Source organism: Trachurus japonicus, chromosome 10, assembly GCF_045865225.1.
Source record: "Trachurus japonicus isolate A0001 chromosome 10, Traja_1.0".
Classification (NCBI taxonomy): Eukaryota; Metazoa; Chordata; class Actinopteri; order Carangiformes; family Carangidae; genus Trachurus; species Trachurus japonicus.
In genome coordinates, this window is record NC_140916.1 from 24,844,183 (window position 1) to 24,988,361 (window position 144,179).

Genomic DNA, 144,179 nt, shown 5'->3' on the forward strand with positions numbered 1-144,179 from the left:
AAGACAGATCAGACATTAGGTGTACAATGGGATCTGGTTGGGAAATAGGCACAATACATGCGTGGTGATAGAGGTGTTACTAGTAGATGCACTCAGACACCTCTTGAACTTTCTCTCCCTCACATGCACACAAGCTAATCACATGATCATATTCACACACTTCATCCCACACGAGCTCTTCAGGTGAAGTGGTGAGGAGGGTTTTTTTGAGACTCTCCAGTGCAGGTTCAGTTTCCCTTTGGGATCAGGCCATCTTTATCGATAATCAAACAATAGCTAGCCCTGGCAGTATCTAACTGGAGCTTGTTTGTCCCAGTGAGGTTTCCATAGAGACACAGCTTCATTGTACTTTGTTTTTAAAACCAAACTCACTATATCCTCTAATTTCCTTTCTTTGTCTCCACCTTTAATTTACCTCAAAAACTTAAACCAACACTAAGGAACTTTTCAACCTTCATATAATATTTTCAAAACTTCTGTGATGGTACATCGACTTACAACAGGTTGAATGACACCTCTGTCATGGCCTGAGGGGGTCTGTATCGCCTTCACTGGCACTAAGCAGCTTTGAGGAGCATGGTAGGAACCCGGCTCTCACTTAAGTTTCACTTTCACTTTGATGAGGAGGGAGCAGGCAATGCGGCACCTTTCCGTCGGATTGTGCATGTGTGTTTACTGTGAAATGATCCGCTGGAAACAGAAACTTAGTTTGGACGTCTTCTGTTAATTTCCATGCACCAGGAGATCAGAATGTTTACAACGCTACGCGCTGGTGCTCATGGGAAATAGAGTCTTCTTTCAGGCAAAACACTACCGCTTTGGGCCACTGGCGCCGCCAAACTCAACCAAAACTGAAAGTTCTTAAGTACTGCTTTAAAGCAGAAGTAAGCGATCCGGTCGTTTTGGCTAACTTCTTGTCAGCCAATGGAGTTAGCAGTCCCCGCCCTCATCCCTACGTCACCACATTCACGCGCATCCCTTGGCTGCACACACAGAGAGGACCGCCCCTTTATGCCGTTCTCTCTCCTCATTGGATAAAGGTTGTAGGATACAAGGAAAGTTTTCTCCTCGGCTTACAGCAGAGCAGAGTGACTGACAGACCCGTGTTTCAGACCAAACATTCTATGTAAGTGATTGCCATCGGAAGATATAACTTTTTAAGACTGATATTAACACAAATATTCCTCTTACTTCTGCTTTAAGTCTAAGAAACATTTACAATTTATTGTGCCCGGAAGTGTAAAATGCACATATGAGAACTGGGAGAAGTCTCAATGCACAAAGTCAGTGTACTTCCACCACATACTTGTAGCTTCAAGCTCATTCACAACACTGCAGAGAGATGATTAAAAAATGGAGGGAAAAATGTTAAATTATCTTCGTAGCACACATCACCGTTTCACACCAATCTGCTTAACAATGCAGCCTTTGAATTTATTTCAGTCTAATCTTATTCCCCTCTCAGATCTAATTTAAATGTCTGAGATAGAATTAGGCTCGAAATACACTTGCATTAAACATCGTATTTGTGTTAAAAATGAACTCTACGCCCTAAGCACAGTAGCAGAAATATAGAGGGATGTGGAGTAATAACAGCAGCAGTCCGAAAGATTACAGCAACAATGGAGGGAAGTTTTTTACCAGCTGCGATCTGGGCATTAAGAATGGATTCAGTGACTATATGAATATGTGTGAAAGAATAGGATGTGAAAATACAGAGAACTATCACCAGACCCTGGAGCCCTCCTCTAAAGATCATTTTAGTCCCTTTGAGCTCACTGTTTTGGTGATTTGTTATTGCTTGGGTTTGCTCTAATCGCTATTTCAGTGACAAATCTCTGAAAAATCTGCTAAATGTTGTGAATTTAGCAGTTACAGTAAGATAGATATTTCCCTCAGGAGTTGGTGGAGAATAAAGCAGAGCTAAGGAGTGAATCTTGGACATTCATCAGGTGGTCTGATGAATGCGGTGCATTATCCTGCACCATCTGTTTGCAAACCACTACATCAAGCACTATCAAACTTCATAAAGTGCTAATATCTCAGTGTTGTGTTCACAGATTGTTTCCACCTTCCCAAGTGGCAAAAAATCACTTTAAGCAAATTTGACACAGGTGCTTTCGTGGCAAATATACCTGTACAAGATCGGAAGCTGATCTGTCCCATAGTGAATTTACTTTTTAATGCCCAAGGTAAGAAAAAAACAAATTAGCAGATGAGCATGTGAATAACTGCTGTGTCTCAGCCAGTTGTCTATGCATATGCTCTAAAAAAGCAAGTATATAACAAGTCTTAATGTCGCATTAGCATATGACATTTATAGGAAGCCTAAATGAAAAGTTCTATTATATTTATCCTTCTCATGCTGCTGCTGATTTCCATAATGAAACTCAAAGGCAGTGGTTGATTGTTGACATTAGATAGGCAACATGTAAATTAAGTTTACACAGGAGCACAGAAAAGCTGAAATCTTGATGGCTAATGATGCCGCATGTATCTGAATGTCTCATTATCATGAGCTTGCATTAATTCAGTACTTACTCCGAATGCCTCTTTATTTTGCCCCATCTCCTTCACTCTCTGTCTCTCTCCCTCTCTGTGCCCCTTCATACTCCCTCATCTATCACGTCCTCTTTTTTCTTCTCTCGTTTCGTCACTGTCCCGCTCTAAAAGCGCACATTTGGCTCAGTACAGAGAGTCATGAGAGGAAATGTCACATTCCACTGCAAGCAGCGGACCATCACCCTGGAATGTCAATGGGATGACTGGGGTTGGGGTGCAGGGATGGAGAGAATGGAGGGATGAATGGGCAGAGGAGTGGAGGATGACAGGAGCGACCCTGTTCCATTGTGTGTTTTTTAAAGACATGGCGTTTTTTTTGATGATTATTCTAATCCCACCGAGGACCTCTCAGCCTGAACTGGGTGCCTTATCTCCCCTCCGCAGTCATTCTCTCATTAAAACACAATCACAGGCCACCCACTCTAATAAACCTTCGACTTCCTCTTTGAAAAAGAACGGGGAGGGGGGTAAAAAATGCAGATTACAGTAGGTCTGTCTGCTAGTCCTTCTCTACGTGACACAGGGAACAGGAATGCTGCCTCTAATCACTTCTTCTGCAAAAAGGCCATTTAAAAATCACTGGATTTGGTGATTTTATTTAAATCCATGATGAAAAAGGTCACTCTTTAATAAAGGCTATGGGGATTAGAGAGTGCCTCGTGGGATATAAGGCTGTATCTACCTTGATTGTTTTTGGTTGCCTTGGAGAAATGACTTGGATCACACTTGTGAAGTTGCTGCTCTTGGGACAAGTTGTCCAAAGTTAACATCAGTCCACACACTTTGCTGGCTCTGATGCTACAGCCTGCAATCCTTTTTGACTAGCATATCCCATCCTCCCTCGCTATGACACACACAAACACACACTCCAGACAGGGCTTTAAACCCTCTTTAATCATGAGCTGAAGTGAATATATCAACCCCTGCAGCTTGGCTTAAATTCAAACATGGTGCAGTGAAGTGGCCCAGTTTGTCGTCTGTCTTCTTTAACATTTGGGTATACATGCATGTCCAGACCTACTGTATATGTATATGTGGGCCATAGGCAATTTCTTGTTATTTACTAACAAATACTCAATAAAGGTACTACTATTGGCTGATATCAGTGTCGCTCTACATGCAGTATTGTAATCTAACCTTTTCTTGACAAATCAAAACATTTGCTTTGCTTTTGCTGCACAAACAAAACTATTGCTCCCCAGTAGCGTGATTATGCAAATGTAAATAATGATTTGGCTTTTGAGTATAACAAGCCTTTTTGTTTTGTCTCGATGACTGTGAGAGGAGAGCACCAAGATCGTAAAGTACAACATCTGTATTTTGCACATCTGCCACCTTAAAAGTTTAATCACACCACTGATGTGTAGCATGGTGACTGATACTAAAACCTGCAATGCAGCAACCAGCAACCAATTTGTGATTTTTCCCTCCTCCAGACCCCTCTGAAACCAACAAGTAGTCCACACTAATCACCATCCCCCAATTATATCTGACTGGAAACTGCTAATCAATAAAGACTGTCTGCCAGCCCTCACAGAACGCTTATGATCTAAGTGAGAATCTCTTAGAAATCATTTTGTCATGTCTCATTTATCAGCTACAGTAGCATTGTAATTGATGTTTATGTCCAGCCCACCTCCTCTACGCATCTTGCCTATAAATTTAGCCAAGAAGGCAAAGCACTGTGGGCTTCAGCACTCTAAGACAACTCAGAGGGAAATCTTGAGGTCATCTCCTCAGTGGAGCCATAGCCTGTGTTCACATGTCAGAGATTCGGCACTGTGCCCTTTACACCCGGACACAGCTTAAAAATGTAAGGAGAGGAATTTATGGAAATAATATGCATTAAAAAAGATGAGAGAGGAGCCCAAGTCAGAGCAGGCAGCTGTCATTGGTAGTGATTCAGAGGTCTATGAGGCCTCTCACTTTGTTCCTAAATTATTCATGCAATCTGTCAATGCTGCTGTCTAGGCAGACTCCTCTCCCCATGTGTTCAATGATGACAGAAATCCTGCGCTATGTTCACTGCTATGTTCTGCAAATCCCCCACAAGAGACACACACCGCACTCACAAAGCTCCAGCACATGGTTTTGTGTGCAAGCGTATGTGAGTGTACGTGTGTGTGTGTGTGTGCACCACTCTTAATCACCAATGATATACATACATATATTTAGCAATGTTTATCAATGTACTGCATGTGCTTGAATATATTCAATGTTTTTTCTGCTGGCCTCTGCATCTTTGTTGTGTGCTTCACAGTCTTTGTGATTTTTATGTCATATGTCTCTTTAAGTGTTCCCCTTAGGCAACACAGACAGAGAGCACACTGTGGCGTATGAATATTCAGACACAAATGTGCACAAGCAGTTCCACGTCTCTTTATGGGAAGAATATAAAAGAGAAATATTCTTTAGATGTTGGAGAGCATTATTGAAGCACTCCTTCAAATAGCCTCCCAGAGTTCCCTCCGACGCATGAAAAAACTTTATATTTCAAAAAAAAGAGAAAAAAAACACAGAACTAAGAGATAAACTTACTCAAATGAATATTCACACTGCATGCACTGCGGTCACCTGTCGCGTTATGTCGTTTAATGAAGCATATCCAGCCCTTTAACTATGCACCTGCTGTGTTTTGAGTAGGACCACACCGCTCAGATGGAGACAGATGTGGCTGTGTGCATCACAGCGATCCAGGCCACTGTCAGTCAGCTTTAAGACGGATTGTGTCTCATCAATCAAGGGTTGACCATGTGGACTTCCAAGTCTTAAAACTTTTACATAAACTTGTGACTTCAGTGAAGCAGCTTTGGCCTCCTGCGTGGAACATTTTCCACATTCTGCACAAGTTGGAATAAATGAGTCTCATTGCTCACACTAAGTGCCTGTTTAAGTCATTGGAGAACTCTTTGTTTCTACAGATGCTGATGTCAAGTGTTTGTGCTACAGCCTCGGGGAGGCTCAGGGAGGATGTAAGCAGAATACAGATGTAGAGACAAACATTATTATATTTGCATATGTGCATAGACACACACACACACACACACACACACCTTTAAATATTGTCACTGAATACACAGGATGTGAGTGTCCAGCAGTGATCTAATTAAGAAATGTCCACTGAGCCGATTATCAGTGCAATGGTAACCAAGGCCAACCGCTTCGCCTCCATGACAACCGAGCATCAAAATCAGAGGAAGTCCCTCTGCTCAGTGATGCTGTGATGCTTCACATCAAAGCAGATAGTCACTGTAGCTATACTGAAAGTATACATGTTTTGTTTTTCAGGAAAACTATTTTCCTTTCTTTCTTTCTTTCTTTCTTTCTTTCTTTCTTTCTTTCTTTCTTTCTTTCTTTCTTTCTTTCTTTCTTTCATCCTTTCTTTCTTTCTTTCTTTCATCAGCATCACATCTAACTTTTCAACTTCCCCCCGCGGCTGGATATTGTTCCTTTGTTACAGGACTTACTGTAATGATAAGACCCGCAGGCTGCACAGTAAATGTGATCTCATCCACAGCTTTGCCTTCTGCTGTGTCTATTCAGGCGTCCCCTTATCTTGCAGGCACACCTTTGCTTTGCAACAAACTTAAATCCTAAACTTACCCGAGGTGAGGTGTGCTCTCCCCTGAGAATGCCATGATGGCTTGCCACTGGGAAAATTATGGCCACCAGGTGAAGGGATGAAATAGACTGATATCACTGTATTTACTGAAATGTGCGCATTTGTCAAAAGGAGCTGCCCTCTGAATCACTCTTTCCCCCTCCATTCACTGCATCATCTCACCTTCCCTCAACTACTTATTTCCTTCTTTCATCATTATCGCGATCATTATCCTCTCTGCTGTCTTGGAACTTGTTGTATGATCTGTCATGCTGTTTTTCATTATTCAGATGGTGATTATTCAAAAGTTATCTCTCTTTATATGCCTACTAGCATCCTGTCTTTCTGCTGATATATATTTTTGCACTCTTAACTGGGTGCTAATTTTGAGAGTCTGGTTTGACTTGTTCTCTGCCTCCTTAGGCCTATTTTACAGACAACAAACGCTCCTGTTGCTGCTCGCACCAAACAATTTGAATACAACACAGCCAGCACATGTGAAAATACTAATGATCTGTTTATTTAAACCCGTGACATAGGCATTTTCCCTGAAGCTGCAGAACAAGTCACAAACACAAGCACACAAACACAAGTTGATGTGTGAGCAAACAGACATAGTGCAACATTAGCATTAACTTGACCTTTCTGGTGAATGGTTTTGTGTTGGCTGTTTACTAATTCGAGAAAAAGTATCTGGCTCTTTAGCTCGAGCTAGCAGTATCATCATTGACTGAAGTGTCCATTTGGATAAAGGTTTTTTTTCTAATAAAAATAAGTGTTTGTTTATGTAATCAGTGCTGGTATAAACAGTACAAGGCTTTGTCCTGTAAAACCAAAACAATGAGCTGCTAAGATGCAATAGCTATAGCAAAATAATAATCCTGTAGCTGTAAACTTGTAAAAAATAAAGTAAATAGCTTGTTGTTCTAACTCGCTACTTAAAGTATATTATGTTTACACTGAAAACATGACTTACTTGGCTGATAGCTTGTTTTTCAGCTCCGGCATACTTCCAGAAAATCAAAATATTGTAGAGGTCTTGTGCATCATTTTACACACATTTCCACAGAATTCAGACTGACATACAGTATTTGATATATTTGGAAACTTTAGTTTCTGCACTAGAATTTAAAATAAACTTGTGGGGGTTTGAAATGTGTTTGGTTTCAGAGCATGAGCTTTTATCGACTCACCCACTGGTGGGTCAGTAGGTTTGATGTGTAGATTGAGGAACTTGAGACTTGCAGTTTGAGGACTCCGACTCTGTCAAATGACACTGTTGACAGGTCTCTGGTGATACTTTAATTTCATTTATCATATTACTTAATTAAAGCATCTGGCTCACCCTCATTGTGGCAGGTGAAGCTAGACATGGTGTTGTTTTTTTGGTTGCAATTTCTTTTTTGTCTGACCAAATATAGTACACTGACTTAAATTTAGCCTAGAGCATACCACTGGCCTTGGATACACATGAAAACACAATTTCAAACACTTATTGCCCACACAACACAGCGTACAGATGGAGAAAATAGTGAATGCAGAAACACACATGCACGTACACACACATTTTGCTGTTAAAAACTGTCTTTGGGCGTGACCTGCCATTATTAAATTTGGCTCTGTCTACCTCTCTCTGTCCTTCAGGTACATAAACAAGCAACACACAGGCCAGTCTATACAACTGTGAGGACCATCTGAAAGGAGTCACACAGCCAGGTGTGTGTCTCCCCGGGCGGTAACTCTACGAATCAGTGAGCCAGTTGCATGGCATCATGTCTCCTGCAGCGCACCTCGCTCCTACCCCACCACTTCCTGTTTCTCCTGTCCTTCATCTCCCAGTAGGTGATCCCGATCTGCTTCATTTGTTTTTTGTTTTTTCTACAAGAAATCACCAGAATACAAAAGGACCAACATGTTTTATTATTTTTTCCCACTCTTACCCACTCAATCTTTGCCTGTGTTTCTTCAGATATTTATTCTGTAGAGGGACAAAGGAGCTAACCCATATTTCTGACAAGTTAAACTATCAATCATACAACAAGGAAGGTCAAATTCTTTTGTCTGCCTCACAAATCTTAAGTTGAAGGCCTAAATCATCAAGTGTCTTCTTCAGGGGGAGAGTTAGAGCTCTCAGGAGAAGAAAGGGAGAAAGTTTTGTTGTCAAATCCAGAGACACAATGCTTTCTTGCTGCTTCTTTCGGGGGTCGGGCATCTTTGTCGTATATGCTGTTTTTTCTTTTTTTGATCTCCCGTGTGTCTTTATATATCAAGGTATTTCTGATGTGTCCCATGGTGCTTGCAGAAGCAGGTGGCCAATATGTTTACCTTGGCTCTAAGAGGCACTGACACACAAGAGCATAGTCATTGTGTTGAAACTCAGGGGGATTATACAAAGACAGAAACAAGCAAGGTTTGTCAGCCTCAGACCCAAAGGAGAACACACACACACACACGCTACACTTACTGACACAAACACACACAAACACTGAAAACTGTAATCCTCTACAGAAGAAGGGCACTGAGCACTGCACTAAACACACACGCATGCATGCACGTTCACATGCACGCATGCACATAGACACACACACTTTGGCAACTTGAGTTCTTTGCCACTATCTTTCTTCCTCCTTCACTCTGCTTCAATTCACCACACTCATATCAGTGGGAATTAGCTTCCTGCACGTTGTCTTTCAGGCTGCGTAAGGTAAACAAAATACTTTTCACTTCAAAAGTTTCACAATTTTTTTCTAATTACAGTAATAATTTTGCTCTTGACATTGAGGTTTGCCAGGTTGGGTTTTGTTCCTATGACGACAGAGCCGCATTCATCCTCTGATGTTCTCTGACTCCCTTGCTGTTTTTCTATATTGCACAGAGCGCAGCCTGGTCTATTTCTGTGGAGACCCATGTGAGTTGTTTCATAATTATGGAGGATAATGATTAAAGATTCACACACATGCTCACTTTCATTTATCATATGCTTTTCAGGACTTATATTGACACCATTTCTCTGTGTTGTATTTCTAACCTTGACCCTTACTTAACACAAATTCCAATTTTAATTCCCAAACCTAAATTCTAACACAAAACTTGTTAAAATATCCTCTGAGGGAAATCTTTTTCTTTCCTTTTCTTTTCTTTTCTTTTTTCATATTTCTATCCCTGTGAGGAAATTTGGGCCTCTTAACAGCACACACATACTCATCCAAACACACACACACACACACACACACACACACACAGCCGGTTCCCCCTTTTGTGATAACTCCTACAAAACGCCTGTCATCCTTACTCAGTCATACACAAGCAGGGAGTCAGCGCAAGCTGATGGATCAATTTAGTACAGAAAAGCTGTGGCATTCTTCAAATGTAATGGGCTTTGATGTAGACGCTGAGCTGCATTACAGAACCCCGCTGAAGCCAGTGAAACCTCTTTTCATCTGCCTGCTTCCTATGCAGAGGATGTTGGCATGAAACGTGCCTCACTTCTGCTACGCTGTTTTTTCCCCTCCTTGTTCATAGAGGAGTGTAGCTCATGCACGCCAGCAGTCTCACATCCTTTTCTTTTTTTTTTCTTCTTTTTTTTACTTTCTCTTATTTCTGTTCTTTTGCAGCTGCATTGGAAATAACCACTTCCTCCCCGCTTGTTTCATGACTCTCTCTCCCTGCCTGCCAGAATCTCACTTTTGACCCGAACTGTGACGCCAACATGATCACTGTGAGCCTGTATAAAATGGAAAAGCCACATTCTTAGGAGATTTCTTCTTGTTTGTGAAGTATGAATCCATTTGTGCAACACTCTGCCATTCTCCTGCAGCTACACACTGCCCCCTGGTGGAACATTTGTTCATACCATGTGTTTTCATTTCGCTTGTGCTGTTGCAATGTTCACACTTTGCAGTAGCTTCCTCTCAGATTTCACATTGGTTGGAGGTGGATAAGACGTGTTAACTAATTAAATCTCACACATACACCACAAAGATACTAATTTGTCATGAAATAGTATTATTAATCTTACTTAACTCTGAGCAAGAAATTGATACATGGGCTTTTTTGGAAAGATAAAAACACTTTGGGGGTGCACTTGCACATGCTAGACATACAGTACCAGACGAGTGTGTCATTTTTGCAAATAATGTAAATTATATATTCTATATCATAGTTAGAGCCTTAATCCCCAAGACCTAAAACAACAGCTATATAACATTTAAAAACAACTTCATAATAATTTCTGTGTGTTTACCATATATTTGTGAAATTAATTGTCAGTTTTTTATTTCCCCCTCTATATTTGGTCATATTAATTTTTCTACATTCATATGACACCAACACAGCATGCATTATGCTTAAAGCTCAGGTTGTTTTGAAAAAAAAAGTAAAATACTTGATTGTAGGTTGAGAATTTATAAGAATTCATAGATTCAAGATTTAAGAAGTTTATTTGTCACTCAGATGTACAAGTACATACATTGTGAAAAGCTTGAGTTGGGTGGGTGCTCCACAATATGCATAATAAATTAAAAAGAGACAATAAATAAATTACAATACTAAAACCTAAAAGGTTTAGTATTGTATTGTTAAGGGAAGTTAAAAGAATCCAGACCAGTTTACAAGGCCGCAACAATAATTTGGATTGATTGTTAGGTTGGTTTATTTAGTAGTCTGGAAAAACTGTTTTTCAGCCTGCTTGTGCTGGCCTTAATGTGTTGGTATCGTTTGTCTGAGGGCAGCAGCACAAACAGGCTGTATAGGAGAAAATATAAGAACATTCCCTAGACCTCACAGTATAATGACATACGGTAGGCTTGTATACACTTCTGTGTGTTTAATTGTTATAGCTTATGATACCATATGAGGAGATGAGATGGTGAAATAGGGTCTGTTGGATTTAATGATTCTCTATGTGATTTCTCTTTCCCTCACAAACATTGTAAACTATTTTTAACTTCACAAAAGCATCTGTAAGTAGCTGATAGGCCTACTAATATTGCTCGTCATGTGTTACGGTAATATACTGCTGTAGTGGGCTCATTTCCACAAGAATGTATTTTTAGTAGGGAGATGGCATTCAGGTATATACAGTATAAGAGAATCTATTAAGAATTGGATCGATAAGCAGAAATGATAAGGGAACAGACAACAATAAAATCCAATCAATTTGCATCCCTGTCATTCAGTGTTCAGCTCCAAACATCCTGAGATGATGTTTATAGTAACTGTAGCAGTGGAGCGGAGGGTGGGCTCCTTTTCATCTACAGCGATCACCTGCACATGACACAAGAATTGCATGAAACACAGATTGGTAAAGCACTTAGACAAATCATAAATTCAAGAAACCATACATGACTAATACTATGATCACTGCTGTTTTTAACATTTCTTATACCTGTAAAACCATTTGCTGTTTTTCCTCAAAGTCCAGCATTTGCGGCTGCTTGACCAGAAGCTGAACGATGCTGTCTGATGTCGCAATTTGAGGATCCACAGAAAACACATCTTTGTCAGCTCCCTCCAGGGTTAGTCTAGTTATGGGAAACTGTGACAATACAACAATAATTCAAGTTTAATTGTTATTGTCAGTGATGGTAACTTATGGATGGAAATCTCACCTTTAAGCTAATGAAATGTTTTTTTTGTTTGTTTGTTTTTTACCTCATCAGGATCTTTGACTGTCATGTTGATGGAAACGGACCCCAGCGAGTTCTCCTCGACCTCTCCTGTGAAGTGAGTATCTAGAACACACTTTCCTGTTTCCCCACACTTGTAAAACTCGGGTTTGTTGTCATTTTTGTCAGTAATGGTGATCTGTACAGTTTCCATGGTGCTGGCTTGTACCCCATTGATGTTTTGTTTAGACTCGGTGGCCTAAAATACAACAGAGCAGAATATTTTACTGCCTCAACATTTTACCAAAATAAATAAATGTAATTTAGAACTTGACTAGCATCGATCTTTTCTAATTCTGCGCACAACTTATTCACAACATCATTTGTTAGTAATAGAGGAAAGAACAACTTTACCTTTACAGTCAGAGTAACAGTATCACCAACATCTTCTCTGTCGATTGGTGACGCCACAGTTATGACACCACTGTCTGGATTGACTGTGAACAGGCCGTCTTCTGTTGAAGCTGTTGAACAATGTGGAAAACACAGAAACATTTCTGACTTGCTCACTGACTATAAACAACAAAGAAATCAACCAAAAATATTGAGGCTGACCTTCAATGCTATAGATGATCTTATCATTGATTCCTGTGTCTGGGTCTATGGCGGTCACTACAAACACAGAGGTTTCCTGGAAATGAAAAAATGTCAGATTTTCTGAAACCTGAGGTAGCTGATGGTCTCGTCACATTCAAAAGCCTGGCAACTGAACGCAGGGTTACTTCTATATCTGTGTCATGCTACACTATGAATTTGCAGCACCATTGTCATATTAAACGGACAGAAAGATACATAGTCCTTGGGCCAAGACCCAAAATTTCACATATCGGTATCACCTGGGAGGGCAAATTCTAGTTGTGATCTTTTTTATTCCTATACACCCCTAGATTAAGTTTTGATATGATAGACCTTGCTGACTGGCAGCTTTATAGTATTTATCACCTCTTAAAGTAATAGTGGGGCAGATAAGCAAAATAATTGTGCGTTTTAATGACTAAAGCATGAAACTTTCAGCATTTCATCTACATACCCCAAGGTTTAATTTTAGACGTGGAACCACTTTGGTGGCTGACCTTTAGGGGTCTTTAGGGGTCTTTTTCCACATTATTCCCCATTGGAAACCTATGAAAATCTGGGAAGTAAATCATTACCAATACATTTCTTCACCATTGTGTTTAGGAAGGTGTGTAATATCATGTAATAAAATGTTGAAATTCAACTCCAGTGGGAAACCCCCTAAAAAAACTACTCAAAGTTGGGGTACCCGTGCAGATTCTGCGAAAATTCTGTGATGTTAAATTTGGCCTTAAATATCTTGTGAGGGGTCAAACTAGAGGTTTTTCATGATTCTGAGTTGATCGCAAACATTAGTTTTTCAGCCAAAACACTTGTAGTGGGAACCTTGGTGGAAAAAAACAGCCACACCCACTTTTCCTGCTCATCGGAACCCCCACCACCACCAATAGAATGTATTGCAGAGAAGCCATTCCTTAGCATGGCAGAGGTTGTGTCACATATTACTACTAAATACTCAATAATATAACTTATATTCATCGTCTGTATAACGTTGTACAAGAAAAAAGGCTACAAAATATAAGTTATATTATTGAGTATTTAGTAGTATTATGTGACACAACCTCTGCCATGCTAAGGAATGGCTTCTCTGTAATACATTCTATTGGTGGTGGGGGGGGTTCCGATGAGCAGGAAAAGTGGGTGTGGCTGTTTTTTTCCACCAAGGAGTGTTTTGGCTGAAAAACTAATGTTTGCGATCAACTCAGAATCATGAAAAACCTCTAGTTTGACCCCTCACAAGATATTTAAGGCCAAATTTAACATCACAGAATTTTCGCAAAATCTGCACGGGTACCCCAACTTTGAGTAGTTTTTTTAGGGGGTTTCCCACTGGAATTGAATTTCAACATTTTATTACATGATATTACACACCTTCCTAAACACAATGGTGAAGAAATGTATTGGTAATGATTTACTTCCCAGATTTTCATAGGTTTCCAATGGGGAATAATGTGGAAAAAGACCCCTAAAGACCCCTAAAGGTCAGCCACCAAAGTGGTTCCACGTCTAAAATTAAACCTTGGGGTATGTAGATGAAATGCTGAAAGTTTCATGCTTTAGTCATTAAAACGCACAATTCCTTCCATATATGAGCTTATCTGCCCCACTATAATAGACTGTTGCTGTTCAGAAACGAAAAAAGTGCCTTCCCTGTAAATCATCTTTCTTTCATCATATCCTCTCCTTTGGGTGTGAACTAATGGCCAGCCAGTTAGCGTTTCAAGTAATTTATCTAATTAATCTATTTTATCTAATAAAATAATCTAATTTATCTAATATAGGTGTAAATAAGCTTAAATTAGCCGATTGTCAGTTCTAAATCATTGCAATGTATTTTCTAATTAAGGATACTTTTTGAGAAATTATATTTCTTCCCAATACCATATTCAATTGGTGTAGAGGCAAATTGGATAGATAGATAGATTTTGGTAACTGAACAATGATGAACGCAGATCGACAAAATGTGAACAAAAGGTGGTGGATGTGAAAGCCCTGTCAGTTAAGTATTTTTTTCTCTAATCGGACAATATCTGATTCCATGCGTATTTGTCCCGTTTACACGTTCATGTTACAGATCCGATCTGAACCACTTGAGAGGAAAAAATCGGAATTGGGCCACTTGAACCGTGCAGTGTAAAGACAGCCTTAGTTGTGCCACTTCCAGCCTCAGTAGGACAGATTCAGGAGGCTGTGATACAGGTTGTTGGGGAGGCCTGCCAGGCATTCTCTCCCACTGTGGCCTTTCTCCTTGCTTTCTCCCATCATGTTGCTGAACGGGTCATGGGTCCATTTTCCAGCTTGGGTGTTTGCTCCGGCTCGAAGGACCATGAAAAAACTATGATGTGATGTCCAAAAAGAGTGTTAAATGACTTTTAATGTGTTATTGGCCGTCTGTGTTCTTTTTAGAATTAATGACAATCTGCCTATAGGGGAAAATAACAAAATGCGAAAAAAAAAAAAAAATATATATATATAAAAAGCTAAAAGGCTATCATATTTTAATTTACTTATATTGACCCTAAAAACAATTTAGTATAGGTAAGGTTTTGCCCACTCAAGTGATACCGGTATCTGGTCTGGTCCAAGGACTAACATTACTGTAAAAGCACTCAAGGACACATCAGAATTAAAAGCACATGTCACACCTAGAAATGTTAAAATGTGTAATGATGACAGTGATAAGAGCCTCATCTCCTCTTCATTTTACTCATCAAAAATGAATTTTTCAGCACATTTCCTGATGCGGCATCTTGAATAAAACTTACCACAGGAGAATTCTCCTCAACTCTGGCTTGATAGGGAGGATTGATGAACTGTGGGTCCAGGTCTGCGACATCCGCAACAGTAATGAAGGACAATGCGAAGCTTGTGAAGACATTAGATTCAGTTGAATGACACTTTCCTCCGCCGTCCTGTGATGAAACACACAGTTGTTATTCTAATCCATTTGTCTTAAACCAACTTGTCTTAAAATATTTTAGAATTAAAGACCCATAAAGTCAATATTGTTGAGTCATTATATGACCATTTAAGGATAATAGATGATGTCACATCACTCCAGAGATCCTCACATTAAACTTTTCATATTACAGTCAAGATAAAGATAAGCACTTTGTTTTTTATTAAAAGGTATTTTCACAGATGTTTTGAGTTTTCAGAGATGCTTTGGCACTAGTTCCACTTTTCCTTAATAATGATGAGTATCACTAAGGACAAACACATCAAACCCCAACTAAAATACTTACAGTTGCAGTGATATTAAGCCGATAGAAAGTGCTCAGTGATGTATAATTCAGACGTTTCTCCAATTTGACTTCACCAGTTGCACTGATGCTGAAAAAACTTGATCCACTACTTGGAATAACCTAGAAAACAGAGTGCAGTTGAAGCTTTCAACACATTAATGTAACATCAGAATATAATATCAATGACATGATTTATTGAGGAAGCTTACGTCTTCAATTTTGTACTGAATGGCACCAGCAGCTCCAGAGTCTGCATCTATGGCGTGCACCGTAAACAGAGATGTCCCTACAGCGGTATTCTGATAAATTAGATGGGGATAGAAACAAAATAAAAAAGAACAAAATAATTAACACTAAAATGTCATGGTGGGGTAGAAAGCTGTTTTTTCTTTCACTGAAGCATGATAAAAATCCTGCAGGGATGGAAAAACTGGTTAAGGAAAAGGTAAAGAGAACGATTAACTTCTGTTTGACTTACTTCTGCGACAGTAGCATCATATGAAGACTGCTGAAATAGGGGTCTGTTGTCATTGGCATCCAATAATATGAGATTTAATTCTCCTGGTGTCTGAAAGACATTTTATGACGCAGTCTGTGAGTATAGTGATAGATTTGTATGAAATTGGTGACTAACACAGATTACATGTGACTTACACTATTGGGGCCATCAGAAACAACAACTTGAAGCGTCATGACGACATTAATCTACAATGAAAAAATAAAAACAGGTAAATAAATAACTCAATGAAACATATTCACATAATCAAAATAAAGTTACTGGTTTCTTCTGGCCTTCTACCACACCATACCTCTCTGTCTAGGGGCTGACGGACTGTTACAACCCCAGTGTCTCTGTTAACACTGAAGAAAGCAGCATTGGGCCCAGAGATTGAATAAGTTAGTGGGTCATTTTCTGCATCTGTTGCATTTATCTGAAATGCAGGTTCACCTGTGAAAACATCAGTGGAACATGCAATGAAAGATGCGCAGGCAGAAAATCACAAAGGTGAAATGAAAACAGCCAGTTTTTCACACACATGCATACCTACGGGGATGTCTTCACACAATTGATAAAGATATTTCAGGATTGCAGGACTGGTATTTGCTGTCAACACACAGAATTAAAGTATTAGTTTGTGAAGTAAATACATAAAGACACAACTGCAGACAAATAAAAATGACTGAATATTCACCATTAGTTAAGCCAATAAGGCACAACAGTAGAATAGTTCCTCTGATCCGCTCCATGTCTGCAAATAAAAATAAAGATAATTAGTAAATCCAGGCAATGCTAACGTGCAGCTGTCCAGTAAATTTCATGTTTACCATATCTACAAATTTCACCATCTTAGTTTGGCATATTATAATTTATTAAGTTATACTTAAGTTAGATGAAAACTCAGGATCACCAACGTCTGGATTGTTAATGTTTATTAAACAAACAACATTTAACAACATCTGACATTCTGACTTCAAAGCTTCTCTCTTGAAGATCAAAATTGTGATATTTTTACATTTTATTCCAAAACAAATATTGTCGTGAAGTGGGCTGAGGAGCTAATCACCCCTCAGCCCACTTCACGACACCTCCGCTCCGGTCAGGCAAACCTCCTGCAGATCCCAAGGACCAAACTCCGAACCATGGGAGACAGAGCTTTCTGCCACGCCGCTCCCTGTCTTTGGAATGCTCTCCCTGACCACCTGAGAGCACCACTGACCCTGGACACTTTTAAAAAAGGCCTAAAAACCTACCTTTTTAAAAAAGCCTTTCATTAGTTGTTTCCTTTGGGGAGACGTTCTCTCTCCAAATTTTAACTTTTACCTTTTTTTTTTTTTTTTTTCTTATGTAGCACTTTGAGATTGTTTGCTCAATATAAAGTGCATTACAAATAAAATTCATTATTATTATTATTATTAATTAGTTTACGGTGTAAGATGTATTCAGTTATCTGTGAATCGCACAGGACAGAAAACTGTTGCTCTGATTTCTGTGGTTGAATTTAACAGTATACTGCATTTATGACCACACCCGGTAATATCATGGCAGGTGTTTTCACCACCTGCTATGATATGACGACACTAAATGTGCTGTCACCTGCTGTAAAGTTTCATTTATGGAGAATGCAGAGCAGCTATCTGTGCTGTCTTCCTCATTAGCAAAGGCGTTGCAACAGGGCAGGCAACCCTGTGTTCCTACGGCCCCGGGCTGGAAGGGGGCCCCCAAGAGACGGATGACATTGGTCCATATCAGTGACGAATGACATGATGTTGCTAATGGCATAGTACTCACAGTGCTGCCAACGCAAATACTAAGTTCTTCCATTAGCAGTAGAATAATGCATTTGTTGTGAAATGATAACATTGATACCAACATCAGTTTTGCTGTCAGTAGATCGGCTTGTTCAGTCCAAACTGTTACTCATTTGTCTTTGGAAGAGGAAGGTATTAAACATCTCCTTGAATTTTCTGGTATATAACTGTTGCACTAAACAATATGTTAACGTGAAGCATTGAAGTTGTTACTGCAAAATTGAGTCATCAATGGTGATGGGCTTACAGGGTGCCAATTGTGCCTGGGGTTACCAGAGTGTCTAGAAACACCACTGCTTATTAGGAACATGAGATGCACAAGAGATTATCTGTAATGGATCAAAATCAAGTTGTAAATGTGTTTGGTTTCACATTTAGGATTCTGTTTGAAAAATGTTTTTGCATTAAGTCTTCATACAAAGTTTGCCACTAGTTCTACTGTTTCAACCTGGACTATAACATTTTATGTTCTGCCTTGTGCTAGGATGATAAGAGCAGCCTAATTATAAACTTATAAAAAGAAATGATAATAAATAATTTTTAATGCTGAGGTTTCTGAGGATGATTTATATGTAACTGCTTTTAGAGGAAGGAAGCTGGAGCACACCGGTGCACCTGACCTATGCTCCAGCTTCCTTCCTCTAAATGTTGCTCATCTGTCTCCGACCCTGAGACGCACCGGTCTGCAGTTCGTCACCAAAGCTGCATTTTACAATTAAATGTTTTTGTTTTACTATCTTGACCGACGATAATGTCAGCAAATTAAACGCGCATCCCTTGGCTGCACACACAGCCCTTTATGCCGTTCTCTCTCCTCATTGGATAAACGTTGTAGGATACAAGGAAAGTTTTCTCCTCGGCTTACAGCAGAGCAGAGTGACTGACAGACCCGTGTTACGGACCAAACACTCTATGTAAGTGATTGCTGTCGGAAGATATAACTATTTAAGACTTATATTAACACAAATATTCCGCTTACTTCTACTTTAATTTCTGCAAATATTACTAGTTCAGTAAAACATGTTTATTTAAACATTAAATGCAATATTCCAGCAAATATGCAGGATGATTAAATCTCCATACAGTGCAAGTACACTGCACACAAACAAAAAGATGCAGACTGGTGTGGACAAACAGGTTAAAAGAGTCCAAACCACAACACAATCAAAAAGCACTACAGCAAAACCACAGCAAGCTGTTAACAGTTTGAAGCGAGGCCGGTGCACCATCATCCACGAACATGGTGAGCACTTCTATTTGGACCCCTTTTGTTTGTCTGTCTCCTGGATCGGTGTCCTGTTAAAAGCAGAAATTCAGCCAAATTCAATATAAACACTGTTAAGAAAACACTTTCATTAAACACCTATGTCAGGGTGTAATTTCAAATTTGTGTCTCAGCCTGAGTAAACCTGTTGTTTACAGTTCCTGTACTATACAGCCTGTGATTCTGATTGCTATTCCTCCCTGTAACAAGTCATTTATCTAACATCACAATTAGTCTGAAGCTGTTTAATGACGGTAAAAAATTAAACATAAGGTAAATATCTTAAATAGTTCTTCTCTGTGCTACTCTGATCAGAGCTGCGTCCCTAATGGTGTGTTACACTTCTCGAGATCATATGTGTAACTGGTAAATTATGAGGAGATAAACAAACAATTATTCTACACAGGAATATTATCATTTACCCATTATGTGTATCTGTTCCATTAGACTTTGGTTTATGACTGACTATAACTATTAAATATATCACTGCCATTGCTGACCGGGAAATGGAAACGGGTGTGAACATAATAAAACACTGCCATAGCAGCCACGTAGACATGATGATAAAATAATGATGATATAATAAGTTAAGTAATAAGGCACACTTTTTCCCCTTTCATTTGGACTCTTAATATTTTTTTAATTTCAATACACAAAGGTATTGGCCTTGTTTTTCATCTGGAGGACCTATGATATGTTGTTTTAGTTGCTTCCTTATGACTGGGGACTTGGCCTTTATAGCTTTTTAATGGTAATTTATTTTACTTGTTAAATATCAAATGAAAAGTGACGAAAAATATATAAGTTGAAATAATCAAGATCTAACATGGGTTAAACTAACTTCTGGTTTTAAATTTGGTCACCACTCAAGAGCATTAAAATTAGCTATCTTTGCTCTTGTAACCTCTGCCACTGACTATATCCTGAAAGTTTTGGCAGCAAATCTAAAAATATCACCCAAATTGGACATTCAGTGGGAATACCCGTTCTATCCATTCTAATTTTACTTTCTATCCACAAGAGCAAACTCAATTCTTGTTTCATTCTGCTGCAGCTGCAGCACTTCACAGTTCTCACAGTAATTAGGGCCCGAGCCTGTGTCAACGACCCAGGGAGGTCCCTATTGTAATTCGACATCCACACCGATCACCGACAAGCAACAAGTAACCAAGCAAGTAATCAAGTAATCAAGTACTCAAGTGACCTGGCAGGAAAAAACGCTACCTTGAAATGCAAATGTTTATTATTATTATTAGGGCCCGAGCGGCGACTGCAAGTCGCCCAGCGAAAGCCCTTTTGAAATCGCGCTGTTTATTATTATTATTATTATTATTATTATTATTATTCTTCTCCGACTTCATGCCCCAATTTCGCCCCTTTCCCCAACGCGAAAATGCTTCTACTTTTGCACGGACGTCCGGCCGGATCCGAAATTCGATATTTTTGGGTGGTCGCACATGGTCGACGCGAAATGCCGAAATAGCGCCCCCTACAAACTTTCAAAATCCCCATAGGGAAGTCGGGTCACTTTGTCCGATGTCAATAAAATTTGGTACACATATGTATTATACCCAGATATGCAAAAAAGCCTCTTGACCTCATGACCTCAACCCAACAGGAAGTCGGCCATTTTGGTTTTGATTTTTCCCGCCTAAAACGAACTCCGCCCACAGCGTTCGCCCGATCAAGTTGAAATTAGGTACGCAACATCGTCAGACCTAGCTGAGCTTATCTTGTGCGCCGTGAGTCCGTAGGTCAAAGGGCGTGGCTGCCAGCGCTCAATTAACTTTGGCGTGCTCGCCATGTAATACGATTGGCTCTCACGCCCACATACTTCATCCAATCAACTTCAAACTTGCTGGACATGACGATGGCTCCGCCCTGAACGTCCCAATATATTAACTTCCCACGTAACTCATAGCGCCCCCCGGTGGTAACAGGAAGTGAACTAAAATTCATTAAAAATACCTAGTTCACCCCATCAACTTCATTCCACTTCTAAAACATGCAGAACCAGTTGGTGAAGCTACATTATGAAGACTGTGAAGCTACGAGTAATGGCGTCCCTGTGGGGGCGTGGCTACCATCAATTCCTCGCCATGAAAATACGTTTGGCTTTTTGATGGCTTTAATGAACTCGTATCATCATGAAATTTGATAGACAGGTCCAGGGTGGAGACCTCTTCCATCTGATAGGGGTGTCGCTCATGTGGCCCCCTAGTGGAAACAGGAAGTGCCATTTTTTGCATCAACATTGTCCGATTTCCACGAAACTTCACATGTGTGATGAGGGACTGACCCTGAACGCACCTGCATGCATACCATTACTGCCCCCTAGTGGACAAACTTTTAACTGCTCATAACTCCCTCATGCTTTGTCCGATTTCCACGAAACTTCACATGTGTGATGAGGGACTGACCCTGAACACACCTGCACGCATCCCATTACTGCCCCCTAGTGGACAAACTTTTAACTGCTCATAACTCCCTCATGCTTTGTCCGATTTCCACGAAACTTCACATGTGTGATGAGGGACTGACCCTGAACACACCTGCACGCATCCCATTACTGCCCCCTGGTGGACGAACCTTTAACTGCTCATAACTCCCTCATGCTTTGTCCGATTCACTCCAAACTTCACATGAGTGATGAGGGGCGGCCCCTGAACGCACCAGACCACGTGCGGTGACTGCCCCCTGGTGGATGAACGAAACATTGCATTTTTGGCCTCCTTCCTGGTTATTTCTCCCTTTCTGCTCCGCGCCACGGCCCCGGCGTGCCTCAGGCCCCGCGGTGGCATGGGCGAGCGAGGGCCCGCCATCGCCGCTTGCGGCTTTAATTAGGGCCCGAGCGGCGACTGCAAGTCGCCCAGCGAAAGCCCTATTGAAATCGCGCTGTTTATTAGGGCCCGAGCGGCGACTGCAAGTCGCCCAGCGAAAGCCCTATTGAAATCGCGCTGTTTATTATTATTATTATTATTCCCACACCCTTAAAACCCCAATTTCGCCCCTTTCCCAAAGGCGAAAATGCGTCTACTTTTGCATGGGTGTCCGGCCGGATCCGAAAAACGATATTTTTGAGTGATCGCACATGGTCGACGCGAAATGGCTAAATAGCGCCCCCTACAATTTTGCCAAAAACCCATAGGGAAAAAAATGACGTTAACGAAAGCGGACCAAAATCGGCACACATATTTATCAATGCGAGATGAACAAAAAATCCTCCTATAGCGAAGCCCGAAACCCAACAGGAAGTCGGCCATTTTGGTTCAAAGTTCGTTTACGCAAAACGAACTCGTCCGAGGGGTTACGCCCGATCGGCTCCAAATTGGGTCCAGAACATCGTCAGACCTAGCTGAGCTTATCTTGTGCTCCGCAGGTCTGTAGCTCAAAGCGCTTGGCCTCTGGCGTGCCCCGAAGTTTGGCGACTGTTTCGGTGCTCGCCATGTAAATACGAACGGCTCTCATGCCCACATACTTGATCGTAGACGCTTCAAACTTGGTGCAAAAATCTATGGCGAGACCCTGAACGATCCGACATATTATTTGCCTACGTCGCTCATAGCGCCCCCCGGTGGTAACAGGAAACGTACAAAAATTCGTTAAAAATACGTAGTTCACTAAATCGACTTTGTTCCACTTCTAGTACATGCTGAACCAGTTGCTGAAGCTACATTATGAACGCTTTGAAGATACGACGAACGGCGTCCGTGTGCCGCCGCGGCGACTGACGATTTTTTGTCGTAAAATTACGTTTGCCTATTACGCGCACATACTTCGTCGTAGCCACTTGAAATTCAAAGGACATGACGTTGGCTCCGCCCTGAACGTTTTGATGTATCGACTTCCTGCCTGGCTCATAGCGCCCCCCGGTGGTAACAGGAAGTACGCAAAAATTCATTAAAAATCTATACTTCACCCGATCAACTTCATTCCACTTCTAATACATGCAGAACCAGTTGCTGAAGCTACATTATGAACGCTGTGAAGATACGACGAATGGCGTCCGTGTGCCGCCGCGGCGACTGACGATTTTTTATCGTACAATTACGTTTGCCTTTTTCGTGGCTTTAACGAAGTCGTGTCCTCACGAAATTTCATACACGGGTCAAGAATGGCGAGCTCTTTCAGCAGATAGAGTCGTTTCCTATGGGCGTGGCTAAATGCCTCAATAGCGCCCCCTTGAAGTTTTTCCGAAATTCTTCATAGACAAATTTTGCTTACTTTGTCGAACACATACGAAACTCGACACACACGTGTATCATACCCAAACATACCAAAAATTGAATTGGAGCCACGCCCTAAACCCAACAGGAAGTCGGCCATTTTGGTGTAGATTTTTCCCGCCTAAAATTAACTCCTCCCAGAGCGTTCGCCCGATCAAGTTCAAATTAGGTATACCACATCTCCAGACCTCGCTGAGCTTATCTTGTGCTCCGTGAGTCCGTAGGTCAAAGGGCGTGGCTGCCAGTGCTCAATTCACTTTGGCGTGTTCGCCATGTCCATACGAGTGGCTCTCACGCCCACATACTTCATCCAATCAACTTCAAACTTGCTGGACATGATGATGGCTCCGCCCTGAACGTCCGGATATATTAACTTCCCACGTAACTCATAGCGCCCCCCGGTGGTAACAGGAAATGTACTAAAATTTGCAAAATGTACATTCTTTGCCCCATCAACTTCATTCCACTTCTAATACATGCAGAACCAGTTGGTGAAGCTCCGTCATGAACGCTGTGAAGCTACGAGTAATGGCGTCCGTGTGGGGGCGCGGCGACAATTCCTCGCCATGACAATACGTTTGCCCTTTGGGTGGCTTTATTGAACTCGTAGCAAAATGAAAATTGGTACACAGGTCAAGGGTCACAACCTCAACGTTTCTATATGGTTGTAGGCGATCTCACTCCTTTCGCCCCCTAGTGGAAACAGGAAGTGCCATATTTTACATCAACATTGTCCGATTTCCACAAAACTTCACATGTGTGATGAGGGACTGACCCTGAACACACCTGCACCCATCCCATTACTGCCCCCTAGTGGACGAACCTTTAACTGCTCATAACTCCCTCATGCTTTGTCCGATTCACTCCAAACTTCACATGAGTGATGAGGGGCCGCCCCTGAATGCACCAGACCACATGCGGTGACTGCCCCCTGGTGGATGAACGAAACATTGCATTTTTTGCCTCCTTCCGGGTTTTTTTCTCCATTTCTGCTCCGCGCCACGGCCCCGGCGTGCCTCAGGCCCCGCGGTGGCATGGGCGAGCGAGGGCCCGCCATCGCCGCTTGCGGCTTTAATTATTATTATTATGCTTCTCCGCGTTTGAACGCGATTTCGACCCCTTTGCCATGCTCGAAAAGTCACCAAATTTTAGTCGCAGGGGGGGAAGCCCGAAAATTTCGATTCTGTGGTGGTCTCGCATGTGGGCGTGGCCAAATGGCACCACAGCGCCCCCTAGACCGCGCATAGGGAATGAGGGTCTGCGACACCGATTTGTCCGAAACTTGGTAAACATATTCATCAACCCGAGATCTTCAAAAAATTTCATAAAATGACATACTCTAAAACCAACAGGAAGTCCGCCATTTTGCTTCAAAGTTTGTAAACGCAAAACGAACTCCTCCGAGGGATTACGCCCGATCGGCTCCAAATTGGGTTCAGAACATCGTCAGACCTAGCTGAGCTTATCTTGTGCTCCGCAGGTCTGTAGCTCAAAGGGGTTGGCCTCTGGCGTGCCCCGAAGTTTGGCGACTGTTTCGGTGCTCGCCATGTAAATACGAATGGCTCTCATGCCCACATACTTGATCGTAGACGCTTCAAACTTGGTGCAAAAATCTATGGCGAGACCCTGAACGATCCGACATATTATTTGCCGACGTCGCTCATAGCGCCCCCCGGTGGTAACACGAAACGTACAAAAATTCGTTAAAAATACGTAGTTGACCAAATCGACTTCGTTACACTTCTAGTACATGCAGACCCGGATGGTGAAGCTACATCATGAACGCTTTGACCCTACGAGCAATGGCGTCTGTGTGCCGCCGCGGCGACTGCCGATTTTTTGTCGTAAAATTACGTTTCCCGATTACGCGCACATACTTTGTCGTAGCCACTTGAAATTCAAAGGACATGACGTTGGCTCCGCCCTGAACGTTTTGATATATCGACTTCCTGCCTGGCTCATAGCGCCCCCCGGTGGTAACAGGAAGTACGCAAAAATTCGTTAAAAATCCATACTTCACCCGATCAACTTCATTCCACTTCTAATACATGCAGAACCAGTTGCTGAAGCTACATTATGAACGCTGTGAAGCTACGACGAACGGCGTCCGTGTGCCGCCGCGGCGACTGACGATTTTTTATCGTACAATTACGTTTGCCTTTTTCGTGGCTTTAACGAAGTCGTGTCCTCACGAAATTTCATACACAGGTCAAGAATGGCGAGCTCTTTCAGCGGATAGAGTCGTTTCCCATGGGCGTGGCTAAATGCCTCAATAGCGCCCCCTTGAAGTTTTTCCGAAATTCTCCATAGACAAATTTCGCTTACTTTGTCGTACACATACGAAACTCGACACACACGTGTATCATACCCAAACATACCAAAAATTGAATTGGAGCCACGCCCTAAACCCAACAGGAAGTCGGCCATTTTGGTTAGCATTTCTTTGACGCAAAACGAACTCCTCCGAGGGAGTTCGCCCGATTGACTTCAAATTGGGCACGGAACATCTCCAGACTGAGCTGATTACGGCTTGTGCTCCGCAGGTGTGTAGGTCAAAGGGCGTGGCTACTAGGGCACGGCCAAGTTCCCGAATTCAGCTAAAAAGGTTTAAATGCTATCACGCCCACAGATTTGATCGCAGCAGCTTCAAACTTGGTGCACATGATGATGGCGTGACCCTGAACGATCCGACATATTATTTTCCTACGTCACTCATAGCGCCCCCCGGTGGTAACAGGAAGTGCGCTAAAATTAATTAAAAATACATAGTTGCCCCCATCAACTTCATTCCACTTCTAAAACATGCCGAACAAGTTGGTGAAGGTATTTCGTGAACGCTATGACGCTACGGCTAATGGCCCCCTTGTGGCGGCGACAGTAATAGCGCTCCATCGTGAACTGCCACCTCCCACGGATTTTGCCCGATTGACTTCATATTCGCTACAGATCATCAGGAGACCGAGCTGGTCAAACACTATTAAAAGCTTTTCTCTACGTCAAACGGCGTGGCTGCTAGGGGGCGACAAAGTTGGTCAACTGCTCGTTTAGTCGCCATGCTATTACGTTTGCCTTCCACGCCCACATACTTGGTCGTAGTCACTTCAAAATTTCAGTACATGATCAGGGGACCGCCCTCTACGCCTCCGTTTGATCGTACGCTAGCTCGCTCAATACGCCCCCTTGTGGACACAGGAAATGTCGCGTTTTGCATCGACATTGTCCGATCGGCTCGAAACTTCACATGTGTGATGAGGTCACGACCCCGAACGCAACGGCCCACATCCCGTTACCGCCCCCTGGTGGACGAAACGTAAACCTGCCGTAACTCCATCGTACGTTGTCCGATTTGCTCGAAACTTCACGTGTTCGACGAGGGGACCGCCCTCGACGCGGCCGCCCGCGTCCGGTTGCGCGCGGGGGTTTTCGAAGAGCGGCCCGGGGGTAGCGGGGACGCCGAGTGGCGTGGAGCGAGGGCCCGTCATAGCCGCTTGCGGCTTTAATTATAACTGTTTCCATGCCAAAGTGTCTTTCTATTAGTATGTGAGGCATGTTTCACTCCCATCACCCCTCCTCATGACCAATTTTTCTCATACTATGTATTGCAATAGATTGTACCGCTTCCATTTGGCTTGTTCTATCACCCTAATGACTGAAAAATTGGTGGCATAACATTCAAATCAGCCAGACACAGAACAGACACATTAAGTGGAGATAATGCAAGATTTGCTTCAATAAGCTTTATTTATAATAACATTTAAAAAGTCATCCAGGGGGCAAGCAAATAAACAATAATCCGATCAAGGTAATTTACTGCTATTGGCTTAGAGGTGGGGGAATGAATAGAAATACATTTTTGCGTGATTTTCAGTAGGTGTAAAGATATTGGTATGGATGCATTTGTGCAGATAACAACAGGCATGTAGTTTCGCACACAGCCCACAGACCACTGACCATCAGACCACATCAGCCAACGCTTCCTGCAGAGCTGCAGCACATAGCAGCAAACCATTGTGCTTTTCACAGTCTTTGCCAAGTACACAAAGTCTCATTCTCACAACGAATCGCTGCCAAGAACCAGTCACTTACTATGGCTCTGGCTGTACTGTAGACAAAGTGGATTTAGTGCAAACTGTTTTAACTGTATTGGAGGACATTTTCTGACAGTTAATTACACTGCAACTGTGGCAAAATGCATTAGCAGCATTTAAGTTGAACCTATTAAAAGATTATAGGCAACTTTAACTCTATGTTACAAATAGCTCCAAAATACAGAGGTGAATTAATTGATTTGTCAATGATATTGCAATATCTCATTTATTATATTGCAAGGATTAAGTTTTGTTTTAAACAGAGTAAACCAGAGTTAGTCCCCGTCCACTGTGATCAACACACAGAGCATCACCATTTTATTCAATGAAACGCCAGATCTTTAATGACAAAGACACAGAGGAATATGATTTGAAAAACGAAGAAAAATGTGCGAGATTGCAGCGGAGCATCAGAAAACAAAAACACAACAAATCATTTCAATGTGCAAAAACAAGACTTCTCTAACAAGTGCAAGAAGGGAGTGAAATCCGCTTCAGTGGCTGTGAACTTGTAGTTATCTATTGCTGTCATGTGTTTACCAAAAAGGCTTGTGAGGTTGGTCATTCAAAGAAATCCACAAGAATTGAAGTCCCTTTTTGATTTGAGCTTAAATCATGTCCGGTAGCAGGAAACTGACCTTTATGATGCATGCAATTTTTCTGTGAAATCAACAGCTTTGGAGCCATGTCATGGTAACTGGCACATTAAAGTCTCAGATTCTGACCTTTTTCCCACACGGATTTAAAAACTTCCACACATATTAAGAGATGGTAGCAAACAGTGTGTGTTCTCCTAATGTAAAGTCATAGAGAGTCATCAGAGATTTGCCTTTTATCCAGGGAACCAATGCTGCACCAAGTCTCATGATCACCCCTTTTATTCTAAGCTGTGTATATGTACAATATCACCCTACAACTGTACTGTATCTGTGTTTTCTGGACTAATTTTGACTTTTTAAAGTGATATGTTGGCCATGAAAAGACGGTAGTTCACTAGTGTCCACCATACAAAAGGCATGAGATTCGAAGCCCAAAGTCAGAGTCTGTGATGTAGACAAACATAAACACAGTTTCAATTCAGCTAACTATCCCTATAAAACACAAGACATAGAAATATTTATGGCACATTTATCAAAGTAAAAAATGAACATAATCTCTCGTTTCACCCAGTTAAGCCCGCATTTGTTAGTAAATCGACTACAGGCGTCAATGCAGCTTTAACATTCTGTGGAATGTAGCTTCATATCAATGAGAATCAAAATGGCAAAAACCACCCACACAGTCTGTCCTCTCTGTTGTGGAGAAACTCTAAGACAGGTCTCCATGGAGCTGGCCCAGGCACTCAGAGGCACCATGACCGGTGTTAGAGACCAAACAGACGGGGAGACACGGTTGAGGCCAGAGGTAGGTGTTGCGGCCTTCACATCAGCTCATGAAAATGGCAACAGACAAAAATGCCTGCGTCTTTACCAGCAAACAGTGCTGAATTCATATCTGACCATCAGCACATGTGATCAGACAGGTTCATACTGTAAAAACAAAGCTGGTACAGATGAATCGCCCATTCACTGAACGCATCTCCTCATTTACAGAATCTCACAGAAACCTTTTTACCACCCGATGATGACAAGCAGCATCCATTCCAAGAGATACGATAAATTATTATTGCAGTATTTACAAATACTAAATAGGGATCTTTTAAGATTATAAAATGAGCCACAGTAAATTGCTATCAAGGCCAATAAATGCAACTAAAATGCAAGCATTGCAAATGTGCCCCGCAGCAACAGCTATCACTCAGGGGAAACAAAATGTTTACTTGCAACACATAGACTTTAATCCTCTGATGTGCATAGTCCTGAAAAACCTCTACATGTCATGTAGTGCTATTAATGTTAATTCTCACTCCAAACTTAGCTGTGTTAATACAGAGTATTTGGATAGGCAACACATGGCAGTACGGTATACTGCACGAGCTTGGCTGATGTTATAGCATGTTCTTTTTGTGTGTTATAATTGGACAAACAGTGGCACCTAGTGTTGATTTTTCGCAAAATGATTTTTTGATTTTCTTTGACTAGATTTACTTTGTTGACAAATAATATTTAATCATTTTCGAAGGACCTTAAATAAGAAATGTCTTTGGTCAGTCCTGCAGTTCCTCACTTGTACAACACGTACACGTGTGTTCAGAAAACTAGTCCCAAATCTCTTGAATTCCCAGGCAAGAAAATGGAGTAAGAAAGATAACAAAAGCAAACTCAAAGAGCATAAACCCACCCCTTTACAACTGCTTCATGTTTTTATGATAAAATCACTATCATTCTGCTTTTGACCAGGTGATCTGGCCTTGAGCTGTGACATTAACAGTTCCTCTATGATTAGGAGTCGTCCAAAAAATAAACCCAAACAAACTCAACCTTCAGACTCTATGGTGTAAGTGCATTCATTGGTTTCACTCCCATTTGTCTGTGTGTGCGTAATATTTGACTCTCAGCTGTCTGGAGCCACAGTGACATGGTGCTGTGGGGTCTAGCTCTGAGAGAAGTACTCAAGAACGAGGCGGAGGTGTCCCAGGCGGTCTTTGAGCGAGGTCAGGGACAGGACGGTGGTCTGATAGGCGGGGTCCAGCTGGAGGACAGAGAGCAGCCACCAGCACCAGGCAGGACCATTGGACGAGGCCTGTAACACAATAAGAGCAGAAACACAAGAGTCTTTTTTAGCAGAAATCACTTGAAATTACTGAGCTCTGTTTTTCAAGCACACTCTCATCCAGTTTCTAAATTGTGTTTTTCTCAACTTCCAACTCACCAACTGATGTTTTTAGTTATTTCACTGAAATAACCCTATCAACATTATCAACAACCTTTCAACATAATGTTACTATTCTGCCATGATGGAGCTCTGTATGTGTTTTAATCATAAAACAAATACTGAACTTAAAAATAAAAAGAAGAGAACAAATTATCTCTTCTTCTAAGAATGACCAATCAAAAACAAGAAATACATTTTCATTCTAAACTGCATTTATTGGGACAGGGGCTACCAAGTGAAACAAAATTATAAATTAACAAGTCACATTGGTTGGTTTGCTGTGTAACTTGGCAGTAATGTTTCATATACATGATTTATACTAAATGGACAGACACGACTGTAGAAAATGTTGTTAGAAAATAGTTACAAAGACCTATAATAATTATCATTTAATTATTAATTGAAGCTGTTACTATAGTGACCAGGACTGGCTATTTTGTCGCACTCAAAATATAGTATAGTACAGAGGACTTAGAGGTGAAGGGTTGCAACCACTGTCACAACTGTGTTAAAGCCCCTACCTGTATGTTCTCCTCCTTCTCTGGCATTGTGCCATATTGTCTGTTGATCTGCTCACGAATGCGGCTGCCGAGGCGCTGGTACCAGTCCTGAGCCTGCTGGTACACGCTGTCATGGAGCTGCTGCAAAAGCTCCAACTCACTACCATCAATCTGGGAGAGAGAGAGAGAGAGAGAGAGAGAGAGAGAGAGAGAGAGAGATACGCAGCGAGTGAGAGAGTGGTCCAGATGTAACACTTTGTGTATCTTCTTTCAGTGTTGGTGGAGTGTGATTTTAAGACGCTGACCTTAAGGTCCTCCAGGTACTCAATATCAGCAGTGTGGTAGCCGTCTCTCTGACCTCTCTTAATCACCCTGAATCTGCTGCCACCCACGGTGTCCACATAGGACCGTCCATCAGGCAGCAGCTCCAGACTAAGGATCTCCAGCATACAGCCATAGTCTGCAAACCTGCGGCACATGAAACAAAAACATGAAATGACCCAGAACATATTAATATATAATATTTAACATATTGCTTAAAAAAAGGCTACTGTTCACGCATTATTCACTTTTTATACTTTGTACTTTTTTAAAGATCAATATGTCTGTTTGAAAGAATACATGTACCTTTTCTGTCTTTAAGTAAAAAATGTTTTTTTATTTAGTTTATAATACTCAGAGGTTTTAAAGGGGTTGTATTGTAAATGATGCTTTTTATGAACTTACAGACTCAGTATAATGGTGTCCAGAAAAGAATTGGTAGAATTATGAACTATAATTTAACTTAGCATTAATAATCCTGATGACATCATATTTTGGCACTAGCAACATATATCTGGTGGAGGATGGATACAGAGCAGATCTCATGGCAGATTGGTGACCATGCTGCTATTTTCCATCCCCTCAGGGTCACATACTGTATGACTGTTTTAAGCCTTGCCTGCTGTGCTGCCGGCATGTTCTGTACCACTGACAGTCATTAGGGTGCACGTAGCTTGCTGTGTGATTCACAGTTAGAGAAATGTCAAACATGGTCTGTCCATTGCCCAGAGAGTCTGGTCAAAATAACTGTAAACACCTGTGTAAACCCACAGGGAATGGACCTTCAAATTTATATACATTTTCAGTTCATTTAATTTTGTTTTATTATTACCTACCAAAATACATTCATTTCACCTGAGTAGGCTGCTCTGGATAATTAATCAAAGTACAGAGAAATGTGAAGGGGTTGTTTCTGTGTATTACATACCCTTTGCCATGCTCATAGCTGCACATGCCAAATTTCTTGGTGCCAGTCTCCATGCAGCGGCGCATCATCAGCCGGTACCGAGGTTCAAATATGTGCAGGGGGCAAGGAACTCCGGGGTAGGCCACCGTGCAAACAAATATAGGGATGTCCCTAGTAAGACTGCAAAGGAAGAGACAGAGGAGAAATCAGGAAGAGAGTCTGAAGGTCTGCTACCATAAATCCAGAGTGTGGACTGTATTATGTGCAGCTGAGAGATGCCTACTTGGAAAGTTCAGCCATCTCAGCATCGTGGACCTGTTTCCTCTCAGCCAACTGTGAGGGGAAAAGGTGGGTCATGATGTCCTGAAGAAGAACTGTGGGGTTGTACTTCCTGTTTTTGAAGTACTAGGGAGAGAAGAGTGGAAGCAGGTTATCAGCAGCCACACACAATAATATAAACACTCAAAAGAAATCATTGTATTCTAGCAACACAACTAGTATTACCAACTCATGGTTTCATGTCTCTGTCAATTTGTTGAGTTTAATGTTTCAAGTGGCACAGTGATCTTGACCGTTGACTTTTGAAAACCAAATCCTTATTAGTTCATTTCTGAGTCAAGGTGAAAGTGCCAAACTATACAGAAAATCCCTCAAGGCAGTGTTAATAAAAAAAAGCATGTATTATGATGTCACATCACCCCAAACCTTTGACCTTCAACCTCCTGAAAGTACATGCAATTTTTGAAAAGATTCCTTCGAGGTGTTCTTGAGAGATCATGTTCAAAACAACCAAAGATCATCAGTTACCTTGACCTTTGACCACCAAAATCTAAGTTCAACTTTGCTTGTATCAAATTGTTAAAACAAAGTGTTAGTGACATATCACAAAACACAGCCATGTAATTAACATCCAGGCTGGTAATCTACATCTCTCTCAGTTGTCCCAAGGAAAACATAAGTATGAGAAACCAGGTAGCTCTCTGGTCCCTTGTACAGTACTTGACGTGAATTTGATAGCAGAGTTATCAGATACAAATGGTAGAGAATCATTTTTATCAAACTAAAGCTAAAACAAAAGCAGTCAGATCCAGCTGACCCAGACTGAGCTAAATCTGGTATCTGAAGGCCACAGCCTGCTAGACAACAACAAAGCTTTAATAATTAATCAGCTTTTAAAATGGAGATGTTCACAAAGCTAAAAAAAAAACAGACTCTTTCCTATTCAGTTGAAAATAGACACATAAAAGTGTCTGTGGGTGGTTACCTCTTGCAGTGGCTGTTTGCAGAGTGGACAGCGGAGGTTGTGGTCCAGACTCCGCTCTATGCAGTTTTTACAAAAAGTGTGACCACAGGGAGTAGTGACTGGTTCAAAGAACAACCTTCAGAGAGCGGAGAGATGTGAGCTTTAGTCAAAACAAACTTGCAGAGGAGGGATGTTCATGCTATTTGTACAGTAGATGTAAGCGCTGCTTATTTGTATACATTAACCAGAGAGAGAGGAGAGAGCAAGAACACAAGGCAGCAGGCAGCAATGCAGTATTGATTGGGAGAGCACTCCAGGACACCGACCTAATGCAGAGAGGGCACTCAAAGTCCGACACGGTAAGGACACTCAGAGTCTTCCCTCTGTGGTGACTGCTTTCACCTGAAAGAGAGGGCGGACACATCACAGTTTGTTTCAAACTCTATGATGAATTTACACTAGTGAGGAAGAAAAGGGAAAAGAAAGAAGGAGATACCCCTGCCGTGCCCTTCTTCTTTCCTCATCATCATCTCCTCGTCGTCTTCAGCAGCAGGGAGGAAGGAAACAGCTTGGCAGAGGCTGAGGCAGCACTCGGTACCTGTATCGTGTTTCACCTTGAAGCCCGAAACACAGTGTGATCAGTCGAGGGTTTATATTTACATTCGAGCACCTCCAAAACCAAACATTTCTCTCTGTCCTCTCCTTACCTGTTGTGCGTCTCTCCTCCCTTTCCCCTCCCCCTCTTCTCCAGGTGGATGTTTGAAGCCCTCAGGGTGCGTTGGCCCCTGAGAGCCGCTGAGGCTGGTGATGGGACAGGGCTCTTTCAAGTACTCTGACACCACCTGCAGGATGCAGGACACCTCCTCCGGCACTGCCATGCCCTCTGCCTCCAGGATCTAACATTGTATCCATTTCACAACACAAACAAGTCACATAAAGGGTGAAGACGGCTGTTAGATTCTTGTTATAATTTCAAAATGTTTCATGTGAAATATGTGTTACTATTTTATATATTTAAAATGAATTTATTGCTTGAAAGACACATTTGTGGTGTTTTTAAAAGCAGCGTTAGTGCTTCTGCAGCTACCTCCTCCTCCTAGAATAAGGTAATAACCCTAGTCTAAGATAATAACATCTAAGTTAGGAGAATATATTGACTACAAGAAGACAACCAAAACTAAACCTGGACTGAAATGAAAACAAACATAATAGCACATTTTTCAAAGAAAGAGGACAATCTCTGTCTCTAATAACCACAGACTGCACCCACACATACTGGAAACTATCTTTAATCAGAGCAGATGATCATGCACGCCATGTTTGGCTTCTGAACAGATGAATCATAATGTGACCTATAATTAAAAATCACACATTTAAACTTGCTTGGTGTATTAAATCGCACAGTATTCTTCACGATTATTATTTCTGTGGAAATGCACATTAACCTCCCAGCAGAGGAGCAGTCAGAGATGTAAACGAACCTTCTTGATCTGGCTCTTTGCAGGAGCAAAGTCGGCTTGAAGTTTTAGGCAATGGTGGAACTGGATGAGGGCTTCTGTCTGCTGACCCATTTCCAGCAGTACATTCCCTTTACGAAAGAAGCCCTGCACAAACACAACAGCGCAATCAGCACATCAATGCCTGTAAAAGTGAATGGCACATGTCAAACATCTGGTTGCAGAGATTATAAGAATTCTATAACACAATGATACACTATTGCGTTATAAAATGTATTTATTCTTGCTTCTTTTGCACTGATAGTCATTTGCATAATGTATCAAATGTGATGTGAAATTTACAAGTGATACCTCTGGAAATAAAACAACATGATATAAATGAGCGCACACAGTGTGTGTTTCTGCATTAGCACTGAGCCACCCACTGGCATGAAGTGATTAAATGACATTATGACATAAGTAACTGTTTGTATAACACTGTGAATGACATAACTCCAATAAAGAGAAAATCTTTTTAAAGCCCCTCCGAGGAACTTTCATGTTTTGCCGGAATGAAGACTGCATTTCCCATGAGCTCTAGCGCGTATTGTCGTAAAGACACTTATCTGGCTCGCGCGTCAGGGCTCCAGACTAACTTTTTTGTGAGCAGGAGAACCGAGCCTCGGTAAGCCCGCCGCGGAGTGTGAGACAGACGTGGAGCACCAGAGGACCGCTGAGGTTAGTGACACCGAGCTGCTCCGCCTGCCTCGGCTGTCGGTGCGGAGAAGCTTCTCACTCTTTTTTTTTCTTTTTCTCTCCATCTCTGTCTTCTGTCAAATTGCTCTGCTAGTCTCTGTCGGCGCATGCGCGTAGTCGGTTGCAGTAAATCGCTCTGTCTTTCCGAGGAAATGCTGGGTGAGTCGACTACTACATAATAATAACAAAATAACTACAAAGATAAAACAGTATTGAATGGACACATAAACAAATGTGGGTAATGTAGATTCATCCACATTAATATGAGACTCTTTTATAACCAAAAGCAACCTTCACTGGGCATCTTTAAACAGGTCAGCTTTGCACACTGAGTTAAAATACATTTACAAAACACATTAAATTAAAAAAAAAAAAAAAGCCAGCAGATTTTCCTCTGTGGTTCTTTGTGTGTCATTCAATTCAGTGTTACAAAACCAACACACAAATCCCTTCTGCAATTACATTCAGGTGATCTGAAGTGAAATGGCAGCTTTAAATGTAGCATTGTATACTTCTTTGTTGCTTTGTAGGAAAATAAAAGACACCATAATATGTGAAACGTAATGTCTGGTCATAACTGTCCTGACTCTCACCTCGGTCCAGTTGGGACGAAGGCAGCAGAGGTAGTCGAGGTCTGTCAGTGCGTCAGAGAAACGCAACAGGCCCCAGTTGGCTTCAGCTCTGTACACCTTCAAGCTCAGATCATCTGGGGCTGAGGATAGTAAAAACAGAAAAGTTAAGACAGGGAGAAAGAGACGGTGCAAAACTCATTACATTCCTGTACAACTTACACTCTAAGTAAGTATGATGAAAAAAAAAATTCACAGACCTGAGGTTCTAAATTCCTAGTGGTGCATATGACTGAATAACGCATGACTGATCTCCATCAAATGCTCTTTCTTAATCACTTTCAATATACATTTGCCACAGTACACTTTTATAAATTTTACGGAACAACATTAATATTGTTACAAACCTAAAACAAAGGTACAGGTACAAGATTGGAACACAATAGACTGGTGTCATCAGAGAATACGATCACTTCTCACTGTAGTATCTGGGACATTAAAGATTTGACATTGATGTATTAAGCCCCTGCTATAAACAGAAAGTGAAATTTGAGCAGCTTATATAAACTGTGTTTTTGGTTCCAACAAATGAAATATCTTCATTCATCTGCTACACCAACATGTGTGTCTTTTCAAGGCTTTAAGAGAAACTACTACTATTAATAAGGGATTTAATCAGATTTGTATGACTGGCGATGCCCACATAATACAATCTTACAATCGTAAAATGACCAGGCCCAACCTTTAACTGCCGCACAGGAATCTGCCAGGAAATCATTACACAAGGAGAGCACTAACAGAAGGTAAGCACTAAGCAGCAGTGTTTAATTGGATTGGCAGACAGCAAACATGTAGGTTAACAGTACGTTGATTCGCTGAAGCACAAACACTCCTACGATCCCCAGGACGCCTACTGACAAGATAAACTCATCTAGGGCAGAATTTGTCCCTTTTTTGCTTTCTCTCTGCTGCATATAGAGAAAATAAGGTCAGTTGCACCAACACAGGCAAGTGCAGAAGATAAGAGAGTGCACAGATGAAGTGGAAGAAAAGTTGTTTGCAAAGCTGTTTCTAGAAATTTAAGGCATCCTCCAAGCTATGAAAAAAATTACACAACATCCTCGTTACATATTGTCTTCTTTTCAGTGCATGTGTTGTTGACCGCAGCAATGCACAGAAACCCTGTTCTAAACAGAAATCGTCTCAGCCTGTGTCCAATATTTTTCCAGTCAACAGCTGTTGGATTAAATATCAAGATGATGCATGTGAACTTCTCCAGTGCATGTTTCTTACTCTGCAGAAAAACATTTGTGTTTGTCACTCTGCCTAAACGGTTCAATGTGCACATGGGGGAAAAAACAAGAATCTAACAAGAAAGAAGAAACATCTGCAGACTGATAACTGACCCAGATATACATTCAGGCCACTCCCACACCCGATACAGTAAATACCTGTGGTTTCCCCCTATTTCCTGTTATTATACCTGTATCTCACTAGTGAGCTTATATCAGCTGTGATGTGTGGCAGGAGTGCACAATTCTCTGTCATCTTTTAGGGTGACTACTTAGCAGTCCATGGACAGCAGATGTAAAATAGTCTTTAGGCTAATTCTGGCATGTTTACATTTATTTAAATGTTTTATTAATGTGCATTGTCGCTGATTATTAAACATTTAAATAAATAAATCAGTAGACTGGGAATCAGCTATGACTGTGTAGCTACTAGTGCACAAAAGTGGGACTTCATACTAGTCTGTCTGTCTTTGTTTTATGGCATTGTGATTAACGTCCACACACAAGACAGCGTCCTGTACAGTGTCTGCAGCTGTAGCGATGTCTTACATGTGCGCCTTACCTAAGTCTAGCCCCTCATTGGTGATGCGTAAAGCTTCCACGAACTCGTTGGCTTTGAGCTTCTCCTGTACATGGCACTGCATTCTGGTCTCGTCGGGGCAGCACTTCTCCACGACACCGATGAGCAAAACGTTGTTCTTCATGCCTTTCACCTCTTTTTGTTTTAACCGCACTTTGCACGAGGGGCATTTGGACGGGAGGATCTGTCCCCCGACGCACCTCCGGCAGAACGTGTGGCCGCACGACATGGTCACCGGCTCGCACATCAGGAAGAGACAGAGCGGACACTCCAGCAGATCCATGGTTGGACCGGACGGGTTATGTCACCGCAACAACAGTGTCCTGTGCAAAGGGAGGCTGCTGCTGGTTCCCGTCGAAGCGCTGTAGTCGGTGAAGCTCCTCTGTCAAGTAGTGGTAGTAGTAGCGCATGGACCATTTAAATAACGCACCAGCAGCCAGCGATACAGTAAATGTTTCTCCCCCTTTCTATCTCGTCTGCCTGACCGGTTTGTATCCAGCTAGGCTAATGCTAATTCCAGCTCTCATATGCTCACCTCACAGATTTCCTCTTCGTATAAATCTGACATTATCCATTTTCTGTCCTAACTTAGACTTTGGCTTGGGGCACACAACATCTTCCCTTCTAAAGGCAGGTTGAATAAAAAAAAATATAAATAAAAGTCAGCTTCCGGGGTCCAATGCGCCGCTCCAAACTCCATAAACGCAGCCCTAGACAAAGCTGAATATCCACACATTAATATTATTCCTCCCTAGTAGTGGCCACTGTCCGCTTTTAACCCCTGTGGGGACGTATGCACGACCACAAAAGCTAGGTTACCGTTTAACATCATTACGTTACATAAATAAAGACCACGTGACGCAGCAGCGCGCACTCCGATTGGATGAAAGGATGTCTTTCCGCCCTGTTGTGAAACCCAAGGATGCCGAGTTTCATAACATAATTCCTGCGACAGCACTTGTTAGATATTTGTTCGGTTTAATGAAACGCTCCGTGGGTAAACGTATTAATGATGTGAAGCTTCCTGTCACCGTGGCGAGGACCGTTTGGCTCAGGACTGTACAGAAAATACCTTGTCACAGTGAAGGGAATCCCAGCAGATGATAACAATAATAGCCAGGGGGCGGGGTGGGAGAACTGTGACATAAACCCTGTTACGTTCGTCCTCGCTTTTTTTTTTCACTTATATACCACAAACAAGTGTTTACAAATGTGTATAATGCAAGGTTATTAAGATCCCGTGGAAGTGCAAACTGCGCATTGAGGCTGAACCTGCCTTTTTTTTTATTTTTTAAAGGTATGTGGCTGTCAGCATGGCAAGAATGTGCTGCAGAACAGAGCAGTTTTATAACAAAACTTGTGTGCATCTGTTACACAATGCAGTGCATGTTGGGAAAAGCCTTTCTCAGTGAAACGAGGCCAGGATCTGCAGCTGGCCACACAAACGTAATTGTGAAATGCATGCTTTAGAACATATAAAATAAGTGTAGTAAATTACACATTTGCTTTACCAAGTGCCAATTACCCCTCAATCGTTGGGTTATGTTTTTGTCAAATACCTTCCATACATATCATTAACCTTATTGAAACTGCCTTGTGTCACAGAAGTAGCCTACACCTATATCTAAAAAATAATAATTTAACTCCTTAATGGACAATTCTGGGCAAATTCAGCTTGGGGCTATAATTTCCTAATATTTTACGTCTAAAAGAATGATTCTGAAAATTTTCTTTTTAATGTCTCCTGTTATGCAGTAGTTCTGTCTGTCCCCACATCACCACAGCAGCGTATAATGGGGGCAGACTGATCTTAGGCTATTTACATCCCACAAAACCGCATTTTTTTCTTCCACAGACAACATCAAGGCAAGGCAATTTTATTTATTTATTTGTGATGGCTATTCAAACAAACAACGAAGGGTTTGTTTACTTCAAGGAAGCCGACATGTGGGGCTTCGATTAGCTCAGTTGGTAGAGCGGGCGCCCCATATACAGAGGCTATAGTCATTGCTGCAGCCGGCCCCATATTGAACCTGACTCAGGAGCCTTTGCTGCATGACATTCCCCCTCTCTCTACCTCTCATTTCTTGTCTGTCTCAACTACACTGTCCATTAAAGGCAAAAAGCCATGTTTGTAAACGGAGCTGTAATACAAAGTCTCGCAAAGTCTTGTGCGACAGTCAAGTTGATGGCTCACTATGTTTACAGGCAGAATAAACTCTCACTGCTACAAAACGTTGTGCCTCCGAGTTGATATTCCTTTGTTGATAAATCAAACGGGAGGGCTTCATGACTCTGGCATGAGACTCTGTGTACAAACATGTTGGCTTTTTGAAGTAAACAAACCACTCCATGTATGTTTGAACAGCCATCTGATGTTGTCTGTAGAAAAAGAGTGCGGTTTTGTGGGATGTAAACAGCGTAAGATCGGTCCGCTCCCATTACACGCTGCTGTGGCGATGCGGGGACAGACAGAACTACTGCATAACCCTAAAATGTTAGGAAACTATAGCCCCAGGTTGAATTTGCCAGGAATTGTCCTTTAAGATTCAGCCGAGTTGCCATACTTAAGAAAATGTGATGTCATGGTGACGTGTGGTTAAGTTTACATAATTTAACAAGTGAATCTGCTGGAGACTCAACAGACGGTTGGTAAAAGTGTTGCTTTTCTTTCTCAGTCCTGTAGAAATAACCTGCTGCAAGAAACACGGACAAGCCAGCACAACACAGGTTACATTGTCGAGTGCTCTCAAATCCTGTAAGTACAGTCTATACGTTTCATTAACTACTCTAACGAGATTAGACACTGCAAGTCACAGTGACAGGATTTAAATGCTTTGCAAATGTGTAAGGTCTGTGTCTGTGAGTATAAAGCATCTAAACACAAAGATCTCCAAGTTCGGTTTTCAAACAAATACCACCATGCTATACTGACAGCATTGCACTCCTACTGCAAGTGGATTCTTTTTAAAAGTTGGTTTTATTACAAACACTGAAAGCTGGCACCTGTGTGATATTTAAGTTCTTTGACTATCTTAACAGGAAGTGGTAAAATTATCTACATGATAGCTTTTAAATAAAAACACCATCCCAGAGAGCTTTTTAGGCCCAGTGGAAGCACAGCAACCTTGTCCATACTTACACTAAATACAACATACAAAGGGGCATACACAGCTTAGATTTACAAAAAAAAAATTACTACTCAACATAAAACTCATGCAATTTCATCAATAATACTGCACATGGCAGCATCCTTGTCCCATATTTTGTCTCTCTTTGAAGTAGGGCTGGTTTTGTCCTGCTGACCCACTGCTGTACAGCTGGCACCCACTTCCTCTACATCCATAGGTTCACTTTTCAGCCTGGGAGCCTGCCCAGAAGAACAACCAATACTAACTGCTGCAGATATACCCCTTGTCCCATCACCAGCTCCTTCTGGACCCTCCATCTGTGGCAAGTCATCGGGTAGGGAAGCGAGGCATCCCTGAATCATTTCCACCACCCTCTCCAGATGTTTCTGGAACCTCTCAGCTGTTTCTAGCCTCTGTCTCTTCTGCACCTCCATCATCACCCTCAGTGTCTCTCTGGCTTGATGCGGCCTGTACTCATTTATCAAGTGGTGCAGGTGAACAAACAGAAGCTTTAAATCCTCCAGCTTCTCCTCACGCTTTAAACTGCCAGGGCTCTTGATAAGGATGTCCAGAAGATCAAGAAAGTTCACGAGAATGGACATGTTGAGCTTCTTCAGCTCCCTTTTGTGGTCAAACTGCATAGGGTGGAGCCTCTCAATGCCTTGGCTCTCTAGTGGCCGAATGATGAGGTCATCACACTGGAACTGGTTGCCGAACATCATGTAGTTGTCTCTGATGGGCGGAGGTGGCTTGGGAGCCAAACCCTTACGGATGTTTTCATCTGTGTACTCTTTGATGTACTGCATAGGTGGGGGAGGCAGGGCACTAACCTGCTGTGGTTCACCCATGATTCCGACCTGAAACAGAGAAAATATCAATCAGTTTCTCTTCTACGCTCTTCCTTCTTTAAGAAACTAGTCACACCATGGTACACCAGTTGTAGTTTAGAAAGCTTGTCATTTGCTCTAGACTTTGTTATCAAGAGTTCAAGTATTCATTACAATAAATTACAGTTTTCATAGTGGGCAAACGCATTAATGCAGCAACACGTAAGTAAGCTTTCCTTTCCCTATAGTAGTAAGTCCAGTAATTTTATCTAAATTCATGTATTCCTGGGTATTTTTGATCTATAATAAAACTCAAACAAAAAACTAAGTGTTTTGCGGTCCACTTATGCTACGCATAGTAAAATACGTAAAATAACATCAACTGTCACAAAACAACAGGAGTAAAGCGCACAATATTGACATTTATAGGTCGTGAGCTGCAATAATCAGGTGCAAATGTCACTCAAGTAGCATAGCAGTGATGCCATTGACAAACTGCAACCCACTAGGCGACTACTCTACTTAGTGTGGAGGTCTGCAAAAAAAAAGAAGAAGAAATCTGATTTCGCTCCATTTATGAATCTTTCTGAGGACCGAGACAACATCTGACTGCTTCCCAGCACAAAGTATGGTAAGGACAACCTTACCCTGCTGGTCGTCTGTGGTGGTGGGCGACCCTAGTTGTGTTAGCACTGTACACCTGGCTAATTAGGAAACAGTATATCTCTAGTATACACCTAAAACCATTACTGGCATATTATTGAAAATGTCTGGTCTTCTTGAACAGACAAAGCCAGACATTGACGCCGGTAGCATGTTAATTAGCCAACTGGCACTGTGGCTGCTACTTGGCTAACAGTACTGATGCTAACTGCTGCTAGCAAGTTACGTCGTTACTCGTTACATCAAACTTGAAGCTAACGTTAACTATCAACACAAGCAAACGGAGAGCCAGTGGTAACATCTCTACATACCTTTCAAACGACCCGTATACCCGTGAATGAAGATATAATAAGTAAAATGTAACAAAGCGAAAGGCTAGTCGAACAATTAGCTCACAACAAGCTTCGCTCCTTCCGTTCACGGGCGTAAATGATCGTTTCTGTTCTTATTCCATTGGCTGAACTGATCACGTGACGAACAGACTGAACGCTGATTGGTCGTCATTTGTCAGCGGTGTTTGATCGATGATAGAGCAGCTCTCCGAAGAGGGGGCAGAGATGCAACCTGAAAGGTAAGGATTTTTATAATATCTACTGACATTTTAAACTTTGAGATGAGAAAAAAGTTTCCCCCTTTTCAGTTAAAAGTGCATTTAACAGTTGACTTAATTTAATAGTAACTTATGACACATATTTGAAAGCACTATGAATATGTCAAATAATCTTAACCACTTCCTCAACACCGGTGTTATTATCATACCATTACCACTATACCTCTGCTACTACCGGGCTTATGACTGCAACAGATACTAATACTAACAATTTTGATGATAATAATAATAATAATAATAATAATAATAATAATAATAATAATAATAATAATAATAATAATACTTATAATAGTAACAATATCAATTGTGTAATTTCTTAACACAAGCAAGAAGCACACCACGTTTTCAAGAGTGTATGATATTAAAGGAAGAAAATGAATATTTAAATAGGCTACATAGGATATATATACACGTATATATTCATATCTAATTAAACACTTGATACAGTTAGGGTTAGCAACCTTCCAGCAAACTAAATGAAACCCTTATACCTACTATATTTTTATATGGAAATTGATTATGCAAAATAAAACATTTGCACAATTAAACTTACAGAACTTTACAATGGGACTTAAATATTCAAAACTGCTTAGCATGTTTCTTTTTTTCCCCCTTAACCCTGGGGGTTTGGTACATTGCCCCACTCTTTCACAAAAATATGCTTCTAGACAAGATTCCCTACATCCAAACCTTTAGTAGAAAAATGGTAAGAGCAGTTTTCCTGATGGTGGTGCTGTAGTATCCATTAAATCCCCTTTGCTTTGTCAGGATGAATGGTGCAGTTTAAATTACAACTTTTCAAAATTTTATTTATTATATATTTATTATTCCCTCTTCTTTTCACTGTTTATCAAACTACGTTTTCCATCTCCCCGTTTACTAGAGCCCAACACCATTGTTGCTATTGTTACATTTTATATATGCAGCATTAGAAAAGGCAAAAGTGAGGATTAACCTCCCTGTTGTGTTTGGGTCACCAGTGACCCATTTTAAGGTTTTAAATGCATAAAAGTACCACATAAATTTTTTTATACATCAAGGCTTTTTGACTTTGTCAGGAACCTCTATTAAAACAAAATAAAATGAAAATAAAAATTCTAAAATGCTCTGCTCAAAAATATGACATTTGTAGTGTTAGGGTACATTTTGACCCGGTTATAACGATAAGAACAATAACTAGAGGTAAAACTGAAATCATAACCTTTGGATAAGGAAGCCTAACAACATAACCAAGAGATGAGAAACAAATGGAATGAAATAATTGTTTTTGCTGATTTAAGACTCGGGTCGAAACCGACCCTAACACAAGAGATGGTAGCAGAAAGCTGACAAGAGGAAGGTTAAATTGAAGACAAGGTGTAGTAACAAAAAGGCCCAGGGGCACTTTTAAAACCAATAGTTTCATGGATAAGGAAGCCCAGCAGAAAGAAAGAAAAACAAATTGTAAGAAAAAAATGTTTTTAGTGTATTTTACAGCTGATTTAAAACATGGGTCAAAACTGACCCTAACACCATAGATGGTAGCAGAAAGCTAACACAAGAAGACAAAGGTTAAACAAATAAACGTGTCCCATCATAAAAATATGCAAAACATTCTAAATCTTCACAATGGTGTCAACGTTGAACAAATGTCAGTGTACTTCTTGATGTGTACTTTGTTTTGATACATATAATGAACAGGCTTAACAAAACTGTTTTCAAGTGTGTTTTTAAAAAAAGGATTGCTTTAGTTGTAAAAAAAAAAAAAAGAAGTTAAAAATCAGTTTTTTGTTAAATTAACATTAACTTTGTTCACTATTTATGTTGCAATCGTTATCTTCAAGGATTTTCAAAACTACCAAGATTAAAGAAGCATTTCACTGACTTATTACGACAGTTAGTGAAAGTACATGTAACTCTGTATAGCTTGTGTGTGGTGTGTGTGTGTGTGCATGTGTACATGGGTGTTTGTTTGCTTGCACAACCTGCCGTAAGGATGTGGTTTACCCAATGCAACAACTCTATACCGGAAGCTCCACAGCGTCTATCAAGTCAAACAATCCACAGCTTTTTTTTTTCATCTCCTCTGCCACTGCGATGTGCTCACTCTCTCCCCGTGTGCTCAAACCCCCAAGTGTTGCTCACACTGTTACTCATCGCTGTTACGATGTTCCCCAGGGTGATTTTGAAGGGAACTATGATCAAAAAATCTCAACAAAAGAAGAGAACATCACCTTGTAACTACAAGGAGAGATTTTTTGTATTGGACACCCAAGACCTAAAGTATTCTGAACGCCGTCCAGGGGTAAGTCGTCACATATTTAATTCATGCACCAGTTTTCATTTCAGTCAGGAGGTACGTAGTGAGAATTTGACCTCCTTGGAACTAACTGTAACTTAAACTGTATCAATGTTGTTTAGATTAAATACGAAGTAATACAGATCATGTTCGTTTCAGAAAAAGCCCATGATGAAAGGTTGCATTGAGCTTTCCAGAATTAGATGTGTGGAGATTGTGTGTACTGATGTGCCCATACCGTGTGACTATAAGTACCCTTTTCAGGTGAGGTTCATGATTGCTCAAATAATGTACACTTGAAAATACACACTAATATGTTGTTGTATACAGTAAATGTGATCTATTTACATAATAATAATAATGCAAATGGCTCCACAGGTTTTTCATGGCAACCATTACCTCTACATTTTCGCCCCAGACAATGACTGCCGTCAGAGATGGGTCAGAGCACTCAAAGAGGGTGAGTTCAAGTAACGATAGCAGCGTGACACATAATGGTGAACCCTGAACTGTACAAAATGCAAATGTATAACCTCTGTATTTCAAAGGATTTTTATTTTGTCTGATATAGAGACAAAGCATAATAATTTGGTTGCGAAATACCACCCAAACCTCTGGATGGATGGAAAATGGAGATGCTGTCAACAAACAGAGAAACTGGCAGCAGGTTGTCATGTATATGATCCAGAGGGCTATGGTCTGTATTATTTCCTTACTTCTTCATTCAATACATATTTTCATTCTAATCTAAATTTGAGTATTTGTTACAGCATGACATTATCTTATCCAAACCAAAATTTGATATGATCTACATTTACCAGTGTTGCATAACTTCAATCATGTTAAAAAAAAAATGTATTCTGTGCAGCTAGATTTGTCCGAAACATCCTCTAATTTCATATTTCTGTTTTCTCCACAGCCTCCAATAAGCCACTCCCTAAACTCCCTGATCCAGAGGTACAGTAGCCCTTTTTGAAGCTTAATTAAGTGCTGTCGTTGAAATATGTTTGACTATAAAGTGTCTTTGCTTTCAGGGCTGTTTTGCATTTGGGATGGCATGTTTAAAGACAGCTCGATGTGACATCTTAGATATATCTTTCCAAGCATTGCTGCTTTGGTTGGGGCACAGATGACTTTGCTTTTCTGCATTTTGGTTAATTATCTTGTGTTGCTCATACCACATGCCCTCTTCTACTGCTGACATTACTGTAAAATGATACACTTAAAATTCACTCTATCATAGCCCAGAGTTCATTGTGACGAAGCTGAAGTCCTTTACTGTGGGGTCTTCTCATGTTTATCTAGGTGAAGTTTTTCTCAATCATTATTTTTTTTACTTTGACAGATGGAACTGCGTGATACAAATCAGAGGATGGTCATCGCTCTTCAAGACTACACGCCACAGAGAGCCGACGACTTGCCTCTTCGGAAAGATCAGGAGTATGTCCTGTTTAACAGCTCCCACCCTGAGTGGTGGGCCGTACAGGACAACCAAGGGTAGGGCACACGGAAACAGCCGTCCATTCTCAGACTTTGTATACGCTGAAAATCATATACCCTTTTCCTTCAAATCAGGATAATAAGTTGATGTACATTTTTTTCCCTGATCCCTCATCAGAAACACCGGCTTTGTGCCCAGCACTTACGTAGCTGAAAAATCTGGCAACAATTTTGAGAGATTTGAGTGAGTTTTATTTAATCTTTGTTGCAAATTGTTAACGTGCAAATACCTGAAAATCAATTCTGCCCTCTATGGGAGCAGTTTAACTGTGGTTAATTTGTTTTCTCACAGATGGTACAACAAAAGTGTCACCAGAGGGGAAGCAGAGGTTTTGTTGATGAATGAGGTAAAAACAACAGTGGTTATTGATTTTCATTTGTTTACGCTTCTGGCTGCAAGAAAAAAAACAACAACTCAAAATGCTAATAATCCAAATGCCAATAATTCTGATGATGATACTCAGAATGTTCCTCTTGTGTGACGCAGTGCACTTTTACTGTGACTGTACCACCTACAGTAGTGTTGCATTTGCAAAATTAATGCAGATGCACCTGCAAAATGAAAATCTGACATAACATAGGACTTGAACAACCACAATGTTTCCTCCAATGTTGAATTTCCTGCTGTGAGATGTTTTGCTACATTTTGCACGCGGAAGGTAGAGCAGCTATCCATCATGATCTATTATTTAAAATGCCTACCAGACTGTGCTAGTATTCGCTGTTATCAGTGAACCTGTCTAACAAGTAAATCACAAATATGTTAAGTTTTAATGATCTATGTTTTTTCAACTATTTTTAGGGAAAAGAAGGTGCGTTCATGGTGCGCGACTCAAGACAGGCAGGAATCTACACAGTGTCGGTCTTCACCAAAGCCCCAGGGTATTTTTATTTCCTATTTCCTTCATTTTCTTAACTGATTATTATGAAATGGTGATAATGTACTTGAGTCTGTGTAAATCACTTGATGCCAACATATAACTCATAATGGCTTGAAGCCAGTAGTGTAATAAACACAATGGGATGATTTGCTGTCTTTTCGTCTCCCTAAGGTCAAATGGAGAGAAGAATCCAAGAGTGAAACATTACCTAATCAGACAGACAGAAACAGGAGAGGGTGCGTTTTACTTGGCAGAGAAGTACCTGTTCAGCACCATTCCTGAGCTCATCCATTACCACCAGCATAACGCTGCCGGTAAGTGTGACTTTCCCCTCAAAAAAGCATTATAAAACAATAAAATAAACATAGACACAAACATAGACACAAATTGCAAGTGCTTGCTGCTATGCAATTCTTGTATTAATGTGCAGTCTATGTACTTACAGGCATGACGACACGCCTGAGACACCCTGTCTCTGTAGATGGACACTGCTCCCAGGACATTGTACACCCCACTGCAGGTCAGAGTGTACAGTTTTATTAACAGCTCAGCTGGTTGAACTGGAGCTCAGTTATAACTAACAGTTACAACTTAATCCTGGGTGTCTTGTTTTTGCTGTCCTCTAGTGGGTTATTTCTTATTTTCACAGAAATGCACTGTGTTAAGTACACCAAAACACAACTGAAGTTATCATCTCAACTTCCACATTTTGCTATGTTCCCTATGTCGTTATTTCAGTATAATGCAGTATTGTGGGTGCTGTTGTTCATTAAACTTCTCCTTTGCTGCACAACAGACCAGTGGGAATTGGACCCTGAGGAACTGACCCTGGGTCAGGAGTTGGGCAGTGGGCAGTTTGGGCTGGTGCTGGAGGGGACGTGGAGGGAGAGGAGGGTTGCAGTGAAGATGATAAGAGAGGAGTGCATGTCAGACGAGGATTTTAAAGAAGAGGCGAGAGTCATGATGTAAGTGCAGTCCATGTTCATGTTCAGTATCCAGGCAAAATGCACTGAGACCCAGTCACTTACTTTACTTACTTTATTTGTTTATTTAGTCGGGACAATGCATATTAATGGACAGTGAGTGCTAGAGTAACCACAGTAAATACACCGTATTTAGCACATGTGCTAAATTACATCCGTAGTCCCCAAAACAATACAACAATTAACATAAAAAATGCAACATAAAAAATGTATGTCTGTGTATGTTTTAACAGGAGAATGTCCCACCATAAGCTGGTTCAGCTCTACGGTGTGTGCACGCAGCGCTCTCCCATGTGTCTTGTGTTTGAGTTCATGGAAAAGGGCTGCCTGTCAGACTACCTGAGGGACAGGAAAGGGCGTTTGTCTCAGGACATTATGTTGGGGATGTGTCTGGATGTCAGTGAGGGGATGGCTTACCTGGAGAGCTCCAACTTCATCCACAGAGATCTGGTAAACCAGGAGTGAAGAATTTATAATAATCCACCTTTGTGTCACTGCTGTCAGAGTAATTAATCCTTCCTCTGTTCTTTTACAGGCTGCCAGGAACTGTCTCGTTTCAAAGAATCATGAGGTGAAAGTGTCTGATTTTGGCATGACCAGGTATGAATGTCACATTCCACATATTCCTTACCGACTCTTTGTACTGTCCGTCATATTGTGTGAACTTTTTTAATTGCAGTATTTGCTACAATTTTACCATGGTTAAAAGTTGGCCTCCATGTACTCCTGTATAATGGCATGTGTCCCCTCTCTGGACTGTAGATTTGTTCTTGATGATCAGTACACAAGCTCCCAGTGCTCCAAGTTCCCTGTCAAGTGGTCGGCCCCAGAGGTCATCAAATTCTGCAAGTTCAGCAGCAAGTCCGATGTCTGGTCATTTGGTGTGTTGATTTGTCTGTCTCCGTCTGTGTGACTGTGTGTCTCTCCAGTCATACGACATATCTACCCTTTGCCCTTTTTTTGAACCACCAGTGACAGCACTTCAGTGAGAGCATTGCCAGCTATGGCTCTGTGCTATACTGGAACACACTGGTTCTGTGCAATTTCAAAATAGGCACTGAGCATCATTGGATACATACAAGCAAAAGATTGGGTTGAAAAATGCCTTGTGTTTGTTAAAGATCCATTCACAACATAAATCTTTGTAATGTACAGAGAAAAAGAGAATGCATCTTTCTTTTCCTATTTGTGTGTGCATGTGTGCCAAATGACAACTATTGGTAGCTATATTCATGGTCTAATGCCAACTAATGGATTTACAGTAATCTCTAAGAAGTAAATTGTGTCATGAGAGTCTCCACGGCCGGGGTTTAAACAGGTGGCAACATATTAGAAGCTGTGACTTGCACCGAGTAGTAAATGAGCACAGCTCCTGATTGTTTTTCACTGGTATCATGCTAAGAAAAACATACCTCTGTTCATTTAGATTGAGAAGCGGTGTACTAGAATAATAGAAATCATGTCAGTTTTAGGTTAAGATGAATAACATGATGTTGTTATGTTCAAACTGTTAATGTTAAATTGTGAGTGAAAAATGATCCTTCTTTCTTAGATGACGCTATTCATAATATTAGTACTCAACCACTGGCATGCTTATTCAGCTTTATCAGGAGTTGATTTTCATGTTAAGATTTTCTCTGACCAACAGCCAGTCTCACTTTGCATGATCCATAACGTTGTCTCCCCTTCACCCTGGCTCAGGTGTGCTCATGTGGGAGGTGTACAATGAGGGTCGTCTTCCCTATGAGAACCGCTCCAACACTGAGGTGGTGGAGTCCCTGAACGCAGGCCTGAGGCTGCTGAAACCCCGCCTGGCCCCCAACGCCATCTACCTGCTCATGGAGTGGTGCTGGAAGGAGGTATAGGCACAGGAGGCGTTTAATGTCTCTAGCAGAAGAGCTTCTGAATGACAGGATAAGCAAACAGAAAAGTAATGTTCTGTAATAATGTGTTTTCTCTGTTCTCACTGACAGAAACCAGATGATCGTCCGTCCTTCGCTCTCCTCCTACATGAGCTGGCCTCCCTCTCAGAAATGTAAACCATGATGAAAGTTGAGGATGATGATTTTTCTTTCTTTTTTTTAAAGCTTTAATTTATTTAATTTATGGAATCAATTATGTATTGTTCATCAAATGTTTTTTTTTCTTCTAAAGGATCTGAAGTTGTTTCATCCAATTATCATTTAGACAAGACAATTTTCAATCCATGGTTATTGCACTTTATTTGTGTCATAGTTCTGTAGACAGTTCCTGAGAATGCTTCTACACAGCTGCTTACTGCAGTTTTGTGTAACTATGCTCTGTATATTAAATAGATGAGATGTTTATGTTGTTGAATGTTTTTATTGTTTCCTCCTCAGCAATACAGCAATTGCACCTCATTATGAAAGTTGCTTTAGAAATAAAGAAATAAAGAAAAAATGCTGCAATTAGTACTTTTTGCATGATTTAATTATTGATATTTTAAACTTAAAACACTTTGACACCAAATATATAATTTTCTGTAAGTTTGGTGTAGATTTGTTTGCCCTTTGGGCAGTGCTACAACCAGCTGACAATTGTAGGAGAGACCGGGGATGGTTATAACACTCAGCTCCCATAACTTGCGTGTTGAGTGTTCATGGTAGGATTCATTTGTCCTCTACAAATAGCAGTGCCTTAAACTTCTCAAACTAAATCACAAAATTCACTTTTTGATGTCAAATGCAAGGAGTGGTGCTGTTACAACCTACCCCACTACCAGGGTAGGTTGTAAGACAGCCATGGGGTAAATTGTAACAGTGAACCAAACCAAGAAAACATGCATCTATGTAAGTTTATTGTGCATGTTCCAACACTAAAGCATCTTACTGTGGTTCAGTGTGAACAAAAATAACTCATCACTGACAGCTAAATGAAGAAATGTGACAGCGGTCTTACATTAGAAAGCTGTCATCTTCTGATAATACCAGTGAATGGTGAGCATGTATGAATGTAAACCTTCAGCAGGAGGTCAGAAGCAGCTCATAGTCCATGTAAAATTCCAGGAAAGATTGTGACACTTAATGACAATACAGTTTAGATAGGCCTAACTGGAAATGTAAGACTTTCTTCTTTGTTGATAACATTGCAAATAGCCTAGTGGCTCACAGTTGGGGCTGCAGGTGATGCTGAAGACCAGAGGGACTCAGACATGCACGATCACAAAACACACAAAGGTTTATAAGTCAAGGGCCATGTCTGGCGACAACCAATCAATAGAGCATTTATCAACAACCTATGTACATTCTTTTTCTATATTTGTAATAAAAACATATTTAAGTAGGCTATTATACTGCAACGGTAACTGTATAGTTCATTAATTATAAAACATGTAGCTGACCCCATGGGCATCTGGGGCATCAGGTTCTTTTTTTTTTTTCATCCTGTACAGTACACCCTGAGGAAGACCTGTGTGAGGTCGAAACGTCGGTCCTTTTTTAATAAATTATATATATTTTTTCTACATCAAGGCTATGAGTTGAGCGACTGCTTTTTTCTTCCTTCACTTTTTTTCATCCTGTATCATTAATGGAGTTTTATTTTGAAATGAAATTATCTGTGATAATGAAATAAAATCATACACCACTCATATAGCCTATTCCAATCTCAGTTACGTATGGAGACTGTTTTGATTTGTCCACTCTGACCTATTTTGTTGAGGATCAAAGATCATCTCCCCCTGCCCACACACACACGTTGTCTTTGATGTGAATAATCAAATAAAAATGTTTCAAACTACGGGTACAATATTGAGTTTCTCTTACGAGAGTGACAATACAAAGCTGAAACGAGCAGAATCAACATGTCGGGGGCCCCTCACCGCCCCCTCCTCCCACCCCCTCCTCACCACCACTGCGCTGTGACGGTCCCTTTAAGAAAATGCACTTGCAGCCATTTTCTGCTCTTTGTGTGGGGTGGATTAGCACTGGGTAGGTACTGGGCGAAACTAGAGCATCAATCGGCACAGAAGACGAGGAGGAGAGAGGAAAAAAAAAAAAAAAAGACAGGAAAAAATTGGACTGCCGTCGCAGACCGCGACACCGTCCGCCCGTCTCCGTGTCTCGCCGGACGGACATGCAATTTACAGGTATGTGGCGAAAGTAGCGGGCGGATGGAGCCGCAGCGCTAGAGATGATCGGGGTGGTGATGTGCGCTGAGTAGTGATGATGGCTGGAGAGACCACGGAGCTGTTTTCTCTCTCTCTTTTCCTCCTCGCACCGTGCATCCCTCTCCGTTACTTATCGCACAAACGACGCTAACGAAGCCGCGGCGATCGGTGCAGAAACTCGCCCCCCGTTAAACCGGCCGATGGATGGAGCTGTCCCGATTTTCGCGGATTTATTCTGACACATGAATGGGATCTCCCCCCACCACCACCATCACCACCACCACCACCACCACCACCGTTAGCTTGCATTGGGCATCGTAGCTCCACACTGAGATGGGTGGGGTGAGGAGAGGGCTCGCCTGGCTGTGTGGCAAGTGCACTGATGAATGATGGATCACGGGGGAAAGAGAAGCTGTACGGTTTTCTGACGGGCAGTGTGTGTGCGTGTGTTGTTGTTTTATTTTTTAATTTTTGAAACAGATGTGTGCTATGATGGGATGGCAGAGGAGGCAGCTTTTGAAGCTCCGGTTGGCTTGATTGCACATCACCGCTTTCACTCTCTTTCATCATTTTTATTTATTTATTTCCTACCGCACCCTCCCCTCCCCTCCCCTCCCCTCTCTCCTGTACACCCCCACCATCATTTGATCCAACCGGCCAACAGGGCTCAGCATGTAGCGGCGAGCAGCAGCAGCGTAGACGCTCCCACAGCAGACAGCAGGCCCGTGGCTGCTGCTACTGATGCACAGATGACAGGTTCACCCACTTCCGTTTCACACTAACGTCTAAACCTGTCCTGGCCCTCCTTTTTTTTTTTTCTCCTCAACCAAAGCTGAGCTCTCAATCTCATCATATCTATTCTTCCTCCTCCCATCCTGCCTTGCCTAGCTACCCCCTCGGTGTAGGAAATGTGTTGCAGACTCACAGAGTTGTAAATCTGAACGCCAGCCCCTCACCAACGAGCAGTGATGTAATGATGAGGCTGTAGATCCTCTGCTCCTGCTAACACTGAAGCTAGGCTACATGGAAAATGATATTCATGCACTTCCCCACCAATATCTGCACGACATATGACACCGCCTGTAGGGAAAATACCTTCAGTGAAAGAAATGAAGAGTAAAAAAAAAAGAAAAGAAAGAAAAAGACCCCAGGGACAGAGATGCAGTGTAGATGGTGGTATGTAAGTGGTTTTGGTTGCTTTTGGCCTCACTGTCTTGAAGTAGTGATCACTGCTGTGCTTTGAGATGCATCAGTAAATCTATTAGTAGAAGCATTTTGATGATTGAATGACAGTTTCAAGTCATTAATCGTGCAAAAAATGCCCCAAATTCACTAGTTCCAGGGTCAAGGTCCAGAGAAAGTGAGAAGTTAAATATATTTATAGTTTTTTGGTTGTGTGTGGGCATTTTGTGACATTTTACATGCAATATTTTAGAAAAATAATTGACAGTCTAATCAACAGTAGTGCTATAGTTTCTGCCCCAGTCATATTCACATAATATTGTTGCTGTGCCATTTGTATCACAACCTTGCAGTCGCTTGTTTTCTTTTATTAATATGCGTTATATAGCTATTCCCTTCAGACAGCTTGATCATGAGCAGCTGGCAGTGCTGTAGCCAGGGTTTCAGTAGATTACATTCATCCACAAATGCCTGCAGACATAAATAAACAACCAGTGAAGAAAAGGGAAGTAGACACAAACAATGCCAACAAGCCATGGTGAACTGAAAACCATTTGGGTTTTAAGGAATCATGAGCTTCCTGAATGTGACACAGGTTTGACCCTCACATGCCACCGTAAATCTCTGAAGGGATTTTCTTTAAAAACATTAAATGAAAATGATGTAAAAAATGTAAAAATGTAGATGATGTCAGTATGGGCTTCTGTGTACCCTCCTCTACCTGTGACAGGCGTGGCCATGTGAGCCCGGGGGGCTTGTGTCATTGTTGTTGGTCTAAAAAAAGGTGAGGCATGACATCATGGGGATCATGAGACGACAGCAGTTTTGTTCTGCCGGTCTCTGAAACGACAAACATGTCAAATACCTCAGTCAGCTGCATGGTCAGATGATGACACACTGTTGTTCACTGCACAGATGCTGCTGGAACACACTTTTTTTTTTTTTTAACTAGTGTCCATTTGCATGCATGTTGGCGAATGTGATGCAGACTGTCACGCATGCGTCGTCTCCATGCTTGAGATTCCCCTTTATTCTTCCACGCTGATCGCATCTGATCGTATTGTGTTGGCAAATATATATTACACAGCTAGCCTTGGGGGGAGATCCCATTCAGTGGTGGTGTGACCCTGCCGTTGACACACTTTCTCTCACTCCGACTCGTCGCGTGTCTTTTCTCCCAGGGATGATGTATTGCACAAAACCTCGAGCAGCTCACATTGCTCCTGATTTCCTTCTACAAATTTTGTGTCATTGGGTTCACGGCACGCTGCTCTGTCTCCGTCCCAGTCTTCCTTTTAGTTGTAATATTTAGAGCACTTCCTCAACACCCTTGGATGGTCACGGTTTAGTGCTGTCGTGAGGAGATCTGACCCAGGCTGTTCCAGCCTACAAGAGTTGGTTGTAACGTCAGGTTGGCCAAGGGGGGATTTTTTGCTCTGCATATCATCGATTCTCTTTGCTAAAGAGTTCAACTACTGTATTGGTTTTCTGAGGAGCGTTGTTGTCTTAGTTGTTCCGGTGTAATACAGGCCTGCAGCTACGTTACCAAGTGTCCAGAAGGGGAATGAAGGGGCCCTTTGCTTTGTAAAGATGCACACACAAATACACACACAGTCACACACAGACACACACACACCAACTGTTGAACAGAGCCTGCTATAGGGTGGGAAAGTTTATTCAGCCAAAACTGGGCTTCAGTCTGTGCCCGTGTTCCCAAGCAGACAGGAGTTTAGCAGCACTGAGCGTGTTTGTCTGCCTCACAGAGCTCCCCTCGTAGCAAGCTGCATGTTTCATTTTCTGTAAGCTGAACAGTTAAAAATAACCAACCAGGTTGTGAAGTGCACAGCAGAGCCAGAAGCACAGGAAACGCACGACAAATTCATCTTTGTTTAATGTTCTTTACTCAAACATTATACAGATCCAAACAGCTCGTACGAGTAAAGTAGGTGCTGACATTTCACTACTAGCTCTCGCAGTTACACACTGACATTACTGGAATTTTACAGACCTTTTTGTTTATTTCATTTTTCATTCTCACAAAATGAGTCATATCTTCATTTTGTTCGTATTGTTGAGCGAAAGTGAAAGGTTTCTGCAAAGGACTACAACTCCCAGCTTGTTGTTCATTACACTGGTAAATAATGTCAACCATCATCAGTTATTGTGGTAAAACAGAATATAAAATAATGTTTGTTAGTGTCAGTTATGTAGATAATAAAAGACAAAGAGATAAAATGATACAGTTTATATATAGTAGAGGTAATACATGGACCTTAGTCTGCACCCAGTTACCTCATTAGCACCATCTTTTTTTATTTGAATATTTTTTTCTCTGACATTACACAGAGAGAGGTGTGTCATAATAAGTAGGCTATCATGAGAATTCACTGACTCATTATTTTTCTAACTTGGGCCCCAAGACTTGTGGTTTACATCGTGCTCTGTAAGATCTTGTATGTGCTCTGTAAGTTCTTGTATGTGTCAACTTTGTTGGTTTGTTGTCACAGGAAACTGCACCCACCTCTGATCACTTAATTTGTGCTAATACATAAGTAGCCTATAGCATGTACGGTGCAACCAGCAACACTGTGTCGAACTGTGTTTGTGACGTAGACATCTGTCACTATCGAGCTGCAGGCTGTTGGCTATGGGGGATTTGTAATGGTGATCAGTGTTAAATTTGTGCACTCTGTGTGATGCCCTTTGGTAGTAGGCTAAAGCTGAATACTAATGTTGCTAATTGTTGGTTAGTGTGCTGCTGTTTTAACATTTAGACATGTTGACTGCCATTTGTGTGCAGTATCAGTGTGTTTGGAAGTGGGTCAAGTAACCTATCTGTTTATTTGCTCCTCAGTCTGTGGCCGACTGCCAGGACAAATAAAAAAGCTTTTAGACTATACAAGCCAGTGGATCATAAACCAACTTTATCCATATTAAATATGGGTTTACTCATCATTGATAAGCTCTAACTGTATTTATAAACTACATACTAAGAGTATTCATGCGTTATAAATTAAGAATTCAGTATTTATTAATGCTTAGTACTTAGTATAAAGTGTTACCTAAATATGAAATAACTGTGTCCACTATCTCTTTTACAGCTCAATGCATTACTTTACCTTCAATTTTTCTAAGCTCCTTGCCTACCTTGAACAAGAAGAAGAGAGGCAGCCATGTTTGCCTCCTTTCTCTTTGCAGTTTGGCCCCTGGCCCTCTCAGCTCGAGTTGCACTCTCCCTGGCTGTGAATATTAAGCTGATTATCGGTGCTGTCAGCCCTCTCTGCCAGGTCAGACGTAAAACACATTTCTGAGAGGCACATGATATACGGGTGGGCACATACACGCTGTTTTGGCTGGGCTGGTGTTTTCTAATGAGCAGCATGCACTACTGGGACTGGGCAGTTTCAAAAGGAACAGGTCATTTATTCTGAGGACAAATCAGGCAGTGTCCTATGGTCCTTGTGCATGAGTTGTATATCTGTGTGCTCATATAACCAATATTAATTTCATTCTAAATTTCTACCACAGGCCACAGCTCACTTAACACATTTGTCATCGTCAGTAGACCCACTGCAAGATAACACATCTAGCCTATTTTTTTTTGTCAAAATGTCATGTGTTGCCACACTGCTCTCTGCCTGTCTTAGATCAATGAGATTTTCAGGTCTTGGCATTTCAAGAATTACATGCTTCAAATATTCCTCTAGTCAAATCAGAAGGTGAAAGGAAGCAGCAGTGAAGGGCCTCTGCCCCTGACTTCCCCTGAGCGTTAGTCTGGTATTCACGTACATTGAAAAAGGAGAGGATACAGGTGCACAGACACACTCCACCACATGGCCCAAAGAAAGGTTTCCTAAGAGGAAGTGATGTTGTCTAGACACATCACAACAATATCTGTTGCATTTCTCTGTGGCTGAAAAACAATATTGTTGCATTATCTGACTGAAGCAAGCGTATATTTATTTCTGTCAGATGTGTGTGACCCACAGCCCTGTATCCATAACTGGTGCCTTTTCAGCAACATCACCCATCACATCTCAAGAGTGTTCATTTGAAATCACTTTATTCTGCAGATTATTGAACTATTTAAATCACAAGTGGAGTCATTTGACTAAGTTTTCATTTTGTAGGCTACTGCTAGCATTTGGAAAGGCTGCAACTGGATTATTAAACAATGTATCCCATTGCTTTTTCAGCAATTTATCCATCAGTTTTATTTAACTGTTTCAACCATTTATTCATTTTTCAATCAATTATCCATAATTATCAGTAACTTATACATTGCTTCTTGCTAACCAATTCTACCAATTATCCATTTCCCTTTATCTAGTACCAGTTGCCAGTTATTTCAACTATTTATCCATGTTAGCTATTTAAATAATCAGTCATTAGTTTTAGCTACAAGTTTGCTACAACCTTGAATTCATTAGTTGTAGCTAAATATCTCAATCATTTATCAACAACTGTTAGCTATTTCAACCAATTAGCCAGTGTAGCCTACTTTTAACTAACTATTTTGGCTATTTAATCGCTGGTTATAGCCAACTGTTCAACCATTTATTAACTATTTAAATAATCATTCATTAGTTTTAACTGCCTTTTCTAACCATGAAGCCATTAGTTGTAGCTAAATATCTCAACCATTTATCAACAACTAGCTATATCAACCAATTATCAAGTACTTTTAGCTAACTATTTAGGCTTTTTAATCGCTAGTTATAGCCAACTTTTTCAACCACTTATCCTCAACTAATAATTTATCGATCAGTTTTGGCTACCTGTTTCAACCATGTATTCACAAGTTGTAGCTAAGCATTTAGCTATTTCAATGATTTATTCATTACCATTGGCTGTTTAAGCTGCTAACCCACTACTTGTAGCATGCTATTTCAACCTTTTACACATTCCTCTTGGCTTAACTAATTAAATCTTCTATTCATTATTTTTGCTTAGTGTTGCTCTGCTCACTTGGTAATGATTTTTCAAGTAGCTACTCTTTTAGTTGCAACATTTGGAGCTCAGCTGTCATTGCCAATTCTAAATGTGGACATAGAATGAATCAAATTGTAATTTCTACTCGGCATGTGTGCCAAGGTCTCCCACTGCACTAAAGCTTTAGTGGATAAAAGCATCTGCCATATAAGTTAGTGTAAATGTAAATGTATTTTATAAAATCTGCAGAAGTATCCCCTGGAGCAAGAACCCCTGGTTAAGAATCACTCTTCTCTAGCATTTCCAGTCTCTTCCCGCATCTTGTGACTTATTCTGCGGTGGAGCTTCTTCTGCCTCTCACACTGTTGTCGCTCTCTCTTTTTTTTTTTTTTTTTCACGCAAGACTGGGGTGTTGTGTGAGTGACGCCTTGTTACCATGACGACCCACGTGACCCTGGAGGATGCTCTGTCCAACGTGGACCTGCTGGAGGAGCTGCCCCTCCCGGACCAGCAGCCATGCATCGAACCCCCTCCCTCCTCCATCATGTACCAGGTACGATACTCGCAGCCGTCGACCACCATCCCCCCTGTTGCTCAGCCATTTTCAGTGCATCCTTTTCACTCTTCTCTTCCCACTTCTGCAGGCTAATTTTGACACCAACTTTGAAGACAGGAATGCCTTTGTGACCGGCATCGCCCGCTATATAGAGCAAGCCACAGTCCACTCCAGCATGGTGAGACTCCAGTTCCCAAACCACACATTATGGCTCGCCATCATATTGGCTTTCACGTCGGATCGTTTAAATCAATATATTGTTGTCTGTCTTCAATAGCTGCTGCTCCTCTTTCAGTGAACACAAAGGCGACTGTGGGAAGCAGCCTCACGCCCTTAAAGAGAGCCTTGTTTTTTTTGTGAATTGATTATCATTTGGCTCCTTTGTTAGGATTTTGGCTAGGCTTGTGGCAGGACACACACATGCACACACTCACTCATATAGACACACATTCCTCTCACACAGTGGTGAATCAGGCAGACAGTGGACCACTAAACCTCTTTCCACTGATGGTGAATGAATGGAGAGTGTGATTTGACTGGTAAAGAGGGGAAGTAGAGCTTTATTTAACCCTATTTAATCAGGAAGTCCCACGGAGGTTGAAACTGGTCTATTTGAGGATGCTCCTTGTTTAGACAGATTGATAGGAAAATCTGTTATCACCTACTCTTGAATAGAGGAAATGTTCCCCTGCTCTAATCCTTACTGGGCCCAGTCATCCATTTATATTGGAAAGTGTGACTCCTCAGAATGTTTGGTTAATTTTGGTTTCTTAAGTCCCTTTGTAAAATGTAGCACACACACACACATGTTAAACTAGAAATAGACAGAAACAAATAAGGTGAAATTAGCTGAAATTACTTAATTATTATATGATTGTTAAGACTGAGTTATGTTTTCTGTTTTGTGTTGTTCATTTGTGCAGAATGAGATGCTGGAAGAAGGTCACGAGTACGCTGTGATGCTTTATACCTGGAGAAGCTGCTCTAGAGCCATACCCCAGGTAACACAAAAACACATACAACACTTAATGAGATACCTAATTTCCTACTTTTTATCCTTACTTTGCAATCTGACTTTTAAAGAAGAAATCCAATAATCTGCCCCTTCTATGCATTTTCTTGTTTTTTTGTCTGTTTTGTTTTCTTTGTGTCATTTACCATAAGCTAAGTCACCATGGTTTGGAACTATATTCTAGCTCAGTCATTGGATTGCTCAACAGCACTGTTGTTTGACCTCGGTGATTATTGTATCATTATGATATATTTTTTCTGAATCAAACAAAAAATATCTTATAGATACATGGAAGGAGAAAGAAAAAACACTTTTTAATCATGTTCACAATCAAAGTAACTGTTGCATGGGCTGAAGTACAGATCCTGTGCTTCTGCTGTAACATCAAGCTGTATGATGGCTCCCTCTTGTGTTTGTTAGGTGAAATGCAACGAGCAACCCAACAGAGTTGAAATCTATGAGAAAACCGTGGAGGTGTTGGAGCCTGAAGTGACCAAGCTCATGAAGTTCATGTACTTCCAGGTGAGACTCAGTTGCATGTTGATCGGTATCATTTATATTTTATGATAAATAAAAAACCCACTTAGAGACACATGGATTTAAAATGTCTCCCTCAGTGGTCGGTTATCTATCCCATACATCCTGATTTCTGTCTTTACAGCGGAAAGCCATAGAACGATTCTGTAGTGAGGTGAAGCGTCTTTGCCACGCTGAGAGAAGGAAGGACTTTGTGTCTGAGGCCTACCTGCTCACTCTGGGCAAATTCATCAACATGTTTGCAGTGCTGGACGAACTCAAGAACATGAAATGTAGCGTCAAGAACGACCACTCTGCCTACAAAAGGTAGTGACCCATAAATAAAGAAATCCTAATCTGTCATTTTGTTTCTCTGACGCAACAGATTTCATGACATTTCTCTCCTCCTCTTGTCTCCAGGGCAGCCCAGTTCCTGAGGAAGATGGCCGACCCTCAGTCCATCCAGGAGTCCCAGAATCTATCCATGTTTTTAGCCAACCACAACAGGATCACTCAGGTTGGTGTTCAGCCTGTGGTGTGTGAATGTGCAACTCTAGGAGTACACGGATGTTGAAAGGTTGACTTTCTGAATGAATTTTAAAAAAGTTGATTGTAAGGTGATGTAAAATCTGTAACCCTTTTAGAACTGTTTAGTCTGTAAAGACTATCTTTAGGGAATGACAACCTTGAGAAACTGTGGACATGAGCTACTCAAATTTGTATTCTGTGCCATGCTGAAGGTGCACAGTCACAGATCTAGTTGCTTAAACACATCATACAGCCTTAACTAATGAGTAATTAAGCAATTAACCTTCTTAACCTAAGCTAATATTTGGCCAGCTAAACAATCTGAATGCCACAGACTCACGTTGAGGTATTGGGTCAGAGTATGTAGAGTAGAAGTTCATAGTTCAAAACATTAAAGACCCGCTCCCACGAAAATTGTGTTTTTTGTGCTTTTCACGTGTTCCTGTGGCATTTTTCTTGTGTTAGAGCACATATCAGCAGAAAAGGAAGTGCAAAATTGCATTTCTGAGTTTTTCTGCCTTCAAGTTGCTGTGAACCAATGGCAGACGCAAACTGGCAGTTTCAGGGAGACTGGAGCTGACGTGTCACAGCTCCAGGGGAGGGCACTAGTGCTACAAGCTCCCGCCCCGCTCTGCATCTGGCTCAGAGCTGAAAGGCTTGGCAGCTCGGTGTAGCTGTCAAGGTATAGCAGATATAGCTCACCTGGTAGAGCAGCTTGCACCGTGAGCAAGGACTATGTTCCAGTCTGGGATCGGATCCCAGTGTGGAGTTTTACGCTAAATTCGCTGAATCTGTAATCATACAATGTCCAGCTGTCAGCAAGCGGGGGGGTGGGGTGCGAGGAGGTGGCTGGGCGGGTGCAGAGCAGCGCAGTCTCCACCCACCCTCCAGAGGTGCATTGCTAATGTGCATTGCTAATGAGCTGCTTTTAAAATGACCAAAAAGGGAGGGGGACTTTAAATAACTGCCAGATCTCTAAAGGGATCCATTAAATGTAATGATGGAAGACCACTTAGAATGAGCCAGTGGTAAAGAAAAGCATTGCCTTGGGTTGGAAGGTCTGCAAAATGATGTATTGTATAGTCAGTGAGCCCTTTGTTGTATTTGTGTGTAAATGAAGGTGAACTGTCGTCCCCCCTCTGTCTCTGCGTAGTGCCTGCACCAACAGTTGGAGGTGATTCCTGGCTACGAGGAACTCTTGGCCGACATTGTCAACATCTGTGTCGACTATTATGAGAACAAGATGTATTTGACACCAAGTGAGAAACACATGCTGCTCAAGGTACACACATTTGACTCCTTAACACGCTGCCAACCGATAGCAGACAATAGGCTGATCCCAAGCCGGCGAGATCTCATTTGTCATTGTAAAACAAATCTTGTCTTTCTCTGCGTGTGTGTGTGTGTGTGTGTCAGGTGATGGGCTTTGGTCTGTACTTGATGGATGGAAATGTGAGTAATATCTACAAACTAGATGCCAAAAAGAGGATCAACCTGAGCAAGATTGACAAGTTCTTCAAGGTAGGGCTTTTGTTTTTTCAGCCTCTCTTTCATGCGGGAATATATGTGTGTGTGTATGATCGGCAGGTGAGACATTTGTTTCTTTTCTTTCAGCTTCAAGTGGTGCCGCTGTTTGGAGACATGCAGATCGAGTTGTCACGCTACATTGAGACAAGCGCTCACTACGAAGAAAACAAGTCAAAGTAAGAGAACCCACCCAGCTGTATGGTCACCTAGTTAAAGGGATAGTTCACCCAAAATTCAAATTTCACTCATTATCTACTCACCCTCATGTCGACTAAGAGCTGTGAGAATTTTCAGAGTCCTCCGTGGCTTCTCTGAGTTACGGGGGGGTCCGTGCAGCAGTATTTTCCATATAATGGTTGTCAATGGATACCAACTTTTTTCGTCCAAAAAGACACACCAAAAAACATCCAAATACCTCCATACTGCTCGTCTGTAATGTCCCTCTTGTATTGAAGCCCCAACATGAGAAATTGTTCCGCCGGTCAGTGCAAATCACGCAAGATTTGCACTGACACAGGAACAGGAAGAGACACTGGGAACTTCCGCTACAAACAAGCTTAAAATATAGACTTATTTAATTTTTTTCGGAACAATTTCTCATGTCGGGGCTTCAATACAAGAGGGACATTACAGACGAGCACTATGGAGGTATTTGGATGTTTTTTGGTGTGTCTTTTTGGACGAAGAAAGTTGGTATCCATTCACAACCATTATATGGACAAATACTGCTGCGCGGACCCCCCCGTAACTCAGAGAAGCCAGGGAGGACCCTGAAAATTCTCACAGCTCTTAGTCGACATGAGGGCGAGTAAATAATGAGTGAAATTTGAATTTTGGGTGAACTATCCCTTTAACAAAACCGCTCACAACCACATCTAAAATCAAAAGGTATTTGTCCCCCACTAACCACCCATCTCCTCCATTCTGTGACCAGGTGGACGTGCACCCAGAGCAGCATCTCACCGCAGTACAACCTGTGTGAGCAGATGGTGCAGATAAGGGAGGACCACATCCGTTTCATCTCGGAGCTGGCGCGCTACAGCAACAGCGAAGTGGTGACGGGCTCGGGCCTGGACAGCCAGAAGTCCGACGAGGAGTACAGGGAGCTGTTCGACCTGGCTCTGAGGGGACTGCAGCTGCTGTCCAAGTGGAGCACGCACGTCATGGAAGTTGTGAGTTCATGTGTGGGTGTGGAAAATGCCTGTGTGTGGCAGACGGTTTGCGTGGGTTTAGATGTGAGGAGGTCGTGGGCTTTTTTTTTTTTTGCGATTGATCATCAAAGCTTTGATCTACTTATATCTCCCGCGTTGTCTCTTCCAGTACTCGTGGAAGCTGGTCCATCCCACAGATAAGTTCTGTAACAAGGACTGTCCGGGCACGGCAGAGGAGTATGAACGAGCCACACGCTACAATTACACCAGTGAAGAGAAATTTGCCCTGGTGGAGGTCATTGCCATGATCAAAGGGTTGCAGGTAAAACACTGGTGCAGCTCTGACACGTGTTTAATCGTTTGCTTTGAAAAAAAAAGGAACAGCTCTGATTGATTGATGATCACAGGCAAGGCACATTTATTTCTCTAGCACAATTCATACACCAGGCAGTTCAAAATGCTATAGAGGCATAGAAATACATTCAAATCAAAACAGAAAAATACATTTAAAAGGAAAAGAAATCAACAAGACAGTAAAAAACAAAAATAGCAATTAGAATGATTAAAAACATTAAAATATTCAAATAAAAAAACAGAGAAATACATTTACAAGCAGCACAGCAGCTCATAGGACATTTTAAAACTTTGTCTGTGCACAAGCATGAATGCAGATAAGTGTCTTTTCAGTCTTATTTAGTCATTCAAAAACTCTGAGGTTACATAGGTCAACCTTAAGGAGTATTTCCTCATTTTGATAAATTAACTTTGCTGAGAAAATGGATGCAGGTCTCTTGGTTTCCATCAGCCCATTTTTAAGTGTTAAAGTAGGATGTTTTTATTTCATCTTAATTTTTAACCTTTCAGACAGAGCCAGGCCAGCTAGTTCCTTGTCTTAATGCAAAGCTGAGCTAACTGCTGACTGTAATTGTTGGCTCAGTTTTGTGTTTGTCCCTCACTGTGCACAATGATGTTTTGCAGACTGTTCTCACACCCAGCTGCTGAGGAGGGAACGTTTCTCTGTTCTATTTCATATCTAAATTTAAGATGGGGAGAGTCAGAGACATCTTGCATCCAGCTGTTTGACCCATCAAATAAAGAATATTTGAAACATAGACTCACAGAGACACATAGGTTTTTTTCAGAGGGAGAGAACTGCCTGATAACGTGAATTTTAAGAATCATAAATAAATCAGGATTCTGGGCATTTTTATACATTTTAATAATGTCCTCAGCCATGCTGTGAGAGTGGTATTGATCTTTTCATTCAGCTTGCGGCAAGAATAGTGATGAAGTACATTTCTCAAACTGTCAAACTATTGCTTCAATATGAGTTATTATGTGATGCACTGTGTAGGTTCTGATGGGCCGAATGGAGTCGGTGTTTAACCAGGCCATCAGGAACACCATCTACGCAGCTCTGCAGGACTTTGCCCAGATGACCCTACGAGAACCTCTGCGCCAGGCCGTACGCAAGAAGAAGAACGTTCTCATTAGGTAGGTCGCGTTAGGATGATCTTCAACAGAAATTAAATGATGGCTTCTTGATAATTGGCATTTAGAGACCGTTTGCACTTCTATAATCTTTCTTTCTTTGCAGTGTCCTCCAGGCCATTCGGAAGACCGTCTGTGACTGGGAAGGAGCGAGGGAGCCTCCAAATGACCCCTGTCTGAGGGGAGAGAAGGACCCCAAAGGTGGATTTGACATCAAAGTGCCCCGCAGGGCTGTGGGACCCTCTAGCACTCAGGTTAGTATATATTAGTTAATATGGTTCAAGGAGACAGGGCAGGGCCACATTAAACTGCTGCTGGTTCTGACTGTTTACAATAGTTGTGGAAGGATTGCTTGGATATTTTGAACTACCACTAGCAACATCACAGTCCTATGTTAAAATGTCTAACTCCAGAAGTGTTACCAGCAAAGTGTACTTAAAGAATGTAAAATACTATTAGTGTCTCTTTTTACGTTGTCTATCTATCAAGATGAATCCAAATCCTTTTCAGCGCTCAGAAAGTTCTGTTACAATTTCATCATTTGTGTCACATGATGTTTAGTGATTTAACATATTCTCCAGTATACACAGCTTTGCTTTACTCCAGCAGCTCTAAACAGTCATCAGCTTCAAAGCAAACTCATCCATCTGCACAGGGATACTACACACATTATTAAGGAATAACAACAACAACAACAACAACAGTCTTTCAATAATAGTCAAATTATAGCAGCACTCCCCCAGTTAGATTATATTGACTCCAGGATTCGATAAGCAGCAGATAAAGAGACAAGAGAATAAATCAAACTGCAGCGTGTAACACAGTTTTTGACTCACTCTGCACTAGATTTAAATTATTCTCAATCTTCTGGGCTTTCTTGAGCAAGATTGCATTCTGACAGCCAGAAATAGTGCTAATTATTTCCTTGCACCAACTCACACAGAGTATAGTAGTCAGAAAATGACGGTGTTGTGTAATACTGTGGTGAAAAAAGATTTATATTGCTAAAGAGGTTTGTGAGAATATGCCTCATAAAAGCTGTTATTTGCAACAAGAGATGTTCCAATTATCATCTGTTTTCCCTTTTGTCCTCTATCTCTGCAGCTGTACATGGTGCGCACCATGCTGGAGTCATTGATAGCAGATAAGAGCGGCTCTAAGAAGACCCTCCGCAGCAGTCTGGATGGACCCATAGTGGTGGCCATAGAAGACTTCCACAAACAGTCCTTCTTCTTCACACACCTGCTCAACTTCAGCGGTGAGTGCGTCAAAGCTGAAAGGATCCCATGTGTTTTCAAATGAACTGAAACCCACACAGATCTGTAAACTTGTCAGCGAATTATTTTCTTTTTCGGCTCCCCCTTCTGCCGTCCAGAGGCCCTGCAGCAGTGCTGTGACCTGTCCCAGCTGTGGTTCAGAGAGTTCTTCCTGGAGCTGACCATGGGCCGCAGGATCCAGTTCCCCATTGAGATGTCCATGCCCTGGATCCTCACCGACCACATCCTGGAGACCAAGGAGCCCTCCATGATGGAGTAAGACTTAGACAGAACCTCCTCTGTCAAACTCAGGCTGGGTTTTTGTATCTTGAGAGAACAGACCACATTTTAACTCCTTGTTTTATCTCTCCTCAGATATGTGCTGTACCCTCTCGACTTGTACAACGATAGTGGATACTACGCTCTCACTAAGTTCAAGAAACAGTTCCTTTATGATGAAATCGAAGCTGAGGTAATGCCACTTGAATCATTTTTTTTCCCCTTTGGAGATAAACTGCCTCAATCTTTATCTCTCTGCTGCTCTTTTTAAAATGAAACCTTTCACAACGTGCCCTGTCTGTCTTCAGGTGAACCTCTGCTTCGATCAGTTTGTCTACAAGTTAGCGGATCAGATATTTGCCTACTACAAAGCAATGGCTGGCAGGTAGGAGAAGAGACTTAATTAGTTTGCCCCTTTTACCACAAGGTGTAGCACTGGATCTACTTACATCATAAAAAAACTCACATAATCTGTGTTCCGCAGTGTCCTCCTAGACAAGAGGTTCAGAGCAGAGTGTAAAAACTACGGCGTGATCATCCCGTACCCTCCATCAAACCGCTACGAGACGCTGCTCAAGCAGAGACATGTACAGGTACTGGAACAGGAAGATCCCAATCAGTCCCTTCCTACAGCCATCACTTTGGCCTTCTGCTCTCTCTTGCTATTCTGTGTATCTGTAACTGGTCCTTGTCTATCTTGCAGCTGCTTGGTCGCTCCATCGACCTGAACCGTCTGATCACCCAGAGGATCTCTGCAGCAATGTACAAGTCTCTGGACCACGCCATCAGCCGCTTTGAGAGCGAGGACCTCACCTCCATCGTGGTAAGACCACACACCAGGGGATTACACAACCACTAAAACTGAACTCTCCCCATAACAGCTACATGTACGCTTATAAATTATAAGCAACATTTTAAATCATTTAGACAACTTAAAAATGAGTTTGGAGTGGAAAATGGAGATTTATACAGATATCTACAATTAAAGCACTTTTATGATACAGGAATTAAGAAGAAGATCTTATTGGAAGGGAACAGTGTGATTGAGGTGTTGACAGGTGCTTGCAAGCAAACTTGTGTCTCACTATATACCGTATTGATCCGAATATAAGACGACCCTGAATATAAGACGACCCCCCTTTTTCAAGACCTGTCTTTGGAAAAATACCTTTTTCAGACAAAATCAAAGAAAAAATTAATCTTTTTAAAATCATGTTTTCAGTATCTGTGAAATAACGTTCTGGTAGATTGTAGCTCCCACTGATCTCTCTGAATGTGTGTAGGTGTGTGTCCATCTCTCTTGCGCTCTGTTTACACAAAAAGGCACACGCATCAATTGCGGTGTTTTATTTTGAAAATTGTTTTGATTTTGAAAGTTGAGCGGATTCTCTCATGTTTCTTTGTTTGACCTGCCTGGCTTGACGCAATCACTCGCAGCTCGCGCACAAAATAGACCAGACACCGAAACGATTGCTGCAGAACGTCTGGTGTGAACAACACAATCGTTTAACATGAGCCCTGAAAGGAAACTGGCTCAGCTTCTCGGCGCTTCGCAGCTATTCGGCGCCTCCGCGTCCGGTGTGTCCCTGTCCCCGGCGACAACGCGGCCGTAGCCGCTGTGATATGACGACCCCGCCCCCGGAGGAACTGTGAAGGAGTCAGCTGTGATTAAAATGACCTAAACCGAGTCGAGTTGAGCTGTAACTGTGTGGCAGCGCTCTGCTGTGTGGCGAAGGGGCAACACACACACACACACTTGGTGCACACACGCGTGATCATCCTCTCAGACGCAGCTGCATCTCTGCAGGTCACTGGTGTGTGAGTGAGGAAGAAAAGCCCCGACTTGCTTGGACAGACGTTGTTTGATGTCACCCGCTGATTTGCATATAAATATCTAGACCCCGAATATAAGACGACCCGTCTTTTTCAGACTTTTTTTGACGGAAAAAATATCGTCTTATATTCGGGTCAATACCGTAAGACTCAACACACGTCAACAAGCCTAGAGAGTTCAGTTGAAAAAATGTAATTTTTTTTTTTTAACCTGTTTTTGCTGTTGGTTTTGTTATTGATTGAAAAATAAAGTAAAAAAAAAAACCCTGACCTCTCCTCTGTCATATCCTCCTCTTCATAACGGTTGTGTGTGCGTGCTGGACAGGAGCTGGAGTGGCTGCTGGAGATCAACAGACTAACCCACCGGCTACTGTCCAAGCACATGACCCTGGACAGCTTCGACGCCATGTTCCGCGAGGCCAACCACAACGTCTCGGCCCCCTACGGACGAATCACGCTGCACGTCTTCTGGGAGCTCAACTTTGACTTCCTCCCTAACTACTGCTACAATGGATCCACAAACCGGTTCGTCTGATGCTGCATTTAGTGGAAAGAGTTTTTTTATTGTTTCTCCTTTTGGTTTTTAACCTCTTTCTCTTTTTCTCTCCAGCTTTGTACGTACCGCCATCCCCTTCACCCAGGAGCCTCAAAGAGACAAACCAGCCAATGTGCAGCCTTATTACCTGTACGGGTCCAAGGTACAGTGTCGCAGATGATTAATATTTCATACAACAGCCTGGTTTTTCTTAAAAGCTTGCATGTGTAAAGGAAACCTGTCCTCCTACCGCTCCAGGTTAACACTGCTTCTCTGTGTCTCCCTCTCTCCCCAGCCTCTGAACATTGCCTACTCCCACATATACAGCTCCTACAGAAACTTTGTTGGCCCGCCTCACTTCAAGACCATCTGCCGTCTCCTTGGTTACCAAGGCATCGCTGTCGTGATGGAAGAGCTCCTTAAGATTGTCAAGAGCCTGGTATTTATCTTCATTTGCCACCGCATCCTCAAAAAACATGTTTCCCTCCCCCTCGGTGCGCCCAGATTCTTAGTCATCTTTTTGTTCCCTCTTTGTGCCCTCCCTCTCCCTCCCTCCTGCCTGTTGTGCGCTCTCTATCTTTCTTTGCACTTCACAGTTACAGGGCACCATCCTGCAGTACGTAAAAACGCTGATAGAAGTCATGCCCAAGATCTGCCGCCTACCGCGCCATGAGTACGGCTCCCCAGGTGAGATTCGTCTCAATTGGTACACTGAAAAGAGAGCATGTGGGGTTACATCTGCACAATTTACAGCACCAATTTAAATCCCATTAAAGCTATAATATTTAGATTAAGTAAGTATCATGACATTTTAAATACTGAAATTAGCACACTTACACTGACATTTGCTAAGTGGATTTGTCTGTTTGCACCACTCATGTTATTGCCTCAGTAAATATTATATTAAAGTTCACATTAGCTGGTTGATTAAAGCTATTTTAAATCTACAGCATCTTTAGTTTGGGGGTTACAGATTTATGTGTTTAAACAAAATCACCAAAAAAGTCAACAAGCAAATGGCGAGAAAAAATAGCTGTGACTTTATGTCATATTAGAGGCGATTTTTCAAGTTCATTCTAGGGGAATCAGATAAAAGCTGGTCAGAAGAATACAATTAAATCTGTGGCTGAAAAATCTCACTTAGATGGCAGAACCTTGCAGATATTTTTAGCTCGTTGGAATCCACCAGGGCCAATGACCAACTGACTGATTTCACTGATTATTAGCTGTGTTGGTGACATGGCAGTACTGGTCTGTCGGGTTGTCAGTTTAAATTTTTGGTCTAGAGCAGGGCTGTGGTCTCCCTGCTCTGAAAACACAACTCCATCACATTTGGAAAAGGTTCCAAAAATACATACAGTAAATAAATGATAAATTATTATGGGAGTATTATTACCGTTATTGCCATGTTATAGTCAGTTATATATTTAGATCATGTTGGTTGCTACTTAGGTATTCTAACTGCATACATACAGTTAGAATGTTGAGATATTTTTAATGTACTCTCACACAAGTAAATGAACAAATATACATGAAAATCAACTGGTTTCCAGGTGCAATGAGCAGTCAGGTTTTACATCAGGGGCAGTATGATTTCAGGATGTGTCATTCTTGTCAACGCCCAATAATGCTGTGAGGGAATTTCTTAAAATCTGTCACAAACATTCACTTGGAGTCAAAGATTATCTTATAATATTTTGGTCCTCAAAGTTACAGGTTATTGATTCTGGCCCAAAAAGTCCTTGTGAATGCAGTATCACAGTAGAATTAAGAGGGAACCTTGAGTTGGATCCCAGCCCCTGGTCCCCGTCTCTCTGAGTGCAGTCACAGCTCGGCATTAACACGTTACCAGAAGTAGATTCAGCTCCTATTTGAGGCAGCAGGGGGAGATGCTCTCAGCATCGAAGAACTGGAATCAAACAGCCGGTATCATAATAACTTCCTGGGGGTAAATGAGCCAGTTGGAGACACAGTGGGGGGAATTAAATTTGGGAGAGATTTATATGTTGTAATTAAAATAAAATGAATACACTTTAGTGAATTATTTATTTGCCAATGTGCAATGCAGAAAACAAATTGCTCAAAGGTCAAATTACAGACACAGAAAAGACGTCTTACTTACTATCTGTCGATGCACGTTGCATCTGTGTGTATTCCCTGACGTGCCTCTGTGCATTTTGGCCGAAACGTGTGTGTGCAGATTAGAGGCCTGTCAGATGGGATATCCCTATGAGGAGGGCTTGGTAATCTGTAGATTACTGATGTTCTGTACCCTGAGTTCTGTACCTGGCTTACTGCCTGTGATCTTACTGTCAGCGGTTAATGATCCTCCCGTCCTCTGCTGCGAGCGCCTGGCACTCAGCACCAAATGTGGGTCAGAGCAGCCAGGCCGGCCCGCTGACATCATCCCGATTCATCCCGCCAGCAGTAGATTATCGATGCCTGACTGTGTGTTTGAGAAATAAAAAGGTGTCTCAATAATAGAGCTTATGTGTGGGTACCATGGCTGTGTTTTTCTATTTCTCCCAATTCAGGTATCCTGGAGTTCTTCCATCATCAGCTCAAGGATATAATCGAGTATGCTGAGCTGAAGACAGATGTCTTCCAGAGCTTAAGGGAAGTGGGAAATGCCATCCTCTTCTGTCTGCTCATCGAGCAAGCTCTGGTAAGATGTTTTCCTTTGCAAGTTATCACTTATCTTACATCCATTAGTATGTATGTAAGTATATATGCTCCCGATCCCCTCTCCTCCTCCTCCTCCTCCTCTCTGTGTTGTGTTTATTTACTACTATTTACTTTTGCACTATTAATCCCCTCCGTGGTTCTTAGACATGATCACGGAGCGGGGACTGTAATGTGTAGCTGTCTTGACTGCCATATTTTTAATGTGGGTGAGCAATAACCTGGGTGCCTGAAGGTTTCCGGCTAATTTATGGTGTTGATTCACATCCTAAATCAAAAAAACACGGCCGGAAACTGTCAGGCCCCCAGTCCGAGTGCCCCCAAGTGTGTTTGATCTTTGATGGGTTATTTTTTTCTGAAATACAACTCTATTTTTCATTACACGCTGGCAACTACCTCAGGTGGTAAGGATTTAGGTCTTGTCGTTAGTATCAAAATAACACACAGACCGAATATATCTTCCTCTCTCTCTCTTTCTCTCTCTTTTTATCTCTTCTTTGGTTTGGGCTGCTGTGTTTCTGTTTCTCTCTCTTTCACCATGTTAGTCTGGCACACACGGTTTCACCTCCAATCAGCCATGGAAGCAAAAGGACCGAGACTCTGGGATTTAAGTGAAATCTTTCCATTTTTAACATTAAAGCTTCCACAAGCCTCCCGAGACATTTAATCAAGACGATTTGATTCGACTTAAAAACACGTCGTACACACTTATTTGGCTGATGAATCGTTCTGTCCTTGTCTTCCATGGAAGAGGTGATGATACGTTTCTGGTTGGTTGTTGGTACAGTCTTGTGCTCAGCTCTGCACCTCTGCTCTCTTCTGGTTTCTGGGCGCCTGTAATGCCTGTCTACATAACACTACACTACCTCAGCTGTCACTCTCTCTGCCATTTCTGTCTGACTGCACTGACCTCTGTATGTATAGGATGTGTGTTTGTTTTTGTGTGTGTGTGTGTGTGTGTGTGCGTTGGTTTGGACCGCCTGCATGTGTGTGTGTATGGGTTAGTGCGTGTGCGTGTGTCTTGCTTTTTATCATTGCATGGCTTTCTATTCTCTCATCCGTCACCTTTTTTTTTTAGCTGAGGTTGCAAGACACTGCTTCTCTGCATTTAGTTTAGCTCGACTAACTTGACTAACAATCGCCATGACAACCATCAAGCTAAGCAAGCTGGACAAGTAAGAGTTATCCCGCAAACCACACACAGCTGAAACACACACCAGGCATTTTATCCAAGAGGATGAGTTTAGTAAGATGCTTGTAAAGTTGACGTCTTGTTGGTAAACCAGATTAGATGGGATGTCGTACTTAAAGTGTGACAAATTATAATCCTGCTAATGTTGCCCTGTCACCAAGGCTTGATAATCTTAGTCCTTATGATACACACAGACACACAACTCAGTTATCTTCTTCTGTGCGTAAGCTGGGGATAGTGTTGACTAATCTATTAACACATGCCTACAGCGTGGTGCTCGTGGTAGTTTTCTCAGCGCTTCACTCATTGTAAAAAGTGAAAGCAGTTGCTGTAGTTATTAAGTTGCACCACTGTTTAAAAAAAAACTGATTTTAAGATTCAATTAACATTAATATTAAGGAAAATCAACATCACCTCATGGCTTCCTGCATGCTCTGTAAGGGTGTCCATAGAAGTGGCATCATGTTCGTGTTTAAAATGATGTGTTTGTGTGTTTGTGTTGTGCTTGAACCTTAGTCCCAGGAGGAAGTGTGTGATCTGCTTCATGCCGCCCCGTTCCAGAACATCCTGCCCAGAGTCTACATCAAAGGTATACCACAGATTACTCCCCAATCCAGCCCAGTGGCCAATGGCCAGTGATTTATTTGCCATTTGTGTTTAATGTGCACATGTACTGTACTTTCCTTCGTGTGCGTGTTACACAGAGGGAGAGCGTCTGGAGGTGAGGATGAAAAGGCTGGAAGCGAAGTACGCCCCTCTCCACCTTGTGCCTCTAATTGAGAGGTTGGGAACCCCGCAGGTGAGTTTAATGCTGACCAAGAACAGATACTCGGGGACAATTTGGTCTTTATCGTGATTTTTCTGCCCATCAACCCATCAACCCATCAATCAGTCAATCATATCAATTACTGTACATCCGGTTTGCCTGTCCACCTGCAGGCTTAAATCAACATCCCTTGTTTTTCTTTTAATTTTTAGTATGTTTTTATTTGAACTTGTATTATAAGTATTTTAAACTATTTATTGCACTCTCCGCACTTTCTTTCTTTCTTGGATATGTTTGCCATCGTTAATGTTGTAGTGTATGTATTGTGTATGTATGTATTGCATGTACAAAGCAGCTGTTACGACAAATTCCCCTTGCGGGACAAATAAAGTTCATTTGATTTCTCTCAAGTTTCATAGTATTCATGTTCTGGTTTTTCTCTGTTCACCAGCAAATCGCCATCGCCCGTGAGGGAGATCTGCTGACCAAAGAACGCCTCTGCTGTGGCCTTTCCATGTTCGAGGTCATCCTGACACGCATCCGCAGCTTCCTGCAGGATGGGGTGTGGCGCGGGCCTCCTCCCACCAACGGCGTGATGCATGTTGATGAGTGTATGGAGTTCCACCGCCTGTGGAGCGCCATGCAGTTTGTCTACTGCATCCCTGTGGGCACACACGAGTTCACGGCAGAGTAAGTAACACCTGCACAGTGCAAGTGCATCTGCAGCATCTCTTCCATTCAGCAAACATATTTGATGCAAAACATGATGAAAGAAATTAACTTCCAGTAATACGAGAGATACTTCAAGTTTGCTGATACTGAAAAGAAAAGCTCTCCAAAAAAGTTTTATAGTACTACTATAGTAGTATTTTCACTTGAATTGGTCCTGGAAGAAGTTGTTGTAAACAAGAAAAATAGGGAGAAAATACACAAAATACTGCTTTTAGTTTTCAGATCAGGTGACAGTGTAGGGTATATCTAAAAAAAAAAAAAAAAGATGACATGAAAAACTTGAAGGGAAATGTCTTTTTTCTATACACCTTGGTGTTGTGACACCTGTTTCTGCTCCCTGTGTTGGGCACAAAATAAAAAAAAGGGACCATTTTTGCATGTCGCTTCTTTCTGTATCATGATAGCAGTTGAGAAAAACCCCTGCAGGGCACACACCTGGATCAGAAAAGGCAAGTTGCGCAAAATAATTATGAAATCTTGTCATGTCCTCTGGAATGAATTTGCATAGCAGTAGCTGGTGGATACGTGCCATGCATTGGATTTTCTTTTTCAGATATCTTTTCTCTTTTTTACTTGATCCTCACTTTAATGGAAAGCTAACTCCCGTGTTGGATGTGCCTTGCCTTCCAGGCAGTGCTTTGGGGATGGGCTGAACTGGGCCGGCTGTGCCATCATTGTGCTGTTGGGACAGCAGCGTCGTTTTGACCTCTTTGATTTCTGCTACCACCTGCTCAAAGTCCAAAGACAGGACGGCAAGGATGAGATCATCAAAAATGTGGTGGGTATATTACATCCCATACATTAATTCTGATATTTGACTCATTCTCGGTGCCGCTGTAAGATTTAAACACACCCATTCCTGTCTGTTTTCCTTGACAGCCCCTGAAGAAGATGGCAGACCGCATTAGGAAGTACCAGATCCTCAACAATGAGATCTTTGCCATCCTCAACAAGTACATGAAGGCAGTGGAGACAGACAGTTCCACTGTGGAGCATGTTCGCTGTTTCCAACCTCCTATACACCAATCCCTGGCTACCACCTGTTGAAAAAGACCCTTCACACATAGTGCACATACACACACTCAAACACCCACACACACTCACACATTCCCCATAGCTGTGATACTAATTTTTGCCTCTTGCTGGTTTTGTAGAGGTGTAGATTACCACAATGACTCCCCACTGCGGTTTGAGAATCCAAAGACACATCCTCTCAAACTGTTCCTCTGTCTAAACTATGACTGTCTTTGGATTCTTTAAAACCCGTAGAAGTGGTCCAGACCAGAGGTGGAAGCGTATATTCACACTTTTTTTCTTTTACTATCTGTGTGGCTCTCACTCAGACTCATGCATGCCTTCTCTTACTCCCTCAGTGCACACCTGTGGAATGGACCACTGACACAAATGCCAAAAGAGTATGTCTATCTGCAGCCCTCCAAGGCTCCACTTGTTCGAAGTAACAGCCATTCTGAGTCTTAAATGCCTTTCAGAAATTGCAATCAAGAGCTGAAACAAAAGCAAATCTAACAAGGTTTAAATAAAGTACGAAATAATGCAACAAATAACTAATTTTCAAAGTTATTTAAAGTTATTTTAAGTGCAACATGGTGCTCTTTAAGTGCTACTACAGCTACTAACAGTACTAGCACAGGCACCAGAACACCTGTGCTATCATTATGTGTGCCCTCTATATGACCCAAACCTGTTTATTGTGCAACATTTCAAACTCTTCCTCGCTTATTTGTATAATAATCTGATCTGCCCGTGTTCATGATACATAGTGTCTATCATGATGCATTTGAATACTTCTTCATGGCTCCCTCTACACCTGCTTGCTTTCAAAGGAATTAAGATACATTGCATTTTGATTTGCTTTTATTTATCTTGACCCTCCAGTCTGGTTTTTCTTGCCTCTTCCTGACATGTTTTTATTGGGTACCAAGATCCACTGTAAATTTCACTGTTGAACAAAGTGCAGTGTTGAGTGTTGTAATTGTTCTTGTTTTTAATTATTAATATTTTAATTTACACATCCTTGGTATAGTTGCCTCTCTACTACTGACTGGAAACCTCATCCACTGTTTTTTTTCTCTCTCTTTTTGTCTGTTTGAAAGATTTTTATATTCTGTAAATGAATACAGTGATATTATTTACAATTTGGAAAAGACACATCTTCATCTGGGTAAATGTGTTTGCTTTTTCAAGAGTAAAAAAAAAAAGATAAAAGAAACACGACTAGAAAATACCTCTAGGTTGTATACAGACAGTGCTGTACTAGATTAACCTGTTTTGAGTGTGAATGGATGATGTTGGTCTAGCAGACCTATGAAACATAAATTCTGCACATAAAGGAACAAAAAATAATCATACCTAAAATGTCAGTTATAATTAAAGGGCAGTTTCCTAAGTATAGTCAGTATTTACTATTGATGGATTTTTGCTTTAGATTTAGCAGTGTTATCAAAATATGCAAAAATTGTCCCTATTTTTTTCATATGAAGGAAAATGAATGAATTATTAATAAGTAACCCTTCCCAAATAGACCTGTGATCTTTTTTCTGCTCTGTTTTGAATGAAGAAAGTTTCTTTTGTAACTCCAGTGTCTTTTTATCATATTTATTCAACTCTGACTTCTTGTTCATTTAAAGGTTAATCTAGTAAAAATGAAGGTACCAATGTATCATCTTGAAACCTTAGCATGGCAAGTGTAATTTATTGTCATCAATGGCTCCATTTGTGACATGAGGCTTTGTTTATGATATTGTTGTACAAGTGACCATGTTTTCAAGTACAAAAAATGGAGAAAAGAGTATAAAATGTACAACAATGGTCCTGCAAAGGATTTGAAATTATGTTGTATTTCCATGAAATAAAAAAATGTTTAACTGAAAAATTATGTTGTGTTTACATTAATGGTTTTCAGTGGGGTCAACCTTTGTGGATATCTTCAGGAACGTCTGGGTATTTCCGCTTACCTATAAGTAATTTAATTAGCTGGATTGGTTTGTTGACTTATTGACACCACTGAAGATACAAGGTTTATGTCCTTGGATATATTTGTGACAGTTCTGAGGGGTTTCAGTATTGCAAGAAAATGTCAGATTGAATCACACAAATATTACACACGTCTCTACAGTTGGCTATAGGTCAGACTTAGATATTCTAAATTAGAGTATACATTAAATAAAAATATATATATGAATACAAATACGAAATACTTAATTAATCCCCAAAGGGAAATTAATTTGTCTGTCAGCTCATTGACCATTTGCAGCAGAAGAATTAAAAAGCCTGGTGGCGGTGGCTAAAGGTAGAATGGATCCTCTACATTTCTCCATCCTGCAGCAAAGACAGAGGAGCCGTCCACCTGGCTAACTGAGTGACTAAATGGACATTCTTTAGCCTAGAATTGCCATCACATTGATTGGAAAATCAATTTTGTAAATTTTTATAGGCTACACACACTGAAAAATAAACCAACCAAGAGCTTTGTATCTTGGATGATTGCAATGTCTATTGTTATTTTTTGTTACGTGTGTGTGAATGTGAGGCATGAGCTGTGTGTCTGGCTGACTATATAATGTATATATGGCTATATTATAGTTCTAGTAGCCTAACTGTTGTTGGTGGTTCTAGTGTAAAATAATTATTTTTAGTTTCACATTATGGTGCATGGTGAGTCTAAAGCAGTGATCCACTTGTCCAGCACAGGATAAATATAACTGATGGGTGAATGGGCAATGAATATGGCTACATCTAATTTATGATTGAATCACACATGTTAAAATACAAGAGGATGGGAGGGGATTATTTATTTATTTAATTATTTTATCCAATCTTTATTGATAGCATCAAAGTACAAGTGCAGTTAATATTACACAAACAATAGGCCTACAATTAATTGATTAAACAGGAGCCAGGGGGAGTTTTCAAATAGCCTAAAGTTAAATAATGAGCACAAATGAAAAGTTTTAGCAACTTTTTTTGTTGTTAGAGTCAGGTGGATGAACTGTTGAGTGTCGAAGGTTTTGAGTGACTATTAGGTTTTATGAATATGCTATTTCCCTAAAATGATCAGCAAATTTATTACATAACTCTTTTTATTCTTTTGCTCTTTTGTTTACATCTTTCCAACACAGAGAAAAATCAGAGTCAATCGTGGTTTTGTACCGGGGCATGATGATACATGCATGGGCATGATGGGAGGGGATTAAACGAAGAGGAAACAGGGAGGGGAAGCGTCATCCAGGACCGGATGCCTATTGGCCAGACGTACGTCAACGTACGCATGACGCTATTTTTGAAATTTCAGCGGTGAGGCGCTGTCTGTTGTTGTGAGCGACTGGCCGCTGCTGCGCTGCAGTCTGATCAACACGGCTAGAAATCCACAAAATAGTTACACACACTGGTTGAGAAATGTCTTTTTCAAGAGCTCCACTGAAAAGATTCAACGAGAACGTAGGTAAGTGTCGCTAAACAACGCTAGCAGCTAGCATCATGTCGGTTTGGCTGTAGGTTAGATTCTTCAACGGTGACGTTAGAAGTCGCTTGTGTTAACGTTAGCTGTCATCCGTTAGGAAGACAATGTAGCTACACATTGTCGGCGTGATATCGTGTTAGCTTCACTTAAGTTCATGTTAACAAAGTAAAAGAAGCATGCTACGTTCAGACTAACAAAGAAGTGTTTGAATATCGACGTAAGTAACCTAGCTAACGATGTGCTTTTCCCTGGAGGTTGTGCTCCTGCACCGGGAGCCTATGAGATTAAACCTGGGGAGGCGAAGGGAGCTGCGTCCTTCGACAAATCCGATCGATTTAGACTCATTAAATCAGGTGGGTAAATCTAACAGGCGTAACCCAACTAGTACATAAAACCTCAGTATTGGCGCCATATAAAACTTAATGTGTTGTGCTGCCTGTGTTTCCAGCCACTGGGGCTCCTATGCCCCCACCATCGCCTTCCAGAAATGTCCTGGTGTCACCTGTTCGTAGGACCATGTCGGTTGATGGTCTTGTAAGTTGTCTATTACCGGGCATTATCTTTGCACAGTTCTTTCTGCCATTGTACAGGTCATACATTATGCATATTTAATTTGGTACAGTTTATTCTAATTTTAGTATCATAACAAATTGATGTATATAGTGTCTATATATATATTTTTTTTTACTTCTATTACCATGCCCTTATATGTATGTGCTACTGGATACTTGAATTTCCTTTGGGATCAGTCGAGTATCTCTAAGGTACTTGTACATGTAATAATGCCACCCTATCGCTCTACGATAAACAAACTATAAACTATGTCTCTTATGTCTCTTCACAACTAAGGTTGAAAGTGTAAAGAAAGAAAGAAATGGCATGACCGGGGAAAGGAAACAGCAGAAACTCTTGGAGAAAGAGGTACACTTCAACCTGTGTTGTTGGTTAACAAGAAAATGTTATTGATGTGTATTGTGACACGTTGGACAGTTGTTTCCTTTTGCTCTGAAAAGCTGCTTAACCAACAAGTGCACTTTGTCGTTGTTAGTATTATGTGGGATTCAAACCTTTAGTTTTACATCCTTACAGATAAGGTCCCTGGTTCAGCAGCGAGGGGAGCAGGACCGTCAGCTGCAGGTCTTGGAAGAGGAGCTGAAGAAGGTGGAGGCCAAGCTGCTGGCTGCAGTCAGGGAGAAGACGGGCCTCTCTGCCAGTGTCACCACACTTGAAAGACAGCGGACTGAGCTCAAGAAAGTCAATGAGTTCCTCAAAAATAAGGTAGTTTGTTTAGAAATCCTTCCTTTAACCCTCTTAAAGGTTTGGGTTAATTGTTTTCTAATTTCTTACCAGTGCAGCATAAAGTGTGAATGAGCACATGTTTTTGTTTTGTTTTCTTTTGTTGTTTATTAGGTTTCTGCTGACACTACAAAAAAGAGAATCAATTCACTAACAATGGAGCTGCTGGAGGCCAGGAACACCTTGGATGTTAAAAACAAGGTATCACTCAAGTACACATACACTCGTATGTTCATTACTCAGTAAAATACCTCATTTATTATTAGTCACAGTTACATGAAGTAACAGTGATGCTGCATTTGTATTAATCTATATTGTGTATATTTTCATATATATGTGTCCAGGAGTTAAGTGTCCTGCAGGTTAACACTGAAGGCAATCTGAAAGTGCTAGAAATGGACCTCCAGGCTGCCAAGGCAACTGTTACAGCGCTAAAGGACAGGAACAAGGACTTGGGTACGATTTATGGGCATACATGGCTACCAGGGAGACAAATATGTTTGTCAGCGGCATGTGCACAGTAGATGAACTGATCAGGGATTTCACCTTTTTATAGAGGACCTCCATCAAGTGACAAAAGTCCAGAACGAAGAGCTGGAGAGTGAAAATGCCAAGTTACATGGTGAGATATGATATGCTTTTTTCCCCTTGCCAACCCTTAACGGGATAGTAGCATTTTTTTAAAGTGGGGTTGTATGATCTACAAATAGCCCCTAAGTACTTTAATTGCAGTAGAAGACTCTCTGCACTGCTCCCGTTAGCAACGCCAGCCCATAGCCCTGCCCAGAGATTTACAACATACAGTGTTGTGAACAGACCCAAAGAAACGGCCTATTTTCACGGCCTAAAAGAGGTTTTACCTGGAAAAAAAAACACACAGTTCCATTGTTCGCTATAATATAATTTTTTCCAGCCCTTCAAAGTGCAGGAAAAACACAGTTTTTATTTGGACCTAACCAACTCGCGTATCCCTCCGCCCAGGGTTAGCGCCCGGCGATCAGCAGTTGGTTAGGTCCAAATAAAAACTGCGTTTTTCCTGCATTTTGAGGGGCTGGAAAAATTATATTATAGCGAACAATGGAACTGTGTATTTTTTTTTTTTTCAGGTAAAACCTCTTTTAGGCCGCGAAAATAGGCCGTTTCTTTGGGTCTGTTCACAACACTGTATGTTGTAAATCTCTGGGCAGGGCTATGGGCTGGCGTTGCTAACGGGAGGAGTGCAGAGAGTCTTCTACTGCAATTAAAGTACTTAGGGGCTAATTGTAGATCATACAACCCCACTTTAAAAAATGCTACTATCCTATCCCTTTAATCACCAAACTGTATGGAAAAGGCCAAGTTACCTGGTTTCTAATTGTGTCTACTGCAGATAAACCTGTATTTATGCCCCTAGTATATTCAAACAACACAAAAGGTTACATGCTACACCATTCCTGCTTGTATTTTAGGATGTGCTTGCTCACTAATACCCACAGTTTTTTGTTGTTTTCCAGCCATGATACGGGAGCTGAAGGAGGAAATCAAAGTCTTGCAGGGATACCTGGATGAGGCCAATGACCAGATCCAGGTTACAAAAACAAGCCTATTAGGGCAAATCACCCAAAATTGTTCTTCTATCTTTTATTCAGCTTTGTGAAAGACATGCTTGATCTATTTGTGTGTTCTAGGATCTACGTTTAAAGCTCCAAGAAAAAGCACAGGAGAACCTTGTTGCAGGTTCTCAGCTGGAGAAAGTAAAGTAAGCAAAATCCTCATACCGTAAAGCAATTTATATCTCAACTGTACACCAGGGTACTAATTTGTAATTTCTCCACAGGCAACTGGAAACCAAACTGGAGCAGCGCACAACTGAGCTCGACACCACCCAAGATATGTTGAGGCATAAGGAGGAGGAGGCACAGCAATTCCAGCAAGAGCTGCAGGCGTCAGTGGGTGCTCTATGTGAAGTAGAGAAGAGGTTGGAGGAACAAGAGCTAGAGCTCAAGGCTGCGCAAAACTCAGTGAGTGACATGGAGGAGCAAATCAGGTCGGCCAACCAAGAGGTTCACAGTTCTCAAGCAACAGTTCGGCAGCAGGAGGCAGAGCTGGCTAGATTAAGGGAGGTGCTCAGACGGACGGAGAAGGAGCTGGATGAGAGGGTGGCACATCTTGAGCAGCGGTGTCTTTACTCTGAAGAAGAGAGAAGTACGCTCACTAAGTGCTGTGACTTTCTTAATTCAACAAGCAAAAATTAATTGACCGTTATGTGGTTGTGTGTGTAATATTTTGTGGCTTGGTTTTAGGCAAGACTCAGGAGGAGGGGCTGAGAAGAGTGCAGGAGTTAAAGACGGAACTCGGCTCGTTGAGGGAGCTGAAAAGAGATGAGAAAAAGAGATACATTCAGCTCCAGCAAGAAAATGCTAATCTCACAGAGGAACTGACGAAAGAAAAGGTCAGACATGTGTTTTCTCCTTCACGACACATTCTATTTTTTTTTTTTTATCAGATTAGAGCAGTGACACTTCATTGTTTAACTTAATTTTACACAGGCACTTGTAGATTCCCTGACTGTGCTGGTGGAGCAGGAGAGAGAGGACTACGAGGAGCGACTGAAACAGTTAAAGGAGGAAATGGAGGAGGTGCTGGGAGAGCTCGCTCTCTTAGAGGAGCAGGATCAGACGAGTCAGGAGGCCCTCCAGATGATGAAAGAGGAAAAGAGTGAGCTGGAGAGACAGCTGAGCGATACCAGTGCACTGCTGGAGAGGTGAGCAACCAAAGGCCAAATACACTGAGGGGAAGTGTTTACAGAGTGCACAGAGTTCAAACTAAATGTGAAACTTGCACATCAATTGAGATGGAGTTTTGAAAGTTGGCTTGTACACTACACTTACAAAAAAAAAACTTTTTGTGTTGTGGGGGGATGTGTTGTCACTGCCTGTTTTACTACTTGTAGCCACAGGCAGCTGGGAACATGTCCCAGCATAACAGTCTCAGTCGAGTCAGAAAAATAATTGACAGGTTGCTAGTCCGTCACAGGTTTCACACAGATGGTGTGGGTCACTGTCTATTTCTGTTCATGAGCAATTTCAAGTTTGTAAGTCACCTCACTTACTTTTCTTTGGAGTGAACCAGGGCACTTGGAGCTGAATGTGGTTTTTGCTTTTCTTAGACAGGGGATTTGACAAATAATAATGATGCTCGGGGGGAAAAAAGTGCACTTGACATTGAAATTAAATGTTGGTTATCATGGAGCGTCGCATGGCGTAGTGGTTAGAGCGGGCGCCCCATGTATAGAGGCACAGTCCTCGCTGCAGTCGGCCCTGGTTCGAGTCCCGTGTCGGGCGCCATTTACTGCATGTCATTCCCTCTCTCTCTGCCTCCCCGTTTCCTGTCTGTCTCAACTGTACTATCTATAAAGGCATAAATGCCCCAAAATATACAACAACATCAAAAAAATGTTGGTTATCACGTGCCTGATTAACTGTTTAGTCCATGAGTTTAAACAGCAGTCCAAAACCCTGTTGGTATTTGTTATCTAAATTATTTATTCACCAATTACAGCTACACACATTCACTGTCTTTCTAACAGATATTGAAAAAGATCAAAATAAAACAATTTAAAATAGCTTCTTTTTTTTAATGTAGAATTACTGGTATCATTTTAGTTGCACCATAGGTTTTGGAGTTGCACAGTCAATATCCCTACTTTTAACAGATCAAAAATGTGTGCTTGTAATTTTTAGTAAGAGCAATGATAAGGCAGCTCTGGAAGAAGAGCATTTAGCAACCAAGAGAAAAGCCCAAGAAGCACAAATAAATTCGCTGAGCAAGATGGGAGACATTGTCACCGAGCTGGAAAGGTGAGCACTAAAGTGTCTGTGTTTTTGGAACATCGGTGTGATTCATATTGACATTTCAGCTTAAGATTCTGTCAATGTGTAAGTGTCACAGACTGTTTGTCTTACTTTTCAGGACCAAAGAGGCTCTGAGGGGAGCAGAAGACAGGCAGAAAGAACTGGAAGAGGAGTTGGAGAGGGTGACCCAGCAGATGAAGGAGGAGATGGACAAAGTGGTGAAAGAGAAAGAAGAGGAAATCCAGAGGGTGAAGGAGGGGTTAGAGGAGCATGAGGAGAGACAGCTCGCTGAAGCAAAAGCCAGGGAGGAGAATGCACGGTATGTTTCACTAACATTACCTCAACCTGTGTTGAAAAAACTATCACATTCCCACCTTATGTTTCTTTTCTCCCAAACCTGATAGATTGTTGTTGGAGGTGCAGACTCACCTTGCACAGACAGATGAGAAGATGAAGGCCATGGAGGTGAATCACGCTGGCCTGATCAGTCAGCTACAGCAGGAGCTACAGCTGCAGATGAAGGAGAAAGAAGATGCTCTGGAGCAAGTGAAGCAACACAGACGTCAGAGTGTTGCTCAGCTCCAAAATGAGAAGGAAAAGGCACAGAAATTACTAGAAGAGGTCAGCCTGGAGAAAGAGAAACTTGTGGAGCAGCTCCAACAAGAAAGAGAGCAGAAAGTTATGATTCAGACAGCTCTTCAAGAGGAACAGGGAGCATTGGAGGCTGAAAGGAAAGACCACCAGCAGGTCCGGTCAGAAGTTCTCAGTCTAAAGACTGAGCTTGAGAAGGCTGATGAGGAAAGGAAGAATCTTATGTCTCAAGCAGAAGTCAAAGACCAGTTCAAGCTTGCTCTTGAGGACCAGCTAAACAAGACAGAGCAGGAGAAGCAGCAACTTCTCTCTCGCTTAGGTGATGTTGAACAAGAGTGTGTGAGCATCCAGACCCAGTTGGACGTCACGGACGACCTGCGGCACGAGCTGGAAGAGCAACGACAAGACAGACGTGCTCTACAGCAGCAGGTAGAAGTACTGACCCAGGAGAAGGTTACACTGCAGTGGGAGATGGAGGAGCAGCGGAACGAGCTCCAACGACAAATAACTGAAGCACAAGAGAAGAGGTGAGTGAAATTTTCTTCTGCAGTTTTGAGATTATTATTTTTTCCATTTTACAATTTGTTAATTAACTCATTCTTTTTTCTTTTTTTTCTAAGCTCCCCAAGTTCAGAGATGGAGCACTGGAAGAAACAATATGAGGAACTATTTTCTAAAGTCAGGCCCTTCCAGGTCAGTTATTTCCAAATCAATTCAGCAGAACGTGAAATTGCAGTCGAGCTCTTTAATTAAAGCCGCACTAATAATTACTTTTATATTAACAATGGAGAGAAAATCTGTAAAGTGAAAGACGTCACTCTTTGTGATGAAACAACAGATAATTATCATACATCAGCTTCAAGGGGCATTTTGGTGTCTTTCAGCTCATGTGTCAGTTTTTTGTTCTGAATCTCCAGTCTTAGTTGATCAGAACAGTCTGATAAACACACTCTACATTACACATTCAGCACCAGACAGCAGACAGATAAACTTAGTAACCATTTGGTATTTCCTTCATCAGTTTTGGAGTTGTATATCAGAACTTCAACTCCAGATGAATGGTTTATCACCAGATCTGCTTGATGTGTGCAATGATTTGCCATATAAAGATGATTATACTATTATGTGTTTAGAGCTTGTTGCGCTGCCCCCAAGTGGTCGATATAATCATTTCATGTCATTTTCACTTTAATGAATTGATGTTATTAAAACCCAAACGTTTGCGTTGGTGTGTGTCCCCACAGGAACAGCTCAATGCATTTGCAGCAGAGCGAGATGTGCTACTCAATGAGAATGGGGCAAACCAGGAGGAGTTACACAAGTTGGCTGATGCCTACGCTCACCTCCTGGGCCACCAGAACCAAAAGCAGAAGATCAAACATGTGATGAAGATGAAAGATGAGAACACCTGCCTGAAACAGGTTAGACACCATAATATCACTCCCAGCTTTCCAAAGAGCACACACAAAAATTGCCATAGTTCACTTTTTAGGGCACTATGTTGATTCACTTCCTTAAGAGTTACCCTAAATACTACTTGCTTAACCCTAATCTTAACCACTAACCAAGAAATCGGCTTTGTCCCAATTGGGGGCACAGCTCTTGGCCCCAGGTGGACAAGCCATCCCCAATTAAACAAAACCAGCCTATGACAGAAACAAACACTCTTTCTCTCAAGCTCAAGTAGCTTGTACTTCATCCCCCTTTTCCTGTCTGTGTGTGTGTAGGAGGTGTCTAAGCTTCGCTCGCAGGTGATCCGGCAGAAGAGTGATCTGGAGCAACTGAAATCAAAGCTCCCCGGTGCTCCTCGCCGAAGGTTTGATCCCAGCAAAGCTTTCCAACACGACAAGGAAAACAGGCAAAGTGAAGAAACTGAACCTCTGAAAGAAGGTAAGCAGAGCACTGACCCCCTCACTTCAACACTGTGAAGATATTTAAATCTGTTGATGAGTTCACCTTCTTTCTCTGGAAAATCTAATTTCTGTGTTTGTTTTTGTCAGGGAATCATTATGCATAATGGAGCCTGTCTACCAAACAAGAACTGACATCTAATTGGCTGACAAATTTAATTTCTAAGGTTTGGGATTTTGAATACTTACCAACCTCTAACAAGTGTTAACTGTTGTTCCCACATCCCAGTGCTTTCGAAACCCATTACTGCATAAAGAGTCTGAAGATTTATGTTTTGATTTTCTTTTTTAAATGAGTCAGTGTGTATGTGTATATCTGTATACAAGTGCAATGTGTGAAAATAACCAGGACATAGATGGAAAACTTAGTTGATTATGATCTAGTGCACAAAACATAGTTGACATAAAATACGAGATGTTTTACTTTTAAAATCTTGTCTCTGTAAGTTTTATCGAAGTCTTAGTGCAGCAGAAGCAATAATGAGTTCATGTTGAATAGTGCTTTATAAACCCTTCTTCTTTGTAAATAAAGACAGATTATAATACTCTCTTTAAACAAAAGTGTTACAGAGATTTATTTTTTTCCCCAAATGTAAAAATTATGTATACAAAGCCTTTGCTGCCTGGGTCTTCTTGGCCATGTCTGTCCTTAGCCAGTAGAGTGCACTCTAGGACTGCAGCCACAGGTTGGAGCGCAGCAAAAGGCCATTACAACTCATGTATCATCCACACTATATACCAGCCACAAAGAACACAAATTCACATCTTCGCAGAGAGGAGCCTTGGGTTATGGGTCATGAAGCTTTATTTCCTTCAGTTGATAAGACATAGCCAGCAACTATCGGGCCAGAAATTGACTTCGGACCTTTTTACAAGCTATGAGTGGTGCTAGTTTTGGAGTGGCAGGTCACTCGCAGTAGCCCTCCAGGTGGTAAATGCTGCACGGCTTATGGCAGCACTGCTCCACGATGCCTCTCTTCACCTTGGGCTCATCGCGACCAGACAGCGCCCTCCACAGCCGCTGTTCTTGTCTGGCCCTTTCAGACAGAAACCCTTTGAAAAGGAGAAAGTTTCCAAAGCCGTATTAAAGCCTGCCGCTGCTGCACAAACACACAGTTCCTCAAACTATCCATTTAGTCTGTTCACACTTTAATGGAGATTTAATGACTACGTAATCTGATCTCCCCAATCCATTTAGTCTTGTTAGAATCTACTTCAAGAGGAGATATGACAGAGCTCCAACCAAGGCATATCGTGGCTCACACCTCTAAAGTTAACTTTAAAACATCAAATGAATGTTTGAGGCAGAAGATCCAAATAATGCATTTTGGGAATAATTTAATGAGGAATTTGGGGATTTCACAAGACTGGTGTTTATTGGATTTGTCGCATCAGATGTTGAAAGCAACAATGAGAAACCAAGAGACACGCTACAGCAGCGCATTCAAAGAGGCTGGAGAGAGGCTCCGCACACTAATGATGGTTCGGACAGATATGTAGATTCGGTTCAGTAAAGTTTCCAGCATGCTGCCCCTACACATTTTTTCCTCCAGCCAGCATCCAAATTGGCGTTCTCATTAGACTGAGCCTGAACTTTGAACATGGTGGGCAGAGACACAAAACCAGCCCTAGGTCTTGGGGCAATGTCATGCTGTTCCTTTTTCTACTCCCGCCATCAAGGGGACAATTAGAACTTATTCTACACTAATCAAATGGAGAAAAAAAAAATCACAACAGTTACCATAGTTAACGCTGCCTTACCAAGCAGATGTTCCAGATCCCGCTTGTGAGGTCGGTTTGGATTGTAGAAAAAACCCCGTTCTCCACATACGAAGTAGAGGGCGTCCACCAAATGTGACCCGCACAGGTGCTGGACAGGGGCCGAGGACACCCCATGGGAGAAGAGCACTAGAAGTAGCATCACGGACACTGCCAATGGTACCCTGGCCATAGACCTCTTGGGGCAAAAAGAAAAAGGAAAGTTCACACACAAAATAGTAAACATCTGATCAAATTGTTAACATGTCGGGTTTCAAAGACAAAGAGTTGAACTCGATCGATCTTTCAATACATAATACTTTGGAGCCCACTGGTTGAAAGCTAAAGGATGAAGTGATGTTCAAATTTCATCAGACCATTCTTGATGACACCCAAGCATTACAAGACCACTTTGTTTTAATATCTCTAGGCTATAGATGGTCGGTGGTGTTCCTGTGAAATTCCACCAGATAGCTTCAGGCTTTGAGAGTATAATAGCACAGACACAACATAGAAGGCATGCCGCAATACAGCAACTCAAAATAAGGGCTTTGAAGTGAGCAGAAAGCTGAATAATTCATTCTTTCATTGGAAATAAAAGGCCAGGATGAAAAACAGTGGTGAAACAAGGTCTGTAGGAAAGTCATTGGATGATATTTGACACAAAGTCTCTAAATCTTACAAATTTGTAGGAGTCTAAACAGGTAAACTAATAGATTAAGAAAACCAGGGTGGTGGTCATCAATCTATCCCAAAACTGTATTCCTTCGTACTTTATAACTGCAAACAGCATTTAAAAGATCAGCCATCCAAGGTTATGTTTAATGTTATTTCTACAGAACCTCTATTGAAGTAGATTGAAAATTGATTTTATTCTTGCTTTACTTTTATCCCCAGGTGAGCCATATTTTATCATAGCACCATCTGTTACAAACTGAAAAGACTGACTAGGTCTCCAAATCAGCATTGTGGATACTGTCGGTCAGTCCGCAAGGTCAGTCCCCACCTTGCTGTTTAGCTTAGCAGCTGTAGTACCCAAGTGGGAATGATCTGTCCAAGATTACAGAATTGCTATTAGTGTTATTAGTGAAATCCCATTTGTGATGGATATTCTCCTGGGTTTGAAGTTCAGCCCCTGTTTCAAGGTGAAAAACATATTTAGCAGTCATTTAGATGCTATATTGACCTTTTGTGGACATCTTATAGTGTGCTGCAGATTATTGGATTGAAAATGAATCATTTTAACAGTGTCTTTAACAATGCACCTGTGCCAGGCATTACAACATTGGCAGAGCGCTCTATCTGGCCCGCCACTCCTCTATCCCTCTTGGCTGTATGCCAGGCTCCTTGGCGCAGAAGATTGGTTGAATTATAGATCCCTGCTTGTGCTACTCTTTACTTTCATCCTGGTTATTATACACATAAATTTTAAAAGTTAAAATCTTGAGGGAATGGAGAGAAACTTGCTTACCTGTGTTAGAGGCCTTGGTGCAGCAGAGCAGCTTGTAGTTACAGATGAAAAGGGCCTTGGCCTATAGGACTACAGGTACAGAGAACATCTCTTGGCTACCTTTCCCCTTTATAACTCTCCACCTCCACCTGGCCTTTGTCAGCCTCAGCGGAAAACGCTAAGGTCCTCTCATTAACACCCTGACCTGTAAGCATGTTGATCTGCTCATGAGTGGCACTAAGTCATTTAACTGAGTGTGGACCAAAGGCAAAGTTGGGATAAACTTGAGAAGGCAGTCACCCCGAGTGATACCCATTTCAACCCCTGCTGCGTAGTGGCCTGACTGGCACCCGTAACAGGCTGACAGACAAAATACCATATGCCACGTACTGATCACATAGTGTAGATTAGAGGGCTTTGAGGATTATTAGTGACCACTAGTGGTGTGTTTAAGATGGAGCTGTGCACAAGTAATGGCTGATAAGAAATAATCAGTCCATCTATCCCTTTATCTTGATGCATCTGTTCCTTTGTAATATTACTGTGCCTGTCTGGTGGTGGCAAAAGGTGACACTATAATTTTATATCAAATGATGGCTCAGATGTCAGGCTCCGAGGATGCAGCACAGCTCCTTTCCTGGAACTGGAACTTTTCCCAGAACTCAGGATTATGGTGTGCATTTTTTTTCTACTGATTTTCAATTTGAATTGTGGTTTGAAATCTGAATTTACAGCAATGCTAACATGTAACACCACAATTCCCAACTTTGTTTGCAAGATTTCCATTTTTTGGAAAATAAATACTCAGTGCTTACTCATTGTGTATTGAGCAATAGCAAATATTACACCATTTTGAGTGCATTGACTCAGGTGTGAGGTTTTTTTTTTTTTTTTTTTCGCTTTAGGAAATAGAAATGCATTTACACAAGTGTCAGCTGTACCATCCTAGGAGCAGGGTTCATGACATGTCTAAAAAACACCCTTCTTTTAGCTATCACTGTGTAAATGAATTTAAAAGTTACGATAGTGACTGCCACTAGATATTGCACCACATTACAAATGATTTTATTGTGCCATTGTCCTGATATGCTCCAATACTGGCACTAAGCCAACAAAAGCAACATTTTATATACAGATTAATGATATAACAGCAGTTGGCTTAAATAAAAGCTGTCATATCAAAATCCATTTCCAAGCATCTCACATGAGATTCAGCTTTGGAGCTACCCCATGGGAGTGGTCCTACTGGGGACACAGAGATTGAGTTCCAGCAAGGACACTGACGTAGTTGGAAAAACCTGAATATTTTGATGAGTCACAAGCTGACTGGTAGTAGAGCAGGTATAGTCACCATGGCCAGGTGCCCATGCTCCGATCCTGCAGGCTTTTTTAGTTTTGTCACTAGTTAAAATTCATTTTCACCTGTGCACGGTGCATACCGCACTGTGCCGTCTCCTGTGTGGGTGGTCTCTGGTCTTTTATAAACATGAGCAAGGCCCACAGTGTGACAGGAAGGGATTCGCATACACACACATAAACTAGCATGCATGCACAGCTAGACAGGCTAGCAAAACAAAACAGAAAAGAGAAGCTCAGATCACAAGGGTGCACCACTTTGCTCTTTGCTCCGAATTCCACTTCTATGTCTTTGTAAAGGAAATAGTTACTTATTAAATTAATGATTAGAATATTTATGTGACATACACAGTATAACTGTATAATATAATGTAAATATGTTAATCAACTGTTTTATTAGTTTTATTATCCAACACAGTGTATAATAAAAATAATGAAAAATGTCTGAAACCAAATTGACGGAGCTGTCATTATAATAGGCATATTATCAACTTCTAAAGCTCTTGGTGTATGTATATCTGTATTTGCGTCCTGCTCTTTCCTCTCTTTTTTATTTTATTTGTGGGTGTATATAGCACTTACGTAAGCTTTATCTGGGTTTCATATAGCTCTATCTGCCTTGTGTTGCTTGTTGTTGTGTCTTTTCTATATATTATTCATAAGAAACTGTCACCCAACAACAAAAATGCTTTACTAATGAAAAATGCTACAATCACTAAAATGCTCTTTGAAAGAAATGGCAGTAGGGTTTGTGTGTTAAAAAATCTAATTCTTAGTGCAGAGGCATGGTAGATGCCATTTGAAAGAGAAAAATGCAATAAACTTGCATTCTGACCCCTTGCTGAGATTTATATGTATCCAATCTAAATAGTACAGATATAAAAATGCAATATGAACAGCTCTGAAATATCAAACGGCACCCAACAAAGCAGCTTAAATGTTACATCGAAGTAGAGAAAGCTCCCATCAGTATTTGTGTATATGATAATATAAATTGTCTGTACAAATCGAACTGTGTTCCGTTTTGATCCAAAGGAACAGACGAAGCCAAGCCCCCTCGTGGAAATTATAAAAACATGAACGCTGTCATGTTATTGACTGATGTGCTATCAAAAAGAGGTATGGCAGAGATGAGAACCTTTCGAATATTTGAAATATTGTAGCATAAATGTCTTTTACACAGCATTTGTATACATTTACATTCTGATGAATGAGGAATCAGTTTTGGTTTCCCCCATCCACTGCTGCAGTGAGTGGTCTCACATTACACAGTATATGTGGTTATTTGAGACAGAAAAAAAATCAGTGATCCAGAGCAGGATTCCTTCATGTGGAAATTTTACCCAGAACTGTCAGAGACTAATTAACGCAAAGTTCAACTTGTTCATTTATTTTCCACAAGGGGAGTAAAGGCTGATTCTAATGAGCACAGAGTAAAAATCTTTTTAGTATTTATGATGTTGCTTTTAATAAGAAGACGAAGGACATGACATCAGGGTCCATGAGTGCTGAAGTGGTTTTTGGGTATAAAAATTATCGAAAGCAGATGCTCATTTCCTTCAAAGGAGACAGTCTAGCTAAATGACAGTAGAGAGAGAGAGCAGGTTTTTCAAAATTCAGCTAATGAAAGGACGGTCTTTGGAGGAATGATAAAAGAGAAGGGTGGGAAGAAAGCTATCCAGCACCTTGGCACTGCGATTTGAGAAGGTGTTAAATGTAGAACCAGGAAAGGTCCAACTCTGCCATGCTTTGAAACAGGCTCCTCGAGGGAACAGAGCAAAGCGGCAGGAGCTGCGAACAACAGGCACATCCATCTCACCCCGGTTGCATGGCTGCTTCAAACACGCACATCAAATAGCAGAGGACTAGCAGACGCCCTAGACATGCAGAGACAGACAGAAGTTGGGTTGAAAGTCGGCTGGGTCCCAAAGGTGGGAGTTGCGTAACTTGTCTTCTCTTCTACTGCGTTTGAGGAGATAAAAGGGTGTGAAGAGTTCAGCCAAGTGAAATGTTGTTAATCTGCTCTGATAGTGAGCCTGTTTACTCCCGTAATTATCCCTGACTTTCAGAGGATGGCAACAGCGGAGAAAAAGGGTTGACTGACATAGCAGACAACAGAAACAGCTTGGATCTTTTATGTTTTTATGTGAGAGTTTGGACCATAAGGGGGCAAAAGTAATGAAACAGATTTCCACTAGTCAGCTCTGAGAAACTGGATACTGATGCAAAGCTTTGTCTGTGCTGAGACAGAGCAAATATTTAAATATTGAGCAATTGTTACTGTATTAAAAAAAAAAACACTCCTGGCAGAAATGAGAAAGTATCAAAAATAGTTGAGTGCTCCTTTTTATTAGTTGAATTTTTAGCAAGGACAAACAGTTAGGATTCTGGCAGGTCAAGTTACCCTGTCATATACAAACATTCATCTCAGCATTGTGTGTGCATACACCAAAGACAGAACCGCCTGTTCCAGACACTGGCCTCCGTGTGTGTCATGGCCTGCTGCCTCCGATCCATGACAGAGCGCTACAGAGTTTCATAGAACGCCGCTCTGTGTGTATGAGTGTGAGTGTGATTGAGAGGGAGAGGGCTGCCCTGGTGTCTGCACTCTCCTGTCCAGCTAGTGACAGTCGCTAATGCAGTACTAACCTCTGTCATGACCTACTTTGCTATGCCACTTCTGTCTGGACCTTTGCAGAGCACACACACAGACACATATATTGTAATGAATAAAAGAAAAGAAATCTTATAACGCCAAAGACTTTTTGCTTTAAACTGTACTTAATTCATTGCTCTCACACACATACACACTTGAGCAGAATGGAATTAGAGGTTGACAGGATGGGCTGGGTAACAGCTTGGTAAGAGCATGGTTTGACAGCTGAGAAAATGACTACATGTTATAAATGTGACAAGTCCCCAAGAGAGGGGTGAAGCAGGACAGAATGATGGCCAGTTTGATTTTCAGGCCAGAAAATAGATTTCTATTTAAACCCTCATGTGACTGGCCTCTTCAAGTTGAATGAGATGAGCGAGACAAGAGAATTTCATTTAGAATTGGCATTTTTCTAGTTTGCGCGAGGCCTCTTTCAGTTTGATGGATTGATATGAGAGCGCCTTGCTTCCTCTCTGAGGGGGATTTTTTTTTATTTTTCACACCACATCTGAGGGGAGCAGGATGTTGTGCTGGTTCATACTGTGACCCTCCCTACTGGGTGTTCTAACCCTTCAATGCACCAATGATAAGTAGTGGCAGCATGAAATGTGCCTGATCTTCTACACTTCTCACTCAAACAGGGTGTTGATTCACTTTAGCTGTGGGCTGACGTGATACAGTCTTTGTCTTGTTGACGGTGACAACATTGGAAATCAGTTTTATGGTGGCATCCATCTTTAGTATGAGTCTACAGTCATGCCAGTGGCTGTCTGAGGCTTTACAAAGTGTTTCAATCACAGGTTTGAATGACCCATATTGACACCTGCAAGAATCTCGTAATATGATTTTAGGCACCCCTAAACCGACAAACCATTTTTTAACCGTGACATTTGTTGAACCTCTTTTCTTCCTACCTCACTCCCATCAGTGGTTACTGTACTACGTGCTCAGGTCTTTACTACTTTAAACTTTACTTTATTGGTTTCAGAGTTTGTGAATTAGATTGTGTCAGGTAAATGAGCTATGTTAGCTAGTTTCCAATTTAAGTCTCAGTTACAGTTTAGTTAACATTTGCTACTTTATATCTTACTGTAAGCCTTAGTTACCGTTAGGCTGTCTAGCTGATTAAGTGCCCTTTCAATTCCAACACTGGTGCTCAGTTATGAGCAGTGAAACAATAAGTTGTTGCAGAGATAGTTTTCACATCAGTCTACTATTTGTTATTCTGTTGTAGGTCTTAGTTTTGTGGTGGTTAGGTTAGTATTTTTGTTTTGGTTCCATTAGTTCCACTGGGTTGTGCTACAGGTGGAAAAGACAAACATTCACTGATAATAACTAAAAAAATGGAACAGTTTGGTGCATTTATTATTTCAGCTTGGAGCTGCCTTTAACAAACACTGTTTACCATAAGCTGGAGAGCTTTACAGGCTAAACACCAAGGCGTCTTGGGTCACATAGACGTATCAAACATGGCATCAAGACTGAGCACTCAACAAGTTTTCAAGGTTTTCAAGGTTTCATCAAGATTTCCATCCTTTAAACATGAAATTTCACCACAATTCATCTAATAGTTGTGTTGAATAACTGGAATAGTTGAATGTCTTTTGTTTAGAAATTACAAATGGCTTACTCATTGTGGCCCTAGAGGAAAATCCAGGGCATCACCAAATATATTAGAGTTCATCCTCTGGGCACCATGAATGGCGACAAAAATGGAAATCCATCGTACAGTTATTGAGATATTTCAGCCTGGACAAAAGTGGTAGACTGCCACCAAAATGACACCATGAATCATCCACCATGTGGCATGCTGGGATAGCTAGCAGTATCTTTCAGAATGAGAGTATGATATGTTACAATATCGGTTGTTATCTGACTGTATGTCAGTGTGTCCATTTATTGATAATGAGAGAGAGATTCCATTTTTTTTTATCATGAATCACCTTGTAGTTGGGGTGCAGGATAGATGGAGTTAAATCTTGAGGATTATGGCAAAGCTGTGCACAGCCACCTGCTATAGCCAATGCTTGTGTGTGCGTGTGTCTCCACATGTTTGCACAAATCGATATGGCTGGTATCACCCCCCTGAGTCTGTCTCCCCCTGCTCTTAGAGATAAAGTAGAGAAAGCAGCCCAGCAGCCAGACATATGAGTGGGATTAACAACAGGCGCTTATTTGGGAGAAGAAAAGAGGCCAAAGCTAAAGATAGGGGATTTCAACACTTTTCATTATTTTGTTGAGAATGTGTACAGGAGGTACTGTCAGGGTAAAGGTCAGAATCAATCAATCCAATGTTCTCTGCCAACCTGCCTCAAATTGCATATTGACTCAGTGTAACGCTCTCCAAACTAGTGGATTAGATGCATGTTGACAACTTTAATGCTACAGTGGAGCTTTTCTGGAAGAAGTATCTCTGTGCTATTATTGCGTATCTGGGGGAGCTTGACTTGATGTTACTAAGCCGAGCTTGTTCGTTTCACTCCCTCTTGCACTATCTCTTCCTTTAAAACTTTCCCTCGTATAGTGTGTGGGCATAAATGCAAGTAAGAGAGAGAGAGATAGAGATGTGCTGGTGGTTGTGGAGCAGAATGCCAAACATGCCCATGTTTGTGTGGAGGTGCATGCATACCTGACACCTGAGAGATGTCTCGATCTGTAACTGTCTTCTATCTGCAGGAGCTGTCAGTGCGATAGTGCTGTGTAGTTGCAGGGGAGGGCTGTACGTTGCCCCGTTGGCTTCCACTGGGTTCGCATATAGCATGTTGAACAGCAGGTAGTACAGCTTTGATATGTTGATGAGGACCTTTTATGTTGCGTTTGCGTGTCTGTGAGAGAATGTGTGTGTGCCTGTGCATGTTTTACTGGTTGGCTCAAGAGCAGGAGGGAGATGCTTCAGATGTGTTGTCCTTTCATTCCAGAGTCCTCCTTTGAGGTAAGAGGATCCCATGGACACATAACATTTCATTGTGACTTGCTGCAGATAAAGATTGAATTATCTGTGTTATCCTTAAATCCCCATTCAATTTTTTTTTAACAGGGATGAAAGATTTTGTCTGTGGTGCCTGGGGAGCTGTGTACCCCGCTGTTTGGTAATATCTGAAATTAATTCCTCCACCCATCCCAGTTGTGCCTAAACAATTCAAGGGCAGTGTTAGATCCTCAAATTGAGAATTTACTGAAAGGCCTTTGTACCACAGTCAGTGATAGTGTTTTTGTTAGGCGTAATTCCATTTATCATTACTGTGTCCTAACACAAACTGGTTTTTATCACCCAAATAACAAACTATATGTGACGCTCAATCACAAGGGTTGTTGCCCATTAATGAAAGTAGATATTTTTACCCCCCACCCCCCAAACAAATACACACACTTACACCAGAGAAAAAGAAAGGAGGTGATAATTCTTTGAAGTGAAAGCAAAGGACTTCCCTGTGTGTCACCACAAAGAAGGATTTCAAGGAACAGAAGGCAGGGAGGGAATGGAGAGAGGTGAAATCAGAGGACTCTTAGTATTTTTTATTCATTTATTTATTTTTTACTGCACAAGAATGCTTAATTCTTTCCAGCTAGGCCTTGCTCCATAATTTAACAGTGTGTGGACCTCAGCTTCACATCCACACAGTATTCCAGTTTCATATATGTGTATACACACACACACACACTGACACTGACCCTACACTCTGTATAATGACCTTTGCCCTGGCACAGTATATAGCTGCCTTGAGATGTGAATCGTCCTGAATGCAAAATCAGCATCATGGTCTTTATTTAATCTGCAAATATAACAAAATGGAGACATGGATAATAGAGTTTGACAGCTATGCCTTTGGATGAGGTTAAAAGGCCGTCCGTTTCCGCTCTGCATCGTATTTGGCAGTGATGAAGCCAGTAGGTCATTGCAGGGTTTGTAGAAATTACAGTCCACCAACTTCTGAGAAAGATATCTGGCTTTGTAGCTGTGTAAATGCATCACTATGTTCACATGTTAGCTGGCAACTCTGTGGTGCTGGAGCAGGTAGGCTCATCAAAGCTTTTACTAGTGAAAAAGAAGATAAAATGTTGACTGCCGCAGCTAAAAACTGTTGCTAATGAGAGCAGTCAGTTAACAGTGGAGTTGGAGAAAGTCAAACCAAAACAAGTTAATGAACTCCTTAGAGCTGAAGGGAGCTGCACAGTCAGTCATAATTCTTTGTGATTTTGTCTCTACAACTGCCATGTTTCATTTTCCATGCAGCCATTTGATCGGGTGTTAATATAAAAATATTTATTAGACCAGATATAATATTTTTGTAAAACTATGGCTTCATTGGTACATTCAGTATGTTTGGACTGAGAGTTTAATCCCTATGGGGGATGATTTGGATTTATGAAGTGGGTTCAAACCTGAGACTGCTGCACTGGGTGTTATACACATAGAAGTCAACAGCATTTAACAAGCAGAAAATCATATACTTGGGAGGATTCTGCAGCTCCAGGAGTCCACACAATCTGCTGCAGCAGATGTAAACAAGAAGAAACATCCATCAGAAGCAAGCGAGGAATCCCACAAGTGAGAGACACAGAACTCAATCAGAGCCCAGGATAAATATTAGTTCAGAAACCTTCACAGTTACAAGTAGGGACGAGAAGGGATTGAAATATGACCCAGAACGTGCGTGAAGTTAAATATTCCAGCTTTAAGCACTAAACCGGGCAAAAAAGAGCTTTAATAAAGCAAACAGCGCAGATGATTTAGTGCAGCCAACCTGACTTGTCAAAGAGGCAATCCTTCTAATAGAACCACTCTGATTTATCACGGAGACTCTCCACAATAGAGACCGTAATGGGCTTTATTCATATTTTTATTTTATGAAACACGATGAAAGGGGTCATGGTGGCCATTAAGTTGATTAATGGTTTGTGTTGGGTAAAGAAGATGCTATAAAGCCTTAAAAGTTAATGCTGTCATCTGCAGACTGCTGTCCTGATGGAGTGGGAGGGGCCACGTGCAGCTAATCGACATAATTCAGCCAGGTAATGTCATATCACTAGGGGGACAAGATGGATATCAGTTGGCAATGTTATGGGGTGTGCCGTGGTGTGCCGGCACATTTACGCAGGTTATTTATGCCCAGTAATGAAGAGCATAATGAAAATTGGACACAACTATAAATATGAGCAGGGAAAGTGTAATGTGGAGGGATAATCATTGATGCAATTAAGGTGTCGTATGCAGTGTGAGCCTGGCCTTCCCTGACTTTCTCCTCTTCCTTGCACCAACGGCGGTATTTTATCCTGTACCATCACGTTTAATCAGCTGGGGGATGTCAGCGTAAATCCACTGGTCTCGCACAAGGAAGCTGTCGTTTTAAATATGTTAATGCAAAAGCAATAAAGTCTTCGGTTAATCTCTCTCTGAGGTTATTGACAACCACTGTTAGAGGTATTTCTTTGTCTTAATTGGTGTGTAGACGTGTCTCTGTGGACACTGCTCTCACTTGTGTGCATATCAGAGAGCGAAAAAAAAAAAGGAACATCGCCTGCCAGTTTTGGTACTTTGTCAGAGCTGTCAGCCTATGAGTGAAAGAGAGGAGGAGGGGAGAGAGGGAAGGCGGGTGGGAGAGAAAGTCGGGTCAGGAGATATGGGAGGGAGGGAGAGAAATGGAGACTGATGAGAAAGGGAGTCCGGGAGCTGAAGTGATCCTGTGGACCAGATGCTGATAAACTGCCATCACTGAGCGCTCTGTCAGCTCTGACTCTCATCTGTCACTGTCATCCCGCTGCAAACCCCACCTCCCACCCCCAACCCCCAACCCTTCCTTTTTTTTCTTACTTCACCCCCTCTGCATCATCTTTTTTTTATCCACCTGTTTCCTTTGCACAGCTTTTACCCTCCTGCGAAGATGTCTTAACTTTCCTTTGCTCTTGTTCTTAAAATACGATACACATACCTACGTACATTGCCTTACGGTGAATGTTTCACAGTATGTTTCACATGTTCAGCTCATGGGAAGTGACTCAAAGCTGCAGCGGCTTAGTTTGACAGACGGGGCTTTTTAACTGAATATTTTGAATTTCCCTTTCATGTTGGAAGAATACATGTGCTTCATGCTAAGCAATGCTACTTTACCTTTGCGTAAGAGGTTGTACCAGAGCACAGATGTGTTCTGTGACACGTGCTTACAGGTGGTCAGAGATCTATATAAACATTTCTATATGAAGCCTTTATTGACTTAAAGCTCAAACATGCTGATACATGCACAGTTGTAAGGGTTAAGCAGATTAAGCATACCCAGGTGGGGATGTTCCGCACATAAAGTTCTTTAGCTATTCATCCACTGACCCTTACCCTCTGGCATTAGTAGATTAACACTGACTGGCTGAGTGGTCCCGTGCGAGGTGCCTGAGCGTAAAGCCGCCTCTACACGTTTCATCTGCCTTTGACACAACGATGGGATTTTTACGTGGCAAAGATGATAGAGAACAGAAGATTGCAGGTGTTATTCTTCCTGAGTTTGAACCTGCACATCAGTGTGTGGGTGTTGGGGTGTGCAGTTTTAAGATATTAAAAAATCAAAGATATGACATGCCACCTGACAAAACTTTTTTTTCCCCCTCTTTGCTTTTAAGTTTCCTTTGTTCTTTTTTTAATATCACGCAAGTACGAAAATCAAAGAGCATGAACTTGTAAATGAGTCAGTTCTAATTAAGATACTAACGCCACACACACACACACACACACACACACACATTGCAGTCATGTATCCTTGACTCTAAAGTTTAATATGTAAAGGCTGTGTCCTTGCTCGGCAGCAGGGGTTGGGCAGAAATCCCTCAGGTTAGTCTGTCTAATAGCAACTATCCTGGCTGTCACAACCAGGCTGGGACAGCCACTTGCAGACTCAGATGACTTTGTTTTGTCCCCGTCTTAGAAAGCCCAACTGATTGGGACTGTGTGTGTTTGTGTGTCTATACTGTATGTGTGTGTGTGTGTCTTGGAAAACAGAGCCACATAGACATTGATTTGTGTTTGGTGGAACAGATCAAATTGTCCCCTCATGCTTGTACCCACTTTTCCATGGCTGAGTGTGCTTGTGTGTGTTCTGCCTCGTGTGTGTGTACGTGTGTGTGCATACCACGTTGTGTGCATCCTGATTCCCGGGCCAAACCCTGTCATTTTGCGCCTGTCACATTCTGTTAAGTCAAGCTCACCCTCCTTCCTTAATTCCCCTACTTTCCCTTGTCGCCCCCAACGTCAGTCCAGACGCTCATAAACAGCATCTCTCAAAATGGCATCCGATTCATTACACCCCATGCCACACACAAAGAAGAGGAAGACACCCAACACACACAGACATTTCTGGTACACTGCCAAATCTGGGGCTTAATTTCTCTGACACCAGACCTTCTTTCTAACATTTTGTTTTGCTGCTGTCTACCAAGCCTTCAGCATGTGCTGTTATAATGTTACACTGCTCATCTTTGTAACACTGGTGGAGTCTGTTGGTGGAAAATGAACATCTTACCCTGAGGTTGTTCATTTGATACTTGCATTAGCACTTGATATTCACTGGCAAGAGTAATTAGAAAATTGATGGTGACACATTGAAACTCCACATTGCTGATGTCGCTCAGAAAGATTTCCCAGCCTCTAGTCTGCCCAGCAACAGATATGGATCTGGATCATCTGGCTTCTCTTCACTGCTCTCGGCAGCGAGCTGGGCAACCCGTGTGTCAGCTCTGTGATCATGGTCTGTTACAAAATGTGACCTTTGTTCGCGGTGGATGTGAATCCTAATCAAAAGTCTACATTTAAGAAGCTTTAAACCCATCCTCAGTTTCACACTCACATAATAGCATCAGAATGAGTTGAGGATCCAAATTGTTAACATTATTTTTTAAGAAATGTCAAAATATGACCTGCATTGTTCATCTTATTAAATGCATTTAAAGATCCAGTGCGTAAAATACTGTAGGGGGAAAACAGTGATATCTAGCATTCAGATTCTACATTCCAGCGCTCACTCGCCGCTGGCACTCAACCCTTCTCGTCGGCAAAGTGACGGTGGCATCTGAGGACAAAAAACTTGTTTACCATGACTGGGAGTATTTCAGGATTTCAGGATATGTCTGCTGTTTCCTACTCCTTCTTCTTTCCTACCCTGTCGTCTTCGTTGGTTAATTATGGACGCGAAAATCTTGAAGCTGGATGTTCCGTTCGGTTTGCCATGATTTTCACCCACATGCTTGACATACAGGAACATTCACCTCAGTGCAACAAAGACCAGATTATGAACACCACATGGTCTGAAAGGTAAGAGTAAGTGCTCTTATTACTAGCAGCAACAACTTGTGTGTAAATAAGGTCCCGTGTATTTTCTCCTCTTGTAGCAAACTTGACATGTTTGTGGAATTTTGGCTAAACAGCTTTTAAATTTGCATAATTTAAGTAGTCAGTAATGATGAAAAATCTGTCAGTTGATTGCCAGTGCCACTCTCGTAGGTAGACTGCCTCAATAACAACAGTTGGCGGTTGAACTGTCTCGCAGGATGGTACGGTCGACACGATGGAGAACAATGTTTGGATACAGCCAAAGCATTCTCAAAGTTGGCTTCCACCAGCCCCACCAGACAGTGATAGTCTTCATGAAGCACCTTTATACCTTTCTCCACTGATAAAGCATGGTGAAGTACATTCATATTGATAAAACCAACCTTAATAAAGGCCTAAAGCCATTGTGATCCGACACACAATCACTTTAGGCCTGAGTTTTTGACCTTGCCCGTTATGATTATGGTTGTTTAAAAGAGGAAAATTGGAATGCTGCTGACCGGTGTGTTGGTGGACAAAATAATTAGCACATATTCAATTTATAGCCATAATTTTAAAGGTGGGGGTAATTGTGTGACCATGGAAAATAATCTATATTTATCGACCAAGTGGATAGTGGTCATCATTAACATCTATACGTGTAGCAGGTCTAACAGTACTGACACCATGCCCAGTGCATTGTGGTTTTTTCCCCTCCACTCAAAACGATCACTGCACAGGCCTGTAGCTGCGGCTGAACCGCTCCATCACAGATACACTCGGGTGTGAAAGGTGCTCTTGTAGTTAATAAGGAACACTTACTCTGTCAGATGCTGTGTTACCTGGGCACACCAGAAAAGTCGAGTCAGTTTCATTTCCATCTGTCCATTGTGTACACCCACACTGCTGGAGTCTACGCTGGTTCAAATGGGGTGAGACACAAGGTCAGTTTTATATATAACTCCCCAAACCAACAAATCACACATTTGCCTCGGAGAGCTTTAAAAACTATCCTTGGACACGTCCCATTCGTTGAACTGGGTCACAAGAATTAGGTTCCACATACTGTACATAGCAGCCCCAATGAATCACTGGTTAAGCAATCTTACCACCTGGAAATGTTACAAGTAAAGTATGAACTACTGGTATCATTGCCCTCTTCCACTGAGGTGCAGCTGCACAGTTCACCCGCACAGGAGAGATAGAGAGATTGGTGTAAATAACAATTATTTATTTCAATAAGTTAAAATGTCAGGTTGGTGGAAGAATACAAACATAAAAAGTTTGCTGCCACCTTCCCCCTGAAAATGCAGCAGGAAAGGTAAGTGCTCAGACCCTCCATCCAGGGCTAAGTGGCACTCTGCAGCCCTAAAAGGAGAAAGAATGTGATCACGACTGACACCAACTTCAATCAAAGTTTATTGGGGCTGTGCCACCTCAACTAAAATCCCACTATATACCATACAATTTTCTGCAACACATATGTCTAAATGCAAGTCATTTGTTATGGTTATTTTAGTTCCAGTGAATTTTCTCTTTTGTATGTTGTCTTTTTTGTTGTGCAGGTTACAGCTTCGCTAAAATATTTCATTTTGAGTGGAAAGCCTGGGTCGTGGTCTTTCTTCATTTGAGCCAATAATCTTGCACTTGCTCTGTGCTGGCGACAGCAGTGGCCAGAGGCACTGCGTTTTCAGGTCATCTGCCTGTTCATCCATCCCTTCAGTTTTCATCCCATTCATGTGAATGTAATATTTCAATCAGTTTCTTCAAACTTGGCACAAATGTTCACTCTGACTCAAGGGTGGGCTGATTAGATTTTGGTGATCAAAGGTCAATGTGACCTTACAAACCCATTTCTTGCCATAACTCAACCATTCCCACACTGATTAACTGCATTTTAAACGTAATTCTAAAACCAGAGAGGCTGTATAGCCATTATTTGAAGCTGAAGAATTAAAGGTGCATGTGTGGGAAAGGTACTTCACAGAAAAAAGGGTGAACTACAGCCTGACTCCTCTTATATCCCTCAAGGCCTCAATTCTTTTGCAGAAGGCAATGGCATTAGCGTCTTTATGAACGTAGCTGTGACCTTTTGTACATTCAAACGGTTACAGCGGTAATTCTCTGCAAAGCCGTGGTTAATTTCTTGCTTCCCTACTCACAATGTCACTCTCTGTTGGGCTTGACAAATAACACATATATAGGAAAATGAGAAAATCTCGCATGTGCTAATCGCTCATATGTAAAGCTATAGCAGAACAGGGTACGCTCTCACCACTTAGCCTTTGCTCACCGACAGATAGACACATACAGTACTACACTTATCTTGTCATACAGTAGAGGTCAGCTGATAGTCAAAGTAGTGCAACACAAGTAAAAAGAGTAATGTAAAATGGCTAAGCCTTAGCTGTTGGAAAAGTACACACAGCGCATGAAGACACGGAAGCTTTTTTTGGACAGCGGAGCTTCAGCTCACTGTTGGGCAAAGATAGGAGGCAAAACATTTATACAACTCTTACACACCAGTGCCCCAAGCCAGAAAAAAGGAAGTGGCTGGATTGGCCACAGGACATCTGGCCAGAATTATGCTCATGGTTTCAGTGTGATCTCAGTAACTACCAGCTAGTTCCAAATGAATGATTTACCTAATCAAGTTGCATCATTAAAACGTAAGGAGTGTTTTATCCAGTTAAGCCTTATGCAATGTGTAAATTGGCTGTGAGAAGAAGTCGATATTGTTGTCCCAGCAACAGTAATTAGCTACATAAACAGGGATGTAATTGTTAACGGCAACAGTGCATTTGTTCAATGTTTTTTTTTTTTTTTAAATAAAGGTTGTTAAGATTTTTTATATGCATAAATGAAGAATTTTTGTTGTTTAACAAAATAAATAAGTGTTAAATAAGTGTAGTCTTCAACTGAAGCCATCTTTAGTTATGTTATACCTGTCAAATTTTAGCATGAGGACTTGGATTGCAACCATTCCTTACCCATGTGCATAAGCCTTGTATTTACATGGTGCATGCCTTATTTGGCGAGGCATAGTGGCGATAGTGGCTTAAATTATAAAGAGGGCATAAATATAACAGTCAAAAACCACAATGTACTGTAATCCTTTTTGGCCACTTAGGGGCTCAACAAGAACAAGCTACTGTATAAACATAGCATATTATATGATAGTAAACAGGTGCCCATTAGTCTCTTGAGGAAAATATCCAACAGTTAAATGCAGCCATAGACATAGACATGATCTCATATCTTACCTATACCTGACCCATATACAGACCAGTACTTTTTTGTTCCCATTGCACTGTACATGGAGAGTCATCTACAGTGAACTGGTCAGAACATATTGATCTCCAAAGAGATGACCATCAAAACAAAATAATGAGTTTTGAATAAGCTGAAAAAACAGAATAAAAACAAAATACTGAAGTATATTATCCTCGTATTCTGTTTGAGAATGTTGTTCTTTGTGAAACCTTGTTGAAACCTTATTTTCTGTTTTCTGTTCAACATGAATCCATGTTTTCTTTGGCCCACCCGTTTTTACGTTACCCTAAAGGTTAACTGCCTGGTCAAGAGGTTGAATGCCAGAGGGTAAACTCTATAGGTTAGATGTTGTCTTAGTTTATGGACCATCCGGGTTAGGTACATCCTTCTGTTTTGAAAAGGTGGGATTATGGAGGTTAGAAAAGGATAGTACTAGATTTCACATTGATACCAGCGATTCTGCAGGATTCTGCATTTTTGTGACATTGTTCTTTTTTGTAATAAAGTCTTTCTTAAATGCAAGCAAAGACGTGTCAGTGATCACTTCTTTACATCAACACATCAATATACAACAGTGCAAAAGAGTTATGACTGCAGAATAAACAAATAAGAGTTAAGATTATAGGCAACATATAAATATATAAGCTGAAGTGGCCTTTAGTAATTAACTGAGAATGACTTGCCATTTAGTCACACTGCTACAGATGCTCTAGGACATAAATTCTTTCCAATGGCCTGTGCATTACGATAGCAATACATGAACTAATGCCAGGATTGAGGATAAACTAAATGTATTTTTGTGGTTTGTTAGTATTATGATGACACACCAACAAATGCTTTGAGGATTTAGAGGTAATCATATCATTATTGTTGATAAAGATGCATGACATTAAGTTCCCTCGAGCCTTGGAGAGAACATAAAGTACACACAAAGTTCCTACTGATCTTTAATCAATTTATTCTGCAATAAGCTGCAGAAATAGGTGGGGGGTGGCACTGCATTAAAATTCAGTTTCATTTCACTTCAAAAGAGCCTTTTAATGTCTGTCATATATACTTTTGAAAATGGATCTCTTTGAATGATTCCTTTATTGCGTTTTCCCACCGTATAGTCCTGAATATATGTAGTAGAATACTGAGTATACCATACTTGCAAAAGTGCACTTTTGTTTGATTAAATCCATTGCCATGTTTGGGGGCCTTGGAGACCCCCAGCTCTCTTTAACAGGCTAAAGTAACATTCTTAACATCGTATAATTAGCTTGATGCTTCAAAAGCTTCCCTAATTTAATGAGAGCTGCTTTTAAATGTGATTTTCAACTGATGACAGACCCGAGTAATTTCACTTCACTGGGGGATACTATACTACAGTTTTTTTTACTCTGAATAGCTTAATCCTATAAGCAATTTTTTTCTTGCAATTTTCATTTGCTTAAACAATGTAACTCGTGAAGCATGAAACCTTATCTTATTTGGTGTAATAATGACTTGTCATTTCTTTACAGAGAGTTTGTGAGAAAGGGTTACAACCTCAATACTCCTCTGCTTTGTAAGTTTTAATAGAACAAAAGACAAAAAAGTAAGAGGAAGTAAATCTTTTTGAAGAGAATAAAATGGTTGATTTTGTAATTATTATTAATCTCTAACAATAAACGAGTCAGACCAGTCAGAAAAGCACAAAGGACTTGAGCTTTTATGCAGGGTTGATTTGCTTAAAATTTAATCACACACAGTGTCCATATAACACAGAGTGCAAACATCCAAAAATATGATGCAACATTTCATCATAATAGTCTTTATTTTCAGCTTTGCATTCCTAGCTCAAGAAAACATTAATGTTACAATCCCAACTGAATACAAGAGCTTGTTTCAAATATGTAGTAACTGACTAATGAGGACTGTCCAATGCTGAAACATATCCTTATGTCTGGAATCTGACTGGTTTTATATTTTTTCATGGGAAAAAGAATAAGCCTGATTCTTAATTCCACTAACAGATTGCTACAAAGGTTGCTCTCAATTGATTCCAACATTAGCATCAACAGGAATTAATCCATGTATCCTGCATAAATCATACACTAACCTTGAATGTTGCTCAGGCCAAACTTTCCATCTCTATTAAATCTGTGAATTATAATTAACATTGTCGGCATGTTCTGTATTAGTTACTGTGACCATATGCTCATCTCCCTCTGCTTCACAACAGCTGAATCAGTGGTCGTCTCTTTTAACCAGAAAACACAATATGACAGCATTTGGCAGGGCCTGTTTTCTCATCTTAATGCTGCTGTGATTGCCAAAGCTCCTCTTACTTTCTGGTGAATAGGATCCAAGCAGCAGTAGGTGGCAGTGTTGCTCTTCTGCAGTTCCCTGGCAGCCTTCTTGGCCTCTACTAAGACCCAACATTTATTAATTAGTTTATAAAATGTTGTATAGACTTTGGTGTATTGGCTCTCGTCCGCTTTGGCTCTCCACCTCTCGTTGCAGACAGATTAACAGATAAATGGATCACCATAGAGTATTCCAATGTGTGGTGCAGCTGGAATCAATATCTATTGTCCAGTGATGGCTTCAGAAAAGAGATAAGAATCTGCCTTTTTCTTTATTTCAAACCCTCTACCTCTTCATCCCTCTATGTCTGTACACTCCAGCACCAAAGAATGTATGATTTTTATTTATTTATTTAGAAATCCTGAATAATATCTTGTTATGAATTCAAACTGTGAAATCAAGGCTTCTTTACTGTCTATAATAATCGATGAATATACACTTTAGTTTGAAAAAGTCTATTGTGTCTTCAGAATATTCACACAAGAGGTAATGAAAACCTTTCAAGCTCTACTAAATTGCCATTTGTTGTTAAGCATATTGTTAATTTCAATGAAAATTAATTTCCTTTCATTTCAATTTTGTAAGGTCAACTAACTTTGAATAGCTTACTGAGAGTCCACCATTATCATTAAATGTGTCCTGATTGGGATTGGCCTCGACTGAACAGTTTATATGCTTGAAATAGAACAGTAAATTGTGGGTGCAAACCTTCTGGGGGAATGATAAGGAGAGTCCTCTCTTTTTAATGAATCAATTGTGTTTCCTGCAAAAGAAATTAATTACATACCTAAACATCGCTTATTGAAAAAGACAAAGAAGTAAAACACTTGGCAATCAGTTGTGATAGAAAGGCACTTCGTTAGTCATATAAATTAAACACTGAATGAAACATCATTAATTAGCTACAACAATAAGAGTTGTTGTTTGAAGGATACAGTTGAAGGGTAAAGGCATATGTTAGTGATCAAAGCTTTTGAAGCTGAGTAGAACTTTGGTCTTTGAGGATCAAACAAAGCACTTGAACTAAACAGCTCCGTCAACAATAGATTAACAGTACAATTAGTTCCATTAGTTGTGCTGCAGTTGTCAGGAAGATGGGACCACAAAGATAGGTGCACTATGCACGTTTGCTTATTAGTTGGCAATCAACCTGTCAGTCAAGTTGTTGTGAACCCATGTTGACTTGTGACGGCAGCATGAATAATTGTTTTGTCATTTTATTGGATGTTAGCAGTCCTTATGTATGACAAAATCTGTCTCTGTTTTTTTTAAAGATGCATTTCTTTCCCTGCTTGTCATATGAAGATGTTAGGATTCTTTGAGTAACATGGACTGCTGAGTTTTCTCTAAAGAGAGAGAGGGAAAAAAAGGGTTGACAGATACTATGACTGCGCTTTTCTTCTTCGCTGACAACATGTTATGCTTTTTTTTTTACACAGAATAACCCATCCACAAGTGTAAGAGCAGATGTGGAGATTCAAAGAATCTGTTCAAATCTGGTTCTTCAGCTGGATTGTTGAATAATTGCTGAGGCACCATTTGTATTAGCGGTAGAGAGTGCCCTCTTAAACCTAAGCTCCGACTTCTAGACAGCGTCTTTAAGAGAGTCACAGCATGAAGGTCATCACTAATTCAACACTCTGCACTCTGACCTAGCAACAAAAATGTCCCAGGGAAAGAAAAGAAAGCCTGTGTTTAACATATTTAATACCAACCGTGTGTGGATCTAATCATACCCATTCTCTTTGAAACCCTAGAAAATGGTAATTAATTTTTCATAGTGTGAATTAGAATCCTAATTTGGAAATGTGAGATCAAAAGAAACAATTTCAATAGCTGGCTAGTGGAAGTAATCCTTAGTGGCCAAGGACAAGAGGCTGTGGTGTTCAAGATATTCCCAGTGGCAGCTTCACAGCAGAATGCAAAGAGGGATTTACTGTTTTTTTCCTTTCTTTTCTTTCTTTATTTTTTATTTTTTTGCTGAATCACATTAATAAACCATGTACCTATTAAACCATGGCAACACTCACATGAGGAATGAGTCATGCGTACTTTTTCAGTTTTATTTATTCTTTCAGAACATCCCTCTCTTTTTAATAACGTACAGTATAATGCTGCTCTCCTACTCCCGTCCATACACACTCCCATAGGTTGCACAATACATGTTTGACAAGCAGCTAAATGAGTGGCGCTCCCGTTCAGCACATTGCAATAGAAGCGATTGCATTAGGTCGTGATCAGTTCTGCAGGCTGGATAGAAAGGTCGCTGAGGTTGTGAATCACAGAGGAATCCTAATCAGGCCTTGTTGCAACTCTAATTAATTACAGCCCAGAGGGCAAGAGATCATACAGAGACCTACAAGCTTGCACATTTGCAAACAGTGACTCACTCACACTCAGAAACACACACACACGCAAAAAAGAAAAGGGAAATTATATCCTTGGATTGGTCTTACACTGCTGCACACATATCAGTCCTATTTGATGAGGCATTGTAACTCACCCCTCATATTCTACCACTTTCTCTCAGTCTGTCGCCTCGGTTAGAAATTTCCCACATTTCCAGATGATGACTTTTGAGGGTCTCTGGAGTGCATGCCTGGACTTGTTGCATCCAGCTGTTGTGGAACTGTTGAGATAGTGAGAGTTCACACTCGAGAAACCACAAGAGTCACAGCTTTATAGACAGGAATCAATTCGGAAATCAATGCTGGTTCCTTTCGGTATCATTTTCATTGGGTAGAATGGTGAGTCTCGAGATAAATATTTCTTATTGGCTTCGAGGAGCTGATACTAAAAAAAAATACACTTTTATATTTCCTATAATAAAGGTAATGTCACAGCTGCTGAGGCAGAATCACAATATTATTTCACATTAGGTAGCCTACAGTAGCCTAGTTGGAGAAAAAACAAACACTGCGCTAACAGCAGCCCCATAGTGGGGGCCTGTTAATAGGGGGCGCTAGGGCGCTTTCCCCCATCAAAATTTCAGGAAAAAAAGTATAGACACAGTGTAAACATAAATTACATAATAAAAAGTAATTACCACGTCTGTTCAGTTGTCACTTATACAGTGGGTTTTACTTTTAAATTTTTAAGCCTTTCCATTCCATATTGGGTTTATTCAGGGTTGTTTCAATAGCCAGGGCCACCGGCTAAATGAGTGTGTGTATGCTCTTAAACTTTTGGTTTCCACGTGACTTCATGCTGGTCTCTAATTGGTTGCTTAAAGATTCGTGGCGGGGGCGCTGCGCCCGTGGCGAATCAGGTCATTTTTCATCCAATCGGATTGATTCCTGATTGGCTACCTGTCAATCAAAGTCACTCCCCTGCTGGCAGCGGAGCCGCCTGTCACTCAAACAGCTACAGACGCGTCCGCGTGCAAAGGAGCAGACAGACAACAACAACAACAAGACAGGAGACAATGGGGGCCGCAGCAAAAGAAAATTTGGTTTCTTTACGAAATAATCCTTTCACGAGGCGTTCGCTGGAGGAAAAAATAGGATAAAGGAGCTTGGACCGGAGCAACCTGATTTAAAAATCCAGCAGCAGGCAAGTGACTGGACAGAGTTCATCCATGAAGTTACACCTGAGGCTTCTCCCTTCTGTGTTAGCTGGCTAGCTGGACTGAAGTTAGCAGCTCTTTATTTATCTTATTTATCTTTACCCCCCCCCCCCCCATTTTTTTTAAGCACCAGCCGCCACTCAAACACAACACGTTAAAATAGGACGTTAGTGACCAAAGGCCACATCAATTGATGCACCGCCCATCTGGATCTGAACTCTGGATTTACCTACATGGAGATCTCTAGGAGCTGCTAAAGGACCCCAGACTGGACCACAACTAGATTTGTTCACCTCAACATGTAAGTAACTTCTAACTTGATCGCTACATGATGTTACATGTCTGTTTTAGCAGCTGGTTTTAGCCTACTGGTGACCCGACTAGCCTACAGAGAGCATGTCAAAGTTAGCTAACTTGCTGTGTGCCCATTAATCTATACTTCTAACCAGTGTTTCTAGATTGGAAAAAATGTGTAGAAAATGATGAGCTATGTTAAAAAGTTGTCAGAATGTCCCATGTATCGTTTTTATGCAAATTAGTGCCGCCATTATCGAAAAAACCTAATTTCACTATATCTCAGCCAATACTGCAGATATCTGAACAAATAAGGTGTCTAGACCCATGTTTTGGGGGTCAGAGATCACAATAAAACTATTCATAAAGTGATCACATGTTGGTGGCATGCTAGTAAGCAAACCTAACCCTTTTACCAATTACAAGACGCCAATATTGGAGATACCAAATAAGGTGTCTAGACAGAGGTTGTTGTGTGTTTAACCAAGGCTTATTTGGATCAAACATCATAATAGAACTCTTCTTGATGTGACCACTCTTCTCTTTCCCATGCCAGATAAACAGTCAAGTAAATGGTTCTCCACTATGCATCACTCATCATCGTTTTCACTGAAATCTTCAGAGTTAAACTCATCCTCTCCTTCCTCTTTCTCCTCCTCTTCCTGTTCATGCTCTCCAGTGTCATGGGGATCAACCAGTGAAGTTGGTAGGATAGGACCACAGGACCACACCGGTTTCAACACTCCTTCATCAGTCTTCATCCATCCCTGCCCCTCATCATAGGGTTTTGGTTTTTCCAGAATAGGTTCATCAGCTGGCTTGTACAAGGCGACGCGGTAGTTCACACGTCGTTCATGTGGCTTCAGAGCAGAGTGGCATGGAGGAAGGAGAACCAGGTCAACCTTAGACTTGCAAGTGAGTTTCTTGTCCTCCCCCACCATGTTGCATAGCAACTTGGCACGGACAACATCCACTGAAGACTCACAACTCTGTCCAGACATCAGACAGGTGAATTGCTCCAACTGCCTCAGCATCTCAGGCTTGACACTCTAGCAGTCACTGAGTTGACTGAATACGTGAAACCTGGGATTCTTCTTCAAGGGCCCCACCTTCCTTCTCCCTTTGATGGCACTGGTACAGTCTTCTCCACTGAACACATAGAACCCAAGAAGAGTGGTGCGGTGGTCTTCTCCCAGGGATTCTGCAATACTACTACTGCCTGGCCTCCGGTGCACCTGTCCCCATTGATGTTGAGATGGACGTGTTACAGTACGAGCAGAAGCTGTGGGCAAGGCTGCTAAAGCTGACTTCATCAGACCCCTACAGTGTGAAGATCCAGGAAGCTTCTCAACATCTCTGAGCTTGCAGAATCCCTGGGAGAAGACCACCACACCACTCTTCTTGGGTTCTATGTTTTCATATCAGTGGAGAAGACTGTACCAGTGCCATGTATATATTTTTGGCTTTTTCATGCCTTTATTTGACAGTACAGTTGAGAGAGACAGGAAATAGGGAGGCAAAGAGGGGGGAAATGACACGCAGGAAAGGGCCGTCCGATGTGGGATTCAAACCAGGGCCGCCTGCATGAGGACTATAGCCTCAATATATGGGGCGCCTGCTTAACCCACTGCGCCACTCGACGCCCCGGAAGGTGGGGCCCTTGAAGAAGAATCCCCGATTTCACGTATTCAGTCAACTCAGTGACTGCTAGAGTGTCAAGCCTGAGATGCTGAGGCAGTTGGAGCAATTCACCTGTCTGATGTCTGGACAGAGTTGTGAGTCTTCAGTGGATGTTGTCCGTGCCAAGTTGCTACGCAACATGGTGGGGGAGGACAAGAAACTCACTTGCAAGTCTAAGGTTGACCTGGCTGGCCTTCCTCCATGCCACTCTGCTCTGAAGCCACATGCCCGACGTGTGAACTACCGCGTCGCCTTGTACAAGCCAGCTGATGAACCTATTCTGGAAAAACCAAAACCCTATGATGAGGGGCAGGGATGGATGAAGACTGATGAAGGAGTGTTGAAACCGGTGTGGTCCTTTGGTCCTATCCTACCAACTTCACTGGTTGATCCCCATGACACTGGAGAGCATGAACAGGAAGAGGAGGAGAAAGAGGAAGGAGAGGATGAGTTTAACTCTGAAGATTTCAGTGAAAACGATGATGAGTGATGCATAGTGGAGAACCATTTACTTGACTGTTTATCTGGCATGGGAAAGAGAAGAGTGGTCACATCAAGAAGAGTTCTATTATGATGTTTGATCCAAATAAGCCTTGGTTAAACACACAACAACTCTGTCTAGACACCTTATTTGGTATCTCCAATATTGGCGTCTTGTAATTGGTAAAAGGGTTAGGTTTGCTTACTAGCATGCCACCAACATGTGATCACTTTATGAATAGTTTTATTGTGATCTCTGACCCCCAAAACATGGGTCTAGACACCTTATTTGTTCAGATATCTGCAGTATTGGCTGAGATATAGTGAAATTAGGTTTTTTCGATAATGGCGGCACTAATTTGCATAAAAACGATACATGGGACATTCTGACAACTTTTTAACATAGCTCATCATTTTCTACACATTTTTTCCAATCTAGAAACACTGGTTAGAAGTATATTTCCGGGGGGTGCATGATACCCCCCTCTTCGTACTAGACTACATGTTTTGGATTCACCTTGTAATTTGTGGCTGATGCGGAGTATTTCACGACGATGCCAGCGTGGGCCATCAAAGTTGTACCGTTACAGCGAGTTTGTAAGAAAGTTAAAGTTGTGGTTTCTGCTGTGTGCACGTTAGACCCATGGTTACACCTGGCTGATGGACACAGTGAGGGGTTGGGGGGAGTGGAGGACAAAACAACTGTTTTAGTCGGAGACGCTGGTGGTTGAGTCTATTACACTAGTCTATCACAGCTATTTTGCTGGTGGAGTCTGATGTCCAGTGGAGGAGAGTCACTTACTGAACCATAGATATACTGTAGCAAGCTACAGTATAAAATGTCCATGTGTGAATGTCAGAGACTTGTGCTGTGCTAATCTGAGCATAAAACAGGAAACGGAAAACAGTTAGCTTGAAGTAAGGACACCAGGATATTTCAACTAGCACCCACAGAGCTAACTTTGTAAAGAAGATAGCTAATACATATAAGCATATTTGTGGATTAAATTCTGTAAGTGTCAGACTGTTTGCGTTTCCAGATTTAGTCTAAAACTAAGTTCAGCTGCTGTAACCAGCTCTCCGGTGCAGCATCATTTTAGAACAGAAGAGTGACTAGCTATAGCATCATTATTCAATCATATGCTTGAGAAGTAAGGTGGTTATGGTGTCCTTAAAAGTCACCATAACGCTACTCGATGAAGGACAGACTTATCTAAGATAAAACACTTATTGACCACCAAAAAAACTTTTCTGAAAGGTTATTGTCTTGGTTATTATTGGATGCTGCCCTTGTGTTTGTGGCAGGCGGCATTAAAGGCCATTGTGTGGGAGCTCTGATTAGCATTGAAGAGGCCAGCCAGAGACTTCCAGGGCAGCTCTGTTTGCCAACAGTGAGAAGACCAAGGACAAGCCATAGCAGACGATCACAAGTGTGTTTGTGTGTGTGAGAGCGAATGAGTACGTGCGCATGCATAATGACGTCTCTCTAAATTAGACGGTGATGAGTAAAACTCAGTTGACTCAAATTCCGGGAGTCACTTTTCAGATCATCAGTTCCTGTAAAATATTGTGAACTTTGACAGGCCCGAGATCAAAACAGACTGACTAAAAAAAAATAATTAAGGTGATAAATCACTGACTAACAAAAAGTATGGCCAACATGAATATGTTAACCTTGAGTTTAACATTTTTGCTAATGTGCTGAGTTGGTGAAAAACACTGACTTAACTTCAATAATGCCAAGTTCTCAAACTCATACTGATGCAGAGTACATATTTTCCTAATCGATTTGGGAGCAAATCCTCCACTGAAGGCAAGCAGGACTTTAGTATTCATGGGGGCATGTGCACCTCTCACTATGTTAATAATGCTGTCTTCAGACAGTCTCAGGCTATAATGAGGATTTGCGAATTCAAATCACAGTCTGCTACATATGTCAATGCCGTCAATATACCACAGCTTGAGCTCTACCTCTTGAGCTCTATTTCTGACACAGGCCGACTTCTTGACCCCCACCTCAACAAGGAAGCAGTAAGGAAGTTATTGGTGCTCCCATCAGATAATGACAAGATGATGACTGGCCTCTGGCCTCGGCTTCATGGTTTACAGGAGAGCTGTTGGCAAGCAAAGGGCATAAAAGCAACAAAAATAGAGAGGGAAATGGAGAGGTCTAAGCACTACTGCTATTTACTACTTGTCAACATATCAGCAAGTGTGATGCAAGCATAGGTCGGTGGAATTCAATTCCCTCCACTTTTTGAAAATAGACTTGCAATCTTTAGTTTTTTCAAGTCCATTCCAGTTTTTCTGTATGGCTTTTTAACCATTTTCTCACAATGAGACCCCATCTCTGCTTTAACCATGTTTAATAAATGTTTAATAGAATGGGTGCATGAGAGTCAATCTACTTTAGCCTGCACACTCTCTGTGTATTGAACAGTAAGTGTTTATGTAAATGAGAGCTGGCTGGCAACTCTCCCTCTGGTCTGGTCTCAGTGGATGCTATTTATTCACATGAAAAGGAAGGAGTTTAAGAAAGGATTGTTTTTGCATCTTATCAGATGCTCGAACAAATGTGGAATTTTTTTTTGAAGCTATGGCATCGGCGAGAGCACCTGGGTAGCTTAAGCACATTTCCTCATACTCCTATTATCGTTATATCAAGGACTACCGAGCTGCAGTGTTTATTTGTTACTATATCCCTTGGTCTCTCTTTAAGCTTCCCAAGCTACTCTTCTTCTTCTAGTCTTTCACTTCTAAATAGTTGCTTTGAAGAATGAACTAAAGGTCATTACAGCCAAAGTGCTTGATTAATTAAGCAGTTAAAGCACAGAGCAATGGTTTGCAGCCTTTTGGTCAACGCTTATTTGCTGCTGTTTATTAAAAAGGATCCTTTGGGTGAGCAGACCTCTTAAATGGGGTTAGCGCTTGTTGAAAGCAGCGTTTTGTGGTGAATAATTGTACTGCGGCTTTGAGCACGCGTGTGTTTAAATGTTGGGATTGAACAGCGCCTGGGGTGTGTTTACCTGAGAACGCTCCATCCCCCTCCTATCCTTCTTTTCTCCCTCCTACCGTCCATAGCTCCACTCCTCCACTCTAATCAGTCTGATAAAGGATATCCTCTGCAGTCCCCCAGCAATAGCTCTGCAGCAACAGATTAGACAGTCTGCACGCATGCACACACATTGTCTGCTGCAGGGGCCACTGGAAATGGGCAGACAGAGGCAGGCAGAATTACAGGTGGACAAAGGTACACGCGTCAGGCGGCAGATGTGAAATGTAACCGCAGACACACAGATTGCTGATTTTGTTTCCCCTTCACATACTCAAGTAGGCACATGACACATGCACATGCAGGACACATGCTTACACACACATGGAGCAGGCTGGCGTACACACTAGACTTAACAAACTCTTAGACTTGAAGTACTCTGCTAACAAGCAGAAGTGAGTGGCTCTGACAAATTGGTGTGTGCTGATGAATTGGTGCGTGTGTACTTTGGCTAACAACACTTGGAGTAATGAGCAGTTTGCCCCTAAAGTAACCTCTGCATGCTGAGTTACAGAGATGGATGCTGCCTCGGCTCGGACTGCTGCAAAAGAGCACAAGATAACACACATTGCGTATGTGTACGTGCACGCACAGTGTGTCTTATGAAAGTTTGCAAAAAAAAATACAACAGAGGGAGGGATGGGCTTTATATTTGAATGCATGTCCCCGACTTTTTATGCGATCACTGCAGCACCAGACTATTTGTGTGCCTATAAACACAGAGTAGAGCAGAAGAGCTTGTTCAATAGCTTTTACTATTCTAGGGATGGCGCACGGAGACTGTTTGCTCATCTGCAAATGGCGAGCGAGATGCCAAGTCAGAAACATTAGTAGATGGTGTTGCTGATTTCAGACACGTTTTTATTTACTCTGAGCATGAAATTGCACCACTCAAGCTGTTTGTGGCACTAGAAAGCGTCTGATTTTGCAACCTCCTGGTGGCACTTGGAGGTCCCCAAAAACCATTGTTCCCAAAATACACATGCCAACATCTCTGCCTTTGTGACAAACCTATCATGCTTTACTTGCTATGGCTTTTACAACTTAGTGGAAAAGGGCAGCAGAGAATAGTTTACAGCAGTGTCTGTCGAAGGTTGTGTTCATTATAACAGCCAGCTCGCCAGTTTATATGATTCTTTATCAAAACAATGAATGCAGGCATATTCTTTGTGAGGTATTTATATTGGACAATGCAAGCGTTAGCTCAAAATACACTCTCTGTGTGTTGGCTCCCAAGTGAGGCAAGACTTGCGGTGTGAATCAGCTTGTGCTTCAATGTGGCCCCATTTAGCCTTCCCTGTTGCTGAATGGAAGCTGTTACAAGCTGAGATTCACACAACCTTGATAGCTGCTCGGTTTAAATCACACACTTTTATGACCCAGCTCCCCTTCTAGACACACAAGACTGAATATGGCATGGCTTGCTTTATAATTGGAGAAACGCTGTATCGGAACCACCCTTCAGCATAATGTTGTTGCAGTAGGTGGCTTTTAGATTTACAGTTGATGGAGTTATTAAAACACAAGCCGCCGGTGCCTTTTACGCATATGGGCTGTTTGTTGTGCGTGAGGCTGCTGTTACAACATGACACGGAGGAATAAACACATTGATTCACAGTGTTGACACCGTGATGGCCACAGCTCTCCTTGACCGTAGGTTTATTTAAGCAATAAAAACACACCACAACTGTTACAAGTCAGAGGTTGTCATACTTTGAATCGGAGAACAGGCAAGTTATTTGAGCTAAGCAGACTATGAGGTGAAACCAATCTGAGAGCAGAACGTTTTTTGTTTTTGTTGTTGGGTAATGGAACAATAGCAAATGTGCTATTACGGAGTCGTGTGGAGAAAGGTTAGAAACTTCTGTATTATCATATGTCAGTTTTTCCTCACGGGAAAACACACACACACATACTCATGCAGATTCCCTTTAATAAGGTCCTGAACTTCATCAAGACACACAGCATGGTGTCATTATCTGCACCCAGAGAGCCACACAGGGGCCCCAGTAGCTGATGGGATTAAAGAACAAAGAGAATCATGGGATTAGCGAGGTATAAGGGGCTGGAGCCTGGAAGGCAACCATTTTGTTTACCTTTGTCTTTATTCTTTTATTCCATTTCCTCTATGTTATGTTGTGACTCCCAGTCGGAGGGCGGGTGGAGAGTGATATCTTGTTTGGCTCCTGACAGCACCACTTGGAGAGGAAAATGAAAAGAGATGGTGATAACACAGAGACTCACGCATTCACACACACACCTCCTGCTGGCCTGTCCACCCCACGCTGTTCATAGGGCAATTCAAGCCTGGCAATTTAGGGCCAAGTTAAAGTGGAGGGGAAAGCCTAAAATAGTGAGGTAAGGTGAAAGAGAGGGGAAGAGGAGAAAAAAAAAACTGAGAAGATATACCCAGGGAGTGATTGGTGGAATGGCGGGGGACAGATGTAATTTTCAGACAACGGCAGGGAAGTGATGTAATTTTCTGAATGCAATTTGTGTGAGTGCATGCACACGTTTGTCTGTGTGCCGTGTGAGGCGGGACAATGCAGATGCTGAAGTAGCATTTGGATGGAGGACTCATCAACTGAGAGAAACAAAACATTTTATTTCCCTTTTCATAACATAATTGCCAGTTTCAGAATAAACTTTTTTTATCATCACTTATACTGTAGCTCGTTTGGTCACAGACACATTTGTCTTTAGATGATATTAATGAGCATTTGCTGTAAAATTAATGATTCTCAGGTAACAGATATTTTCCTTTTTCTCTCTTGCTTTTCATCTCAACAACCCAGTGATAAAACAGCAAGTGTAATCTCTAGCAAATGAGCTTTACAAGTTGAAAAGGACAAAATTGATATTCCTATCAATGTGAATTGTGACTTTTATTTTGCTTTCTCTGTTGGACTTGCCAAAGTATTGTTGTGCCAGAACAACACTGTTTGATGCATTGTGCTTTTGGCTGTCTTCGTAGACAATTAGTCTGACAAATGAATTAAAGAATATGAGGCCATTTTCCCACAGGAGATGGATCCCTCCTGCCTAAGCATATCCATTTATGGGGGGTGGAAGGAGTAGATGAAGAAACATTAAAACTTTAGTGTTTGTAATTGAATAGTTTAATGCAGCACTCTCAAACTGAACCAATGACATTTTATTTTTTAAATTTGTATCCAAACTTTGAGAGTAGTGACACTGGACAAAAAGCGACTTGAAGGGATAGCCTACAGTCTGTGAAATTTTTCTTTTTGTCAACAAATCTACAAGTACAGTAAGTGAAAATCTGATGGTTGATTCATTCAGTTTGTCCAAAAATATGAACATGAACAGATTAGAATTGCAGCACAAAATGTGTGTTCAACCACTGTATAACAACTGGAGAGGCAACTTGATTTTCATTATAAAGACTCTCAGCAACTTTTCATTTTGACCAATGTTGAGTCAAATTCAATATTCACGATCCCACTACCTCATTGTTGGTTTCAATCAACTGCTGAGGCAATTATCTAGTTGTTTAGCTTTTAAAATCTCCACTATCTTCGTTTTCAGTTTCAGGTAGTGCACAATTAGTTTCTGCTTTTTCCACTTACAGCAATAGTTGCTGTTGTTTAGAAGTTGTAGTGTTAGAAAAACAAATAATTAGGGGACCTTAAACTGCTTAACCAAAGCAGTGAGTTGAAAGACAGAAGTTAAAGCTGTTGAGAACTGGATTTAACGACCTCTTACAATAAAGTTAGCCCTTATTTCCATTGTTATAATATAAAAAATATTGATTAGAGCAACTTTAAAAAGCATTTTCAGGGAGTTACAGCACATGATGGAAATATAACCATTGGGCTACATTCTGGTCTGTACTGTCACAGACAGATAGATAGGCTATCATTTATGTATTGGTTTTGTCATTGTTGTAAACACATGTCTTGGAGGAATATTAGAAATCTATAACTTCACATACAGTAATTTACAATTCCTGGAAATTACCATCACTACATTTGCAAACAGTAAAACTTTCCTCCTGGTCCTCCTTATGACCCAGTCTATTCTGCAACCCTTCATTAAAATCAGGATTTGAGGTGAGGTGTCACATTTAACTCTTTTCCTCTGTAACTATGACTTATGGTGACGAATTAATCTAAAAGAAGCCGGTGATGTCATGTGGTCACCATAATCATGACAGGGTTGCCTCCTGATGTTTAACTGTCTTCTTACCTCATCCTTGTCTCATTATGTCGACAGCAGGTCAGCGGCAAGGTGAGAGGGTGTTAGAAGGGAAAGACAGCTCCGGCTTGTTACACCTCCTGCTGGTCTGTGCATTAAATGAGCTTCATAATCATCATGTGACTGAGTAGTTGATTTAGTAAATCTTCTAGTGAGAGGTTATAATGAAAGGCAGATATATTACAAAACCCCTCATAATGTGCTCAGATAATTGGGTAGTTTAAAAGAAGACCGTATAACCAATCAGGGGTTTGAACCAAATTGTAAAGGCGTAAACACAAAGGTCGCGACCTCATGAAATCGCGAAATCTACGCAGCCAAGTAGATTTTATTTGAGCATTCACCTGAAGATAAGACGGTGTTTATTGGCTCCTCTTGTGACCCCCTCGTCCTTGTGAATCTCAGCGGGACTGTTAATGTCTTGATGGAAGGTTACCTCCCAGTATAAAACACTCAGCCTCTGCAACAACAACTTTATGGAACACCTGTGGGAGCGAGGTTTTACGAGCTCATCGGCTGCATGATTTTACATTTTCAAGTTGGCAAAGTGACATATGCTGCGGGAAACAAACACAGAGTCCTCGAGACACCCGCAACCGAAACTGATGAGCTGCGCGCAGATGGCAGTAGACTGGAGTCAGTCATGTCGGTTGTACCAAAATGCTGTGACCTTTATTTTTTTCGCTGATACAACATGCCTAAGATTTTTAAAACGAACGCACATTGCGATAATAACCTTGAACCATGGGACCGATTCTCATGAAGAATAGTTTGATGATTATGCGCTAACCACAAATGCATCATAACATTTTGCCATAATCAGAGTCAAAGCGATGAGTCAACAACAGTTGTCCACAATGCTGATCCTCAATTAGCACTCTTTCTTTTTTTTCCTTTTCTTCACAAGAGGCTCCAATAAATATGGCCATTTGCATGCATTTTGCATAACCAAGCTGCCGGGGGCTGACTTAGAAGAGTAGCAGTTATATATTTTCTTGTAGCAGAGCACCTCAATTCTTTTGGGGGCAGTTGAAATTCTGCAGAAGCCCAGTTTTCATTTTCATGGCAGCATTTACATGCTGTCTTACTGTCTGGCTCTTTGAGTTATATCAGGTGGCTTTATCACCTGAAATAAAGCAGAGATAAATGTTGCTGAGAAAGTGTAAAACACAGGGCCCTCCACTCCATGCATGTCTAGTGTCTGTGTGTGTATGCGATGGCGCAGACAGGAAGGCATGTGTACGTGTGTGTGTGCCTGTTATTTAATGCTCTAAATCTTGAGCCCGTATACAGTATGTGTGTAAACCGGAGCATTCTGCAGACTCGGCTTCTCACGCCGTTCTGGCCGTTCTGCTGAGGATGCACTTTCGGCTCAGGGCTGCAGGAAGTCCCTGTCTGACCGAGCTCACACGCACACATGTCCACGTGAGCAAAGATGTACCTTTCTTGACATTTGACACAGATATGGATCTAGCTGCCACTAAAAAAAAGTCCATTCCCCTGGTGACATTTACCTGGGGTTACCAGAAATCATTAGTTAAGGTCAGTTTCATAACTTGAGAAAGGTTGGGAGGGGAAGAAGAAGCAGACTTTACTCTATCTATTGCGGGCTGTATAGCTCCATATATTTATCTGAATTTTCAATTTTAAATGTTTGTCAGTCTGGTTTTAGGCCTGGGCATAGCACTATTACAGCTACTGCCAAGGTCGTGAATGATATCGCTCAAGCATTAGACAGTAATCTTGATTGTGTTGCCCTCTTCATAGACCTCTCTAAGGCTTTTGACACGGTTGATCATACCATCCTTCTCGAGCGTCTGCATAACATTGGTTTTGATTACAATGCTTGTAAATGGGTTGAGAATTATTTAACTGATCGATCCCAAACTGTGTGTGGCGATGGTTTTAAATCAGAAATTTTAAACATATACAAAGGGGTACCACAGGGTTCGGTTCTAGGACCGCTGCTTTTTTCTATTTATATTAATGATTTTAATTATGGTGTCATAAATAGCTTAACTCATCTGTATGCTGATGATTCAATCATATACTCTTTTGCTCCATCTGTTCAACATGCTCTAAATAATCTTCAAGATGATTTCCGTATTATCCAAAGAACTCTGACTAGTCTTAAATTAGTTTTAAATCCAGGAAAATCAAAGTACATGATTTTAACAAAAAAACGTAATGTTGACTTAAATAACTTTACCCTGGGCACAGAGGATGGGACACCCTTGGAAAGGGTTTCTTGTTATAAGTATTTGGGTATATGGCTGGATGATAAATTGTCTTTTAAATTACATGTTACAGAACTTTTAAAAAAACTGAAGCCTCTACTGGCATTCTTTTATAGAAATAAATCCTGTCTTCCTCAGCACTGTAGAAGGCAGATAGTGCATGCTACATTTTTATCCGTTTTAGATTACGGTGACATTATTTACATGCATGCTTCTCCCTCTGTTCTTAAACCACTAGATACAATTTATCATTCGGCTATTAGATTTGTTACGGGCGATGGGTTCATGACCCATCATTGTCATCTTTATCATAATGTGGGTTGGACTTCCCTAGCCCTAAGAAGGGAGCAACACTGTATATTGTTTATTTATAAGTCACTGCTAAAAAAACTTCCACTGTACCTATCTAGCCTACTGAGCTTCAGATCTTTTAAATATCCCACTCGTACACAAAACCCACTGGCTCTTAATATCCCAGCTGTTAAAACGGAGGTAGGGAAACTCGCTTTTATTTATTTTGCTCCTTTTAAATGGAATAATTTACTGTCTCAGCTTCAGTTGGATTCACTGATTCCTTTTAATCATTTTAAAAACATTCTTGTTGATCTTATGTATTCTGAATGTACATGTGCTTCTTAAATTCACAATGTGCTATGTTGAATGTTGAATGTATATATTAGGGATATGTATTGTAATGTGTTTAACTGGTATTGATTTGTATTGTGCTGTAATCAGGGCGCCATTGGAAATGAGAGCTTGCTCTCAATTGGCCCCCCTGAATAAATAAAGGTGATGAATGAATGAATATACACTGTAGCCATGTGGGTGGGAGCACTGAGCAAATACACCCTCTGGGAAGTGATCTGGCACATTTTCATGAACACTGTGAGGGAAAATATGTGTAGAAATGCAGGTCTCATCCTCTGACAGAACCATGCTTATCCTGAAATTTGAAATCCATTCTCTCTATATTACCTCTATTAAGCTCCTAGATACTGTTTCCCTGCACCTATGGCACCTCTGTTATCTTGTTTGTACTTGAACAGTTTCCCAGACTTCAGCTCCTTTATTTGGGGATGTTTTGGTGAACTGGTGTGCTCTCCTGAGAGGCTGATTCTGCTCCCACTGAAAACACAACTCAGGAGAATAAGAGGGGGAAATCAAAGAACTGCGCTCAGAAATATATGGTAAACATAAACATGGGGCTTCTGTGTATGTGTTGCGTGTCTATATGTTTTTGCAGCTGAGAGGTAATGAGTACCAGTGGAGGGATTTGGAGCAGGCTGATGCGCAGAGGCCTTGCTGAATAATTATTTTTTCACACCAACTTGCTCTATTCCTCCTAGATAGGATAAAACACTTGATATTCCCAATTTCCCCCCTTTTCATATACAACCTTGATTCCTCACAATATGTCTACTCCAGCATCCCCAGACTTGGGATTCACTGGGGTTTGCTATGGTGCATAGTAATAGGGAAGTGCACGGACAAAAGAAAACTGGAGCTTTACGATTCGCAGATGCAAATGGATCATTAGAAAGCCGCCTCATTGGCTCACTCAGAATCAGTTGACAAGAAGGGACACAAGTATTCTGATCATGTAGCATTGGCGTAAGTTATTTCTTCCCCTCTCCCTGTTTTTCAAGTGATCCACGTCTCGACTGACCGGACCCAATTGTCCGTGCAGACTCGTAAGTGGTTAACTGAAGGCTGCAGAGGATCACCAATCATTTAATGGCACAAACATGAAGCAACACTCGGAGGTAATGCAATATCACAGCGTAATCCGATTGAATCATACCTGGGGGGGTAATTAATGAGGTTGGCAGAAAAATAGTGACTCAAGTGAAATCCAATAAAGAAAATAGAAGTGACAGACGTTGCAGGTAGAGATACAAAATAAGATAAATTACCACTTTTAAGAATCATATTTTTCTTTACTGTACTGTCTGCCCACACATGCACACAAATGTCCGCGGCTACATGTAGCCACGACTGCTTTCAGCGAGGCACAGACAACGAATATAGAAAACAGAAATTGTTGCTCATGTACACAACCCTAACTCTTCTCATCTGCTGCAAAACACATTTTATTCTGACCCTGCACTGGTGAGACAGAGAGAGACAGAGTAAGACACTGTTTGTTTGCCAAGCTTTGCAGAGCTGATGTGTGGACTCTTTGCCAAGCCACGCAAGGCAGGACTGGACCAGACTAGACCAGACCGCGTTCCCCTTGTCGTGACGCTTGTGTGACTCCACATGCATTGTTTGGGAAAGGAGAAATGGATGCAAGCAGGTAGGATGCTGGCTATGCATGCTTTAGGCTGTGTGGAAAAGCTGCTTCTCCCGTGCTCAGCACTTCCCGAAGCTCACAGAAAACAAACTCTGTTCCAATCCAACACAAAAGACATTTCCTTTCTGTCGGCACAGTTCTCTGTTTTTGTTGGGTCTGAAATAGCCTTTCAGCGGATACACACACACAGTGGAATTCTGTTATCTATCTTGCCACTATCTTGTGTACATGTCATTGTAAGTGTACACCCAGAGTGATGTGAAGATGTGTTCCAGAAAATGAAACTGCACTCTCAATTGAGAAACAACAAGCAGTTAGATTCAGGGATTCTCTGCTCTTTGAGCTGAGGAGAAAGATTAGTAAAGGCTCAGAGAGGTGATGGAGAGGATGACTGAGAAATTAAAGGGGTTTCTCAGTGTGAACCCTTCCTGTGGTGAGTCGACTAAAACACTGCTCCAAATGATACATTTAAATGATTTGATAATTATATGGTTAAACTCCTAATTAAGGTAACACACCCTGAATGTTAATGTTGAAATTTAACTTGGCTCTGATGTGAATTTTAAATGCTGTAATGGACTGTAACCTCTCCTTTCAATAAGCAGTAAGTTAAAATAAAACACTGCTGTCTGGTTTCTCCTCTTTAAACCACATCCCTAATGTTAATGAATATAAACACCATGAAACACAAAGAATTTAACAACCAAATAGGGTTAGCTATGTTATGTCAACTACTTTTTTTTTAAAAATTGTTTCTGAAAAAGCAATCAGCATGGCACATACATAGTTCTAAACACAACAATACTCATGAGTCTTAGCTGTGGAGAAAAGGGGCCAGTCAGAGGTTGCAAGGGGAGATGTAGGCAATTCAGAATATTTTATTGTTATAGTCCAGAACAAATCATAGTTGCTGAATTCACCCACAAGTGAGACAGATTTAAAGTAAAATTATTTAACATGCAGATTGAGTTTGAATCAGCATTAGCTTTAGCTTCCAGCTGCTGTCAGAGGCGAACATCTAACACATTTTTAGCTCTGTGATTGGATACTTGGCAGTGACACAAGTTTATACTTTAATGTTACTTTGTTTCTTCTAACATATTTTGTATTGATTATTTAACTGGGCTATTTCATGCTGATCTAGGCCCTCGAGGAGCTCCAACCGTGAGTCACATAACTTTGAACTCTGATTAGCTCCTCTGGCTTTGCAACTCCCTTTCTTTCGCAAATTGGCCTTGCATTCTGTTTGCAGACAGGCTCTCGAGCTATGATAGCAGTCTGTGATGTCTTGCTTTTAGCTTAATGCTAAAACATCACCATGCTACCATACTCAGAATGATGATGCTAATGTGTTGCACTTCAGCAGTTATAATGTTTACCATGGTCACTCACTTGTTAGCATGTTAACACTTGCTAATTAAAAGTAAATACTGCTGTACTAAAGTTGCCATCATGGAGAGCTGAGGCTAGGCCCATCACAGTTATTACATAATTGCCTGATCGCAATCATTTGAGCTGACTGCAATTATTTAGCATAAATTTCAAATTGTTTCCATTCATCTGTATAAAAACAGCTGCATGAAAGGTTTGACTGGTCCTCTTTTAATGACATCATCACGTTGCGCCTCCTTTTGCTATGGTTTAATGGCACATTAGTGGAGCACCAAGTTCATCTTGTGGAGCTTAATTTCTAATATTCGACGACAGCATTTCAATGAGCATCTATTGACATTAGCATCATGGATGTAGTTGAAAAGCCTGAAGGCAAACAGAAATGTGATTTTTATTTATATGTTCCTATGTTTAATGTAAATGGCTCCTGTATTATTAAACTATATGTTTAGGCTTATAAAAGTGGCATAAAATCAGAAAAAAGACAATTAAATCATTAATCGCAATTATTTGCACGGGAAATTTATTGTCAAATGAAATTTCATGATTGTGACGGCCCTAGCGGAGGCCGATGGGAATTCTGCAGGTACTTGGTAAACCAAAGAGTAAAAGACTTTGGAAAAACACCTGAATTCTCTCCAAAACTGATCTTAACAATTTTTAAAAAAAAATCATGAGGTGAATTAAGCACATTGATTGTTTTTAGTGGTTCATGGCAAATGTTTTGTACCCTGCAAGTAGTTTGCCCTGGGGAAGTCTCATTTATTCACAGCACAACCACAGTGGCTGACACACACACACACACACATACACACTTTTTTGTTTGTTTTTTCTCAAACCTTTCTTACAGAGAAGGACCAAGAAATTAATATGTTTCAAACTATCTATCAAGATATCTAGAGAATTGAAGTGTCTGGATGCATTCATTTATTTTGTCAAACTTGCCGTAGCACTCCACATGGGTATTTTCCTGGGTGCTCTCACTGAGCTACAAAGTCACCCTGATGAATTAATTGTCCACATTTCTTATGCAGAGGCCGAGAGAAGGAGAGAGAGAACAGGTTGAGTATAGTGAACAGTAGGGGACAGTAATTGAATCCCAGAGTTATTGATTTAGCCAGAGTATCACTGCGGGACACCTACGGCCAAGATATGCTGTCTGTGAAACTCTGATTAGCATTTACTATGCTAATAGTTGGCTTATTGTAATTATGTTTCTGCTTCTCTCGCTATCTTTCTGTGCCTCTATTCCCTGTCTCCTCTTTTCTTTTCCCTTGATCTCTCTCACATGACTCCCTTCTATCAACATGATGTACAGTAAGTAATATTCCATTCCTCTTCTTGCCTTGTCTTCCCCTGCCTCCCACCTCAGGTTTTCTCTCTGCTCTTTGTCTTGCTGCTTTCAGCTGAAGCCAATACCCCATAGAGCCTTCGTGCTCTCCCACCCTGTATGTCTAAATCCCGTGGTACTACTGAGAGCATATGTAATATATGCCTGTGATGGTGCACACTTCTTCCAGCAGCAGTAAAGTCATGTTTCTCTACTTGGGCGCCAAGCCAGAAGGCCGGCGCTGGTGTTTTACTACAAACCGCCGTGGAGGCATGGACAGAACTGCAGCGATGGCACTTTCCCCCTGCAGTCCCTGGCCTCCTCACCACTCCCCTCCAGCCCCTCAGCCCCTGGGGATCAGTGGAGATAAGGTTTGAACATCTCCGGATGCCACTTTGCATAAATGTTTAATAGCAGGGAAAACATTAGCATCAGTAATTAAAGCAGTAATTTAAGCCTAGACGCCATCAACAGGCGAGCTACTTCCACGCTGGAATAACACCACGGAAACACAGTAATTAGCTTTGCTTTGATTGGACGGGAGACCGGGCTCAGCGAATGTGTGTGTATGTGTGTGAATGTGTGTGCACTTTCACATGTGTGCGAGTGCATTACAAAGGAGGGCATACTTTTTGTGTTTGCCTACCGTCCTTGCCGGAGAGAATTCTGCAGACAGCTCGATTTATCTGCTACTCTCTGCATGCCTGTAAAGATTGATTGCGTGGGAATGTGTGTACATACACCCATGTGTGTCAAATGGCATTTGACATTGGTTTGGACAGTGTTTAACATTGGCCTGAGGAGGTCAAATATTGCGCAGGACTTCCCAAAGGAGGCTGATGTTGTCCTATGTCATCATCCATGTCCTGTGAGCCTCCTCCTCCCTTTAATTCCCCCTAAACTCTAGACTCTAACCTTTCTATCTGTCTTGGACCTCTGGGACAGTACCCTGCATTCTTTTTCATTAAAGTGCTATGATAGCAATATGGCTGTGAGGGGGGATGATATGTTTTGCTTTTTTCCACTGGCATCAAAAATCGTTAGGAGTGCAAGGAGGTCAGCCTGGCTCGTATCTGGCTTTTAATGGCTCCTTAAAGCTAGGCCCCAGGGATGGGTGTATACATACATACACACACACACACACACACACTGCAGGGTGTCTGAAACCAAGCCAAGACCTTGCACTCATCTCCCCTCTCTTTATTTCACTCTTTTTTTTTTTGCTCATTCCCCCCCTCTCTCTAGCCAAATAGCTGTAGCCTTTGATGTATTGCAAAAGACTATTGCTGGAGCATCAGTGCTATTCTATGATTCTAACTCATCCTTGGCACTGGCTGAATCTGTACTCAGGGTAGTTTCTTTCTCTATTCCACTCAGGCTTCTCATGAATTTGTTGTGCGTTTCTCTCAGCCCCAATGTCAGACTTTCTTATTCATGTAACAACAAAGTGAAGTTCCGTGACCTTTGACCTTATCAGAAAGAACACTTTTCACTTGTTGGCGGCATCCGGCTGCTTCTTCTCAGTATGCTGATAGAGTTTCTGTGCAGTTTAATTAAGCGTATTGAGTTTGCATCAGCAGTGGGGTGTTATATGGCCAGCTGGGTATGCACACACTTGCGTAAACATGCACACGCACTCCCAAACACACAGTCCTTTACTTCCATGTGCACTCCTATCCATCCCAGCTGACAGCTTGTTAATTGCCAGGGGGTTAACTGGAAGTGGTGGTGTAATTGCATCAGAGTTTTAATTTACCCTGGCCTCTTATTTATTTACCTAGCCGTAGATTTTAAAGCAGCATTAATCGTGTGGGTGCGTCAGGACGTACTGGGCATCGACAGACTGGATGTCAGTCCTGACTCGGTCCAGACAACTTGTAGAGTGTTGAGCTAGACTTTGCAAATGACCTATATAGTGTGATGAAATCTAATAAAGCACTGAATACCTTTTAAGCAGAATATTTAATCCTTATTAAAAAAAAGATAATTGTGTCATTGCAACATTCTTTAAGGCTCAGGGTCTGTCCTCACTTATCTGCTACAGAGTTTTATAATGTGTGGCAGTGATGAATGACTAGCCTCTTATTATCAATGCTTTGTACAGATGGACTATTCAGAAAAATGCGGAATATTGCGGCTTATGAGGCCTTGATGCTTGAATGCGTGGCATTTTATGACTGCTTTGCTCCCCCCCCCCCGCCCCCCTCCTCCTGCTTCCTCCCGTTTCTTTTTTTCACATGTGACCTCGGGAAAACAGCAAAGCAGGAAGGCCTTGGTAATCAAATTTATTTGACAGGGAAGCAACTTAAAAACTGTGCTGCAGACTATAGCCTTTGGTTCAAGGCTTTGAGAAAGGAAGAGGAGGAGATACTCGAATACCTACGATACACACTTTAGAAATATGTCTTCTCCTTGATCTAGCTGACCATGCTGGCTTTGAAAAATGACAAAATTCATTGGAAAATTATGAAATCAGTTTTAGTTAGAACTTCTTTTTGATGTTGAATGGTGTCTTTGTATCCACGTGTGGGTCTGCATGGTTCTGTGTGTGAGCTCTAGGTGTTTCTTCTCATTCTACATCAGAATGACAGTGCATGAGGAAAGTTGTGAAATGGGGAATAGGATATGGGATAAATCGCCAGAAGCAATCTACATCTGCAGCTTGATGCCCCGTGTCTTTATCCACCCCTCACACACACACACACACGCACATGCACACGCGCACACACACACATTCATGCACACACAGACACTCACTCACTCACTCCTGTGAGCCCATCCATCCATCTCCTTGACATGATTGTTCCTCTCTTGTTACTTTATGTTCTTATCCATCAGCTATGAGTAAAACGGCAATTACACCCGGCCATCGATGCAGCCAGCAGACAGTCAGAATTATGGCATGGTGCATTACTGCAAATTGCTATTAAAGTTCCTTTTTTCCCTCTAGAGCATGGGGAGCAAGTGGAGAGTAATGGACACTCATAAGGCGCATCATTAGGATAGATTTAGTCATCCCACGGTTTTAATTGCACCCTGCAAATTTTCCATACATGCAAGAGTGTCCCGCAGAGTTTGAGTTGTGGTTCTCCTCTTATTGCCCACTTTGCTCCTGAAGTCAGAGCTCCCACTTTGTCTTAACTGACTGTGCTTCCTCTGACTAGATTTTTTTTCTTAATCACTGCTTTCTTCTTTTTTTTTCTCATCGTTTTAACCACAGATTTGCTTGGGAAATGATTTGCATTCTGGCTGGGATGTAGTATCTCTACTGATTTACAAGCTGACTTTTCATGGTGTAGATGAAGCTGCAAAAATGAAATGTAGCTTTGTTTTGTGAATGACACATGATACTCTGTTGAATTACCAAATTCAGTTACCTAATGAGCAACAGAGTAACCCACTAGTGTCATTGGGGGGGGGGGACTGTATATGGTGAAAAATAGAGAGTGATAGAGGATAGATGGAGGAAAAGGTGAAGCGATGAGTGGTGTCCTATAAGCCAGTGCTCGAGGAGATGGATGGATGGTGTGTGTGTGTGGGTGGGTGGAGTTGTCCTTGGTGTGGTGCTGATTGTGTATGAGGTGGTGCTCAGCAGGACAGATGGTGCTAGTGGGCAGATGAGTGAATAATGATGTTTCACCACAGTGCAGTAATTACCTGCTCCTAGGCCCTCTCTGCGGCCCGCACGGCCGCATGCATGCGTGCATATGGATGCTTACACACACACACATTCATGCATGCCCTCATAATTCACGTGCTGTACTCACACACTGCTCATGCACATATAGACATAAATACCAACACACACAGTACTGACATCACTGTTCTCCCGCTTCCATGATTGATTGATGGATGTACATTATCTGAAGCAACACTCCTAGTTCGGGATGCGAAGTGTGTGAGAGATTTAAACACACATTTAATCCATACCTGCATGTAAAATCACATCACAGAGACACGAGTATGTGTGTTTCTATATCTTCACTAGCACTAGCACTAGAAAATGTTGAGGTAATGTATCCAGCAGCACTCGGAAAAATTATCCTTTTTATGCAGCCATGTAGATCACAGTCACGTTGTAAAGCACGTCCTTTACATCTACATCTGTATATCATTACAACCAGAGCTGAAATACTGTACATGAATGTGGGTCTGGTTCTGTCAGGGTGTATTTGTGTTTACATTGCAGTAACTTCAGTGAGACTGATCCTAATTAGTTACTTCTTGGGCATTCAGCCATTGCCAAGAGGAAAAAGCAAATGCTAGTCTTTGTATTTGCTTATGGGAAGCCAGTGGGGGATAACTTGACTTAATCTGGTTATTTGTTTGGGAAATAATGGTAAACCCAAACTGCAGTTTTTCCATGTTTATTGCAGACATAATCACATTAGATAGAATAGATAGAATAGAGGTGTAAGTTAATGGATTGTTGGGGCGAGTATACAAGTAGAACAGTGGAATTAGGGATGTCCCGATACCACTTTTTCACTTCCGATACGATACCGAAATTGCAGCCTTCAATATCGGCCCGATACCGATATTGATCCGATATTAGGGGTGGTGAAAAAAAAACGATTATTTATATTTTTCAAATTCTAATACAAAGGAGACTCCTCCTGTTGCTGACTGACAGGCTGCTGCTGTCATGTTCTTCTATGGGACAGACAGTAGTGAGCTTACTTATGAACTGTGAAATATTAAAAAATAAACCTTATTTACAACTGTTATTGAATTACTGTAGGTACATCAATGTCAAACAAAAGGCAAAATCTTCTTGCTTCAAGGTTTTACTCCAAATTGAAGATTATAGCCTGTCTTACAGTAAAAATGGCATACATAAAATAAAAAGAGGAGTAAAGCAATATATTAAGCAGCAATATTTAAGCATCAAAGATGTTTAATCAAACCCACATAGTTTGAAACAACGTTCAAAACACACAGCCAGTGTCACAACTAAGCATAAAGCCCGCTAGCTTAATGCTAACGTACAATGTAAAACGCCATAGGCAGGCTAACAGAAATTAGCATCGTTAATTTAATGCTGGCTTTAGCACTGTTACTCGCGCCCTTTGTGAACGCACCGTAACCTGACCGTAACACGGCACAACATGTGGACCATCTGGTCTTCCTGCAGAAGAATCTGACCACCGACCTTTAGAGCAATATAGCGCATTTACCGTTTATTAGCGGGCAAGCGCGACCTGTCCATGCACCTGTGTCTGTGTGTGTCTGTGTGTCGCACACACGCTGTTGTTGTTGTGATCATGTGATCTCTGCATGCTGCAGCCGGCTGCTCTTCTTCTCTGGAAGGCGGCGCACCAACAGTACCGCCATCTACTGTGTTGGAGTGTGAACGAGAGTCACCTATTCATATGGGACTGAAGTGCTGGAGCGGAATAATGGACTGCTTTTATCGGAGCGTTTATATCGGAGATTTTAGATGCAGTCCGATATAATCCGATATTCGTTTTTTTGGCTGATATCGGACATAAATCCGATATCAATATCGGATCGGGACATCCCTAAGTGGAATCACCAGTATGTGAATATTTTAAGTATGATGTTGCCTCATTTCTGACAGTTGGGTGTTTTATGTTTTCCCAGTCTCAGGGTATAATCTTGTTGTGTGAAATTCATATTGGTCCATTGCACTTAAGGAAGGAAAACATGATATAACTCAGGTGCCAATTGTAAAAACATACTGGTCTGTTTTCCATTTTCAAGGCCCTCCACTCAATTCAAGGAGCCTCTGCTAGCTACTTAGGAACGCTTCAGTAACAAGTGTCATTCTCTTAATCATACAAGCACTCATCTTAGGGTCAGAGGTTAATCTTTGCTTCTTGAAAGAAACTGATATCTATGTTGATGTCAGTCAGTGCACCATTTACAAAGATATTGTACAACACTTAGGCTACACCAGGTAGGTCAAGAGTTTATCTGTAAGTGTCACGATAGGGTCAAAAACTAATAGATGGTTATGAAACTCTCTCACATTGGACCTGTGTGGTTTGTGTATGCATTGCAAACCAAGGAAACAACATCTGCTGGGAAAGTCCAGAATACAAAATGTAGCCTACATACTTATCAAGGCTGGTTTACTTTCTTCAATCACTAACTCTCTTGCTTTTCTCAAGCCCCTGAGTAAAGCTTGACTGGATACGAACATTCTTTTTCGTCAGAGCTTTGCTGTTTTGATTCATTTCCACCACCAGAGGGTTCACAGCCCTTTAGGGTAAATTTGGGGTAAAGATTGCAGTCTGGTTTAATCCAGAAAAAGTAGCTTTGGACACACAGCGTTTATTAAGGTGAAACCAAAATCGACCTTGCAACAGCACAGCACTTGCGTGTGTGTGAATGTGGCACAGTTCGTCAGGTTGACTCAATTTATGCAAAATAGTGTTGAGTGTGTTAAAGTTAAGACTGTAGAAAAATTAAACTTGTTGGGGGAAGACAGATGGACTTGTGGTATGTGATGAATTAATGACCCTGCGCCACAGACGCACAGTGGAGTGGGCAGGCCAGTCAATGGCAAGACTACCAAACAGAGTTTTTTGTGCTGTTGGGGCTCATTGGGAAAACACCGGGTGTTTCAGATGTCCAGCCCTACCGTGCTCCTCAACACTGCCAGTTCTCTCTCTCTTTCTCTCTGTCTTCACCTAGTGCCTTGTCCAGGGTACAGATGAGATGATTTTGTTTCATCAAGAACAAGCTTGTTTTTTTTTTTAGTTTATTTATTTATTTACATGTTTACTTACTGGAGCACGACAAAATATTGCTGTTCCTTCAATAAATGAGGTCTAGCAACACCCTCGGCAAAGACGCAGACACACAGGAAGGAAGGGGTATTTCCCTAAATGATTAATGCTCAACTATCTGGGCTTCACATAACACTTTGTAAGATGCAGCAAAGTGTGTCAGACCACCACAGGTCACGCAAAATACCAACATTATTGTGACAGGTTGCAATATATCAGACACCTTGTCAGCGAACAGAATCACTCTGTCCTTGAGGTGTACTGTAGAAGTATTGTAAAATATTAAATTAAGCTTACATTCACACTGTCAAATTATTCACCATGTTGTGCAGGGTCTGCTAATGGGTTATTGTGGTTACAGTGTATTTTGTTTGCATTTATTTTCTCTCTGAAATTTCAACTTGCTGTCAGCCCATTTGCATCGAGTCAGGGTTATTGGTGTAGCTCAAAACTCTGGAGAGTTGTTGTGGACTGTTAATCAAATATTCTTCAGCTGTATGATGAGCTAAAGAAACACTGACAGAAAATGAAAAAAAAATATTAGGCTAGAAGTTTAGTTTGAGTTTCATCTCATGTGTTTTTTTATGATCAATCCTTTGGGCTTAGTGAACAAAGAACCACACCCAAACACACAGTACCAGACACCAGCTGACTGATTTTTATAGTTGATAAAATATTTAGGATAGTTGCTGCAGCACTGACTACTCCCAGGTGCAATTATGTGGAATTTTTAATAAAGCTCTTGGCTGAGCTGGATTTAAGAGTTACTCCCTAATCCAACTCTGTTCTCATTCTACTTTATTCACAGGCTTGTGCTCAAGTGGAAAACTGTTAAATATCAGCTCCTCTTCACTTTGAAGAGGCTAGCTGGGGAAAAAAAAGAAAAAAAGTTTGAATCAGCTCCAGAGTCTGGTGTGGCATGACTGCTTCCACTGCTGTTCTGGACCTAAGATATGAAGTGAAAGAAAATTCTTGCCACTCTTTTGAATTCAGGTGGAGTTTGAGGCTATGGGATTGGAGAAAAAACAACTACTAAAAGTTAAATTTGTACAATCAATATTTTTCTATCGATAGCAAATAACCAACCAAATGACTGCATGCAAAATATACAGATATAGACATGATCAGTATTGCTCAACATATTTTGGATGTGTAAAAGGGCACCTAGTAAGACTACATTAAGAACTGTGTACGTGATAATTATGTTAACTGCCTCCACAAAACCAATTATTGTTAGATTTCAAATGAAATAGTTATAACTGCATAAATAACTTCTCCTTACAATGGCCAATACACTATAGTGACAATATTTTCAGATTCATTCCATTCTTTCCTTATCCGTATCGCTCATCCATACAGGGTTGGTCATGGACTCAATCCAAGCTGACAGCGAGCGAGGGCAGGGTTCACCCTCGACAGGTTGCCAGTCTGTCAAAAGCTTGCATTCACACTCACTTTCACACCTATGGGCCATGAAGAGTTTCCAATTAATGCCATCTTTGGATAATGAGGAGAAGCCAGAGTACCAGGAGGAAAGTCACGCAGGCACATGGAGGGTATCCAAACTCCACACAGAGGCCTTTAGGTTACCGGTCACAGCGTCTTGCTTTGAGGAGACAGTACTCAGCTCAGTCACTTACCCTTCTCATCTACTGTGTTTATTGGTGATAAACGGGCATACTGCCGGTAATAACTGTAAAACCAGACCGGCTTGTTGAATCTCGGACCCAACACGGCCTGACTCATGAGCATTAATTCTCAACCCGACCGCGGGCAAAAAATAAATGGCAGAGCGTTTCCGACAGGGGGTCTGGGAGGTCGGGTCGATTAGTTGACTAATCGCCATAAATGACAACTACTGGTCGACCAAGAAAATCTTTGGTCGGGGGCAGCCCTAGTACTTTTTTATTTAGTTTTTGTCACTGGGACCTGTCAACGAGGATCACGCTGGTGTTTCACATCCCGCCATCAACCGAACCACATCATCAGTGCTGACTGTTTTTATTTGTTTTACCCTTCTTTTATTTGTTCGGATTCCCATTAGCTGCGCTCTAGAGCACTGCTAGTCATCCTGGGGTCCACTGTTATAAAGTCGCATTCGAGGCAGTAATTACGCTCTGATTTCTCAAACACTTATGTTTCGAAAACTCAAGCTAAACATGGCTGGGTTTCACCAAAATCCCTGCTTTTTTTCTAGAAAAGGAGATACAGTAAGATAAATATATACAACAATTGTTGTTCTATTCACAAATCCACCATCGGGGGCGGGGGGGGCGCCACTAAACAACAATAACACAGACGGACCGTGCCGTGGCACAGCCTCTCGCCGCGGAATGTGATGGTCTCTCGGCCAAAAGCAGGTCCGGAACACCGGTCCCACCGGTGGTCGCGGTCCTTCTGTGGTACGGGTCGGTGCCGGCGGCCTGCTTTGGCCCAGAGACCATCACATTTGACCGCGGGAGGACCTTGGGGGGGACACGGTGTTGCTCGAGATGAAGACCGGCCGGGACTGTCGGCTGAAAGCTTCCTGTTTCGGCTCCAAGCTGCTGGAACCTCGCCAGTGACATGCAGAACTCCGTTTGCAAAAGCCGAGTTATGATAAAAACTTCCAGATCATGAGCTGTCATGAGTTTTTGATCGTCATCTATTTCAGTTCTGCTCGTCGTAGAGTCCCCAAATTTACACATAAGGTGTGTTAAAGTGTCTAGTTTCATAATTTAAAAAAAAAAGCAAAAAACAAGAAATCTCGTTTTTGGCACTCAACGCATGGGAACGAAAAACGAGAAATTACGTGGTTGGCACTCAATGAGTTAATGTCCAGATATTTAGGGTAAATTCCAATTCCTATCTTAAACCAACACTAAGGAACTTTTCAACCTTCATATAATATTTTCATAACTTCTGTGATGGTACATCGACTTACAACAGGTTGAATGACACCTCTGTCATGGCCCGAGGGGGTCTGTATCGCCTTCACTGGCACTAAGCAGCTTTGAGGAGCATGGTAGGAACCCGGCTCTCACTTAAGTTTCACTTTCACTTTTGCGAGTCACGACGAGGAGGGAGCAGACAATGCGGCACCTTTCCGTCGGATTATGTATGTGTGTTTACTATGAAATGATCCGCTGGTAACAGAAACTTAGTTTGGACGTCTTCTGTTAATTTCCATGCACCGGGAGATCAGGATGTTTACGGCGCAACGCGCTGGTGCTCATGGGAGATGGAGTCTTCCTTCAGGCAAAACACTACCGCTTTGGGCCACTGGCGCCGCCAAACTCAACCAAAATTGAAAGTTCTTTAGTACTGCTTTAACCCTCAAGCTCAACTCTTAACACTAGAACCGACAAGGGGTCATTTTTACCCCCCTGGTGTTTTTAAATATGTGTATGTTAAAATAAAACCCCTACTTCTCTCAGTTCATGACTTTTCCTAAAATGGGTTCATTAATCGTCTAGTGAATTTTGAGGTCTGTGGGATATAAACAAAAAAAAATATGATCATTTATACCTCGAACCATCGGGGGATCATTTTTACCCCTAATAGAAACAGCTGTTTAGTGCCGTGCTCAACATTCATGCCCCTGTCCGGTTGCTAAGCATTGGCTATTAGACGCTGTTTGAAGTAGCCCACCTATCCTGCCGACCATGCCCGAAGAGGAGGAACAAAATCTCAAAAATGTGCATGAAGTGCCTACGTGCATTGTGTGGACAGTGTTCCGTATCGACCCGAATATAAGATGATCGCAGCGAGTGCCTTCAGTGTTGCCTGGCCTCACAATGGGGACCTCCATTGCCCGGCTGATCTCCTCAAACTCCCTTGAGGCCTTTGCAGAGCAGGTGTAATGCTTGTGGATGGTTCGTAGCATTTGCTTCATGTCTTGTAGCTGGGGAAGCAGTTTGATGCTGTCAAGAGCAACTAGCTCTAAGCGGTGAGCCACACACCAGATCGAGACGAGGGATGGGCACAAACGCTGGAGTTTGGCACTCACTCCATTATTAACACCCAGCATAACAGACCAGCCAGAATGGCATCCAAAATGCCCTGGGCATGGGCATGTTCCAGAGCGACGATCTGGATTAGCTGGTTCACTGGTTTACCATTCTGGAGGTAGGTACAGTATATCAGCTCCTGGTCCTTTACTGATTGGTCAACCACTGAGTCAGACGTGACAGAAAGGAACCTGACTGATTTCAGGGATTGCTGAAGCTTCTCAAACAAGCACGAACCAATGCTTTTAATGAACATTGCACATGCCATGTCATTTCTGTATGTTGAGCCAAGATCCAGGCCATTCTTTTGATGGAGAGCTACGAGCTTGGGGAACATGGTAAACAAGGCCTCCGCCTTCGCAATGAAGTAGGTAGGGCTGCCCCCAAATAGTCGACCAAGCACTGGTCGACCAAAAAATCATTAGCCGACCAAAATTTCATTGGTCGATTGGTCACAGGAAAAAAAAAAAAAACATTTGGAGCCGTGTCTTGTCAAAATTAAGCCAACATCAATGACTGAACTGTATATGAAAGGTTATGGGGCTTTTATTTTGAAGGGCCAGATACAGGAAGTCATGACGTGACACTTTTTTTTTTTTTTTTTTTTTTACATGGCACGGCAGGTCTCTCTCGTATCACCGCTGTCACCATTAGCGGGTGCTGTCTGAGCCCCGGTCCCGTCCCACAGCGCTCACCGGCGGTCAGTCTCAGTGTCACGGAGCGGATCCATGATAGTCTCCGCTGCAGTCAGAGACCCGCACCCATAGACATGTCTATGCCCGCACCGCTCCACGCCGCGGACCCCCACCCCCGTCACACAGCGGGGAACATGGTAAACAAGGCCTCCGCCTTCGCAATGAAGTAGGTAGGGCTGCCCCCAAATAGTCGACCAAGCACTGGTCGACCAAAAAATCATTAGCCGACCAAAATTTCATTGGTCGATTGGTCACAGGAAAAAAAAAAAAAACATTTGGAGCCGTGTCTTGTCAAAATTAAGCCAACATCAATGACTGAACTGTATATGAAAGGTTATGGGGCTTTTATTTTGAAGGGCCAGATACAGGAAGTCATGACGTGACACTTTTTTTTTTTTTTTTTTTTTTACACGGCACGGCAGGTCTCTCTCGTATCACCGCTGTCACCATTAGCGGGTGCTGTCTGAGCCCCGGTCCCGTCCCACAGCGCTCACCGGCGGTCAGTCTCAGTGTCACGGAGCGGATCCATGATAGTCTCCGCTGCAGTCAGAGACCCGCACCCATAGACATGTCTATGCCCGCACCGCTCCACGCCGCGGACCCCCACCCCCGTCACACAGCCTGAGCTCAGTAACTTTTTACCCTCCTCATCTACTGTGTTTGTTGGTGATAAACGGGCATTCTGCCGGTAATAATGGTGAAACCCGACTGGCTTGTTGTTGAATCTCGGACCCAACACGGCCGGAGTCACGAGCATTAATTAATTAATTCTCAACCTTATTTATTTATTTATTTTCCCCCTCAAGGTGGGGGGTCAATTAGTCGACTAATCGCCATAAGTGACGACTACTGGTCGACCAACAAAATCTTTGGTCAGGGGCAGCCCTAGAAGTAGGCGATGTTGAAGAGCTTTACCATTTTCTCTTTGGTGGTGTGAAGGTTGTGGAGCTTGGACTTGAGCAGTGTGATGGTGGGTATAAGCCAAGCTGGTGTGATGGTGGGTATAAGCCAACCCAGCTGCACGTTGGCCTCTCCCTAAAGTAGGTTGACTGCTAAGTTGCGACTGGGCTCATGGTCTTTGCGTACTTTGAACTGTAGTGGCCAGAGACTGAAGGTCATAGTGAAGCTGAGTTGATTGCCTTGACATGACGTAATTTGTGCCAGAGTGCGAGATTATGGTGTGAACGAAGGGATGAAAGTCTAGGAGAGCTGGATCAGTTCAATTAAATCAGATGTTTTACCTCCAGAGAGACAGTAGGTTATTGCTCCTGGGAGCTTTACAAATCTAACAATTGAATCACCTACAATTAAAATCTCTGGGCTGACTGCATTGAGGTTATCAGTGTAGACGGCAAGCTTTGATCTCAGGTGATGACCAATAGGAAGTGAGCTGGCGGCGGTCAGGGTGGCTGCGTGATTGCGCACCGTCAGGGAGTAGAAGACCCCGGTGCTGACACGGAGGGCTCCGAGTCAGCGAGTGAATGATGAGGTTGTTTCCGGCCGGGGGCGGTCGGGGAAGGGGAGCCCTAGGGAGAGGTGGGAGCGACGGGTGCACGGCGCTTCCTCGATGCAGGCTGGGACACAGTCATTCTGTAAGATGGCTGAGGGGGGGAGTGATCGGGCAGGGATCGGGATACGCAGGGGCGCGAGCAGCATCTCACTTGGTAGAGCACGTCTGCTGCAGCGACCCTGGGTGTGATTCATTCACCTGTCAGTCCCTTTGCTGCGTGTTATTCCCCCCTCTCATGCTCTCTCCTCCTCCCCGTCTCTCCAGCTGTCCTTTCAAAATAAAAGCTTGGAAAAAACGGACTCGTGATTTCAATGGCAGTGAGAAATGCGGGGGTGGCCGCCAATTGTTTGAATTTAATAATCAATTATGTGTTCCTGGGGTCCACTGTTATAAAGTCGCGTTTGAGGCAGTAATTAGGCTCTGATTTCTCAAACACTTATGTTTAGTAAACTGCAAGAGCATTTCATGAGATCACTGCGGGTTTCCTAACGTGATCGGTAATAGATATGTGCGTCTGCAGCCTCCATCTACCAGTGATGACGCTTTTATCAATCACAAAAACTATCACTCTATTAACTCATTGGCTGCCATTGACGTCTATAGACGTCAATCTAATTACAACCGTTCACTGCCATTGACGTCTATAGACGTCAATTGCGTTTTTCAACGGGAAGGGCTGGAGGACGGTCTGGCGGAGCTTGTCCATCAATATCAGGCTTGTAAACTAGTGTAATGACGTGTAGTTGCCCTGTAGGCCCTGTAGGGGGCAGCAGTGCCCTCTTTGGATGAGAGATCAGCATTGATTATGAGAAGAAGAAGCGAGATGACAAGAGCTATGCTAAAGAAACTTAGCTAAAGAAACGGAGCCTATGTGTTCCGCACGTCGGCACATTATGTACCGTGTGTGTCGCGGTAGTTCGGAGAGGAAGAGGGTCGCGATCGTGAGAAAATGACGGAGATCATTGAAAAAGACACCGACGCTGGACACCGGCGATCAAGCCGGGCCGAGTGGTGAGAATCAGCAGCTGACGGTGTCACCACAGACCAGAGCCCAGCTCAACTGACGGGTCGGTGGACGTGACCCGAGCGATTCCGTCTGGATCAACCAGGAGCAGCAGAGACTCGTCCCCACGCTCCAGAAAGACATGAAGGTAATAATATAATACATCAATGGTAAAAATAATAAAATAAACTAACTTGCTAGCGAGCTAACTTTTACTGCTTAGAGAAGGGCGGATCGCTTTGATCGGAAAGGTTAAAAAAAAAAAAAAAAACTCCACATCACTTGACTACATCTATAAGAGATGTATTTTTATGGTAATTCTATATATTTCTATAATTTACAGGTGGTGGATCGAGCAGTGGTCGGCCATGGGGCAGAGGTCATGTGACAGCTACAAACGTACAAAAAAGTTAATGCATTTTTACTGATATTTGTAAATAAATTATTATTTTGCCATCAAAAGTCCTTTCTCAGTGTTGTTTTTGTTGTTTTATAGAAGGAGAACACTGTTCAGATGTGTGAGGTGTCACTAAAGCAAAAAATATCAACGTCAAAGTCACTGTTCTGCTTGACATGTTTCTTTCCACAAAAAGCTTGTTTTCTCAGTGTTTTGGTCAAAAACTGCTGTTTTTGGCGAAACCAGCCTATGTTCTACTGCTGTTTACAAAAGAACGGAAAAAGGTAGAAACAAACTTTTTTTTCCTATTGAACAAAGAGAGTTACTCTTTCTCTTGGTAGTTTCGGTGTTTATATAGTCATAGAACACAATGTTCTGTGGGTCTTATAAGATCGTTCAAAATGCTCTAAAACGGCTGGCAGTATGGGCGTCTCTTTTCTGAAAATGGCTGGCAGCCAATGAGTTAATGTCCAGATATTTAAATTTGCCACCCTCTAAAGCAGGAATATATCAGGGCGTGACATTTAAATTACGATTGTTTTCAGCGGTCAGATTTATTAACACCGTGCCGGTTCTACACCAAAATCTGCTGCTCACACACTTTTTGTAAATCACACGTGATGTCATACTGAAGTCACACTTAAAACCAGATCCCTGGGCCACACCAACACAGATACAAGAGGCAGTAGACTATTACAAAAATACGTATTTTATTTCTAGTAGCAGCAGGGTGGGTTGTAAATATAAAATCAAGCAATTGATTAAAATCTTATTGATCAATAATTATAAAAAGTGTCGCTGAGATATTACATGCCCAATGTCTCTGAGTCTCACGGAACAGTCCAGGAAGTCAAGTCCCTCAGGCTCAGGATACACAGTCCGACACGAGGAGACGGCGGCGGCGTCCACTTAGCGTCTCTCAATAATCTCTTGTTGT

The 144,179-nt window shown here is 41.7% G+C and overlaps 7 protein-coding genes across 8 annotated transcripts; 3 read left to right on the forward strand and 4 right to left on the reverse strand.

Annotated features, from left to right (window-relative positions):
• Positions 1-11,536: 11,536 nt before the first annotated feature.
• LOC146980121 (cadherin-related family member 2-like) lies at positions 11,537-16,919 on the reverse strand. Its single transcript, XM_085788761.1, has 12 exons — positions 16,844-16,919; positions 16,696-16,755; positions 16,460-16,599; positions 16,305-16,355; positions 16,129-16,218; positions 15,860-15,949; positions 15,651-15,770; positions 15,171-15,317; positions 12,385-12,460; positions 12,184-12,293; positions 11,816-12,028; positions 11,537-11,699 (listed from the first exon to the last, which is right to left on the reverse strand). Exons 1-12 carry the CDS (start codon positions 16,896-16,898, stop codon positions 11,544-11,546), a joined length of 1,308 nt encoding a protein of 435 aa, XP_085644887.1. The 5' UTR covers positions 16,899-16,919; the 3' UTR covers positions 11,537-11,543.
• An 11,274-nt stretch (positions 16,920-28,193) lies between these two features.
• lonrf4 (LON peptidase N-terminal domain and ring finger 4) lies at positions 28,194-38,805 on the reverse strand. The gene is made up of 12 exons (XM_085788350.1): positions 37,939-38,805; positions 36,109-36,227; positions 34,805-34,927; positions 34,031-34,219; positions 33,820-33,937; positions 33,650-33,725; positions 33,345-33,459; positions 32,364-32,485; positions 32,102-32,260; positions 31,158-31,320; positions 30,874-31,023; positions 28,194-30,220 (listed from the first exon to the last, which is right to left on the reverse strand). Exons 1-12 carry the CDS (start codon positions 38,237-38,239, stop codon positions 30,071-30,073), a joined length of 1,785 nt encoding a protein of 594 aa, XP_085644476.1. The 5' UTR covers positions 38,240-38,805; the 3' UTR covers positions 28,194-30,070.
• Positions 38,806-40,921: 2,116 nt separating this feature from the next.
• On the reverse strand, positions 40,922-42,998 carry med7 (mediator complex subunit 7). The gene is made up of 2 exons (XM_085788352.1): positions 42,889-42,998; positions 40,922-41,944 (listed from the first exon to the last, which is right to left on the reverse strand). Exon 2 carries the CDS (start codon positions 41,933-41,935, stop codon positions 41,171-41,173), a length of 765 nt encoding a protein of 254 aa, XP_085644478.1. The 5' UTR covers positions 41,936-41,944; positions 42,889-42,998; the 3' UTR covers positions 40,922-41,170.
• Positions 42,999-45,208: 2,210 nt separating this feature from the next.
• Positions 45,209-51,154, forward strand: itk (IL2 inducible T cell kinase). Its single transcript, XM_085788351.1, has 17 exons — positions 45,209-45,471; positions 45,625-45,729; positions 45,844-45,925; positions 46,037-46,162; positions 46,385-46,422; positions 46,811-46,962; positions 47,084-47,149; positions 47,258-47,312; positions 47,768-47,847; positions 48,018-48,160; positions 48,292-48,366; positions 48,643-48,811; positions 49,063-49,279; positions 49,365-49,429; positions 49,592-49,710; positions 50,531-50,688; positions 50,803-51,154. The coding sequence occupies exons 1-17, from the start codon at positions 45,334-45,336 to the stop codon at positions 50,866-50,868; spliced, it is 1,854 nt and encodes a 617-aa protein (XP_085644477.1). The 5' UTR covers positions 45,209-45,333; the 3' UTR covers positions 50,869-51,154.
• A 1,439-nt stretch (positions 51,155-52,593) lies between these two features.
• On the forward strand, positions 52,594-78,021 carry cyfip2 (cytoplasmic FMR1 interacting protein 2). The gene is made up of 30 exons (XM_085788353.1): positions 52,594-52,937; positions 59,476-59,625; positions 59,717-59,806; positions 60,552-60,629; positions 61,061-61,162; positions 61,302-61,483; positions 61,577-61,673; positions 62,838-62,966; positions 63,101-63,205; positions 63,299-63,387; positions 64,146-64,383; positions 64,532-64,684; positions 65,717-65,856; positions 65,960-66,107; positions 66,958-67,111; positions 67,229-67,385; positions 67,485-67,581; positions 67,697-67,773; positions 67,873-67,981; positions 68,092-68,211; positions 69,547-69,746; positions 69,832-69,919; positions 70,052-70,195; positions 70,353-70,443; positions 72,291-72,421; positions 74,147-74,219; positions 74,335-74,429; positions 74,848-75,086; positions 75,759-75,906; positions 76,008-78,021. Exons 2-30 carry the CDS (start codon positions 59,509-59,511, stop codon positions 76,173-76,175), a joined length of 3,759 nt encoding a protein of 1,252 aa, XP_085644479.1. The 5' UTR covers positions 52,594-52,937; positions 59,476-59,508; the 3' UTR covers positions 76,176-78,021.
• A 1,413-nt stretch (positions 78,022-79,434) lies between these two features.
• hmmr (hyaluronan-mediated motility receptor (RHAMM)) lies at positions 79,435-87,799 on the forward strand. The gene is made up of 20 exons (XM_085788354.1): positions 79,435-79,590; positions 79,863-79,961; positions 80,057-80,142; positions 80,458-80,529; positions 80,698-80,886; positions 81,019-81,105; positions 81,249-81,360; positions 81,461-81,526; positions 82,398-82,471; positions 82,572-82,642; positions 82,721-83,088; positions 83,187-83,335; positions 83,433-83,647; positions 84,627-84,743; positions 84,856-85,056; positions 85,142-85,855; positions 85,949-86,021; positions 86,573-86,749; positions 87,056-87,218; positions 87,329-87,799. Exons 1-20 carry the CDS (start codon positions 79,545-79,547, stop codon positions 87,343-87,345), a joined length of 3,096 nt encoding a protein of 1,031 aa, XP_085644480.1. The 5' UTR covers positions 79,435-79,544; the 3' UTR covers positions 87,346-87,799.
• Positions 87,800-87,846: 47 nt separating this feature from the next.
• On the reverse strand, positions 87,847-103,708 carry insb (preproinsulin b). Of its 2 annotated transcripts, none has more exons than XM_085788762.1 (3): positions 103,571-103,708; positions 89,000-89,195; positions 87,847-88,291 (listed from the first exon to the last, which is right to left on the reverse strand). In XM_085788762.1, the coding sequence occupies exons 2-3, from the start codon at positions 89,187-89,189 to the stop codon at positions 88,146-88,148; spliced, it is 336 nt and encodes a 111-aa protein (XP_085644888.1). In that variant the 5' UTR covers positions 89,190-89,195; positions 103,571-103,708; the 3' UTR covers positions 87,847-88,145. The 2 variants fall into 2 exon arrangements, with proteins under 2 accessions (XP_085644888.1, XP_085644889.1); XM_085788763.1 differs by lacking the exon at positions 103,571-103,708 and adding an exon at positions 90,468-90,884.
• Between the last annotated feature and the right edge of the window lie 40,471 nt (positions 103,709-144,179).

Excerpts from the sequence above, each read along its gene's own strand:
- itk (XM_085788351.1), top strand. The coding sequence starts at position 45,334 with ATGTTCCCCAGGGTGATTTTGAAGGGAACTATGATCAAAAAATCTCAA. Across the intron at positions 47,313-47,767 it reads AGGTTTTGTTGATGAATGAG|GGAAAAGAAGGTGCGTTCAT; the intron begins GTAAAAACAACA and ends AACTATTTTTAG. Across the intron at positions 49,711-50,530 it reads GTCCGATGTCTGGTCATTTG|GTGTGCTCATGTGGGAGGTG; the intron begins GTGTGTTGATTT and ends ACCCTGGCTCAG.
- insb (XM_085788762.1), bottom strand. The coding sequence starts at position 89,189 with ATGGCCAGGGTACCATTGGCAGTGTCCGTGATGCTACTTCTAGTGCTC. Across the intron at positions 88,292-88,999 it reads GGATCTGGAACATCTGCTTG|GGTTTCTGTCTGAAAGGGCC; the intron begins GTAAGGCAGCGT and ends TCCTTTTCAAAG.
- hmmr (XM_085788354.1), top strand. The coding sequence starts at position 79,545 with ATGTCTTTTTCAAGAGCTCCACTGAAAAGATTCAACGAGAACGTAG. Across the intron at positions 80,530-80,697 it reads AGAAACTCTTGGAGAAAGAG|ATAAGGTCCCTGGTTCAGCA; the intron begins GTACACTTCAAC and ends ACATCCTTACAG. Across the intron at positions 83,089-83,186 it reads TTACTCTGAAGAAGAGAGAA|GCAAGACTCAGGAGGAGGGG; the intron begins GTACGCTCACTA and ends GCTTGGTTTTAG.
- med7 (XM_085788352.1), bottom strand. The coding sequence starts at position 41,935 with ATGGGTGAACCACAGCAGGTTAGTGCCCTGCCTCCCCCACCTATGCAG.
- lonrf4 (XM_085788350.1), bottom strand. The coding sequence starts at position 38,239 with ATGGATCTGCTGGAGTGTCCGCTCTGTCTCTTCCTGATGTGCGAGCCG. Across the intron at positions 34,220-34,804 it reads CAAAGAGCCAGATCAAGAAG|ATCCTGGAGGCAGAGGGCAT; the intron begins GTTCGTTTACAT and ends ATACAATGTTAG. Across the intron at positions 33,938-34,030 it reads GGAGGAGAGACGCACAACAG|GTGAAACACGATACAGGTAC; the intron begins GTAAGGAGAGGA and ends TCGGGCTTCAAG.
- LOC146980121 (XM_085788761.1), bottom strand. The coding sequence starts at position 16,898 with ATGGAGCGGATCAGAGGAACTATTCTACTGTTGTGCCTTATTGGCTTA. Across the intron at positions 12,461-15,170 it reads TTGAGGAGAATTCTCCTGTG|GAAACCTCTGTGTTTGTAGT; the intron begins GTAAGTTTTATT and ends TTTCATTTCCAG. Across the intron at positions 12,029-12,183 it reads CTGTTACTCTGACTGTAAAG|GCCACCGAGTCTAAACAAAA; the intron begins GTAAAGTTGTTC and ends GTTGTATTTTAG.
- cyfip2 (XM_085788353.1), top strand. The coding sequence starts at position 59,509 with ATGACGACCCACGTGACCCTGGAGGATGCTCTGTCCAACGTGGACCTG. Across the intron at positions 61,674-62,837 it reads ACCACAACAGGATCACTCAG|TGCCTGCACCAACAGTTGGA; the intron begins GTTGGTGTTCAG and ends GTCTCTGCGTAG. Across the intron at positions 68,212-69,546 it reads AGGACCTCACCTCCATCGTG|GAGCTGGAGTGGCTGCTGGA; the intron begins GTAAGACCACAC and ends CGTGCTGGACAG.